Below are 141,000 nucleotides of genomic sequence, written 5' to 3'. Positions count from 1 at the left end.
TATTTTCTGCTTGTGATGTCTTTTTTTTTTAAATTTACTTTTTAGTTGTATACCATACCTTTATTTTGTTTTATTTATTTTTATGTGGTGCTGAGGATCGAACCCAGGGCCTCACACGTGCTAGGTGAGCACTCTACTGCTGAGCCACAACCACAGCCCTTGTGATATCTTTTAAAAGTGTCTTGTAGACTTTTCTCTTTGCTGGTTACAGTCAGGCCTGGTGCATGAATACTCCCCCAGAAACCCTGTTGTAGTGCTAGTCCTTGACCCATACCATCCTTCCTCTGTGAATGATCTGGGTGTGCTGATTTTTGCAGTCCTGGTGCTCTGACTCTGCAGGACTCTGCCACTTGCAGGCATGGTGGGGCACCTTGTTTCACAGAGGTTTCAGAGGGCTTCAGAATTCATCTGTAGATGTGCTGAGTGCTGTGTGCATGTTCCCTTTTGAGTTTGTGAAATCCTCCTCTTGTTGTTTTCTAAGTTTTTTTTTTTAAATATGAATCTGTACCCCATGGATTTGATATGGGTTTTGTTATTATTCAGTTCAAAATATTTTCTGATAATCTTCCTGGAAAGGCCAGCCTGCATGCAGGATATAGCAGGGCCCAGGCACGTCGTGTAGGCAGATTGGAAAGCTGGAAAGGAAGACCCCAAGCACATTCTCTCACTTGCTTATTAATTTTTCATTCCACAAGCTCTTCTCTAGTATCTGCTGAGCGTGGCAGTGCGGTTCAAGTTGGAGCTCTAAGTTCTGGGGCTCTTTTGGGGTGGGACCATGAGCAGCCCTATGGGGTGGGGACTCTCCTGTGAGGAGGGTTAGGTCTTCCACATGGCAGGAGGGGTGAGCAGCCCCTCTCACCCAAGGGATGCCTGGGAAGGAAAGGGAACAGCATGCTGAGTCTCTGAGGCTAGCCTGTGGCCTATGAGATTTTGTTTTTAGAACAGTCTTAGAGCCATGGGAAGTGGTGACAGTAGAGAGGTCCCACATGTCCCTCATGAACTTTCCCTGTGGCAGTACCTTGTTCTGTGACCATTGTGGAAGTGCCTGTGGCTGGCTCTCTGTCATTGTGCTGCCTGGGTAGGTTAGTGTGTCTCCACAGCCAGGGACATGCAGGTCTACCCCACCACTTGGAGGCCTCCCATGTTGCCCCTGGGATCCACATGGCCCCTCACCCCACCATCTCAAATCTAGTTTCCATCTCTGGCGATTTGGGCATTTAAAGAATATTGTAAAAATGGAAGCATACAGAATGTGACTGTGCACATTGTAACCTTTTTTTTTTTAATTAATGAACTTTACTTTTCAGAGCCCTCTTAGGTTGATAAAGTCGAGCAGAAAGTAGAGTTCCCGGGTACCCCACCCTCCTGTCTCCCCTGCCATAGTGATTGGTATACCAGTGTGGTGGTGTCATCAGTATCCCTGAGGGTCACTATTGGTCCTGTGCCTTGAGGGACTAGCCAGGTGCATGATTGCAAGTGTCCACCCTTATGGGACTGTACAGGGCACTACTTCTGCCTTGAACTCCCTCAGGGCTCTGCCTGTTCATCCTTCCCTCCCCAACCTAGATGCCCCCAATAGCTGTTCATGCTTCTGCTGTCTCTATAGTTGTCCCCTTTCTAGAATGTCATTCCTAGAATCCATCAGCATAGCCTTGTTAGACGGGTATCTGACGTAGCAATATGTTTTTAAGACTCCTCCATGTTTTTTCATGTTTGATGGCTCATTTTTTCAAATCACCAAATCACCTCATTGTCTGAGTGAGCCACAGATTATGTTTTCATCTGCTACTAGACATCTTGGCTGCTTCTAAGCTCTAGCAGTTTTGAATGAAGCTGGGTTTGGGTGTGTGTTTTCGGTTCCCTTGGGTGAGCCTAGGGGCATGATTGTGGATTGTGTGGTAATACTGTGCTTGGGGCTCTGGGAACTATTCACACCAGCACACGAATACAGATTGCAGAATCACATCCTATCAACCCCATCTTGATTCTCTTCCTCACAGCTCTGGGAGTGGGGACGCTCCTGTGCTCTTGTCAGTCTCCTTCTTCATGCTGGGCATTCTGGGTCTCGGGGAGCAGGGAGTGTCCTGAAGGAGTGTGCAGATGCTTAGCAGCTGCTCGGACTTCAAAAATGGCCTCCTGGTGACCTCCAGGTTCCTGGTCTGTTCCAGAGTGCTGTGTTCCTGTGTTCCCTCTGGCAGTCACTCAGGTGTACGGGACCAGCACCCTGCCCCCTTCTTACCTCAGCAGATCAAGACTGAAGAGTAGCTCAGCGACTTGGCCAAGGCCGTGCAGTGGAAATGGATGCTGGATTCTTACTCTTTTTTCCCTCATCATGCTGTGTCCCCTGCCCCCAGTCTGAAACAGCCTCCACATGGTTTATTCTGTATGTTGATGTTTGCCTTACATGTAGCTGGTGAGAGAATATGTTCCCTATGGCCATCTGTTTAAGTTTGGGAGCCGCCTTGTTTACCTCTTGGCCGGGGTTGGGCTGACTTGACAGAGCTGGTGCTTGGTGCCACAGTAGCTGCCAATGTTATAACCCTCATAGTACTGTCCCTGCTCTCCTCCTCCTCTTGGGAGCCAGGGTCCTCTCTGGGGTCCTGGGCCTGCTACTCTGGCGCAGGTGTGCTGAGCTGGATCTGACTTGAGGTGGGCTGGGTCCGTGTTGCGGCACGCTGGCTGGGATCCTCTGCAGTCAAGCCTGAGCTGTTCCTCCTGACTGAGCTCAGGGTCTGCTGGCCTTTTCCGGGGCTTTGGCTCTCTGTGGGTCCCTCTTCCCTGTCTTGATGCTCCATCTGTTTTCTAATTGTGCTTGATGATAAAGCTTGTGGGAAGGAGGCTTAAGGTGGGACTTGGGACAGACTCCCGCTGGGATCCTTTGATAGGTGAGTTACTGGTGCAGCCTATGTTGGAAATTTTCTGAGTGGTGGGAACGTGAGAGCTGATGTTGGAGAGACACTGCGGTCCTGGCAGCATGCAAAGTGTCGTGACCTGTCCAGAAGGGTAAGCCATCCACAGGGCTACTGATCAAGGTTCCCAGTGATCTGTACTTTAGAGTCTGCACTCTGGGCTGCACTCTTGGCTGGGGACACAGGTCATTTAGGGCACAGATCAGAACATACAAGGGCCATGGGAATCTTAAGATGCACAGGTTGACTTAGTATTCTAAGGTGGGATCTGTAGTCCTATGAGTATCCCTGTGTTGGTCTGTGGCCCAGTATTAAGTAGCAGATATCTTGTCCTTCTAAGAGGTGGACAGAGACCGACCGTGTGAATGACCATCCTGGGATTATACTCTGGCCAAGACAGACTGTCCAAAATGTGGCTTTCTGCTAGAGGCACCTGGTGCGACTGGCTGGCTTGGCATGTCATTGACCCAATAGGAGTGTGCCATAGCTGTCCCTTCTCACCTGTGCACATCTGGCTCTGGCACTTGCTCACACCTGCCCTGGTGCCGTGGCCTCCACCTCTTCTCACCTCCCTCCTGTGTGTCTCTCTTTCACATACTGCTTTCTTTAAACCATCGATTCATTGCATACCATTTGCCAGATGCAGCTATGCTGCGCCTGCTCCCTCCTCCTCACCTTTGTGACTGAGTTCTGTGCCTGCACCAGGAGTGTGACTTGGTATTGTCCCCAGGTCTTGATATGCTGTTTGGCCATCTCTGGCATTTGATCTGGGCTGAGCTTTGCTCCTTGGTGGGTTTGGATCTTGGAGTCCTTGTGGCAGAACAAGGCACATCCCAGAGTACCTGCCCCTGAATAGCCAGGCAGGATAAGAGGTAAAGGCTGCCTGCAAAGTTCAGACCCAGACCTGCTTGCTTCTTAGAAGACACCTTCTCCTGCCTCTGCCTGATGTTGGTGAACTGCCTGGAGGAGGCTGTAGGTCCTCAGCCACGGTCCCTGGTTCAGCTTGCTGTGCTTGTCATGTAGTCCTTCTGTTTCTGCAGCAGGTCCCTCTGTGCTGTGAGGCCTAGAGAGCTCCCACTTGGGTCTTTCTTGGCTGCCATTCCGAGCATCCATGAGGAAAGAGATTGTTTGTTGAGCTATGGAAAAGTGCCATTTGCAGGTACTAGAAAGCCAGCCTTGTCACCATATCAGTGCATTGTCCCACCAGGAGGGCAGCTGGAACTGGGTCATGGCAGGAAAAAAATTTCCAGGGAGAAAAGCAATTTTATGAAATAAAGTGAAATAAAAACAAAATGCCTTTTATCCCTCTCCAATTGGAAGATGGTTATTAAGATAGCGTTGGATTGTGGGCATGTGGTGAGAGGTGGCCGCGGGCTGCTCCTGCAGTTTCAGGAGGGCTGGAGTGGAGCAGTAGAAGCAAGGCCACCTTGAGCTTCCTGCTTGTGCGGCCATGCTGATGCTAGGCTGCTGTCCCCAGAGGCCTACCTGTGACCCAGGGTGGCAGAGTTTGCAGGCTGCCTTCTGCCAGATCCGATGAGCCCAGCTTTATTCACTCAGAAAAGGCCTGGCCTGGCCTGCCTCTCCACAGCAGGGCCTGGGCTGTCCTGGGCAAGGCTGTGGACTGCTGGGCCCTCTGAGGAGATTTGGTGTGAGCAGTAGTGGATCCCACAGCTGCCACCCCTCTCTCTTGGTCCCCAGCATTCTTAGAGGTGTGTTGTCAGGAACCTCAATTCTTTTTTTCTCCTCTGTGTTTCCTAGATGGCTGTACTGAGATGAGACCTTCCCACTGGGTCTCAGCATAGATTGGCAGCTTTATCAGGTGGCTTTCCAAGGGAGACCCTATTTATATAGGACCCATTTTATTTTGCTGTGAGTGATGGCCCATGCCCACTTCTCAAGGTAATGAGTTAAACTTGAAGAGCTTAGTCACAGGAACCATCATATGCCCATTGCACAGACCACAGTGTGGGTCCCTGATCTCCAGCCCCCTGGCCTGTGGGTGTCCTTGGATCTGGGGGGTGGTGCTTTATACCCTGGAACCATCCCACCCCTACACCATCTGCTTGGGGTGTCCTACAATCTATGTCTTCTCCTTCCCTGGCTGGACAAGGCTGTGAGGGAAGGAAGCGGTGGTGGGTGGGGGCGGGAATGTCTCTTACTCACTCTCCTGGTGCCACGTGCCTCAGGGCCTTTGCCTATATTTCCCTCCTCCTCTAGTACTGCCCTCACCCTCCCCAGCTCTGGCTCACCTGGCTTGTCTTCTTTTCTGGTCATTGTCCCCCATGAGGTAGGGTTCATTCCTGTCTTGTCCAGTGGGCACAGCGCCTTAAATGTCATAGCACTCAGTAAATCTCTGGGAATTGTTGGGCTCCTTCATCTGACAGGGAAAGGAGCTGAGGCGCAGGGAGGACAACCTACCTGAGGTCACACAGGGTCAGGGAGCAGCCCTACCTAGCAGTAAGGTCTGCAGGCCCTGCTCAGCCCTGCTCACTTCGCCCTAAGTGCCAACATTGCTTTTGCCGTGCCCAGTAGCTGTGCAAGGGCATGGAGGCACTACCCTGGCTCCTGGGACAGGTGCCCTTGTGGCTGCCATCTGATGGGATGTGGGGACATCTGAAGGTTCTTGCAGATAGCAGGTAGCAGATACAGATGTTTCTTGTTTTGATGTCATGTGTTATAATTAGCAACTTGGAAAATGGTGGTCATTGTCTTTTTTTTTTTTTTAGTATTGTTTAGTTGTCAAAGGACCTTTATTTTATTTATATGTGGTGCTGAGAATCGAACCCAGTGCCTCACACATGCCAGGCAAGTGCTCTACCACTGAGCCGTAGCTCTAGACCCAGTCATTGGCTTTTAACTTTCCCAACAACAAAATTGAATGTGTGGCTGTCTTTGGTGGATGAGGGAGGTGGGTGGATGGAGAATAGGGTGCCCTGTCCCTGGCTGTCCCGACTTGTTTGTCTTTCTCTGGGGTCAGCTGATACATCTGGAGTGAGCCTCGTAGCCCTTAGGGCCTCCTGTGGCTTGTGCTCATGGTACGCGTGCTGGGGGGTGTTGAGCCTGCAGGATGGTGTCTTTCCCCCTTGTTCTGCTTCCTGCATGCTGGTGTGCTGCTATTCCCAAGGACACTGGTCCTTCGGTCCTCCTCAGAAAGTTTCTCCAGGGGAGTTAGTATGTGATGCTTTGGGTGCAGGAGGAGGCGACGCCACCCTGCTGATGATCCATCCAGGACACTCCACTGTGTGAGTCATCTGTGGTTCTGAGGTTCCCTTGGGCCCTGGGATGGGGCTGATGTGATAGGTGAGGTAAGTCTTGGCAGTCTTCATGAGCATTTTTAGTACTTCGTTCGTGGACTTTTCTGTACTAGTTATGAATTTCTAAAGTACTCCATCCACACATTATAAATCTTGTTTGTGGAGCTGTGTGCTCTGTCTTAGAGCCTGAGCCCAAAATATGCCACCCTTGCCCCATCACCACCTGGGCCTGAAGAACCCTTCGCCTCCAGCGTCCACAGCACTGCTTGGTGGTGGTTAAGAATCCTAGTCTTAAACAGGACAGTGCTCTTGAATTCCCAAGCCTGGGACTCTCATCTTACAAAAGAGACTGAGGCTCATAGAGCAGCAGGGCCTGGCCTCAGAGGGACACAGGGCCTCCATGGCCAGAGGAGTGTGAATGGGAGGTATAGGGAGGACTGGACTTGGAATCCTTGGCCCTGACATTCTGGCTTGCATCAGCTGGGCATTGCCCTTGCTCATGCTGTCAAATCTCCTCTCGTCTTCGGTGAAGACCTATTCCCTTTTTAACACAATTTCGAAGAAATCCAAATCTTTGAATAACCTTGATCCTGAAAGGAAAGGTGGCTGGCTGCAGGTGAAAATGGATGGTCGTGCTCAAAGGCATGGTTCCCTGCCAAGGCAGCCTCTGGAGTCTTATTTCCAAAAATAGCCACAGTGTCGTGGTGGTGTTTGAACAGCAACCAGGCTCCTCTTGGAGACTGTTTTAAAGTTGTTAAAGATGCCACCCAGCCTCCCCTGCTGTCCCAGGCTCATTTATATCTGCCCTTAGCCTGCTGATGCCCAGGTGAGCACTGGGTGGCTATTCCTCAGCACCGCATTGAGTGACCAGTGCACTGACACCCAAGAATCCTATGAGGGCCCCTGTGTCTGTGTTGTGAGGAGGTCCCTGTGCTCACTGTCAGGGGCAGTCCTCACGCCCACTGACTGGCCAAGTCTCTGACTTCAGGGTGCGCCACAGGCTCCAACCTGTCTCCTGGAGGCAGAGCTTTGTCTGCCTCTGCCTCCAGGAGAATGAGGGAGGTTCCAGGACCCCATGACTGGCTCATAACTGGCTTCTAGTCACCGGGATTTCTGTGACATGGATTTGCATTTCTAGGGAGGATTCTCTTGCCACAGATTCTGGTCTGTCATGTGCTATGACCCCAACCAGAGAAGTCACAGTACTGCTCTTCATCAAATTAACTTATTTTCGTTAACTTGGATATAATAATTCTGCTTAAAATTATTTTGAAAATATAAGTAGAGCCAGGCACTGTGGGGTATACCTGTGATCCCAGTTACTCGGGAGGCTGAGGCAGGAGGATAGCAAAGTTGTAGGCCAGCCTCAGCAACTTAGCAAGACCCTGTCTCAAAATGAAAAGGACTATGATGTAGCTCAGTGGTAGAACACCCCTGGCTTCAATCCCTCGTACCCCTCCCCCCAAACAACAACAAAATACAAAACCCCAACTAGAATTTGCAGACTCCCATATTTATGGAGGAGGAATCTGTGGTGGCCAGGTTGAGGAGTGGCATGCCCCACGTGTGGTGGCTCCCAGTCAGCTGTGTCTGGCTTCAGGTGGCAGCTCCTTCCTCCCCATAATGCCTTCCACCATGTCACTGCCCTCTTGTGCCCCAGAGTTGGGTGTGTGAGACTGCTTGTTTGTGCACGTATGTGAGAACATGCATGTGTGAATGTGCATCAGTGTGCACATGTGTGCACTGTCCATATGTATGTTCACTAAGGAAAGCCAATTGTTTTATGCAGTTTGGCTGCTTTTCCCGTGAGACTCTCATGGACCATTAAGCCCAATAGAGGAGGACCAGCCCTCACCATTGTAATAGTGATTAAATAGCAATAAAACAGGATCAGTATTTACAGACCCAGGATGCTCCAACAGGAGGGTATTAAATAGCATCTATCATCAAGCGGAAAACAAGTCACAAGCCCAGATGCAGTTTGGAGTTGATGTTCCTTTGGTTAACTTTGCCCACAAAGCACCAGACTGCCCCTGAGGAAGAGAGAAAGTCCTGCTAGGCCAGAGTATCGCCATGTGCTCTAGAATTGTATCTGTGGCTTACAGCATTGTTACAGGGACGGCTGTCAGTCTATACCTGATGGCACCTGTGGGTCTCTGTCCTGGATGAGCTTGCCTTAGGGGAGCTTATGGCCCTGTTGGGAGAATGGAAGAGAACTTGGAAATGATGCTATCTGCAAAGCCTGAGGTCTGCTTGCCTGGGAGGGGGGTGCAGTGTGGAAAGTCTTCTTGGAATGGACTACCCCTGGGGTCCTGCTTGTCCATAGAGCCCTGAGCCTCCTATGTGTCTGAGAGTTGGGTGTGTCCTCTAGGTGTGGACAGCAGGTGTGACCTGGCCTGGTGTATGTGGTTACACTTCTCAAGTGGTTTAGGATGAGACTGGAGTGTTGTTGCTGTTTTAAACCAGAGACGGGATCCAGAGGCCAAAGATGCTCAGAGAATCTGTGAGGAGTTACTGTGAGTCAAGGGCTCTGCCTCCTCTTTGTTGGGGGTGGGATTTGGGTCCATGGTCCAGGAGCACTTGCTTCTTGCTTGACTGACACATCACTGCATAACTTTTTCTCTGAAGTCTGAGCTTATGTTGTCTAGCCTCACTTGCACATGCATGGGGTGGGTGGCTCTGGAAGGCATTCCAATAACCTGTGTAGGTGCTCTCTGTGTCTAGGACTCAGTTTCTGGGAAATAGCAAAGATAAGATGAACGTGGACAGTTTCTGCACTTTCCTCTTCCAAAGCTCGTCAGTCCTTTAAGAGTAAAAGTTTCCAATGTGTTTGTAGTATTTCTTTTCCCACAATCATCTGTGTCTGGCCAGGGAGGTGGTGGTGCATGTCTGGTATATGGGTGAGCACACTTGCTTCTGACCAGGAGGAGGACCCTGGTTTCCTGGCTCCAGCCAGCTGTTCTGCGGGTGAGATGGTAATCTAGCATTCTTGTCTTCAGCCTTCCTGGCTGGTTGCCCTTTCAGTTGAGGGCAGCCTGGGACACTGCTGCATGCTGGCCTGGGAAGGGAGGGTGAGCAGGCAGGTGGATACTAGCCCCACTGGGGGCAGTGCCTGCCAGTGGACTGCTGGTATCCCAGGGTAAGGCTGGTTCTAGGCCCTGGGACCCCCCCCTACACTCCCAAGATGTGCTGGGTCCCAGTACTCAGCTGGTCTTCCCAAGGGAATGCTTTCCTTTCAGGGCCTTGACCTCTTTTCTGTAATAGGGCAGAAGCATGAACTACAGCTGTGGTGTACCAGGTGACAAGGGGACTGTTACCAACTCTCTAGAGATGGCTTGGCCTCTTTGGGGTCCTCAGGAAGACATGGACTTCATTATTACTTGGTCTTGTCTTGTGCTCAGGGGCAGGCCTGTGGCTGATGCCTCCAGGATCTGGTCAGGGGCGTCTGCCCAAGGCTGGGCTCCTTAGGTGATAGATTGGCTGCTGTTTGCTTTCCCCCTTCCCTCCCATCAAGGGGGTCTGTTGAATTTTTCACTTTGCTCTAGGGCCTGCAAATCCCACTAAGTGACTGTCACTTTTCTGTGGCTTCCTCAGGTGCAGTAATAAGCTTTCATAAAGGGCTTTATCCACAGTCTTATGAAAGTCTCTAAATAAATTAGATCCACTGGTTAGCCTTCGCCGGTGATTTTTATTAACCTCTGGTTAAAGAAATATTGCTGGTTACAGAAGCGTGATTTATTCTTGTAGAAGCCAGCCTCATTTAGCCCCTGTGCACTCCCAAGAGGGACAGCATTATATAAATCCAAAACCCTGGGCCGACATGAGAAGCATGTATAGGAGTGTGCTAGGGACTGCAGGGGGTGTCCTTTTTTCAAGCAATGACCTTGAGGATAGGGGTGATGATCTCATGGCACAGCTTGGAGCCTGTAGCCTGGTGCTCTGGTCTGTGATTGGGCAGGTGCAGAGATTCACAGCCTGGACTTATGTACCTCTACAGGAGAAGAAAGTGTCTGGGACTTGGGTCAGGTTGGTGCAGCCATCCATGTCCTTGTCAGCTCCTAAAGGCAGTAGCTCCTTTGCGAAGGATGCTCGATTCCCATGGAAGGTGTCATCCCTTCCCATTCTGGGTCAGTGTCTGCACTTGGCAGGTTCATGCCTGTGGCCAGCCTGTGCTGCTGGCCTCTTCCTCTTGTGCTGAAGCAGGTGACTTCTTTTCCTGGATTTGCCTCTTTTCATCCTTACTGAGCCCAGCACAGCTGAACAGAAGAAGTTTGCACCATGCAGCTTCTCAGTGCTCAGGGGGAGGGAGCAGTCTGCCCAGAGGACCCAGTGGCTTTTCACATTGTTGGACCCAGGCTTCAGCTGCTCTGAAGCTGCTAAGCTGGTGATCTGACATTGCTCTGCCCCCTTGGGGATGCAGTGCTGTGTTGAGAGACAGCTTCCACCATGTTTGTGGCACCCATTTTCTTCTTGTCTGTGCTGATGACTTGGGCATCTCTCGCCCCACATGGCCAGCCCTTGGGTGTGTCAGTGGTTGAGAGCATCCCTCAGGAACCAAGTGTGTCTGTTTAGTCCTGGCTCTGTGTCACTGCTGCAGGAGGCCTTGCTGTTCTACAGCTTTGTCATTGGGGGCTGCGGACACACCTCCTCTGGGTACTGCAGATTAATGATGCTCCAACAGGTGTCCCCCTGGGAGCAGAGCTACCCTGGTGGGCATGTGCTGCAGTGTTTTTCCAGACAGCCTCTGCCCCTCTCGGGGTGTTGGCTAGATTTGGGCAGCTCTTCTGCTCCGTTGCTCTCCCTTGTCGCCCTTCCTGCCCTTCTCTTTGGTCAGGCTTCTGCTGCCATTGCTGGACTGCTACCTGTGCCCGTCTCAGTGGCCCTGTACCAGCTCCTTGCCTGAGAGCTCACATTGCTGGGCTCCACCCTCGCTGTGCTCAGGTTTTTTCTGAGCTCCCACTTGCAATTCTGCTTTGCTGTCTGCAGGATGAGGTGGGCTGTCATCTTTCAGGACAGACACCTTGGCCTGCTGCTGTCCTGGGCAGTGCTGGTGCCGTAGCTCAGGCAGGGGGCAGAAGCACTGACCTTAGAGCTCCCAGGGGTCTGACCCAAGGCCTGGGCAGTGCTGGCTACCTTTAGAATCTTGCAGGGCTTGTCTGTAGGGATTTGGAGTGACAAGAGTCAGTGCCCAGCAAGTGTGTACCCCCATACCTTGCGCCAGGGCCTCCCCAGATTCCACAGTGTCCGTCCCAGCCCATTGGCCATTGTGGCCCCTCAGTCTTGGCCAAGCTGCCAGCCTTCTGAGGAGATCAGGCTTCAGAACAGATTGCTGCCTGGATTTTCAGAGGATTGAAGTTAATTAAGGAGCTCTTCCTTGCTTTCATTTTCTTGTATCTGTCAGCTATTTACATGCTAATGCAGCCCTGCCACTGAGGCCAAGGAAGGTGTCAGCTCCAGGCCCATCACTGTGCCAGAAAATAGTGGGAAAGGAGATGAGAGCTGCTGTATATGTTTACACTGTGTCCCTGTGGAGGGAGAGGGTGTTCCAAACCCGCCTGGAAGTCAGCTGCACAACCTTTCTCCCCCATGTTCGCGATGCGTCTATGTGACTGACTTGAGTTTCCTCCATTAGGGCTACATCTTACACTGTGTAATTGAATGCATTATGCATGGCAGTATCTTCGCATAAGCAATTTTGTAAATAAGACGATGCATAGAGGAGGAACAGATTTTCCAAGTTCAGGACTGTCTTTCCCAGAAGCCATCTTCCTTGGTGAAGGAAGCTATCAGTTGTGGGTCAGCTGTGGCTGTGTCCTCTGGCTCAGAGGACCCTTTCTGGATTCACAGAGCATCCTAATGTGGAGAAGGTGTGTGTGCTGGGGCTCACCACGTGTTGGTTGAATGAATAAATGAATGTTGGTGCCATTGTGGGATATACTTTGGCTGCAAGAGTTCAGAAGCCATGACATAGGGGTGTGGGGGGCATGGGGAAGTGGGCAGTGGGCATCAGGTGCCTTGCTCACTTGCCTGTCTTCTCTTTCTTAATAATAGACAGTCCCTTGGTGCTGTTCTGGGGACATGTTCTCCCTGTCCTTTGCTGGTGGAGATGCAGCTCGGCTTTGCCTCCCTGGGCAGAGCTGGCACGTGTGGGGAGCTTTGATGGCAGCTCCGCAGAGCAGGTAGATACTGGAGTGGGTTTGGTTGAGCATCCCCTCCCACTGTGGCCCACCTTGTTGTTTCTTGGCACTTTGGAACTTGGAAGTAACCCCTGTCTTGATGGAGTCCTCTACTCTCTGCAGGCAGAGGGTATAGTGACCTGTCGCTCCATTCTGTGTCTTCAAAGCGCTTCCTCAGCTGGGTTCATTCAACATGCATGGGGTGTCACTTGTGAAGCATGTCAAAGGAATGCGCAGCCGGGTGTTGGTTCCAGTGGTGAAAACAGGTTTTATTCAGTCGCTGCTGACAATGGGGAAAAGGACTCTGCTTTATTTCGATTTGTGCAGAGGTGACTGCCCTTTTAAAGGGAAGCTGAGGGACTTGGTGCCCAGTTGGAGTAAGGGAAGGGATAATGTACAAGAGCAGGTAGGGTCATCACCGTGAATGCAGTGAGGCTGTGCCTGCCCACTGGCAGCTACAGAAGGCGGGCTCCCACCCTACACCCAGGTTGGGGGACAGACCTATCTTCCCACTGTGGCACTACAAAGAAATGCTCTGAGCCCAGGTACATACAAACAAACATACCTCAGTAGATGAAGGAAGGAGGCACAATTATAAACTCTTTTTCCCTTTTTTTAAGTTAGTGTTCTAAGAAGGCAGACTGGGACAGGGGCTTGTCCTCCGGTGTTGGCGAGAACAAAGGGCACATTCTCTTGAGTTCTGAATTTTTTCATATAGGAACACAGAGGGGGCTGACTTGTATCCTGGGCCTTGGAAAGCCCTCAGGGCTGGGTTTGTCTCTGTGCTGGGCTTTAGACCAAGTTGTCACATGCCACGTCTTCTGTGGTCCCCAGCCATGAGCACTGCTAGATGGTGTGGCTGGAACCAAGCCTCCTAGGGCAGCATCTAAGCAGCAGGCCACACTTAGCACTATATGCTGAGGGAACTGTTTTAAAGAACAGCGAATGCTTCTGTTTGCAAGAAGGAGTAGTAGACATATTTTTCCTTGTAGCATTTCTGAAGTACAAGTAAAAACCCTGGACCCTATTGAAAAAAAAAACATGAATATCCTCTGGCAGGTGGAGTCCAGGGACCTTGGGGGAACATGTGGTGAGTTTTCCTCTTACATTTCAGATCTGGAGCTGAGGAAACAGATCTGAAAGGCCAGAAGCTCAGACAGAGAGAGCTCCAAGGTGAAAGTTTTCTATAAAAAACTGAAATGCAGACTTAAAGGAAGAGGTCAGTAGTGGAATAAGGGGAACAGAGGAAGGAAGCAGGGGACTGGAGACACAGCAAAGAGCATGCACTGGAGGAAGGGAACAAAGCACAAGGCCAGGGAGAAGCTCTAATGTGCTGGTGGGAGCAGCAGCAAGACTGGCATATGGGACTGATTGTCCTCGGAGGTGCCTGGAAGCATCTAGTTCCTTGCTCAGGCTCTACCTGCTGTTTTTGTTTGTTCAGAGTTACAGTTTTTCTTGAGTCAGTTTTGGAACCTTGTGTGTCTTTAGTCATTTGTGCCTTTGCCTTGGTTATCTTGTCTTTTTTTTAAATATTTATTTTTTAGAAGTAGTTGGAGATAATACCTTTATTTTGTTTATTTATTTTTATGTGGTGCTGAGAATCGAACCCAGGGCCTTGCACATGCTAGACGAATGCTCTACCACTGAGCCACAACCCCAGCCCCTGGTTATCTGGTCTTTAGCATCCAGTTATTCATGGTATTCCTTTATAATCCTCCTTAATTCTGTGAAGTCTGTAATAGTGTCTCCTCTCTCTTTTTTTATTTCAATTGTCCAAATCTCCTTTCTTGCCCATTGATTGCTCTAGCTAATGGTTCTTGTCAATAATTTTTACCTATCTTTTCTCAAGACCAGTTTGTGGCTAGGTTGATTTTCTTTCCTCTTCTCTATTTCACATTTATTTCTTATCTAATCTTTACTCTTTCCTTTCTTCTGCTTATTTCGAGTCAGATGATTTTTGAGGAAGTGCAAAAGCAATTTGGTGGGAAAAGGTAGACTTTTCAATTACTAGTGCTTGGAGCAATTGATCCTCGTTGGGCAAAAAAACTACTCATGTATCTAACCCTCATGTCTTACTCTTGTGATTGAAGTGTGAAGCATCTAATGATAAACCTTTCATTGAGAAATAGGAGTAAGTATTACATTCTACAGAGTCCCTATACTTGACACCAAAAGCATGGTCTATAATGTGAACATTGACAAATCGATTTCACCAAAATTAAAAACTTTTGCTCTGTGAAAGACCCTGTTCAGAGATGACATGATGAGTTTTGGAATTAGAGAAAATATTTGCAAGCCACATGTCAGACAAAACTCTTATCTATAATATATAAAGAACTCTCAAAAACTCAATAGTAAAAACATAAAAACAGAACCTAATTAGAAAACCAGCACAAGACATCTGCAGACATTTTTAGCAGAGAACGTTTCTAGATGACAAGTCAGCTCTTGGAATGGCGTTCGGCATCATTAGCCGTTGTTGAATGCGAAGGAAAACCACAGGGAGGTGTTACCGTACCCCTGTCAGACATCTTGCAGTAAAAGTAGTGACACCACCAAATGCTAGCAAGGATGTGGGGAACTGGATCTCTTGTCTATTGCTGGAGATGCAAAGGGGTGCAGCCACTCTGGAAAAGTTTACAGTTTACCCCAAACTAAATTCAGTCACCATCTGACTCAGCAGTTGCTTTGCTAGGCCTTTATTTCTGAGAAAGAATGTGTTTCTATAAAACCTACACAGGAATATTCCTAGCTCTTTACATGTGCATAATAGCCCAGGACTGGAAATAACTCAGCTGTCCTCCAAAGGTGCAGGTGAGCATCTTTATGCTGGGGCAGTACTCGGTAGCATCAAGGGATAAACTATAGGTGCACTCGGCTCGAATGGGTGTCTGGGCCCTCAAGTCTAGTGGAATGCCCAGGCCCTAAAGGTCGAATACCTCATGATCCTTTTCACATGACATTACTGAAGTTCTAGGAAGGGTGTGGATATTGGTTGGAGGGGGCATGACCCTCAAGGATCAGACCCATCAGCTCTGTGGTGGAGTGTTGTATCTTGACTGTTACTGTCCTTGTCGTGTCCTGCTGTTGTTGAGAGTGACATCACCATTCGGGATTCTGGGTAAAGGATAAGTATGATCTCTGTGCTGTTGTCTATAGTAGTGTATGAGCCTGTGATGCTGTTAGGATAATAAGTTTACCGAGTGACCAACAGCTGCCATGAGAATAAACTGTGTTGTGTCATTCTGCTGGTGTAGAGCAGAGGACATTGTCTTTTCATCCAGATTAGCAGCATTGACTTTCTCTGTCACTTCCCCATGGGCTTGGTCCACACAGTGCTTTAACTGACCACCATAGGCACCTGTCAGGAGTGTGTATCAGCATGTCCAGCAGTGTTCAGGGAGGGGTGATGACAAAAGTCCCTCTAACTGCAGAACTTCTGATACCATCCCTGGTCAAGCATGACCCTTTGGGCCGGCTGCTCTGCAGCATGCTGTTGCCTACCATCCTTCCCAGGCTCCACACTTCAGGTTTACAACAACAGAATTGCTTTTGGTGGATGATGTTAATATGTGCTGAGGATTTTTTAAGAAACAGCCTATAACTTGATTCATCTACTGTAAAGACACTGTGAAGGCTATATTTGCTGCATCACAACAACCCTGGAGGTCCTAGGAAGAATTGCAGTCCAGATTTCTTTTCCTAAAGAATTGTTCTTTCCTGTTCAACTGACCTGTGTTGCTGTTCATTGACTTGGTCACCAGCCACATTTCTCTTTTCATCCTGCCTGCTAGGAGGCTTCAGTCCAAATCTGTGACCTGCCGTAGAAGCTACAAATCATCACAGCTGCATTTTGACTGGTTACCACCCTAAGGAGAAGGACAAGGTGATTGTTAAGAGTACTTTGACCATGCCCAAGTGTCCTGTCATACCTCAGTTTCCCTGTCTTGACTGTATGGAATCAGAACGGCACTTCCCTCTCTTCCCCTTCCCCCTCTTCTTTTCTTTTCTCTTCCCTTCCCTTCTAATTCTTCCCTCCCTATTTCCCTCCCTCCCTTCCTTTCAAATCCAGGGGTGCTGTTCCACTGAGCTATATCCCTAGGCTTTTAATTCTTTATTTTAAGACAGGGTCTTGCTAAATTGCCCAGCCTGGCCTCAAGCTAGCAGTCCCCTGCCTCAGTCTCATGTGTCTGTGAGAATACAGCTGTGGCCACTGCACCTGGACAGACAGTACTTTTCTACAGGGTTTTGTGATGATAGATCTTGTCGATACTCATAAGGTACTTGAATAGTCCCTGGCCCCTGGCGAGCGCTCAGGTACCAGCCATCACCGCTCTTGTTCGTACTCTTCTGTTGACACACACTGCTTTACTGCCCTTGTGCCTTTTAAAGTGACCTGAAGTCTGTTAATTTTGTGGGCGATAGATAAAACATGATGTGTCCTAAGCAGGGGCACATACAGTGCTCTGCTCTGCAAACAAGACAGCAGCCATTGAGGTGTGGCACTGGGGTGGGGGTGGGGAGTGCCCCCATGAGGGACGAGTGCAGTCTCTGAGGCTATGACAGGCAGTGCTGCTCCCGAGTGCTGTGCTCTGGTGATAAAGCTCCCGGGAGCACAGGCTACCTCATAGGAAGCTCCTGTGCACTTGTGCTAGAATTGAATAATTCAGCATGTGAACAGCAGGTGTTAGAAGCTGGGGTTCACCCTGGTGGAGCCCAGCAGCAGGGTGGGGAGGCCAGGGTGACCTGTGAGGTCCTGGGTTGAACTTGGAGGCATCCTGTGAACTGATGTTTAGATTTCTGTAGTCACAGTGGGATAGACATAGAAATATTTATAAGTAACATCAGTACATGAGTTTGTCTACACACGCACCCCTTGCTGTCAGCCGAGAGGTCCTGTATGCAGACTCCCCAGTGGCTACAAGAACTGACAGCTCCTAGATTGTGCTTTCTCTAAATGGTTCTCCAGGAGAGTAATCAAGGATCCTTTGAGATGTGACTGATACTAAGACTGGAGTAGGAAATGTTCAGGTGACCTGGAATGTGTGTAGTGCCAGAAAAACCAAAAACACACCAACAATTGTGCAAGCAAACTGGGGCATGTCACAGTGCACAGGAGCCACCTGAACAAGCCGCCAGTGGCCAGTACTGGAGCCACTAGAGGTAGGATTCGAAGCCATGTTGGGTTATCAGTTCACATCTAAGACCCTGATCCGCAAGACCATGCTGATAGGAGTCAGAGCATGAGACAGCAAGTTCAGGAGAGAGAAGGGCCTCCTGTCCTGGAGAACTCTGAGTAGTTGTGTGGCTACACACCCTCGAGCAGGGGAGCAGCTACCCTCTCCTGTGGTGTGGGCTGTGTGTGGTGATGGAAAAAGAGGGTTAGCTGATGCCACCTCAGCCAGGTGGTGGGCCTGATTGTCATGCTGACAATATGAGCCTTGATGTGGCGTGAGGACCACTGCACTTGCTTTTGTGACCTTCCTCCTGGTAATCCATAGACCCAGTCTTACCATGAGCAAAGTACAGGATGAGTCCCAGGAATGGGACGTTTTGCCTGATGCCCAACTGTCCTCAATGTCATCAGGGTCATTAAGAACAGAGGAAAGTGTGAGGATTGGCCAAAACAAGAAGGAACCAAAAGGCACAGGACAGTGTAATATGGTGTCGCGGATGGAGGCTGGAGAAAGGACATCACCCCAGTGCATGTGTCTCCTGGGTGAGATGATGGTCACAGGGGAGCTGGGTGTGGAAGTGTGCGGAGCCTATGGTCTTTCCATTCATTTGCAAATCTCAAACTGTTCTGAAAATTAAAATTATTGCCATGGGAAAGAACGGGTGTGGCTTCTGTCTGTCAGAGGCTCTGAGAGGAGCTGTCTGCTGCATGCACAGCCTGGTTCACGTTTGCTGGGCACCTTCAAGGCTGTGTCTGTGGGCTGCCATGGAGCAGGGGCATATATGAGTGAGGGATGTATGGACCGGGCTGTATCCTTTGAGTGGCCTTCAACCAGATTGGTCCCCATCCTGATAGGTCTTGGCTCTCATGTTTCTGGATTCATGTTGCCACTTCCTACATGAGTTTGGGCTCCAGGCATCAGTGGGGTTGTGTGTTTCTTCCTGCACATCTGTGGAGACAGCTGCTCTGTCTATAATGCCTTCTACTAGGAACTTCTGTCTTGGGGATGGGGAAGGAGGCACCTCTGGGCCACAGGTATCTTTGGGGATGGTTCTTCCTCTCTCTTCCTTTTAGGACCTGGCTGCTGCCCAGAGGACAGCAGTAGATTCAGACCTTTGATTTGTTGTGCGGAGCTGTGGGAACCCTTGGCGATGGCCTGTGTTTCTGTGACCTTAGCAGAGTCTGATACACAGTGTTTGTATGTGAGAAGAAGTGCCCTCATAAGGCCAGAAGCTCTTCACCTGGGAGAGAGCCAGGTGCCCACTTCAGGCTCTTTAGGTTTGGAGCTGTAGTTTCTGGGCAGGTGGGTGCTTAGCGTCATGCCCGCAGGAGCGGGAGCCCCCGGGCACATGTTCTTAACATGTTCTTGGACCCCATGGCCTATGTCTTCAGTGGCTGTACAATGCTTTTTTGTAATGTAATCTTAGATTGCCTCTGATTTTTTTCATACTCCTGCTAATGTGAGCAATGTCCTTGACTTGGCTCTGAGTCAGTTTTTAGGGTGGAATTGCTGAGTTCAAGGTGTGAACACTTTCAGGACACTTGGCCAGGGTCGCCAACCTAGTTTTCAGGATAGCACCTGTGGCTTCTCCCTCCCACAGATGTGGTGTGTGGCCCTAGTGTTCCGCAGCATTGTACCCTTGCCATTGTGGGTGAAAAATAGGTTTTATTGAATCTTTCCTCTGTGTTTTCTGTCAATCATCTTTTCTGTTGAAAGTTTGCTTTTTTTCTCCCTAATTTTCTATTTAGGCATTAGTGATTTTCTCACTGATTTGTAAGAGATTTTTTATATATTAGTGGCATATCTTTCCCCCAGTTTGTCTCTTGGCTTTTATTTCTTGATGAAGTTTTGGGACACCTGGTGCTTCACGTTGTTGCATGTGTTGCTGCTTTTCCTTCATATTCTCCTGTGCTTGGAGTTGCCCATGGCCTTGAGAGCTGTTGAAGATTCACCTGTTTTCTTTTGGCTCTGATCCAGGATTTCAGCCAGCACAAGGGCCGCGCAACCTGGCCTGGTCCCCGGATCCTGAGGTGACACCTGGGCCCATGTGGGACTTTTGCCCTGTGGCACTGCAGTTATCTGGCTTGTACAGGTGGTGGTGGGGGTGATAGTGCCTGCCACAGGTGGCTAACTGTTCAGTGCCGTGCTCTGCCTGGTGGTGGATATGGCACTCTTTCTGCCCTCTGCACCCCTTTTTTTAGGTGCTCAGGGAAGAAGTAGCTTCCTCCGTTAGCCAGATGTTCCACCAGTTACCCTTCTTTTTCTTTCTGGTTGCTGGCATTGGGGCCAGTTTATGTGTTGCCACCAAGTGAGGGTTGGGAGGGGCCTTGGTTTCTCACTGTCTCCTGGCAGCTAGCATGGCCTTCCAGGGACTGTTTGGGGTTGTCACCACAGTGACACCATGACTTTAAGGGAGACTAAGTAGTCTTGATGTATTGATTCTGACCGCCTCCTTCCATCACAACTCCTTCCCAGAGTCCAGGCAGGGGTCCGTGTCACTCCTTGTACTTATTGTGGTTATGTCATGATGGCAGTGACAGCAGTAACTCTAGGAGCACATGCTGTGTTGTGGAAGTCTCTAGAAGTCCCTGCACGTTCATTCCACTCTCATCTTGGGCAACATGATTTTTACTGTGTCTTAGGAGCTTGTCCAGGAGGCATGTTTGCAGGTGTGTGGCTGGATTCCCATCTCCAGTGTCCAGCCCACTGCAGGAGGAGGCAAGTCTACAAATAGGCAGGGTCAGGGTCACTACAGGTAAAAGCAAATCAGGTATCTGCAAAGTCAGATTTACATAGTAGTTACCTAAGGGGCAGATCCTTGACTTTATGGAAAGCTCTGGTCTGTGACTTCTTTAAGTGACCAGGCCATATCCTGCGTTTATTGCTCTTTGAGTTGGTGGCAGTTCTGGGTCTGTAGCTTTGCATGCCCTATTTGCCAGCTGAAGGAGGCCCCTGAACTTGGATTTGCAGTGCTGCTTTCCCCGTTTGTAGCAGTAAAAGAATGTAGAGATGTTCTGCAGATCCCTTCCGGGGCCTGGAAGCAGCTCTTTCACAATCTACCTGAGCTGTGGAGTGTGTGACTTAGGTTCCTCCAGGTGGACTTCTTAGCTGCTCTTCTGCCCTCCTCAGCAGGAGTCTGGGCCTGAGCCATCCAGTGGGCGGATCTTCCTGTGGGGTGTTTCCAGCCTGGTTTTCCCTTGCTCCACCTCCCCTTTATTTCAGCGTCTTTACACAACACCAGGCAGCCGGAGCAGGCGGTGGGGCTGCTTGCGTGTGCACCACCAGCTCTTCTTGCTCTCATTGCTGCTATGGTTCTTCTGGAACCTGCCTCCACACTTCACAGCAGTTGAGCAGAGACCCTGGGTCTTGTTGTTGTTTTGGGTACCGGGATTGAACCCAGGGGTGCTTAACCACCGAGCACAGCCCCAGCCACTTTTTACATTTTATTTAAAGGCAGGGTCCCACTGAGTTGCCTAGGGCCTCACTAAGTTTCTGAGTCTGGCTTGGACTCATGATCCTCCTGCTTCAGCCTCCAGAGCTGCTAGGATTGCAGTCCTGCACCACTGTGCCTGGCTGAGACTCTGGTTTTCTTACCAAGGAATGCACGAGTCACCTTGTCCTTCCTGCACTTCTCTGTGATGGATTTTTGTTTTTCTCTCTAAATAAAGACTCAGCCATTTTAGGGTAGAGCAGCTGTGTCCTGTGACGGGGGCACAATCCTTCTCATGCTAATTTCTTGCCCCATCAATAAGCAACAGGCCAAAGAAAGTCAGGCCAAAGCATCCCCTCCCTGAGCTGTGAGCTGGACAGGGGCAGTGGGCCCAGGCCTCACTGGGGTGCCTGTTCTTTTGAGAATGAGCACTTGCAGTTGGTCAGAGCAGATGGTTTTGCTGTGTGTCCCCTGAGACCTGGAGTTTGTGCAGCTTTAGTGGTTACGGTTGCCCTGTAGGCAACTGTATGCTGTCCCATAGTCAGTGGGTGTTTGCACTTAGAGCTGGGATGTGACTTTGGTTTGTTAAGCCCTTTACCATCAGGGTGTTCATCCGGCCTTTTAGTGTGACACTAAGAGCTATGGCTGCTGCCTCACATAGTATATGGCCCTGCAGCTGATTCTTGATGACCCTGGGGACATAACTTCCTCTGAGGTGGTTCTGAAGCCTGACTGACTGATTGTTTTGTTCATTTTCAGTCCAGTCAGTATTTACTAAGCATTTGTTATGTCCTGGGCCCTGATCTGGGGGCTGGGTGTGCAGCAGGTGGAACGTGAGGGGAGTGATGCTAAAGTGGTGGGGTGTGAGCCGTGGTTCCCCCCATGAAGCAGCCATTTCAGTATTGTGGTGTTCCAACACTGAGCTGAGTAGGCCCAGTCCAGCCAGCCCAGTCTGTGCCTTGCTGGTGTGGAAACAGGCCTGGAGAGGCCACAACATCTGTCCGAGGCTGGTAGAGCTGACTGTGAGCCAGGGCTTCAACTCTGTTCAGTAGAATGAGCCTTATCCCCAACCCTTCTTTCTGTGTCCTGCCAAATAAATGGTGCTTAAACAACACTACCCTAGGCCTGTGGTTCCTGCTGACATTCTGTGTTCTCCTTACCTTTGTGGTGGGGACACACTGCACAGACCACGTGTGGGCTGTGTCTTCCTTCCCCTGAGGACCCTACACAGGCAGCCGGGCCATTGGTGAGGCTTCCCTTCAGGGTGGCCTTGGCACCTCCCTGGCTGTTCTCGTTGCTCCAAGAACACCAACTCAAATGTAGCACCCATGTCATCATCTATGCAGAAATGAGGAACTGCTGTTAGGAACGCTCTGCTGGCTCAGGGTGGGTGCTGGGACTACATTATACAACTAACATAAATGAAATGGAATTTGTAATAGAGCAGTGTGAAGTCTAACTAAAATTGCTTCGGGAAGTCTCAATTGATTCCACTCCTTCCTACAATAGGTGTTGTAGAGCTTTTTATCAGGAGGTTGAAATTGCGAGACTGTGGCTTGCTGGCGAGAAGCACAGAGCAGCATGCTCATCCTTCTGCCCCTCCAGCTAAACGCGGGAGGCAGCGGGGTGGCGGGAGGGCAGAGCAGGTGAGCAGTGACTCACCGTGCTGGGGGCGAGTGCTCTCTGCACTGGGTTGCCTGGCGAGGTAGAGGGCAGGGGAGCGGAACAGGGCCTGGAGAAGACCTTGACCCTCATGGTGAGTGGCCGTGTTGGCCTCCTGCTTCCTCAGGGGAGTGCTTGTGTCGGGCAGGTGTAGCTACAGGAGAGTGTGCTTACTGCTTGACTGACGTGTTTTGGAGTTTGGTCACCCAGCAAATGGAGCTCAGCCCTCAGTACACTTGGCTTATTGGCCAGATAAGATCATCTTGTAATGAGACTTAAGGAAATTAAGGGAATGTAATAAAAATAGAAGGAGGTGTTAGAGCACGGTGGGAGTGTCATTGAGTATTTATCAAGGTTGCCAATTGTGGATGCAGGGCAGCGGACACAGCAGAGGGCTAGAATGTGACCCAGGAGCCCTGCAGCTGTTCCCCCACCAATCTCTGAGGACAGTCTTTCAGAACATAGTGAATGATGCCTGTTACCACGAACCAGTTCATTAGGCATGGCTAAAGTTTCTCGTAGTTCTCACCTTCCCCAACCCGGGTGATGTCTGATTTGTCTCAGAAACATTTTCATCAAGCGCAGTTGACAGCGTTCACCACTTTAAAAGGGTTGAGCGGCCTCGTGTGGGAAACCCAGCTCTTCCAGAATGCACCCTACCAAGGCTGGCCCAGACCTTGTTTATATAAAGTCTCTAATTGGTCTAAGCAAGTGGTGTGTTAATTCTAAATTAGTCTTATCTACTTATAAAAGAATCGAAGCAAGAAATGCATTGGTAACACTTTGTTCGCCCTTTGTTCAAGTTACTCTACAGAAATTAATAGAATTGCATTCTGCTGAAATTATCCTCTTCGTCAGCCATCATCAATGGAACTGTTCTTACCCAATTAACTGCAGTTAATGAGCTTTGACAGCTCTGAACACTTGTGTCACCACAGAGTTGTTTGTACCCGTGTCCACCCTGCATCATCAGGGGACTGTCCCTCTGCCTGCTGTTTAGCTTCTGATGAGATGGTTGGTGTGTGGAGGAGCCATTGTCTCTTACCAAGTCTAATGTTTCTGTATCCCTCTCTTCTGTTTGGAGGACTGTGCAGACAAGACTGGGTTTACACAGACATCTCTGGCGAGAAATTTGGACCAGTTGTACAAATTGTTATTTGCTCCCATGTATCCCTCCCAGATTCCGTGTGCTGGAAAGCCCTACACTAGCGAGCCAGTGTTCTTGGGACTCGGCAGGAGGTGGTGCCTGTGCCAGGCCCCAGTGCCACAGCTGAACTGGGGGACACACTTGTCTGCCCTCCGATTCTGTATTCTCTTCTGCTTCATCTTTCCTTGTCTCTTTCCTTCATGTCATGTAATCACAGCCTCTAGATTAATTTTTCTAGATTATACTCCTTGTCCAGAAACCTCTTGGTTTCAAATGTTTGCATTCTGGGGTCATGTGCTGCCCTGCACTTCCATTGTCTCCTTAGCCCTCCCTGGATGGGCATGCTCAAGTGGAGCCATGTGCTCTGTCCTTCAGGCTCTGGGACCATGGCTCTTGGGCAGGTGGTCAAACAGGCTTACTGTAGGCTGCAGATGTGACTGGGTAGCCATCATGTTTCAGAAATCATGGATTATTATTATTTTTTTAAAGTTTCTTTTCAGCTGCCTTTGGCGTCCAACACACATTTTCTGAGTACATGTCGTGTGCTGTGGTGTCAGTGCATCTCAGGTCCCCTCCAGGACCAAAAAATAAAGCATTGCTCACACCTGGTGACTCCCGCCACCCCCAGGTTCAACACCACCGTTAGCGGTATCCACTTTTAAATGGACTTATGCAGCATGTAGTATTTTGTATTAGGCTTCTTTGTTCACAGTTAAGTGGCTGTGCAGTTGTCTTGTTTGTGTTGGCATGAGTGTACCACACTTTATCTTTTCCTCCTGCATTTTCCAGCACTTGTGACTAATGCCACTGTGAGCATTCTGCACTCGTGCAGGTGCATATGGATTTCTATCTGGTATCCAGAGTGTGGCTGCTCTATTGGAGGATGTGTTATATGCTCACCCTATGTGTTAGTCAGATTTTCATCATTGTGACAAAATAACTGAGAAAATCAACTTAAGGAAAGATTTATGTTGTCTCATGGTTTTGGAGATTTCAGCTATGGTTAGCTGACTCCGTGCTGTGGGCCCATGCTGAGATAGAGCATGGTGGCAGAGAGGGTGTGGTGGAGCAGAGCTGCTCACTTCGTGGCAGCTGGGAAGCACAAGAGGCCAGCTTAGCTGTCACACTCACCATTAGAGATCATGGTGTGTATAATATGTATAGAAAGGAAATCTGTCCTATCACTGGGGGAGTCTCTATTTTTCATTGGCTAAGAGCGTTGTTTTGTTGTTTTCATTGTAAATAGATATTGAATTTTAATCAAATGCTTTTTCTGCAGATATCAAGATATGATCATATGATTTTTCTTCTTTGTTCTGTTAGTGAGAATTGAAATTAAGTGACTCTCAAATGTTGCAAGAAACCTATTCTAGGAATGAGCATGTGGGGTCTGTGCATGGTGCTTTGTGTGCAGTGCTGCATTGGTTTGCTGGTGAGTTAACGGAGGATCTTATATCTGTGAGCATTGGGGAGTTTCATCTTTATCACTTGTCCTGTCAGGCTTTGGTGTCATGGTCTCTTAGGCCTGAGGAGTTGGAAACTCTCATAGTGGCCTGCCAAGGATGGTACTATTTTCTCTTAAAGAATGCATAAAAGAAGGCTTCTGGGTCTGGGGTTTTCTTATTGGGGAGATTTTAAATTTGGGGTTTAATTTTTAATAGCTTTGAAACTTCAGATAATCTTTTACGTTTTCTAAGATAGTCCATTTTATCTGAAGTTTTCAAGTTTACTTGTGTCAAGTTTTTCATTTTATGTTGAAATATTTATATGATGCATAGTTATATCATCTTTCTTACTCTTATTATTTATTTTTCTTGATTGCTATCACCAGTTGCTTTTCAATTTTATTAGTTTTTTTGAACTAATCCACTTTGGGCTATATTGGTTCTCTTTTGCATATGTTCTATTACATTAATTTCTCTTATATGTTATTTCCTTCTGTCTTTGGGTTTCATTTGTCATTGTTCCAGTTTTTCGAGTTGTACATGTAGATAATTTGTTCTTATCCTTTCTTCTAACATGTATTTAAGGTTATAAATTTAGTTGCATACTCTATGTTTTAATATGGTGTTTTTTCCTAGTGTTAGTCAGTATTCCTTCACTATAATGAATACCTGAGATATTCAACTTAGTTTTATTTTGTCTCACAGTTTTGGAGGTTCCACTTCATAATCAATGGGCCCTGTGGCTTTGGGCCCCTGGTGGAGTAGCATGTCATGTCAAAAGAGTGAGGTGGAGCTGAACTCTCACCTTGTGGTCCAGAGACAAAAGAGGGGTTGAGGATGGGGATGAGGTTCCACTGTCCCCTCAAGGGTGCACCCCCAGTGACCTAACTTCCTTCTATTGGGCTGTATCTCCTTGAGATTCTACTACCTCCTAGAAGCACCACTGCTGGTGACCAAACCTTCAACACTTGGGCCTTTGAAAACTTGTAAGATCCAAACTTTGGATCAAAATATTTATCCATTTCCATTCTGGTTTTATCTCAACCAATGGATTACTCAGAAATAAATTTCTTAATTTCCAACCATTTGGTGATTTTTTAAAAGCTATCTTATTATTGATTTCTAGCTTCCTTGTGCTCAGTTTATACACTGAATGGCATCAGTCCTTTAAAAATTATAAGGCTAGCTGGTACGACGGTGCATGCCTGTAATCCCAGCAGCTTGGGAGGCTGAGGCAGGAGGATCACAAGTTCAAAGCCAACCTCAGCCAAAGTGAGGTGCTAAGCAACTCAGTGAGACCCTGTCTCTGAATAAAATACAAAATAAAGTTGGAGATGTGGGTCAGTGGTTGAGTGCCCCTGAATTCAATCCCTGCCCCCCTCAAAAAATTACCGGGCTATACCTTATGACCCCAATATTAGTCAATTTTTATAAACTACCCATGCACACTTAAAAATAACATGTATTCTGTGTTTGTTGAGTGCACTATTCTCTAAATGTCTGTGCCCATTGTTAATTGTTCTATTCAAGTTTTCTTTATCCTTTATAAAGTTTTCTTATGGTTCCTGAGAGAATTATATTGAAATTTCCATCATGATTGTATGTTTACCTATTTCCCTTTTTAATTTTCCCAATTATTGAGTGTATGTTTGGATGCTGTTTTATTAGGCACATACAAATTGAAAAACATTGTCTTCCTGGTGAATTTAGCCTTTTATTATTATGAAATATCCTTTATGGATTCTTTTAATCATTAAATCTCCTTTGTGGATTTATCAGCTTCTGTTTTTTAAATCATTTGCACCTCTTGCTTTTTCAGCTTTCATTCTGAAACTTTCTTCATTGTTTCATTATAAATGTTTCTCTTATGTACATGGTAAAGATAGATTTTGTGGGTTTTTTTCAGTCTGAAAATCTTTAATTTTTTTTAGTTGAAGTATTTATTTTGGTTGCCCTTAATGTAATGAAACATTTGCATTTAAATCATACTTCTTATAGTTGCTTTTGTCAGTGTTCTTTTTCTTTTCTTTTTGTGTCTTGGAGAATAAAAAAAAAATTTTTTTCTTAACATTTTGTCCTCCTCATTATCTTGGTAACTATGTAGCTTTTATATAGTTTTTTAGTAGTTACACTGGTGATTATAAGATAGACTCTTTATTTATCAAAGTCTGGTAAAGGTTAGCTCATCCATCTCTTCCCAACGAGCCAGGCTCCTAAAAGCTCTTGATTCTGCTTACCTTTACCTGACCTGTAGGCTGTTACTTCAGGTTATGGTGCACACATGTTTGGAGGTTTGAAAAGATATTGTTTTTACTTCCATTTATCTTCATTTTAGTTTTACACTTGTGTCAGTATTAACATCCTGTGTTACTGTGGTACATTTGTTACAATTGATGAACTAGTATTGATAGATAACTTATTACTAACTAAAGTCCATAGTTTATAGTAACATTTACTCTGTGTTATATAGTTCTTTGGTGTCTTTTCCTTTGTTCATTTTTTTATCTTGTTTTTTTTTTTTTTTTTTTTTAACAAGACAGGATCTTACTGTGTTGCCCAGGAGGTAGTCTCAAACTCCTGGGCTCTGATGATCCTCCTGCCTCATCCTCCCAGGTAGCTGGGATTACAGTGTGCATCACTGTGCCTGGTTAGTTATGTAGGTTTTGACAGGTGCTTGTTGTGCATCTGCCTAACAGAATAGTTTGCTCTTTTCTGAATAGATTATAGTGAATTGGTATCGTTTCTCACTTAAATATTTGGTCGAACTCATCAGGAAAACCATGTGGGTCTGGTGTTTTCTTTTTGGGTAGATTATTAATTACTGATTTATTTGCTTTAATAGATACAGGCTGTTCTGTCTTACTGAACCCATGGTTGGAGTAGCCCCCAAAATAGCAGCAGGAGAGTTTCTACAAGGCATAGCCCCAAACCATCCCTAGATCAGGCCACTTGACATTCTAAAGGAAGAAGCCTTCAATACCAGGCAGGTCAGTGCAAAGCATTCATTAGTGGAAAGGCATAAAGTGGGGTCTGCAGCTTCCTTGTGACAGACAGCAAGAGGTTGGACTGTGGAGTTTACTGGGGGGTGGTAAGGGATTTGGCCCAGAATTGGGGCTGGTTTCTACATGTTCAGCAGCACGTTTAATCTTTCTGTGTTTTGGTCAACAACCTTAACACATTGGTTAGTGCTTGCTTGGTTTCAAGTCTGCAGGGCAGATGAGCATTAGGACGGAGGCAGTGGGGAGTCCTGTGAGCCTCTCCAGAGGCCGATGCTCATGATTTTTCTTCCTCTTGTGAGTTTTGTTAATTTGTATCTTTCAGGGAGTCAGTCCCTTTCATGTGACTTAGCAAATTTCTAGGTATAGAGTTGTTCGCGATATCCTTTTATTATCCTGTCATTTTACAAAGGATTCAGTAACAGCCTCTTCTCTCCATGTTAGTAATCTGTCTGTTCTTTCTCCCTCTTGATTAACCTAACTAGAGGTTTATTCACTTCACTGACCTTTTTGAAGAACCGAATTTTATTTGGGTTTTGTTGTATTCTCTCTGGATTTTCTGTTTTCCATTTCCCTTAACTTCTGTTCTGATTTTCATTGTTTACTTTTCTTCTGTTTGCTTTAGGCTTAACATTGTTCTTCTTTGTGTCATTTCCTACCTGGAAGCTTGGATGATTGATTTTATTTTTTTTTTTTATTGGTTGTTCACAACATTACAAAGCTCTTGACATATCATACTTCGAACAATAGTTTCAAGTGAGTTATGAACTCCCATTTTTACCCCAAATACAGATTGCAGAATCACATAGGTTACACATTCACATTTTTACATAATGCCATACTAGTGACTGATGTATTCTGCTACCTTTCCTATCCTCTACTATCCCCCTCCCCCCATCTTTTCTTTCTATCCCATCTACTGTAATTCATTTCTCTCCTTATTTTTCTTCCAATTCCCCTCACAACCTCTTTTATGTAGTTTTTTATAACAATGAGGGTCTCTTTCCATTTCCATGCAATTCCACTTTTCTCTCTCTTTCCCTCCCATCTCATGCCTCTGTTTAATGTCAATCTTTTCTTCCTGCTCTTCCTCCCTACTCTATTCTTAGTTGCTCTCATTATATCAAAGAATACATTTGGTATTTGTTTTTTAGGGATTGGCTAGCTTCACTGAGCATAATCTGCTCTAATGCCATCCATTTCCCTGCAAATTCCATGATTTTGTCATTTTTTAGTGCTGTGTAATACTCCATAGTGTATAAATGCCACATTTTTTTAATCCATTCATCCATTGAAGGGCATCTGGGTTGGTTCCACAGCCTAGCTATTGTGAATTGTGCTGCTATGAACATCGATGTGGCCGTATCCCTGTAGTACGCTCTTTTAAGGTCTTCAGGGAATAGCCCAAGAAGGGCAATAACTGGGTCAAATGGTGGTTCCATTCCTAGCTTTCCCAGGAATCTCCATACTGCTTTCCAAATTGGCCGAACCAATTTGCAGTCCCACCAGCAATGTATTAGAGTACGCTTTTCCCCACATCCTCGCCAGCACTTGTTATTATTTGACTTCATAATGGCTGCCAATCTTACTGGAGTGAGATGGTATCTTAGGGTGGTTTTGATTTGCATTTCTCTGACTGCTAGAGATGGTGAGCATTTTTTCATGTATCTGTTGATTGATTGTATGTCCTCCTCTGAGAAGTGTCTGTTCAGGTCCTTGGCCCATTTGTTGATTGGGTTATTTGTTGTCTTATTGTCCAATTTTTTGAGTTCTTTGTAAACTCTGGATATTAAGGCTCTATCTGAAGTGTGGGGGGTAAAAATTTGTTCCCATGATGTAGGCTCCCGATTTACTTCTCTTATTGTTTCTCTTGCTGTGAAAAAACTTTTTAGTTTAAGTAAGTCCCATTTGTTGATTCTTGCTATTAACTCTTGTGCTATGGGTGTCCTGTTAAGGAATTTGGAGCCTGATCCCACAATATGTAGATCGTAGCCAACTTTTTCTTCTATCATACGCAGAGTCTCTGATTTGATATCAAGGTCCTTGATCCATTTTGAGCTAATTTTTGTGCATGGTGAGAGGAGGGGATTCAGTTTCATTTTGTTGCATATGGATTTCCAGTTTTCCCAACACCATTTGTTGAAAATGCTATCCTTCCTCCATTGCATGCTTTTAGCCCCTTTATCGAATATAAGATAGTTGTAACTTTGTGGATTAGTCTCTGTATCTCTATTCTGTACCATTGGTCTACCCGCCTGTTTTGGTACCAGTACCATGCTGTTTTTGTTACTATTGCTCTGTAGTATAGTTTGAAATCTGGTATTGCTATACCACCTGATTCACACTTCCTGCTTAGAATTGCTTTTGCTATTCTGGGTCTTTTATTTTTCCATATGAATTTCATGATTGCTTTATCTATTTCTACAAGCAATGCCATTGGAATTTTGATTAGCATTGCATTAAACCTATAGAGAACTTTTGGTAATATCGCCATTTTTATGATGTTAGTTCTGCCTATCCATGAACAGGGTATATCTTTCCATCTTCTAAGATCTTCTTCTACTTCTCTTTTTAGGGATCTGTAGTTTTCATTGTATAAATCTTTCACCTCTTTTGTTAGGTTGATTCCCAAGTATTTTATTTTTTTTGAGGATATTGTGAATGGAGTGGTTTTCCTTATTTCCATTTCAGAGGTTTTGTTGCTGATATACAGAAATGCCTTTGATTTGTGCGTGTTGATTTTATATCCTGCCACTTTGCTGAATTCATTTATTAGTTCTAGTAGTTTTTTTGTAGACCATTTTGGGTCTTCTAGGTATAGAATCATGTCATCTGCAAATAGTGATAATTTAAGTTCTTCCTTTCCAATTTTTATGCCTTTAATTTTTTTCATTTGTCTAATTGCTCTGGCCAGTGTTTCGAGAACTATATTGAATAGAAGTGGTGATAGAGGGCATCCCTGTCTTGTTCCTGATTTTAAGGGGAATGCCTTCAATTTTTCTCCATTCAGAATGATGCAAGCCTGGGGCTTAGCGTAAATAGCTTTTACAATATCAAGGTAAGTTTCTGTTATCCCTAGTTTTTCTAATGTTTTGAACATAAAGGGATGCTGTACTTTGTCGAATGCTTTTTCTGCGTCTATCGAGATGATCATATGGTTCTTATCTTTAAGTCTATTGATATGGTGAATTACATTTATTGATTTCCGTATATTGAACCATCCCTGCATCCCAGGGATGAATCCTACTTGATCATGGTGCACAATTTTTTTGATGTGTCTTTGTATCCGATTCGCCAAAATTTTATTGAGGATTTTTGCATCTAGGTTCATCAGAGATATTGGTCTGTAGTTTTCTTTCTTTGCTGTGTCTTTGTCTGGTTTCGGAATCAATGTGATGTTGGCCTCATAGAATGAATTTGGAAGGACTCCCTCTTTTTCTATTTCCTGGAATAACTTGAAAAGTATTGGTATTAATTCTTCTTTAAAGGTTTTGTAAAACTCCGCTGTATACCCATCCGGTCCTGGGATTTTCTTGGTTGGTAGTCTTTTGATTACTTCTTCAATTTCATCCATTGATATTGGTCTGTTCAAATCGTGTGTGTCCTCCTGACTCAGTCTGGGCAAATCATATGTCCTAAGAAATTTATCGATGTCTTCACTATCTTCTATTTTATTGGAATATAGGTTTTCAAAATAGTTTCTAATTGTCTTCTGTATTTCTGTGGCGTCTGTTGTGATATTGCCTTTTTCATCCCTTATGTTAGTAATTTGAGTTCTCTCTCTTCTTCTCTTCGTTAGCATGGCTAAAGGTTTGTCTATCTTGTTTATTTTTTCAAAGAACCAACTTTTAGTTTTGTTAATTTTTTCGATAGTTTCTTTTGTTTCAATTTCATTGATTTCCGCTCTGATTTTAATTATTTCTTGCTTTCTGCTGCATTTGCTATTGTTTTGCTCTTCCTTTTCTAGGGCTTTGAGATGAAGTGTGAGCTCATTTATTTGTTGGTTTTTCCTTTTTTTGAGGAATGACCTCCAGGCGATGAATTTCCCTCTTAAAACTGCTTTCATTGTGTCCCATAGATTCCGATAGGTTGTGTCTGCATTTTCATTTATCTCTAAGAATTTTTTGATTTCCTCCTTTATGTCTTCTGTAACCCTTTGATCATTCAGTAACATATTGTTCATTTTCCATGTGATATTGGATTTTCCCTTCCTTCTTTTATCATTAATTTCCAGTTTCAATCCATTATGATCAGATAAAATGCATGGTATAATCTCTACCCCTTTATATTTATTGAGGGTTGCCCTATGGCATAATATATGGTCTATTTTTGAGAAGGATCCATGTGCTGCTGAGAAAAAAGTATATCCATTCGATGATGGTTGGTATATTCTATATATGTCAGTTAAGTCTAGGTTATTGATTGTGGTATTGAGGTCTATAGTTTCTTTATTCAACTTTTGCTTGGAGGATCTGTCCAATGGTGAGAGAGGTGTGTTGAAGTCACCCATAATTATTGTGTTGTGGTCTATTTGATTCTTGAACTTGAGGAGAATTTGTTTTATAAACTTCGAAGCGCCATTATTTGGTGCATAAATATTGATAATTGTTTTTGTCTTTTTGTTTAATGGTTCCTTTTAACAGTATATAATGTCCTTCCTTATCCCTTTGGATTAACTTAGTCTTGAAGTCGATTTTATTCGATATGAGGATGGCCACCCCTGCTTGCTTGCGAGGAGCGTGTGCGTGGTATATTTTTTCCCAACCTTTCACCTTTAGCCTGTGTATGTCTTTTCCAGTCAGGTGAGTCTCCTGGAGACAGCATATTGTTGGATTTGTTTTTTTGATCCATGTTACCAGCCTATGTCGCTTTATTGGAGTGTTTAAACCATTAATGTTTAGAGTTACTATTGATATATGGTTTGTACTTCCAGCCATATTTGATTATTTATCTCGTTTTTTTTTTTTAATTGCGTTTGTTTCACCATGATTAGTTTTCCCCCCTCCGTCTGTCTTTACTGAGGTACTTCCCACTGTTGGCTTTGGTTATTGTTTTCCGTTTCTTCCTCGTGAAGTGTTTTGCTCAAGATGCTTTGCAACGCTGGTTTTCTGGCTGCAAATTCTTTTAGTTTTTGTTTATCGTGAAAGATTTTTATTTCATTGTCGTATCTGAAGCTTAATTTTGCTGGGTACAGAATTCTTGGTTGGCATCCATTGTCTTTCAGTTTGAAATACGTTATTCCAGGATCTTCTCGCTTTCAGCGTCTGAGTTGAGAAGTCCGTTGTTAACCTTATTGGTTTACCCCTGAATGTAATCTTTCTCTTTTCTCTTGTAGCTTTTAATATTTTCTCTTTGTTCTGTATATTGGATATCTTCCTAACAATGTGTCTTGGCGTTGGTCTACTGTGATTTTGTATGTTCGGTGTCCTGTATGCATCTACAATTTGAATATCTGTTTCCTTTTTTAATTCTGGAAAGTTTTCTGTGATTATTTCATCTAGTAGATTACTCATTCCCCTTGTTTGAATCTCTATCCCTTCCTCTATCCCAATGACTCTTAAATTTGGTTTTTTTATATTATCACATATCTCTTGTATGCTTCTCTCATGATTTTTAACCAGCCTATCTGAGATGGCTAGCCTCTTTTCCAGATGATATATTTTGTCTTCATTATCTGATGTTCTAGCTTCTACTTGCTCCACTCTATTAATGATACTCTCATTTGAGTTTTTAATTTGGTTTATGGTTTCTTTCATTTCTAAGATTATGGTTTGATTCTTTTTTATAGTCTCTATCTCCTGATAAAGATGCTTAACTTCTTCCTTTATCTGTTTGTGTAATACATTCTCAATGTGTTCTTTCGCTGCTTGAATTTGCTGTCTTGTATCCTCTTTAAGGTTTCGTTCCATCTGTCTCAGGTGTTCCATGAGTTCTTTATATGACCATTTTTCTGGTGGTTCTATATCCTCCTGAATATTTAGGCTGCCCTGCATTGTTTGCACTCCTTTTCTTCCTTGCTTTTTCATGCTGTTCATATTGTTTCTTGTTCTGTTTGACTGCTGAGTTTCTGTTTACTCCTATAAATATATTTGAAGCTTGGGAGGAAAGGTATTAGAAGGGATGGGTAGAAGTCACTAAAGAGAATAAGAGTAAGCAGGTAGAATTCAAGGAAGGGGGAATAAGAAAATTAAAAAGAGATGTAAAGACAGGAGAAAAGAAGGATAGAAAAGAATAGAAGATTAAAAGGGATTTAAAGAGAAATAATAATAGTAGAAATGGAAAATGAGATTTAAAAAATAGAATAAAATAAAATAAGATGGATTAAAAAACATTTAAAAAGACAGTAAAAAAAAAAAAAAAAAGAAAAAAATTTATAAATGCAGTCCTAGAGTTCGATTAACTGCTCTTCCAGTGGGTGGAGCTATGCCCACCGGGCCAAGTTTCTCCTCTCAGTAGGCGGGAGTCAATCACTGTGCAGCGGTACTTCCTCCAGGATTGGGCGGGTCTCCCTTCCTGCTGTTCGCTGTGTGGGCGGGGCCTTTTGCAGAGCTGGTCAGGGGTCGTTTGCAGCACTGGGTTGGCAGGTGGAGGGTGGTCGTCTGCAGCTCCAAACCGCCAGAGGAGGTTCACAGAGTCGGGCCCTCGGGGCCGGGCAGGCAGTGTTTGCTCCCCCACTCACTGCAAGGGTGTAGGCAGCGGCCGCTTGGCGGTAGCCAGCGGCGGTTCACAGAGCTGGTCTGCGGGGAGCCCAAGCAGCCAAGCAGGCAGCGCCAGCTCCCAAGTTCACTGCGCCGTGTGAGCAGCGGCTGGTTGAGGTTCACCAAGCCAGCCCGGGGGAGGGAGGGGGGACAGGCAGACAGCCAGCAACTGCTCCCAAGTTCGATGTTACGTGTGGGCGGTTCACAAAGCCGGGCTGCGGGGACCCAGGCAGGCCGCTCCTGCTCCTAAACTCGATGCCACGTGTGGGCGGTGGTCGGCTTGGGTTCACAGGGCCCGCCCGCGGGGGTCCAAGCGGGCAGCAATGGTTCCCAAGAACAATGCAGCGTGTGGCCTGCGCCAGCTGCGATTCAGAGAGCCAGCTCGCAGGGCCCGGGCAGGTCGCTCCTGCTCCTAAACTCGCTGCCGCTTGTGGGCAGCGGTCGGCTTGGGTTCACAGGGCCCACCCACGGGGATCCAGGCAGGCAGCAATGGTTCCCAAAAACAGTGCAGCGTGTGGCCTGCGCCAGCTGCGATTCAGAGAGCCAGCTCGCGGGACCTGGGCAGGTTGCTCCTGATCCTAAACTCGCTGCCGCTTGTGGGTGGCGGTCGGCTTGGGATCACAGGGCCCGCCCGTGGATCCAGGCAGGCAGCAATGGTTCCCAAAAACAGTGCAGCGTGTGGCCTGCGCCAGCTGCGATTCAGAGAGCCAGCTCGCGGGACCTGGGCAGGTTGCTCCTGATCCTAAACTCGCTGCCGCTTGTGGGTGGCGGTCGGCTTGGGATCACAGGGCCCGCCCGTGGATCCAGGCAGGCAGCAATGGTTCCCAAAAACAGTGCAGCGTGTGGCCTGCGCCAGCTGCGATTCAGAGAGCCAGCTCGCGGGACCCGGGTAGGTCGCTCCTGATCCTAAACTCGCTGCCGCTTGTGGGCGGCGGTCGGCTTGGGATCACAGGGCCCGCCCGCGGGGATCCAGGCAGGAAGCAATGGTTCCCAAAAACAGTGCAGCGTGTGGCCTGCGCCAGCTGCGATTCAGAGAGCCAGCTCGCAGGACCCGGGCGGGTCGCTCCTGATCCTAAACTCGCTGCCGCTTGTGGGCGGCGGTCGGCTTGGGTTCACAGGGCCCGCCCGCGGGGATCCAGGCAGGCAGCAATGGTTCCCAAAAACAGTGCAGCGTGTGGCCTGCGCCAGCTGCGATTCAGAGAGCCAGCTCGCGGGACCTGGGCAGGTTGCTCCTGATCCTAAACTCGCTGCCGCTTGTGGGTGGCGGTCGGCTTGGGATCACAGGGCCCGCCCGTGGATCCAGGCAGGCAGCAATGGTTCCCAAAAACAGTGCAGCGTGTGGCCTGCGCCAGCTGCGATTCAGAGAGCCAGCTCGCGGGACCCGGGTAGGTCGCTCCTGATCCTAAACTCGCTGCCGCTTGTGGGCGGCGGTCGGCTTGGGATCACAGGGCCCGCCCGCGGGGATCCAGGCAGGAAGCAATGGTTCCCAAAAACAGTGCAGCGTGTGGCCTGCGCCAGCTGCGATTCAGAGAGCCAGCTCGCAGGACCCGGGCGGGTCGCTCCTGATCCTAAACTCGCTGCCGCTTGTGGGCGGCGGTCGGCTTGGGTTCACAGGGCCCGCCCGCGGGGATCCAGGCAGGAAGCAATGGTTCCCAAAAACAGTGCAGCGTGTGGCCTGCGCCAGCTGCGATTCAGAGAGCCAGCTCGCGGGACCGCTTGGGATCACAGGGCCCGCCCGTGGATCCAGGCAGGCAGCAATGGTTCCCAAAAACAGTGCAGCGTGTGGCCTGCGCCAGCTGCGATTCAGAGAGCCAGCTCGCAGGACCCGGGTAGGTCGCTCCTGATCCTAAACTTGCTGCTGCTTGTGGGCGGCGGTCGGCTTGGGATCACAGGGCCCGCCCGCGGGGATCCAGGCAGGAAGCAATGGTTCCCAAAAACAGTGCAGCGTGTGGCCTGCGCCAGCTGCGATTCAGAGAGCCAGCTCGCAGGACCCGGGCAGGTCGCTCCTGATCCTAAACTCGCTGCCGCTTGTGGGCGGCGGTCGGCTTGGGTTCTCAGGGCCCGCCCGTGGGGATCCAGGCAGGAAGCAATGGTTCCCAAAAACAGTGCAGCGTGTGGCCTGCGCCAGCTGCGATTCAGAGAGCCAGCTCGCGGGACCCGGGTAGGTCGCTCCTGATCCTAAACTCGCTGCCGCTTGTGGGCGGCGGTCGGCTTGGGATCACAAGGCCCGCCCACGGGGATCCAGGCAGGAAGCAATGGTTCCCAAAAACAATGCAGCGTGTGGCCTGCGCCAGCTGCGATTCAGAGAGCCAGCTCGTGGGACCCGGGCAGGTCGCGCCTGCTCCTAAACTCGCTGCCGCTCGTGGGCGGCGGTCGGCTTGGGTTCACAGAGCCCGCTCGCAGGGGTCCAGGCGGTTAGTGTCCGCTCCTATGCTCACTGCAATGTGTAGGCAGCGGCCATTCGGCGGCCCCCGGCGGCACTGTGCCCTTGCTCTGGGTTGCCGAGATTCAGTATTTTGTGACAATCTAACACCTCCTATTAAACTTACTAGTTCCAGGAAGGTCTCCTTTCAGAGGAAATTTGCTTGAAGTTTCCCAGCAGGACGCATGTGGGTGTATTAATGAGTCTCTCTGATCCCCTTACCACGGAGACATTGTATGTGCTGCCTCTTCGCTGGCAGCCATGTTCTTCCGGATGATTGATTTTAGATCTTTGTTTCTAAATTAGGCACTTGGTGCTATGAATTTCCCTCTGAGCCCTGCTTTTGCTGCATTCCACAAAATTTTGAAAAATTGTATGTTCATTTTCTTATTCAAAGTCATGATTGAATTTCTCTTGAGACTTATGTTGACACATGTGCAATTAGAAGTAGATTAATTTCCAGATATTTTGGGACTTTCTGGCTCTCTTTGTCATTTATTTCCAGTACAAATGCAATGTGATCTGAGAACTTACTTTATGTGACTTGTCCTCTTTTGTATTTGTTCAAGTGGTGTTTTATGTTCCTGTATGTGATCTGTCTTGTGAACATTTTGTGTGAGTTTGAGAGGCACATGTGTTCTGCTATTGGCAGATGAAGACAATTAGACTCAGGTGACTGATGGTGCTGGTTAATTGGGCTGTGTCCTTAATGATTCTCTCTGTGGATCTGCCTATTTCTGTTAGAGGTGTCAGAATCTGCAGTACCGATTGAAGCCCCATAAGGAGGGCAGCTATGCTCTTGTAATGTCAGTAAACATCTGGATTTGTGCATATAGGTTTGTTGCTTTGCTCTTTATTCTTATCTCTGAGATATGATCATTTCTCTCATTTAGAAATATGTCCTTTTTTGGCTGGGGATGTGGCTCAAGTGGTAATGCGCCAGCCTGGCATGTGCGGGGCGCTGGGTTCGATCCTTAGCACCATATAAAAATAAAATAAAAATGTTGTGTCCACCGAAAACTGAAAAATAAATATTAAAAAATTCTCTCTCTCTCTTTCAAAAAAAAAAGAAAGAAAGAAAGAAAAGAAATATGTCCTTTCTGTTTTTGTCTGGCAAGTCTTGTTGGTGGTAAGTGTTGACCTCTTTTCCTCTCAGCACATACACCCGCCCACGTGTCTATCCTTCCTGCACTTGCCTCTGGGACCCACATGGCTCCCAGCCTTGTTCTAACCTGTCAAGGTGTGCCAATTTCCCGTCCTGACTATTTGCACTTGTGGTGGCTTCTCAATATGAAGTTGGCTATGGTTTATCGATTCTGGAAGGTTCTCAACCGTTATACCTTGATGACTGCCTCTCTCCTGTCTCCTCTCCTCTTTCTGTGATTTTGGTGAGAGACATTTTAGACTTTGTTTTTCTACCTTGTATTTCTCTCAGCACCTTCATATTTTCTGTATTTGTCTTTTCCTATTCTTTCTGGCTTATTCTTTAGATTTATCTTTCAGTTTACTAAGTGTCTCTTCAGCCACATCTAAACTGCTGATTTACTTCCTACATTTAAGTGTTTAAGCATTCTGTTTTAATTTTGTTTGGCTCTTCTTTTTGGTTATAATCATTTTTATTTGCTTATTTGTTATTAACTTACTAATAATTTAAATTCCTTTATTGACTTAAACATATTAGGTATACTTATTTTCTGATTATTCTAGTACACTGTGGGTTTCTTTCTCCTAAATTTTGTATTGTTGGTTCATTTTCATTAACATTTTGTGAATTTATACACACATACACACACACGTTTTAGTTGTAGTTGGACCCAATACCTTCATTTTATTTATTTATTTTTATGTGTTGCTGAGGATCGAACCCAGTGCCTTGCACATGCTAAGCGAATGCTCTGCCACTGAGCTACAGCCTCAGCCCTTACATTTTGTGAATTTTGATGATAATTTTATACACTTAGGACTTTGTCCTTGGGGTTTATTCGCTTCAAGGAGTGAGTCATTGTTGTCTAGTAAGGACCTGTGTTAGTTCCTATTTGTGTTTGGTCTTAGACACTGCATGTGTTTTCTTCCTGGGGTTATTTGCTTGTAGGTTTTATGAGTGTAGCCTTGTAGTCCACAAATTCTCAGCACTAGAATTTTATGTTTTTCCCACCTATACAGCCTCTAGGCTAACATGTGTGCATATACCATTGACAGTATGGTGGTCTGTTTAGATACAAGCTTGCCCATTGTGGATAGTGGCTTCTCTGTCCAGGTTCCTTCATCTGATTGTCTATGTTGCTCAGGCACCACACTTCCTTCCTTTCCCTATCTGCAGGCCCAGGCTCCACACTCAGTGTCATGCTGCATACAGGGCCTTGTGTGAAATCTCCCTAGGAAGCTTCCTGCTTGGCCCAGGGCTTCTACCAGCCTGGAGATTATGGGCCAGTCTGTGTGATGTGGGTGCTTGTTGCTTGCTTGGGGCAGAGTCTGCCCAGCATCTTTGCACAGTGAGGCTTGTGGAGTATGCAAGGCCTATTCTATGGGCTCAGGAGTGGACAGCCTGTCTCACAGAAATGGGCAGTGCAGACATCATGATGAAGGCTTTGATGAGTCTTTTCACTTCTGATGTCTGCTGTCAGGGTTAGGAACACTGTGGAAGGCAGATCTTCTGACCCTGTAAATAAGTTTTGCTTCTGCTTAATGAGTCCTTTTCCAAGTATGATTTCTAGTTCCCAGTGAGTGCCAGAGGAAGCAGACAGACATAGGTGCCCCAGGAAGTTCTCCTAGGACCGAGCCTGCCTAGGCTTGGTCCTTGTGCTGCACATGTTTGTCTGGGGCCTGGGTCAGAACCCTGGCATCCACAGGCCAAAGGGCAGACTGGTGTGGATCAGAGAGGAAGCCTCTTAAGCACTAGCGCGGCACCTCCTCTGCAGCTGCCCACCTCCTCTTGGGTGTGCGTCCTCCCCTCCTTCTCCTCCTTTCCAAAGCATCTAATAGTGTAAGGAAGTCCTTGGAAATGGTCCTGCTCTGTGTGGCCAAAGGGTCCTGGTGCTGGAGACCCTGAGGATCCCTGTGTACACCAAAAAGTGGGGTCTGAGGAGAGATTAGTGATAGAAAAGGAGGCCTAGGGTGGGCAGAGCGGGCAGACCTGGGTTTTTCCTTGACTCCATGAAGCTGCTGGCCAGGGTGCCATGGGGAAGGTAGGAATAGGGCTTTGCAGCTGCACTTGATCATAATTTCCTTTTCTTAAGAAAAACCTTGTGGAGGGACCAAGAATTGAGTGCAGGTAACCAAGTTGGCTGACCATGCTGAGGCTATGGTCAAATGGCCCTGAAAATGCATGGGTGGTCAGAGAAGGTAAGAGACCCAGTAGCCCTGGCAGCAGAGACCAGGGAGAAGTGAATGGAAGGGCCACTGCTTTGCCCAGAGGAGAAATCTGAGGAAGGGACCCTCTTGCATGCAAATGCCACCAGCTCAGCTCGGTCTCTCTGGGCTTACCCCTGCTTCCTGGGGACCTTCCCTGGCTCACGATCCTGGGTGGGCCCTTTCTCTCTTCAGTCACTGGTTACTTCACCATGAGGGCTCAGAAACACTTACATGCACCTGTCTCAACAGAGCACCTAGTGTCTTCTCCCCATTGGAGAAACAAACAGTGGGAGGAAGGGTCATGAGGACAGCAGTGACTCAGCACCTAGCAAGTACCAGAGCTTCATGTGCAGATACATGTGAACTCAAGGCTGGCTGGACACTTTGCCCTTTCCACTTCACGATTGAACCTCCTGAGGCACACGGAGAGCTGATTATTCTTGCCAAGGTCATAAGCAAGTTGATGTCCAGCTAGGATTTGGGCCTTGTTGGGCCTCTGTGACCTGGGAGCTAGTCCTGGGCTTGCACACTTCATGTCACTGGAGGGGTGAAGGGCTGCAGTCTGGGAAGGTGGGAAGAAGGAAGCTCTGTGACAACTGTGCCGCATGCCTCTGTTCCCATCAGCCTGAGGTGCTGCCGGCCACCTTGAATTATCTGTTTCCCAATAGACTCCCTCGTGGCTCCCCCTCCCAGACTGGGACTGTGGCTCTCGCTCTTGTCTCCTCTATGTCACTGCGCTGCCCTTCTCCAGCCCGGGCATGAAGCTTGTCTTGGTGTTCCCTGCAGGAGGCAGACTCCTCCCCAGACTTGTCCCCCAACTATCTCAGCAGGTGTGTGGCACCCCACTGCCCAGGTGACCTACTCTGGCCATCCGTGTATGTGTGGTGGATGTCTCTTCATTCCCAAGCCACTCCTCAGTGTGTTCTGGGACTAGTCTCAAGAGCTCAGTGGAAAAGGCCTCCTCTTGACTGAGGTGGCTGAGGGGTAATCACCACTGTCCCTGTTATTCTTTTGCAAGGCACACTGGGGACTGCCCACACTGTGCCCTCTGCCTGGTGTACCTTTCCCTCTATGCATCAGCTGTAGTCTACATGCTGTGGTCACCCGTGTCCACCTGGCATCTCTCTAGCACTTGGGCCATAGGTCTTTTCTGTGTTCTCTGCCAAAGGCCTGTGCTCCTTCTCCATACCTTCCCTGGCTTCTCTTCATGGAATCCATGTTTGGTGAATATATGAGCAAAAGGATAAAGGATGAACGTACTGGGTCTTCCGGTAGCAGAGGCTTCCAGCAGCCCTTGGTGGTTACACAGGTTCTCCTGGAGACCTGCACCCCATCAGGACTTGCCAGGGTGCCATGGGGCAGCAGTAGGACCATTAGGGCTAGGAGTGTCAGCAGCATGGCTCCTACACTCTGCTGGCCACCTCTGGGTCACCCAGTTAAATTTATTATGTGCACTTATGGTCACACAGATATGCACACATGTGACATGTGCTATCTTCAAAGAAGCCCACCTTCTCTATGTTCTGTCTTGTTCCTGTCACCTCCTAGGGACTTCCTCTTCCTACAGTCCCTCTTCCTCTGTCCCACTGGTTGCAGCTGCACAACCTGAGTGGGGGAACCCTCCCCAGGTCCTTGGTTGGCCCAAATGAACCTCAAACTGCTAGGTGTGGGAGATGAGGGTCGGATTCTGTAGGGAGGAGCTAGTATTGCAGCAAGACTTTGTATACCTGTGGTAGTATACCACAGGTAGTAATGCTGTACCTGAAGGAAGGTGGTCCCATTGTATTCCTGCTGGAGGAACTTTCCGGGCCAGCCTTGAGGGAAGCAAAAGCCTAGTACCTGTGGGGGGAAGGTGGCAGCTATCTAGGATGGGCTTTGGATGTCCCCTGGGGTAGCCTAAGTGGCAGTGAAGAAGTAGGGTCAAGGAGGGTGGTTTTGTATGGAGAGATTTGCCACAGGGGGGTCCCCTGGGCAGGGCTGGGGGTGCTGGGCTCAAACTCTTCTTTGCACCCTCTACTCACCTGATCTGTCCTGGTGTATTTGTTTCTGTGATGGTGTCAGCCGGTGGGTTTCTCTTTGATCTCCCTGAGCCCATAGTTCCCTGCCTCCCAGGACTCTCAGTTCCACCCAGGAGCATGGCTGACCAGCTCCTACACCCCTGCTTGCTGCTCTTTGTCCTATGGTGGTAGTCTATGCCCCCTGCTGGCCTCACTGCCTGGTCTGTGCTCAGATAAATTTATTTTAACTGGGAAGCTCAGACACCCATGAGCAGTAAGTGGATGCCTAGGGCCATGGACAAGTGATTCTGCAGTTCCATACCTCAGTTTCCTTCTAGAAAATTCCTGTCTGGCCTTGACCTTGAAATTCTTTTCCAGCTTTATGATTTTCTTTACCATTGGGCTCTTTACTCCCTTAGCTTCCTTCTTGAAGGGGACTCAGGACTAGGATGGCCTCTGGCTGGTCACCACAGGCATAGAAAGCACTCACATCCTGTGGTTGGTTTAGGGGTCTCCAAAGGCACAAGGCCCCTGGTCCTCCACTGGCTTCTTCAAAGGTGAGCCTTTCTCCCAGCTTTCTCTTTGAATTGCCATTAATTAATGGGGTGACAAACCAACTCCATTGCTCACAGACAGGACCGTTCTGTACCCAGGAGAAGCACTCAGTGGAAAACATTGTTTTGTTTTGTACTTCCCCAGCAAGTCTTTAAGGCTTCTGTCAGCACAGCCTGGGCGCCTGTTTGTGCAGCGATTAATCGTCTGTGTTTGCTCAATTGGAAACAAAGCGAACTTTACCACAAGTGGAATCAGTCATTAAAAAGTCGTTACCAAATCACACCAGCACAGTGCCTGCTCTTCTGCTAATGACAAAACAATTTCTTGAAAAGGTACAAACAACAAACTTTTCACTTTACATTTTTCTTCTTTGCCAGCCATTGCTAGCCTGGAGATGTAATAGAAGAGAGCCGTAGTGAAGGGCAGCATTTTTGAGATTTATTGGTCAATAAAGGAGACAATTGTAGTTTGTTTATGAAAGGAGATCCCCCGCCCCAGCCTCGAGCGGCATCGACACTCTGGTAATGATAACTCGGGTAACCAGCTTGAGATGATAAAAGTCAATGGGAAGATATAGGATTTCAATAAAATTATGACACTCCATAAACCTTCCCGTGGAAACAAATTTTCCCCGGATATGTGACCAGTTCCAGTTGGATTTGTAACTTTAATTTCTCACTTATTGAATTTTTTTGTCATCAACTAATTACAGAGTCCACACTGGGGTGACAACTGTGTCCCTTGCCAGTGAATGCAGAGTGCCTAGACACAGCAGCCCAAGGCTCTGAGGGCCCATCATCTCAGGAAGGAGAAGGCAGGATTTCCTACACCCCAACATGCTGCCTGTCTTTCTCACAAAGGAGGGACCTGTGTTCCTGCTGGAGGTGGCTGAGCCATGGGCCTGGCCTCTCCTGGGGACATGGTTGGGCAGCAGCCTGTGGAAGTACACACTGAGAGAATGCTACCTGCATGGGGACCTTGGTGGTCATGAAGACCTGTTTCTGTGTGGAGGTCTTGTTCCCCTGGAGGTCTGAGAGAGCAGGTCTCCATCAGGGCCATGAATTGCCCTTTGAGCCAGGGCTGGGTGGGAGGAAGGGAGCTGCTGGCCAGGGCACAGAGGGAGGTGATGAGGGGCTAGTCTGACCTTGGCCTCTGCTCCTTTCCCTGGATTCATGTGTTGGGTAGGGGCATGTGCCAGTAAGTGTGTAAACCTGCTTCCTCACTTCTTAACTGCTAGTGTTCACCAACATTGATACAATTCTATCCTTTCATGAGCACCAAGCATTTACAGGGCAGTTCTCTGGACACTTTGTTCACAACAGTGTTGAGTTACATAGCTATCCTTCATGTCTCCATCTTACTGGGATCTGAGACTTGAGGTCAGAGCTGGGGTTTGAACCAGGGTCTCCCAGAAGCCATTACCTTCTTTGTGGCCTGTGTTGCTCCAGATTCCTCATCACTGGCCCTAGAAGTGGGCGGAGCCAAAAAGGGGGTCACTGAGCACACTAGTAAGGTCTCTGCATTGCAAGGTGGCATTGCAGCCAGATCTGCCTGCCCTGTGGAATCTGAGTCTACCTTCTGCAAGACCCCCAGGGTGTTTGCATGCACAGGTGGTCAGAGAAGCTGTACGCTGACACACCTGGGCTTCTGAACAAGGGCTCCCCTATCCCCAGTTGTGTAGTCCACTGAGTGCAGGGGGGCAGCAGGACAGATGGGAGGAGCCCCTGCCTGGTCCTGGATCTGTTGGATGGACCTTCTCCACCTAGGAATTGAGTATCTGAAGCCGGGAGAACCCCGTGGCCCTGTGGCCTTAGGTTCACATCTGACAGCCTCAGTCAAAGGAGGAGGAGGAGGCAGCTTCCTGTGAGGCATGGCCTTCCTTAGCAGTTCAGCTCCCCACCAGGCAGCATCCTCTGTCTCTGCAGGCCCCCCTGCTGGCTTAGCAAGACTTTTTCATTCAGGCATGTGTGATGGATCTTTCCAGTCTCAGGAAGGAATCAGTCTCAGTCTTGGCAGGGGAAAAGCCACCCATTTCTCCCAGGGTTCCTGACTTCCTGACTCTCACTTTGGCAAGGTATAGGTAAGCAGTGATCTTGTCTAGGCTGAGACTCCTGGCTGTGTGATCAGTCTGTTGTCTCAGGAAACTTGGGTCCCTGCTTCTTGTGATTGCTATCTTGTGTCAAGAGAGGAGGCAGGTTGCTTGGCATGGCTGGTGGCCCAGTGACACTCTGGTGGCCTCAAGCATCCATGAGGAGTCATTTGCTGATGGATCCTGGCCTTGTGTTTAGAGTCAGGGTAGTTGGGCAGAGCAGAGTGTTTCTTATCCCAAAAGGTTGCCAAGTATCCCTACTCGTATGGGTGCCTCCTCACCCACCAGAATGCTGGCTGATGTCCTTGCTCTGAGTGTTACTGTCTGAGATCTGGTGAGAAGTCAAAGCAAGCGGGTATTCAGCCTGACACAGGGAGAGTAAGCACTGAGACTAGGACATGCTGTTGGGATTGCTGGCCTAGGTGGTGAAAGGCCTGGGAGTTCTGAGCACCTGGGCCTCTGGGACAGGAGCTCTGGAGGTGGGCACTGTTGGCAGGTAAGCGTGAAACTGAATTCTTGAACTCTGAGGTGCTGCATAAGGGAGCTCCCCAGGTTCCTGTCTCCATGTTCTGCTGACCAATTGTCCTCTATGCCCACAGGAGCAGGATGGCATGCGTGCCATCCTGGGGTCCTATGACAGTGAGATGACCCAGGCTGAGTACTCACCCCAGCTGACACGGCGCGTGCGGGAGGCTGAAGACATGGTGCAGAAGGTGCATGCCCACAGTACGGAGATGGAAGTAAGTCTGAGCCATGGGTGGGTAAAGGGCCCATGTCCCCAGATGGTCATCCTCCTTGGACCAGAGACTATGGGGGAGGGTGTGGTCATGGATGGTTATATTGCATACATGGTCTGCTTTAATTTTCTTCATGGCATGAGGTAGTTGGAGGGATCCTAGATAGTCCTGTCCAGATGGCAGGTATTGTAGGATGTCAATTTGAGGGGTGGCCTTTGCTGAGTAGAGTTCCCTCTGGGGGCCTCAGAGGTAGCCCTGAGGCCTAGAGTGTGGGCTTGGATCTGTGTTTCCCATGTCCCTGGGTCAGCGGTTTCTCCTTGTGTGATTTCCCTCCAAGTCTCTGTTCTGGGATGCTAAACGGTCCTCTGGGTAGAGGGCAGCTTCAGCCTGTGGCCTCTTTCTTCTTTCTCCTGCTGCCACCTGCATCACCTTTGGGCCCTCTTTGATGCCCCATGTCCTCTTCTAGAGGAAAATGGATGGAGGGCAGATCTGTCTTAGCATGACTCATTGGCTCCTGAGGCTTTCTGCTGATGAGTACCTGGGCTGGTCAGAGCCCTGCATGGCCTCTCTTCCCTGGACAGCTTGTATCTGCTCTGAGCTGGGATCTGCCTGAAGGGCCTGAGAATGCAACATTGCATGCCTGGTCACAGCTTCCCAGCAAACCATCCCACCCTGAGGTACAAATGCCAATGTTTCCCTAGCAGAGCTGAGGAGGGGTTTGCTCCACTCCCTGGCAGGAGCAGCATAGCTCTTGTGGGCATGGGCAATGCCTCCTCTTAGGTAGGAAAACCTCCACAACCAAGTTGGCCAGCATTGCCAGCCGGCTCTGCACTTTATTTCCATCTCCAGAAGCAGATGCTGTTGTTATCCTGATTTTCCTGAGGAGGAAGCCAAGGCCAAGAGAGGCCTGGGGGTGTGCACAGGATACTGAGCTGGTATGGGACAGTGCCAGACCTAGAGTGCAGCCACAGCACTTGCTCTGCACCACTGCACTGCCACTCCCAGAAGCTTCTGTGGTATCCTTTGGTCTTGGTGCTCACTGTCACCATGATGGGCCTGGATCCACAGTGTGATGGTGATGCAGATGAGAGGTGTTGGTGTGGCTCATCACACCATGCAGGGTGCTGTCTACATTTCTCATTTAGCCAGTGTTTGGAGATCACCTCTGATGTCCCAGCTGGACAGATGGCCAGGGTCTAGAGGGGAGAGCCAGGATTCCTGTGTGGCCACAATTGCTTCCCACTGGGCCTAGTTCCGTACAGGGGAACATTCAGCAGAGTTCCTGCCCCTTTGGAGCTCAGCTGATAGGTGAGGGAGATGTCTAATAAACAAGCTTCACCTGTTTAACAGGTTAGGGGTGCTGTGTTGGGAGAACAAGGTTCATATGAGGGAATTATCTTGGACCACCTTGATTCCCCTGGAGGCTGGCACGTCCAGGGAGATGGGGGAAGGTGGTTGGCAGGTCACCCAGTATGTGAGGAGGTATGGGGAATGCCAAGACTAGGGCTCTGGGTGTGGCAGGTGGCAAAGAGGCGCCCAGAGCTGTGCTTGTGGAGGGTGGAGCTCCTCTGGGGAGACTTGGGAAACTGGCCAGAGCAGTCATCTGGGCTCTATCCTATGGGAGGTGGGTGTGGGGTCCCAGGGTCCCTGCTCCACAGCAGGAGGCTGCAGACTGGGCTGTCCTCACATCCTTTCAGCCTCTCGCTTATTCTGAGGTCCCTGCAGGCACCCTGGGGGCCTATACTATGTCTCTGCCTGGGGTCAGCCCTCAATGGCACTCTTCAGCAGAGTGAACCACGAGTGAGAGAGACCTCTGGTTCTGTACTGACCTCCAAACCCCATTGGTTGGGAACTCATTCTGCTGCTTCAGTGTCTGTGCCTAGGAGCAGGCCCTCCATCCTTGGCTGCACAGAGTGAAGCCATCATGGACATGAGCGCGTTAATAGCTACCCTGTTACCACCCATTTGACTCCATATGAAATGCTAATGAAGAGAGATATGCAGGGACGGCTCGACATCTTCCATCATCCCTAGCATTTCTCACATTGAGAAATCCCCATCTGTGTTGGCCACATGTTCTGCACAGGTCATTATGAGCCCAGCATTTGAGCACAGCTGGTGCCATGTGTTCGAGTTCTGTGTCATGACCCAGGTTTCAATATCAGCACTCACTGACCAGATGTGCTCACTGTACTACCTGGGGCAACTTGGTGGATCTCAGCCATCGCCTGGTTCATGGGTGTGTGTCAGGAGACCCTTCTCACTTTCTATTTTGGGACATATAAGGGCAGGTTGCCCGCTTCTCCTGTGTCTCCTGAAGTTATGGGGGATTTGCCAGACAGAGAGATTAGAGGCCCAGCTGGAGTGCACTTTGACACCAGCTGTGCCTTCCAATACTGTGGGGTTCAAGGGGCCAGTCCAGGTGCAGGGTGGGGTCTGAGAGCTGCTCCCCGCTCCTTACCTGGGGTCTCTGTCATGGCTGTTTCCTTCTGCACACAGTCCCTTGGGCCCTCCAGAAGTGATCTGACCTCGCTAGCCTTGCTCCTCTGGACCTGGGCTTCAGCAGCCCATGGCTGTGTTGAGGTAGAGACCCACATGCAGTGCTCTGGACCTCCTCGCCCTCCTTCCAGGTCCACCAGTTACCACTTGCTGCCTAGAGTCAGTGGACATGCCACCTACTCTGCTGTTTGAGGTGGCCAAATATTCTGGCCTGGCACCTCATCTCCCTCAGGGTTCCACATGGTAGACGGCAGCCTTCTTTTGTAGAACTGTCCCTGAGGGGGCATGCTGCTGCCTGGCAGGGGGAGAAAAGCATGGGCAGTGGCATCCCCAGCCCTTGGGAATGCAATAGTGGTTGGATTGAGTGTGAGCTGGGGGGACATACTGGATGCCCCTCTGAGTCTTGTCCAAGTACCTAGATCCACAGAGGTGGGAAACTGTGGGCTTCCTGCCACCACCAGGTGGCAGCAGCTGCAGCCCTGTGGTTTGCTTCTGGGCCTGGGGCAGGTTTGAGAGCCCTCAGATGGGTCTGCTGTGGAGGAGCCCCAGGGAGGGTTTCTCCTCAACATTGTTTTTATTCTCCTGCTCAACCGGGAACACCCCCCTGTTCTTTCCCAGACAGGAAGCTTGCTGGGGAGAAGGCTGCCTCTCCCCTGCCCCCACTTTTCATCTTTCCTCCCCATTGGGTCCTTCTCCCATGGACCAGACCTCTGTGGCTGTGCTGAGTCAGGTGCTGTGGAGTTCCCTGTTCAATGAGGGTACAACAGGTCAAGGTCTGCTGCTAGGCATAGGGAGTGAGGCGCCAGAGCCTGTGCTTGTGGAGGGTGAAGCTCCTCTGGGGAGACTTGGGAAACTGGACGGAGGAGTCATCTGGACTCTATTCTATGGGAGGTGTGTATGGGGTCCTAGGGTCCCAGTGAGGCTAGAGGAGGTCTCTGCCTGGCATAGCACTGCTCCTAAGAGGCACCCAACAGTTCCATCCTGGTTGCAGTTCCTCATGCAGAGCGGTTGCTCTCAGGTAATTTAGGACCAAATGAGGTGTGAGGTTTGAGAACTCCCTAACTTTCCCAAGAGATCTGCTTTCACTCACAGTGAGGTGAGGGTGGCAACACAACCTTATCCTATGGAGGATAGATTGGCTGTCTAGATTGGGGATGCTGACTGAGCAAGGGCCAGTGGAACTGGGGGACTTTCTCCCAGCCCTGGGTAACATCACAGAAGTACCTCCACACAGGGAAGCACACAGGTGGTGGCTGTTTCTCCTATAGTTTGTTAAGGGTGGTTCATTTTTATGTGGAAGCGTGGTGCTTTAGAGAAGAACTGGGGAAAGCAGGGCAAACACGGGCTCCTGCACTGTCCAGCGGCTCCCCAGGGTAGAGGCCTTGCTGCCTGGAAGCAAGAGCCAGGTCAGTAGGGGTACTTCTGATCTTGGCATTAGGTGTGGTTCCCCAGGCAGCTTCAGGTCCATAGTGCCCTCAGGGGAAGGGCCTCTTAGATGTTCTCTGTCCCCCACCCCATGTTCCAGCCTTTAGCATCAGCCCTTTGCCCTGGGAAGGCAGTGTTGCCCTGGCAGGCCCGCATCCTCCTGTTCCCACTGCAGGGCAGCCCTCAGTGAGAGGCTAGTTGGGGGCCACTGGCTGGCCACAGGAGCTTTTGAGGAAGTCCCTGGGCCCAGGCAGTTGCCCAGGGGTACCCTATGCTTGGTCGTCCTCATAGGCATGGCACAGGTTAGACTTCAGGAGAACACGGCCATGACAATGGGCACCAATAAGCACATTGACAAAGAAGAGGCAGAGCCTGGTGGGAGGTGTGGAGTCCAGTGAGAGTTGGGCTGGGCTCTGCCTGAAGTGGCCATGCCCCCACAGTTAAGGCTAGCCTCAGGGACGGGGTACCAGTCACAAGACTCAGGGTGGTGTCCACATCTCCAGCTTCCACTTACTATGAAAAGGCCTTGATGTCTTGTGAGATCTGGTGGTTGCATGGGCCTGGTGAGGAGGGCTGTGGGGCAGTGGTCTGACCTGGGTCCTCCTTCCAGCCATGGTGAGGACGATTGCTTGCTTCCCACACAGGAGAAATGGAGAACCTAGAAGGTATCTGTGGCTGGTGCAAACTGTAATAGCTGAGTCCACCCAAGGTGGGAAGCTTCCGGTCTCATGGCTCCCATATCCCATGGAACTGTCCAGTGGCCATAGCAACCCCTGCCCACTCCAGATGAGGCCGTGAGTTGTGGTCTCTCCCCACAGGGCTCTGACTTCTGAGCCACCAGTTGACTATTCTTAGTGCTGAGGCTGCTGTGGCAGAACCTCCCGGGGTGTCCGGGGCCCCATTGCCAGGGAAACTGAATAGAATCCTGGATTGGCAAGGACCAGCCAGGGGCCAGGAATAAGCCAGCTGTGAGGTTATAGGTTGCTCTTTCCTGTGACCTGCTATCAGCCCACCCACACTCTGGCCCATAGATCCAATGCCCAGCCCAGTAGGGGATCCACAGTCAGAACCTTCCCATCTCCAGCCCGGTTCTTTCTAGCGAATGGGACTCTGGGCAGGTCATCCCTGGACCATGAGCCCATTTACTGAAGTCTGCTGTCTCCTTTGTGCTGGTCCTATTAATGAAGATGTCACTTACTGAGTGTCCTGTGGGTGCCACACTGTGGCCTGCATAATCTCCTTTAACTTCTTGCCATCCATGTGGGATAGGGGTGAGCCTGTCACAGTTGAAGCCACCTAAGCAGAACTTCCTGATCCTTGCCTTGCCCTGGGGGCAACACATCGGACACACCCCAGTCCCTGTCTCAGGTCTGAGTGCTGAACCCACCATCAGTCCTGGCCCTAGGGACATGGGCACTGAGTGTAGGGCGGGACAGTGGGGCAGGTGTTTGCGCTACTTGAATCCCCTGCTCAGGTTGCACTGCTGGGCTGCAGTCCTAAGAGGCCAGCTCAACCTCACCTGGCAGTCCAGAGCAACTGGACACTGGTCTTGGTTGCAGGTGGCAGGGCTAGTGCCCTTGAAGTCTTTGGTGGGTGAGTTTTTCAATTGTTTATTGAATAGCAAAATTTCACACATTCTAAGTTCTGGAAGCCACCCATGCCTGGAGCACTTTAAAAGTTGTTCCAAGCTGCCTGTTAGGAGCTTGTTGGTCGAGGGTCCTATACTGTCGCACAGTGAGATCATGTGACCTTATGGAACCCAGAGGGCCTTCAGGGCCTCTCAAATGGGCAAACTTCACTAGTGACTGAGATTCAAGCTTCTTCTGGAGGGCAGGGAAGCTTGCAAATGAGGCTTCACATCCCTCGTGGTGCTCAGTTGTCCTCAAGAGCCAGAGGGTGGCTGAGGTGCCTATGGGGACACTCCTTACAGCTGCAGGGATCTGATTGGGCATCCAGATCCGCAGTCAAGAAACAGATGTGTGTACCCCCCAGTATCTTGGTCTGAGAGGTGGGCTCTGGGCATCAGGTAGAAAAGTGCCACTGGATGGTGGGGTTCAGAGGCCCTCATGGGAGTGGGGCTGCTGCTTCCCTCCACTCTCTGCCTCCGTCCCGGCCCACTCATTTCTTCTTTTGTCTCTAGGCTTCCCGTCCTCCCTACTTTTAGCTCTCATGTCTGTCTGATTGCTCTGCTCTGTCCTTCTCGTCCCACCCCATCCTTCACCCAGGCTCCTGTTTGCTTTAATTTGGGGTCAGCAGGCTTTTTGTTGGCTTGTGCCCACCAGTGTGCCCTTGGGGCCTGTGTGAGTGCTTGAGGGCACAGGGCTCATGTTCGCAGATGGGCAAGTGCAGGCTCCAAGCCTGGCAGCCACGGGGAATTCACTTCCCCTCCTCTCAGTGCTCACATAGCCTACTTAGCTTCCTCCATCTGCTCTAATGTGGGCAAAAACATTTCAGTAAAACAAACTGGAAATGTCGAGCTGGGAGAATCCCAGTAGCCCGTCTCTGGTGAGGTTGGTGCTGTTCTGCATGGGTTTTATTTATTCCATTTATAAAACAGCTGCAGAAGTTGGTAGCAGATGTCATGAGTCCTCTGTCGATAGAGCTATAAATATAAGTTTGTGGCACCTTCATTCCACTCATCGGCCTGATCTGCGTTTCCAGTTTATTTAATTAAAACAGATTACAGTGCTGCTGGCTGTGAGGCGTGTTGTGTGGAAATATCCCAATTTCAGATTGCAGCGGAGCTGGAATAATTTCTGACTTCCAGCTTAGAAAAATCAGACCATTCCCTCTCTTCTTTTCCTCCCCATTACTTCTGTGGGGCTCAGATGGCACTTCCCTAGCAAAGGACTTTCCTTTCTCCTGAGTGTGTTTATTTACTGCTCTGCTGTGTGAAGAGCTAGAGAAGATCACACCGTGAAAAGCAGGGACGAAGCATGATGGGAAACCTTGAAACGGTGAGAGGGCGAGCCAAGGAAAAAACACCTGATCTCCAGGCTGAGAGCTGTCTGTGTTTGAGCACAACTAGGAACTTGGGGACAGGTTGAAAGCACTGGTCCTCAGCACGTAGCGGAAGGCTCCAGCGCACTGGGACAGAGGCATGTGCCAGGAGGTGAGCCTCGTGGGTAAAGGAAGTCTTTCTTCCTTCCCACTGGTGGAGCATGATTCTCCACACCGCCTTTCAGCAAGGACACCTGCTGTGCCTTAGCCAAGTTCTCACATACATTCTTTTTAATTCTAAAAACAACCCCATGAGATAGGGATGGTATGCCCATCTTATAGATGGAACAATAAGATTCTGACAGCTGAGCTCATCAGATTTTGTGGAAATTACCATTGGTTGAGTATGACATTGTTGACAGGAAGAAACATCGGAATTTGAATTCTGGTTGTGTGGCTTTAAATTCAGTCTCCCCAGCAGCAATTCTCAGACTTGGGCTTGCATCAGCATCCCTACAGGGCTGGTCAGAACACTAGACCCTCCCTCTGACTCAGAGCATGAGGACTGGGGCCTGTGATCCTGTGCTTCTAACAAATTCCTGGTAATGCTGGGGAGCCAACCCAGGCCCACACCTTCGACCCAGTGCCCTGCAGAATCGTTAACATTGAGCTGAATGTGCTAGGGTATTCTGGGGCAGGGTTCATGTCCTCCACCTCAGCAAAGCCCACTCCTGCCTACTAAGTTTCCAGACTGGCAGCCTGTACCCTAACCAGGCTCTGCAGACCATGCACCTGGCCATGGAGCTGCCTGCTTGGGAGTCAGCTCGCTCTGCAGCCAGTGGAAGCTAACTGTCTTCTAGCCACCATTCATAGGCAAGAGTACTTCTGCATCCATAGCCATAACCCAAGGCCACTGTCTTGCAGAGAAGGCACTCGGCCTCAAATGAGACCTGATTCTATGGCCTAGAAAGATCTCTCAGGCTGGCTAGCTTGTCACATTTTGTCATAGGTCTGTGTCAGCTAGACCAGGAAAGTGGGCGGCCTGTGGCTTGAGTTTCATCAAGCCCCTCCCGTGTTAACTGTGACCTTGGGGAGATCTACCTGCATGGGCTACAGCCTCTACGTGGGGCTTACTCTGCTCTCAGGGTCCTTCCAGCCAGCCATCTTGTGATTGGACAGAAGCTGTTGCCAGCCCCCATCAGGGCTTTGAGGTGTCCTGTCCCAGCTTGCGTCCTCCTGCAGGTTTTCTTGCCACGTCCTGGGCCTGCTGCGTGCTAGCAGGGGTGCGAGATCATCAGGAGCCACTTCACACTTGAGTGAGGATAAAAATAGCCCTGTTGAGGTCCTGGCACAGCATCCACGTGTCACAAATGATGCGTGTGTCTAGGGCTCGTGTCCGAGCACACACAGCACCCCATCATGGCTATGTGTGTTCCTGCAGTGGATGCTGTACTGGCAATGTGCCACCTTTGCCACACGGTCCCTGAAGACAACACCTTCATACTGAGACCTGCCTTGTCAGTTGTCCCTGAGATAGCTCTTCACCTCTCCAGAGAATAAACAGGGGCTGCCATGGGGACTCCAGCACCCCACTCTAGGGCCTCAGCCTCCCTGTCAGTTGCAGCCTTAAGGTCAGGTCTAGCTTTCTTCATGGTGGTGATATCTTGGGCAGAGCAGAAGCTTTCTCAGCTTGAGTGGAATGAACATAACCGATGGCCATCAACACCAGGCCACTGGCTCAGATGTGCACATCAGCTGTGGCATTCAGGGAACAGCTGGTGGGCAAGATACCTTGGTGGGGTTTTTCTGCTTAGAAGGCAGCCTGGTCCTAGCAGGAAGTTTTAAGGAGAAGGCAGCAGCAGATGGACTGTGTGGCCGGCTTCATTTCCTGAGGTCATTGCAGAGGCAGCAAGAAAAAGGCACACTGATGCCCCTAAGAGCATGGAGGAGATACTGTGGAGCTGAGCCCAGCTCCCACTGTCTCTGCTGACTCCCCACCACATCAGGAACAGCATTGCTAAAGGTACTGCACATGAGCATGGGGAGAAGAGCCTCCCCTGTCTGCCCTTTCCTGGTGACTGCTGCTATATGTCTGTCTAAGGTGAGAGGGTCCTTATTGCACAGACCCTACAGGGCTGTTGGGGTGATGGTCTTGAACCTGTTGTTCAAGTGCCTCAGGTGAACGAGATTCAGGACCTTAGGAAGGATCTAGTCACTATCCAGATGTGGACAAGCTGAGTGACAGGGCCTCCACTGTGGAGCAGACAGGGCCTGGTTGGGCCCATGTTTTCTTCCCCCCAGTAGGTGCCTTTCACCCTGCTGCTTGCCCAGGCCACATGCTCAGGAGGCCTCTTTGCCAGAAGTGCTTGACTGAGCCACAAGATGTGACATATCGCCCAGTGCTCATCACATATGTACATGGCACATTCACAGATGTCTGGTTCTGGTTGACTGTCCTACCGAGGCACAGCTCTGTCTGGAGTTGGTAGTAATCGATGGGACATGTCTGTTGATTTGGGGGAGCTTTCTGGGTTCCTGCTGATGCTGGTACTCGAGCAGGCACTGTTTGTCTCTCAGATGCGGGCACTGTAGTCAGAAAAGGCAGCTGCTGCTCACCATCTTTCAGTGGCCAGTGGACAGAGGTAGGGTGGTCAAAGCATGTGTAATAGTTGCTTTGAATATATATTTGGGTGGAATTACTGACTTATAGGTTATGCAGATTTAAACTTTAAGACCAAATTGTTTTCCCAATAGTTTTCCTTCCCCATGTCCACAGACAAGACTCCATTAACTTACGTCCTTTCCACTTCTAGTATTGTAACTAGGAGTTCTGAATTTTGCAGTTTTTGTGTCTCCTTGTTGGTCCTGATTTGCATTTTCCTCATTACTGCCCATGTTAATTGCCTTCCAGTGCACGCCGTCATATGTTTCCTGTTCTGGGAAGTGTGCATCTTGCCCGCTTTTTTGTCGCATAGCTTATGTTTTTGTATTGCTTTGTAGATGTTTGGAGTGTGGTGGGGGTGTCAGCATCTGCTGTGCTTCCCTTGCCCAAGAAACAGCAGCCTCCTCCTCTGGGCAGAGTGGAAGAGTTGTGCACCGAGAACAGGCCCCGGGACTTTGGCCCCCAGCTCCCCTGCCCTGGTCACTGACCACTGATCAGGCTTGCGGTGGGATTTGGCTTCTAGGCTTCAGTTTTCCTTCTTTTCCAGGATTGTGAAGAGGTGGCTAACAGCAGTCAGGAGTCGCCATGCTGGGAGCCTCCATAGGTGCTCGGCTGCCCTCCCTGTCTGCAGGTGCCTCTCGAGGAGGAGGTCCAGTTGGTGCTACCTCCTGAAGGTGGCTGCCCAGGAGTCAAATTGGAGGGATGGTTCCTCTAGCCTTTTAGCCTTTTGCAGAACTTCCAGCACAAGGAGTCTGCCTTTCTGGGGTGGGCTTTCTCCCTGGCTCTGTGAAGATGACCATAGTTGTATGTGGTCGAGTCACTTTATGGTGGCTTTAGAGACAGAGCCCATGCTGTTAGCTTTAGGGCAGGGGATGTTCCCTTGCCGGCATCCTCCCTTTCTCCATGTGTTGCTTCCTGTCCACTAGAGGCAGCCTGGACAGTGCCTGTGGGGGCTGTGATCTATTCTCACTATGTGATCTTACCCTGACCTGAGGACATGGCCAGTGAAGAGGCCACGTGTGTCTCTGGAGGCCAACCATGCCCATAGGGCTGGGTCCCTGTGCTGCCACTCTGGGATTAGTCTGTGCTTCTTCCCAGGTGGCCTCAGGAACTGCTGCTGGGCCTCACATAGACAGCTTCTCGTTGCTAGATTGCTTCAGCAGGTTCTAGGCAGCCTCAGGGATGCTGGTCTTGGCTGGAGTCGGAGCTGGTGATGTCAGCCCCACAGCTACGGCAGACATGGTGCCTTCGTGCTCATAGGCTCTTGGTCAAGAGGAGTACAGCTCAGGCCCAGTACAGCCACCCTTGGCTCATCTGGTCAAGAACTCCCTGCTTCTTTGCTTGGCCTTTCCATGGCCCACTCAGAACAGGCTATCTGGAGTTTTAGGTTTGTGTGGCATGTAGCCTATCAGCACAGCTACATCAGTCAGTTTCTCTAGAATGTGCATGTGCCAGAGTGAGGTGGATGGTTTCCTCCATCAACTGAGGGCACTGAGCACCCCATGCCAAGTGTCTCCTATCTCCATGCATAACCCAGCAGCAGGGTTTGGGACAGATTTTGGGTGTCATGTTACCAGACTATTCACTCGGTTACATTCATCAAACAAGGATCCTGTCCTGTCTGCAGGGGCAATCAACCCTGGCTGACCTGGTCTGCTGCCTGCTGCCCAACTCCCAGCTCTGCTGGCCCAGCAGGGAGAGGAGGCTGCAGTGAAGGTGGGAGAGGGTCCTTGCTGCAGCCCTGGGAGGGAGTGCTCACACACAGCCTCTGACCATCCTGGTCTTATTTTGCAGGCCCAGTTGACGCAGGCTCTGGAGGAACTGGGAGGCCAGAAACAGAAAGCTGACATGGTGAGTCCTGAAATGGTGCTCAGCTGTCACTGTGTGGCAAAGGGCCGCCCACAGTTTACTGCTTTGATCCTGGGTCTAGAGTCCTATCCCTGTCAGGGCTTGTCCTGCAGGCATGCGTCCTTCCCTGTCTTTGGAAATGGTGTGGAGAATGGAAGAGTGGTGTGATGGAAAGTGAGTTCCAGTTGTGCCAGTAGCAGACTGCTGGCCTCTGCTGGGTAGCTCCCACTGCCCCACATGTGCAGCAGGCGCTGAAGGACGCGTGATGCCAGAGATGCTCAGGTGAGCCATGAGGAGATGCAGTGGGGGCTGGGCTCCTGCTGGCCCTAGCAGCACAGGTGGGGTTGGCCCCAGAGAGGTCTGGTTGAGTCCCTGCTGGGCAGAAGCCCAGATATGGGGCTGAGCAGAGCGGAGACGCCTGTGGGAAGCTGTGCGGAATCTTGGCATGTTCGCTGTCCACTCAGCAAGTACTAAAGGACAGTCTTGGCTTCTCTGGGGATGCAGCAGCCAGCAGCACAGGCTCCTGCCCTCCTGGCTCACAGTGGAGGGTTCCAACTGTGACTGCGCAGAGAATAAACAGCAAGATCTGAGCTGCTAGTGAAGACAGGACTGCAGGGAAAGGGAGAGGGGGCCAGGGCCGAGGGGCAGGGGATTAGGATGGTGATAGGATGATGGTGGAGGGCCATGGAAAGCAGGGCTGGCTTCGCTGTAGGGAAAATGGCACAGGTGCTGTAGAGAACCTGAGGACCTGCGCCAGGTTTAAGTGGAGTCCTGTGCCCTGGGTGGCGTTTCTATCCTGGAGCAAGTATGAAGCTGGAGGGAACCAGAGCGGAGCCTGTTTCTGGGCACTCCTGCATCCTTGCCTCGTATCCAGGCAGAAGCTGTGAGCCAGGGCTCCGAGGGGGCACTTTTGTTTCAAGTCCTGGAGAAGGAAGTGTTTCCTGGGAGAGAGGCTCCTTCCCAGACCCTATCAGGAGAAGCCATGAGGGGAGAAGGCTGTCCCTTGGAGATCCCCAGAAGCGCCATCCAGGGCAGGTAGGGCTGGTTTTTCGGAAGTGAATGTGGATAGCAGCACTTAGGTAACAGCCCTGAAGCCTCAGGAGGTCAACTGTAGAGGGACAGCAAGGGGTCCTGGGAGGACTCCTTGCCCTCATGGTGGATGGTGTAGTAGCACGCTGCTGTGCTGAGGCAGCCTTCCAGGAGGGCCAGGGTGGGGCTGCAGGCCAACCACATCTGGGTGCCAGTGAGGAGGCAGGTGGCAGGCCGCAGCACAGCTCAGCGTCAGGAGCATCATTCTTACCACCTCTTCTGAAACCTCCCACATCCACTCTGGCTGCTGCACTGCAGTTCATAGTCTGCGGCATCCTCCGAACTCTGGCTGCCAGGTTTCAGCATCATGGTGGGCAGCTCTACCCCCTCTTCTTTGGCCTGTGGACATTCCACACTTTGTCCTCAATAACTGAGTCCTCCAGGCAGTTCAACAAGGGCCTGTTTCGCGTTGACTTTGAGGAAGCCAGGGTTGAGGTAGGGGCCAGGTGTTCCTTGAGGACTGGTGCATCCATTTACTGAGCCCCAGGGAGACCCTGATGTTCTGTGTGTCAACATGCATGGTTTCCTTGGTGTTGACCTGAATTGAAATGAGCCCAAGGGCCTTGTTTTCATAATGTGCACGAGGCCAAGAGGAATTAGAAATGAGTTGTGCTAAGCACATGCCAGGCCTGTGGCTTTATGACTAAGCAGCTGGCTGGTCACTCACTGCTGCCCTTGAATTTGGACCCTCTATTTTTCCTCAGGAGCAGGAGTGCCTTGACCCTGACCCCTGCCCTCCCCTGTTTCCATGTGGCTTTGGAGAAACTGCTAACCCTGGGTCTCTTCTCAGGGAGGTGAGAAGATAGAAGCTTCTTGGGCCCTTAGGCCAGAGTGGGCATGGGCAGCCCCTGTGGCACAGGTGCTGCAGGTCTCCTCCATGAGCAGGCTCTGCACCTTGCACCGGGCATGTCCCTGGGGTGCAGGTGGACAGGGTACAGGTTCCTCATGTGGGTTTCCTTCAGATGAATGTTGACCGCAGGTTTTTCTCTCTGCCTCTGACTGCCCAGACCTCAGCTTGTTTCTTCTTGTTTATTTTACTTCTCTCTCCTTCTTTCTAGTTAAAAGGAAAATAAGACATGGCAGTGCCTGGGGGCCAGGGGAACAGCATCTGCTCTTACCTCTGACCTTCCCACCAGCGCACCTGGGGCCAAGGGGTATCTGCTGCTAAGTCAGGCCTCATGCTGCCCTTGGGGAGGCTGGGCGGGGAGGCAGGGGAGAAACCCAGGGCCTGGCCATCTGTGTTCAGATCCTGACTCTGCCACTGTTTCCTGTGGGCTGTGTGACTGGCCCCAGGCTCCTCTCCAGCAGGAACTGTCTGTCCTCACTGAGCCTGCTAGGTGGTTTCCCCTGAGCCACAGACCCCAGGCTAGGCAGCCCCATCCTATGGGGCTATTCTCCATGGGAACGTGCTTTATTTGTGCCAGCTGTTAGGGGAGTCTCTGGTCATGAGTGTTACTATGGCTAGTCCTACTGAAACTCAAATTGACTTTTCAGTTTTAATTATTTTAGTAGCCCCGTGTAGCAGGTGGCCCCAGATTGCCCAGGCTGCCTGGGTGATCCCAACAGGACATTCTGTGCCCTTCCTCTCTAGGCGCCTCTCAGCGAGGCCATGTGGGATGCTCTCTCCACCCTCCCGCTTCCTGCGCTCCCGGGTCCCTTTGCTGCTGGCTTGCTCTGCTCCTTTTGTGGATTTAGCTTGTGTTTTCAGCCTTGTTCTTTTGTTCTGACTTGTGGTCTCTTCTGTGCTGGCTCCCAGGGGATGAGGCTGACATCTCTGGCTGGCTCCTCCTCCTCTGGGGGGAAAAGTCCAGAGCAGAGGGGCCATGGGAACCACAGTGGGGCAGGGGGACAGAGCTGTCAACCTCAAGGCCACCCCTTCCATCCTGCTTGCCTTGGGTCTGAGGCCACAGCCATGGGCTCTGCAGAGTGGACTCCAGGTCTCATTCCCCTGGCTAAAAAAGAACCCCTCACTCCTGGAATTCGAAGTAGAATACATACCAGAGTGCTGCTGCCATACCCACAGGACCAGCTCTTCATCCAGAGATGGGCGTGGATAAAGGCAGCCAGAGTTCACTGTGCCACCAGCTCTGCCTCTGAGGCCCCCATTCCCTATGGCAGAGATGGCTTTTGGGGTACTATCTGGCACCTTGGGCCCTCAACAGTGGGGTCAGGTGGCCCATCTGGAGAACTCCTTATGCAAGGTGTCCAAGGCTGCTGGGGGAGGCAGCCCTACCTCCATGTCTGCAGCCCCTCTCTCAGCGCATCTGCCAGGAGGAAAAGGAGAACTTTAAACATCTCTAGCTAATTGCAGATGACAAGACAAAGGCAGTTTGACTTCCCATTATTAACCAGCAAACCATACTAATTAGTGAACATAAGTACAGTTCATGCTTTTTTCTTTAAGTTCAATTAATATCACAAGGAAAGAAGTCCCGGGCCACAGTCCTGTCACTAACACACCTCATCCTAATTAGATATGGCTAGTGGTGGCTGAAGAGATGAAAGTTTTCATCACAACTATAAAAAGTCCTCAAATATTTTATATACTTGAGAGAGTGAGGATTGAGAGTTTATTTTCTGGTTTAAGAGGCATGACACCCCTCACAGCTTGATGTAAATAAGCATCTGTTTCTCTCAGTTTCCAGTCTCCCCCAGTGGGGTTCTTCTTTGGCTCCTACTCCTCACTCCTCACTCCCACAAGAGCTCTGAGGTAGGTGAGTCTGTCCCAGGAAAGTGCTGTGGCTGCAGCAGAGCCAGGGCTCAACCAGCCCTCCCGTCACCCTAGTCTGCTCCTTCCACAGTCACCTTCATGTACGGAGGCTGCTTGCCCTGGGTAGAGAGTGTTCTACAGAGGGTCCCACGTCTGGGACCTCCAGTAAGGCAGCCCTGTGTCTTGTGTGAAGGCCCCGGGCATCGGGCCCTCATGTGCAGGAGTGTGCCGTCTCTGGAGTCCACTTGGTTTCTTGGAGCCTCAGGCTTCTTGTTATGTGCAAGGAAGAGCTGGACTCATCCTAGGTGGCCTTGCTGGTACACTGTCCTCCTTGGTGCTGATGCCAGGTTGGATCTTGGACCAGAAGCAAGCTGGTTCTTCAGTGTTTGTGACTGTTACCTGTCCATCACGATTCTGCTCTTGTCACAATCTGCCAGCTCGGCCCCCACCGCCCAGCCAGTAACTGTGAGCCCTTCCTGGTAGGGAGACTGGCAGAGCAGTTACTCTATGCGAAGGTCCTGCTTGTGACTGGGCACCAGGCTGGAGAAAATTGATGTTGGTGAGCTCTAGAGGAGAACTGACTGCAGGATGGATGGGTGACACTGAAGGCTAAGGGCTGTCCCCTGGTTTGGGCAGCCAGTTCACTTTATGCCACACAAAGTGTGTCCCAAGTGAGTCTGGAGAAAGGTTTGAAGTCTGAGTCTCTGGCCTCCTTCCACTGGCCTCCCTCCCATCCTTGGAGTGCCCGTTTCACACCTAGAGCCTCTCACGTGCACACAGGAGCAGCCCTCCCTGCAGTGTGGCCACAGGCAGGCACTTTGCTTGCTGAGTTTCTATTTATTTTAATTTTTATTTTTTTAAGTATGACATAGAATCTTTGTTTTCATTTTATTCTTAGCTTTATTTTATTTTTAATTGTTGTTTGTTTAATTAGTTATACATGACAGTAGAATGCATTTATGCACTTTGATATATCATGCACAAATGGGGGATAATTTCTCATTTTTCCTATTATACATGTTGTAGCTCCCTGAACGTTCACTGCCTCATCCCCAAATTGGAGGGAGAGGAAGTTCCTTGGATGTCTGGCAAATCTGCCTGAATGTGTGCATTTGAAAAGACCCAGGCCTCTTAGTGCAGCATTGCTGGGGGTGACCGTAGCCTGGTCCTCATTGGGCGCCATGGAGCTGGCACAGGGCTCTCTTCCTGTGCCCATTAGTCTGACTTCTGCCTTTAGTCTTATTTCTGGCGTACATGTCAAGGCTCCTCGGTGCGAGGGAGGACTTTTACAGACTGAGGCAGACAACAGGTTCCCTTTAAGCACCTCTTGCATTCAGGCTAAACTTACCTGATGCAGTATTTACCAAGTGCCTCTTCTGGATCTCACTCTGAAGGTTCAGGGAGGCTGTGACTGTGTCTCAGGACTGTCTCCCTGCTATAACAAAAATGCCACACATTGGGTGGCTTAAAGAAATATAAGGCTGGCAGTTTTGGAGGCTGGATATCCAAGGTTAAGTGTCTGGTGAAGCTCCTCCCTGGTTCTCGCTGTTGCTTAGTATGTTGAGAGGGGTGATCAAGCTCCTGGGCCCCTTCCTTGAGGGCACTTGTCACCCTTCAGGATCTTATCATCTCCCAGAGGTTCCTCCTGAGACTACCGCCCTGGGTGAGATTTTAGCACGTGGATTTGGGACGTAGACAAGCAGTCTGGCATGTTCTCATCTTGAGTGTGGCCAGCCTGTGTCTTCACCTAGTCCTTGCCACCTGGCAAGGGCGTACCCATACACGCTCCCTCTTGCGCTGACCCCCAGCCCCTTGCCTGCTCTGAGTAGCCCTCTTCTCACACTTCTCGTGCTGTCCCTTCTCCTGGAATGTGCTCAGTGTTGCAGAGCCCAGTTGTCCCTTCAGGTGAAGATGTACTTCGCCATCCCTCTTCCCTGCTAGTCCCTCCCTTCATGCAGACATGCTCTTTTTTTTTAATTGGTTGTTCACAACATTACAAAGCTCTTGACATATCATATTTCATACATTAGATTGAAGTGGGTTATGAACTCCCAATTTTACCCCAAATGCAGATTGCAGAATCACGTCGGTTACACATCCACAATTTTACATAATGCCCTATTAGTAATTATTGTATTCTGCTACCTTTCCTATCCCCTACTATCCCCCCTCCCCTTCCCTCACGTCTTCTCTCTCTACCCCATCTACTGTAATTCATTTCTCTCCTTGTTTATTTTCCCATTCCCCTCACAACCTCTTATATGTAATTTTATATAGCAACGAGGGTCTCCCTTCATTTCCATGCAATTTCCCTTTTCTCTCCCTTTCCCTCCCATCTCATGTCTCTGTTTAATGTTAGTCTTTTCTTCCTGCTCTTCCTCCCTGCTCTGTTCATAGTTGCTCTCATTATATCAAAGAAGACATTTGGTATTTGTTTTTTAGGGATTGACTAGCTTCACTAAGCATAATCTGCTCTAGTGCCATCCATTTCCCTGCAAATTCCATGATTTTGTCATTTTTTAGTGCTGCATAATGTTCCATGGTGTATAAATGCCACATTTTTTTTATCCATTCATCTATTGAAGAGTATCTGGGTTGGTTCCACAGTCTAGCTATTGTGAATTGTGCTGCTATGAACATCAATGTGGCAGTATCCCTGTAGCATGCTCTTTTAAGATCTTCAGGGAATAGTCCGAGAAGGGCAATAGCAGGGTGAAATGTTGGTTCCATTCCCAGCTTTCCCATGAATCTCCATACTGCTTTCCAAATTGGCCGCACCAATTTGCAGTCCAACCAGCAATGTACAAGTGTACCCTTTTCTCCACATCCTCGCCAGCACTTGTTGTTTGACTTCATAGTGGCTGCCAGTCTTACTGGAGTGAAATGGTATCTTAGGGTGGTTTTGATTTGCATTTCTCTGACTGCTAGAGATGGTGAGCATTTTTTCATGTACTTGTTGATTGATTGTATATCCTCCTCTGAGAAGTGTCTGTCTGTTCAGGTCCTTGGCCCATTTGTTGATTGGGTTATTTGTTGTCTTATTGTCTAATTTTTTGAGTTCTTTGTATACTCTGGATATTAGGGCTCTATCTGAAGTGTGAGGAGTAAAAATTTGTTCCCAGGATGTAGGCTCCCTATTTACCTCTCTTATTGTTTCTCTTGCTGAGAAAAAACTTTTTAGTTTAAGTAAGTCCCATTTGTTGATTCTTGTTATTAACTCTTGTGCTATGGGTGTCCTATTAAGGAATTTGGAGCCCGACCCCACAATATGTAGATCGGAGCCAACTTTTTCTTCTATCAGATGCAGAGTCTCTGATTTGATGTCAAGGTCCTTGATCCATTTTGAGTTAACTTTTGTGCATGGTGAGAGAAAGGGATTCAGTTTCATTTTGTTGCATATGGATTTCCAGTTTTCCCAACACCATTTGTTGAAGATGCTATCCTTCCTCCATTGCATGCTTTTAGCCCCTTTATCAAATATAAGATAGTTGTAACTTTGTGGATTAGTCTCTGTGTCCTCTATTCTATACCATTGGTCCACCCGCCTGTTTTGGTACCAGTACCATGCTGTTTTTGTCTATTACTCTGTAATATAGTTTGAAATCTGGTATCGCTATACTGCCTGATTCACACTCCTGCTTAGAATTGCTTTTGCTATTCTGGGTCTTTTATTTTTCCATATGAATTTCATGATTGCTTTATCTATTTCTACAAGAAATGTCATTGGGATTTTGATTGGCATTGCATTAAACCTATAGAGAACTTTTGGTAATATCGCCATTTTGATAATGTTAGTTCTGCCTATCCATGAACAGGGTATATTTTTCCATCTTCTAAGATCTTCTTCTACTTCTCTCTTTAGGGTTCTGTAGTTTTCATTGTATAAATCTTTCACCTCTTTTGTTAGGTTGATTCCCAAGTATTTTTTTTTTTTTTGAGGGTATTGTGAATGGAGTGTTTTTCCTCATTTCCGTTTCAGAAGTTTTGTCGCTGATATACAGAAATGCCTTTGATTTATGCGTGTTGATTTTATATCCTGCCACTTTGCTGAATTCATTTATTAGTTCTAGTAGTTTCTTTTTTAAATTTTTTTTTTAAAAGATAGAGTGAGAGGAGAGAGAGAGAGAGAATTTTTAATATTTATTTATTTTTTTAGTTCTCGGCAGACACAACATCTTTGTTTGTATGTGGTGCTGAGGATCTAACCCGGGCCGCATGCATTCCAGGCGAGTGTGCTACCGCTTGAGCCACATCCCCAGCCCTGAGTTCTAGTAGTTTCTCTGTAGACCCTTTTGGGTCTTCTAGGTATAGAATCATGTCATCCGCAAATAGTGGTAATTTAAGTTCTTCTTTTCCTATTTTTATGCCTTTAATCTCTTTTGTCTGTCTAATTGCTCTGGCTAGTATTTCAAGGACTAAATTAAATAGAAGTGGTGAGAGAGGGCATCCCTGTCTTGTTCCAGATTTTAGAGGGAATGCCTTCAACTTTTCTCCATTCAGAATGATGCTAGCCTGAGGCTTAGCATAGACAGCTTTTACAATGTCAAGGTAAGTTCCTGTTCTCCCTAGTTTTTCTAATGTTTTGAACATAAAGGGATGCTGTACTTTGTCGAATGCTTTCTCTGCATCTATCGAGATGATCATATGGTTCTTATCTTTAAGTCTATTGATGTGGTGAATAACATTTATTGATTTCCGTATATTGAACCATCCTTGCATCCCAGGGATGAATCCTACTTGATCATGGTGCACAATTTTTTTGATGCAGACATGCTTTTTTCATACTGCCTTTGTGGGACATGATTGTCATCACCACCACCATCATCTCACCATCGCATTTTCCTAGGCACAGTGATCTTAGGGTAGCCAGTGTTTGCTGCTGCACATTTTGTTCCAGTCACATACTCAGTGCTCTGTGTGGCTTATTTTACCATGACCCTCCTGGCAAACCCGTAAGTTGGTCAAATTGTGGTTCCAATTATTCCGAGGAGGGAACAGGCTCAGTGAGGACTGTGATGTGCCCATGTTTACATAGTTAGGAGATAGCCTGCTGGAGCTCAGTCCTAGGTGCCTCCAAACCCTGGGAACCCTGTACTGCAGCCATGAGGTGCCATTTCCAAGTGTCCTGTGAGCTCCACAGAAATGGGGGATCTAGTAGAACTCAGCCTCCGAGCACGGGCCAAGGCCAGGCCAGCAGCTGACTGATTAGATGTGGACATTTAGGAGCAGGTTGTCCATGCACCTCTGTCTCTTCCCATCAGGTCAGCAAAGGTCCAAGACCCTGTCACCTTGCAAGGGTGCACTTTAGAAACAGTAGTCTGAAGTTGTTACCTTAGCCCAGAAAATAAGTTTCCAGTGGCTTAATTTCTGGCCCTTAGCCATAGAAGGTAGGTGGATCCCCACTCACCTTCAGAAAAGTAGAAGAAAAGTTCCCTTGTGGAAGGAGCCCTGCCGCCAGGACATAGATTCTGAGTGGCAGAGCCCTATGCTGTGTGTGGTGTCTATTCTGTGAGACCTTTCTGTGGTTTTCTTTTGCAGAATCGCCCTAGGCATCCTCATGGTTTCTATTTCAAGTGAACTTTAGAGTCAGCTTCCCAGGGTTCCTAGAAACCCTGTTGGAATTGTGTAACCCATGGGCTGACTCCCATGAGGTCTTTGCAGTATGGACACCTCATGTGCTTCTTCCCCATGTTGGCCTCTCTGTCCTTCCCTCCACCTGGAGGTTCTTGCCCCTCTGTTAGGTGTACTTCTGGTGTGTGTCCCTTGGCAGATGCACTCCCAGGTGTTTGTAGTTCCTTTTGCTGGCAGGTTGCTTGTTTATAACCCCTGCTGGGCTTAGGGGAGGGAGAGGAGAGAGGAGGAGAAGGTGTATGCTTTAGCAGAAAGAACCCCTGTGGATTCTACCAGACAAAAGGTAAAAAGATTTAGTCTATAATCACAAAAAGAAGAATTGGTTAATTTATCTTTAGAAAGCTGGGAGTAATTCCACCAAGGGGCGGGTCTTGCCCTCATCCTAGTTCTAGGTACTCAGTGCTTTGTGATTTCAACTCTGGGCACCTTTGGTGGCGCTCTCTGCTCAGCTCTTTTCCAGCTACCAGTTTCATGCTGTGTCAGCCTTCAGCACTTCTCCTCTGCTATGCTGCTCAAGCCCCCAGGCCCCTCACTCACTGTCCTGAGCTCCCTCTTGGGGTGGAGTGTCTCGGAGAGGGCAGGTGACCCTGCCTGGTGCAGGAGCAGTTCTCCTTTCTCTGAAGAGCCTGCCCTGCCAGCTTTTCCAGAGTCACTTGCCTTCGTTCCTGAGCCCTGCCAGCAGCTCCTCCCGGGCATGTCTTGCCCTCCACACTGCTCCACAGTCCCAGTGTTGCTTGATCCTTGTGCACCTGGGCTTTCCCTCCAACCAGGGAGCATGGGGCCATGTGGATGCCTGTGTCAACTGCCACTAAGCTCCAGAGAGCCCTTGCCAGGGTAACCTATGCATGCAAGGTCTTCCAAGGACATGGAGCCTCCGGATTAGAGCAACTGCTTGGTGGGGAAGCTCCTTTCCATAGGGGCTTTCATGTTCAGTTGCTTCTCCTAGGTAGATTTCATTGTCCTGCATCCAGCAGGCAGGAAGTTAGCTGCAGACCCTCGCTTCTTACCTGCTGTTCTAGGGAGGAGGCACCTCATTGATTCTGGTCAAGCATCAGAGTCAGTGGAAGCACATGTGCACCGACTTCACTCATCAGGCCCTGGAGCCATTGTTCTTCGAGGGCGGATGGGGTGGCAGGAACCCCCTTAAAGCCTGTTGGCACTCCTCCATGTGCCAGGTAGCACTGCTTCTAGACATGCACTGCTGTTGATTTTATTCTGTTTCACCTCTCAGTACTGGCTTCCTCCAAGTCTCGACGGCTCTGCCTTCTGCTGCCCTAGAGCAGAGGCACAGTTGGCTCAGGACTTATCTGTCAGTTGCCATGTACCTACCCCAGACCTTCCAACGCTGACAGTACAACACTATCCATCCCTTTGGAGCTTAGTCACTCTGCTCTGCAGAGGCCTCCTCCCTAGGGTGGCACCAAGGACCACTTCAGAGCAACGAGCTGGCTGTCCCGGGTGGAAACTATTGGGTTCTAGCGGGGCTTCTTTTTCTGACAAGCAGTTATTTCCCAGCTCAGGGACTGGCTGTGCTTAGCTGGTGGTGTCTGTGTGAGCTGTCACTGGCTATACAGCCTCTTGTAGCCCATGTCTCCCTCCAAGCTGGAATGGAAATGGTAGCGAGGGCTTAATTTAAGATCCCTCCCTCACCTTACCAAGAAGCAGAAGCCTCTCCAGAGACCCTCCTGGTGATGGGCTGGACGTAGAGCAGGATGGTGGCCTCTGGGCAAGGTTCCCATCCTGATCTCAAAATCACCTCTTGGAGACATGAGCCATTTCTTCCCAGATTGTGCCCTAGGGAGCCCGTTGTGGCCTCAGGGCCTTCTAAGACCCAGCACTCGGTGTCGCCAACACTCCAGTGGTATTTATCACAGATGAAGACTCACATATGTCGTCGAGTTCCCTATTCAATGGTCTTGGCATCCTTGTTAAAAAGCAACTGAGTCAGGCACAGTGGTGCATGCCTATAATCCCAGCGACTCAGGAGGCTGAGTCACGAAGATCGCAAGTTCATGTGACACTGCATGGGTGTGTGCACATGGAAGAGCAATGCTGCTTCTGGTGCCCAGCAGTGGTCACGTTAATTAGAATTGCTGTTGAGTGTGGGGGAGCAAGTTGCCCAGCTTTTCCACTGGTTATTACTTTGTGGAATTAGGTAAGGCCTCTGGGATCAAACCATGCATCCTCTCAAATTAAACTGGAATACACAGTCTCTATTTAAAGATTTTGCCATGTGGGGGAGGCAGCCATGAGCACTATTAGCATTAAAGTTCCATGAAGCTTTGGGGCTAAGGGCACAGCTGGCAGGCTAGGCCTGCGCAGAGAGGAGGGACCTATGGACAGGAGCACCAGGCAGGTTTAGGGCACTGGGCTATCATGACCTAGGGAGGCTCCTGGGCTCTGTGCTGGTGTGGGCAGCTCTCACAGGAGTCCATGCCTGGTTCTGCTGCAGTCTGGGTTTTATGCCATCTGCTTGGAAAGCTCCACCTTAAAGTGTTAGCTGTTTCCTGCTTTGGGTATCTGGACTGTCCTGGCCTTGGCCCCACTCTCTACTCCTCTCCTAGAAAAACTGCAGTTGTCCTACCTGAAATTCAGTTGTTTTCATCTTATTTGCATGTACCTTTGGATTGTGTAAATCAGATTCAAAATCTGGTCTGTAAGATCAACCAAATTGATAAACCCTTAGCCAAAGCAATCAGGAAAGAAAGTGGGAAGACAGAAAGTACCATATCAGGAGTGAGAGAACTAACACTCATTTTATGGTTTGTTTTTTTGTTTGTTTGTTTGTTTTCAGATTGGAGCCATCCTAGTGGGTGTGAAGTGGTATCTTATGGCTTTGATTTGCACCTCCCTGGTGGTCAGCGTGTGCCTCCATGCCCGGCTCCATTGCCCATTTTTAAACTGGGCCATCTTTTTGTTGATGAGTTGCAGGAGTTCTTTGTGCATTCTGAATACTAAATCTTTGTCAGGGTTATGATTTTCAAATACCTGCTCCCTATCTGTAGTGTGTCTTTTTATTCTCTTGATAAAATGCTTTGGTTATACAGAAAGTTTTAGTTTTGATGAAGTCTTATTTTATCATTTTTTTTCAGTGCCATATCTTAATAAGTCATTGCCTGATCCAAAGTTAGGAGGATTTACTCCTATGTTTCCTTCTAAAGAGTTTTGTAATTTTACCTTTTACATATAGGTTTTAATCCATTTTGAGTTAATTTTTTAATATGGTGTGAGGTAGGGGGTCTAACTTGATTCTTTGTATGTGGATGTTCAGTAGCCTCAAAACCATTTGTGAAGAGACTCTTCTTTCCCTGTTCAGTGGTCTTGGCATCCTTGTTAAAAAGCAACTGAGTCAGGCACAGTGGTGTATGCCTGTAATCCCAGCGACTCAGGAGGCTGAGGCATGAAGATCGCAAGTTCAAGGCCAGCCTCAGCAACTTAGTGAGGGCCTTAGCAACTTAGTCAGACCTTGTCTCAAAATATAAAAAAGGCTGGGGATATTGTTCAGTAGTTAAGTACCCCTTGGTTCAATTTCTGTGTTATGGTTTAGGTCTGAGGTGTCCCCCCAAAACTCACATGTGAGACAATGCAAGAAGGTTCAGAGGAGAAATGGTTGGATGGTAGGAGTCTTAACCTCATCAGTGATTTGATTCACCTATAGGGATTAATTGAAGTGGTAGGTGTGGCTGGAGGAGGTGGGAGTTGGGATATGGCTACAGGGTATATATTTCATATCTGGAGAGTGGAGTCTTTCTCTGCTTCTTGATCACCGTGATGGGAGTTCCTTCCCTGTACCACCCTCTCCCGCCATGATGTTTAGCCTCACCTCCAGCCATGAGGAATGGAGCTGGCCTTCTGTGGACTAAGACCTCTGAAACTGTGAGCCCTCAAATAAACCTTTCCTCCTCTATAGTTGTTCTGGTCAGATCTTTTAGTCAACAGCAGTGAAAAAGCTGACTAAAACATTCTGGTACCAAAAAACCAAAACAAAACAAAATCAAGTGATCGATCATAGGTATTTAGGTTTATTTTGGGACTCAGTTCTGTTCTGTTTATCTTTCCTTATTCTATTGCCGGATTGTTTTAATCACTGTAGCTTTGTACTAAGTTGGGGAAAATCTGTCAACTTTATGTTCTTTCCTTTAAGATTGTCTTGGCTATTGAGGGTCTCTTGCAGTTCCACATGAATTTTAGGATAAGTGTCCCCCCCCCCAATTTCTGGAAAAAAAAAGTTTTCATTTGGGATTTTGACTGGGGTTGCATTGAATCTGTATGTAACTTTGGGGAATCTTACTGTCTTAACAGTAATAGTGTTCTAACCTGTGAGCATGAGCACAGAAAGTCTTTACTTATATTGAGGTTTTCTTTTAATTCCTTTCAGCAATGTTTTATAGTTCATAGCATTACAAGTCTTTCACCCTCTCACTTAAACATACTTGTATTTTATTCTCTTTGGTAATATTAAAAATGGAATTGTTTTCTTAATTTCCCTTTTGATTTGTTCATTGCTAGTCCATAGAAATGCCTCTGGATTTTTTTATGTTAATCTTGTATTTTACAGTTTTGCTAAATTCATTTATTAGTTCTAATAGATTTAATTTTAGAGGGTTTTTTTGTTTTTTTTTTTAACATGTGAGATTAATGTTATCTATAAGTAGTTTTTACAGTTTGAATGCCTTTTTTTTTTTTTTTTGCCAGTGACCCTAACTGGATTTCAGAACAGTGCTGCATAACCATGGTAAAAATGAACATCCTTTTCTTGATCCTGATCTCAAGAGAAAACTGTCAGTCAGTTTTTCATCATTAAATATGCTGTTAGCCATGTGTGCTCATCTTTGTCCTTTAACATGTTATGGAAGTTCCTTTCTATTCCTACTCATTGAGTACTTTTATCTTCAAAATGCATTGGATTTTGTCAAATGCCTTTTCTGCCCAGTTGCCCAGCCCAGCCCTTTATTTAAAATAAATAAATAAAAATTTGTAGTTGGATAGCATGCCTTTATTTAATTTATTTATTTTTATGTGGTGCTGAGGATCAAACCTAGTACCAGGCAAGCGCTGAGTTTCTTTTTCCATGGAGTAGTCTAGTTGGACTGGAAAACTCTGACATGTGGATCTCCATCTTCTCTATGACTTGTTCTTGTGTGTGACTTGGCCTGGCAGGGTATCCCTCGATCCTGTTGGCCCCAGCATCCCCCTTGAGAATGAGTAAGTTGTAATGTCCCCTTCCTTGCCTCCTGCACCTGCAGTATTAGGGGTAGCAACATCTGTACTGGTCCTAAGTGTGAGTAAAGAGGAGAGTGATCTATATGTACTGTGTGTGTCAGTGTATGGACTTGGGCACAAGGTCACCAGGATTCATGGCAACGTCCCCTGCGCCTGTGGGGCCGCTGCACTGCAGCCGCTCTCAGGACTGCTGGCTGAGTGGGTTCTGCGGGAGCTGCCGACACTTGCACCTCCTGCCATCCACACAGGTTTCTGCAGTGATGAGTAGCTCGTGGCTGAGTTCTGAACAAAAAGAACTGGTACTTCCTCAGCACGACTACAGCTGCTGCTCTGAAGAATGTGCTGATACTAACAGTGCACAAGAACATATTTTGTGATTTTTACCAAAGGCGATGTTTCTCGGGCTAGTCTCAGATAATTATAAATAGCTTTGGCACCAGTGTGAATGTTGGCAGGACGTTCAAAAGTTGTGCTTAGTGCAAGACAGGTCTTCCTTCCTCAGGTATGTCCAGTGCATTACGGGTGGACTGCTTGGAAGTGCCAGTGGAGACCCTTTCTTGTCTGAGTGAAGCGCTGTCCTGTGAGCCCCTGTGTCAGCGCATGCAGGTTTAGGGTTGTTAGGAAGGCTGCCGTGTGGCGCAGGCTGGGTAAGTGCTGAGTGCTGTCATTCCAGCTATTTCCACAAACTGTGCTCTTCAGCTTTTTGGCCATTGTCCTGATTGACATTTTTCTCATCCATATGGTAATGGTTTGGTCTGGGTCAGGAGTGAGCAGACTTTGGCCCACAGGCCAAACCCAGCCTGATGTAATTTCTGTAAGTAAAATTTTCTTGGAACTTAGCTGTACTGGTTCACTAGCAGCTTGTGCACTGCATGAGCAGAGACCATGTAGTCTGCAAGGTGGAATCCATAGGCCCTTTCCTGCAGAAGCTGTCTGACCCTGGTCTAGGTGATACATACAAGTGGCAACACCTTCAGTTTCGGGTTTGATGTCAACTGTAAGTCTGGGCTCTTGTGTCTGAAACTAGAGCCAGAGTCCTGCCACCTCTACTGAGGCTTCCTGAATAGGGCCCCTAGCCTGACAAGACATAGCATAATGTGGCGGGGTCTGGGTCCCCCAAGACCTGGCTCTTGGTAGACCCAAGAGGAGCTCAAGAGGGAGCACTTGTCGCTGTTGCCCTGCACACACCCAGGCCCATTCTTGCCCAAACAGAAGCTATCAGTTGAAACCAGAGTTTGGGATGAAACTAGATTCTTCGCTTCTGCTAGGGTGGGTGGGGTCTGCATAAGCTGAGGGCCTCTGTAGCTGAGAAATGGGTTGCAGTTCTTAAATGGTGGGCTCTGCCCTCCAGTGTTACAGCAGACCTCAGCAGCTCACCACCAATTTTTTTATGAGTTCTTGTCTCACATATTTGAAGAATGAAATCCACTGATGAGGATGAGTGCAGATAAGAGTAGGATTTATTCAAGTCTGAGTAGAAACAGAACTTCCAAAGAGTGAGAGGGGACCCTAAAGTAGTTGCTGCTTGCATGTGCTAGTCAAGGGGTTTATATAGCACTTGGGTCAACGTAATTAGTCCAAATTAATGTTATTCAGTGTTTGGAAAAGTATCAATGCTACTGGTTAGCCCTGCAATCCCATTCGGGTCTGACCCACTTCTGTTTTCCCTGCCACTCATGGGGAAGAGGAAGGTCAAGGTCGGCAAACCATGAATGCACAGGCTTTCTGGGCTGTGGTGCTATGTGGTGCAGGTGTCTGCACTGTGCCTGGGCTGGGGCACCACAAGATGACAGGTCATCATGTCCTGGCTTGCTGTGCTCTGAAGTGGCGGTCTCTGCAGGGCCACAACCCATGCTTTCCACCTGTGCTCCTGCTTACCTGGGCCACCATTCTGCAGCTCCACCATTGCTTTATTACCAGTTTTTGGTGGAGATTAATGAGCAGGCTAAATGACTTGGTGGCTAGGGGGGGCCATAGCAGAGGGATACCTTTGCTTCATCCCGGTTTATGAAACAGGTGCCCAGGGGAGACAAGGGACCCTGCTAATGGCCCCTCCCTGCAGCGTGGTCAGAATCCACAGAATAGGCCACGATTATGAGGCTACCCACCCCCAGTTACATCTGTCCACGCTGGAGGCAGAGAGGCAAGGTGGTGAACTGGCTCCAGGAGCCCATCATCCCCCAGACACAGCTCGAGGAGTTTCCTCATGGTATTCTGCTGCTGGGAAGCAGCATAGGAGGCACGCCATGTGCAACTCCATGGGCCACCCGAGTGTATCCATGCTGCAGCCTTCGTGGTAGTGTGTGTGCTGTTAGGTTCTGCCCATGCTGGGAATGTGTGTGTTTCGTGTTTACTTATGTTTTGGCAAACAACATATGAACTTGGTGCAAAGTGAAGAGAGGGGAGAAACAGGAATAAGTGGTCTTCTGCCAGCCCCTGTCCTCCAGGGTGTTTGGCAGATAGGTTCGTTTGCTGGCCTCTTCAACTTGCTGTCTGACTTCTTCCATAAGCAGCCCTGTGATAAGGCTCTTGGGCCCGTTTTAGGGAATAGACAAAGCAGAAGCCCAGAAAGTTCTCTGTAATTTGCATCTGGGTGAATGGTGGGCCAGGTCTCCATTTCTCCGTGACTTCACTTTTTCTGTCATTTTCAGAACAGCCTGTCTAGGCTCGCTGAGCTCTCCCTGGGGACGGGCATGTTCCTTCAGCGGGTCCTGAAGACCTATATCCTGTGTGGCTGCTGGCAGGGACATAGTGGTGGGTGAGGAGCCCTAGTGGTGGAGCACATGGGTGCCTGGTTTCAAAGGCTGGTCAGCCTCCCTCTCCCCTGCCAGCCAACCTGGGTCAACTCCTGCTCCTGAGTCAGAGCTTTCAGCACAACGTAGCCCCTGGTGTAGTCCCCAAGGTGCTTGAGCCCAACTTACTGAGGGACTTGCTGCTACCACATTGGTCACTGCCCCAGGGCTGCAATTGCCAGCTCTTTTCCACGGGCCCGTGATTCATTTGGACCAGGCACTGTTGGGAATCATGCCTCTTAATCTAGAAGAGCCTGTCAGAGAAAGGAATATCAATTTGTATATTAGCCTCAGAGATTGCAGTTGGGCAGCACAAGCCCTCTCTTTAGGAGATTAAATTTGAGTGGAACAGGAGACATTCAGGGTAATGTGCACAAATTGCTCTTTGGCCATGGCAGGCAGTGAGCCCCTGCCCCTGTGCCCTGCCTACTGTGTCCATGCTCACCTGGTGGCCTGTGCTCAGGCCCAGCCTGTTAAAAACCTAAGAATATCGCTTCTTTGGGGTCTTTGGCAGGGAGGAGAGCTTCAGTGTGGGGCTGTTTGGTTCTAAGGCATTTGGCAGAGTCTCTCAGAAGGCACAATCCAATTAGTCCTTGTGTTCACTGTTCTTTTAAACCGACTCTAAACACAAGTTTTTCTCAGTGAAGTATGAAATAGGTAGTTGCAGCCTGCAATATTAATGCATTTTCAATTTTTTCTGTCCTTCGTTTTGGCCAAGTAATAGCAGCGTGGATTAGCTTGGTGTGTCTGAAAGAAAGCTGGTAATGGATGCTCTCTTGGTGTAGGCTCGCCTTCAGAGTGAGGGCAGGTCCCCTGGGACCTGAGAAGCCTCATGTGCAATGTACTGGGGCCCAGAGAGGAAGAAAGACAGGCCGTGGCCACACTCAGCCTCTATGAGTTTGACTGTATGAGTGTGAGAGCTCTAGACAGTGAGTGTAAGAGCGTGTGTTGGATGGGGGAAGAAGGCCCGGGTCGCCATATGGGGCAGGGCAGGTTCATCTGTTGTCTATCCCCTGCTCGAGCCTGTGCCCTGACCCAGGGCCTGTAGTCTAGGGTTTCCCACTTGGCATTGAAACCTCGAAGACAGGTGGTCTCATCCACAGGTGGCGAGTGGGGTGCAATCTGTGAGAGCGACCCCAAGGACCTTGTGTTTACCCTGCACCCACCTGCCCAGGTGTGAGAATCCAGCTGGCTTGGTTATAGCCTCTTCTGGGCCTGCCCTGTGGAGCCCCCAGATTGTTGCTGAACCTTAGTGATAAAAGGACAAGGAGGAGGATACGGGGCATCTCAGGGCTTCCTTAGCGTGGCCCTGGCTGCACAGCCAGCAAAGCCCCATGGCCGATGGCAGGTAGTTAACGCTGAGAGCTGTTTGCTGGGTCACTGGGAACCCTCCTCAGGTCTCATCTCAGTATCTTTCCACACATTGCCTCCCTTTTAAAAACTGGTAGGTTTAGATTGTTTCTTAAATGGGGTGGCTAGTGTGTTGAGTCTAGGTCCTCTCTTCCAGTGCTGGCTCAACTCCCTGCATGTGTACTCTGTCTGGCAGAAGCGACAACGGGAGCTAGACAGTGTGTCTGGGCATCAGGCTCCTGGGAGGAGCTGGTGTCCCAGTTCACCCTGAGGCTGGACGGAGGAGTGGGCTGCAGCTGCAAACCTGAGCCCGGGGTGTATCTTGATGGCCACTGTCTCGCACCGCGGGACTGGAGGAGGGTGATAGAGTTGTGAGCCAGGATGGCGGCGTGGGCAGGGCGGGCCTGTGGGTGTGTGAGGAGATGGATTGCCTGACAGGGCTGGGGAGGTTTTCTGGTATAGGCTCAGGGGGAAGAGAATTGGCCCAGTGAGAACAGAGCTGAGCATGTGTTAGTTATGAGTCTAAGTTACAGATTAAAATTACAGGGCTCCATGTTGGTGTTGAACATAAATCACTCCATTTCCGGAAATCATTCAAAAGTAAGAAGAATGAAAACCACAACAACAAAATAAGAACAGAGCTAAGTCCACACCCTAAGCAGTGACAGGTGGCCCCGAGTAGAGGAACACGTAGCAGCATGTAGGTATGGGCACAGGGAGCCGCCAGGGCACGGCGCGCAGGAAAAGAGCTTAAGAGGCTAAATGACGCTCACCTTGCTGGACAGGACCTCATGAAAGGCAAGAACAGGCCTTGGTGAAGTGGGTCCCTTGGCCCTGTGTGGCTCCCAAGATAGCAGGGAGCTGTGTGAGGGGCCCCTGCACCCTGTGCCTGAGCAGAGAAGAGTAGTGGTCGCTCTGATGAGAGTTCACAGCTTCCCCTTCTTGCTGGAGACAAGTAGTGGCTCTTGATTGAATTCACAACACAATCAACAGGTTGGATTAAAGAAAAGAAAATGGCCCCAGCCCCTCTCCAGTGTGACCTCATGCTAAACTGGATGTGATAAAAGTCATCTTGCATGATGAGCAGTGAAAATCTGGATGCCCATTTATGAGACAGAAGGAGAGAAGCAGGAAAAGTCACAGAAAAAGAAGTAGACTTCGAACATGTGATTGTATGCACACATTTTGCCAAGAAGTAAAAGCTCATGATCCAGTAGAGTGTGAGTGCCCCCAAAGCCAGAGGAGAAGGCCATGGACCTGAGGGCCTTGAACAGGAGAGGGGCAGGAAGGCAGGAAAGAGGACAGACTGGAGGTGCACAGGAAGGTAGTACCCCCGGGAAACCCGCCACAAGAGCTGCACGGAGTTGAGAGAATAGTAGCAGTGTACCTGTTACACGTTCTGGTGTCAAAGGGCTTGGATATTTAGCAGAAAGTATTGAGATAGGAGAGGAAGGGAGAAATGGGTTTCTTATCATTAGTAGCTGAAATTGAAGACATACCCTAAGGAGAGCATTGAGTTGTTGAAGTGTGTTTAACTGGGTGTTAGTGGTTTCCAGAGGAACAAAACCTGTCGATTCATTTGTCTGCCTGGAGAGACTAGTGGTTTGATTGGTTATGAGGGATTGGCTCATGTGATACGGAAGCTAGGAAGTCCTGTAGTCGGCATCTAAAAACTAGAGACTTAGAAAAACTAGTGGTGGAACTCAATCCAGGTTTGAAGGCCTGGTCCACGAGGCTGAGATGTCCCAGCTTAAACTGGGAGGCAGAAAAAGAGAGCCTCACCTTTTCTTGGTTCTGTTCGGCCTTTGGGGGGTTGGATGCTGATGCTCATGTCAGTGTCAGGGAGGACAGTCTTCTGAGTCCACTGATTCCAATGCTGATCCACCCCGTGGCCTCAGAGATACACTAGGATGTGAGGTTTCACCTGGGCACATCTGGCTCAGTCATGAAATTAACAGTGACAGACACCACAGAGGTGAACAAGAGATGGGCCAGACAGACACTGCACAGGACATGTGATGAGCACAGCCTAACACGGGGCGGTATAGGCACAGTACCAGAGAGCCTCTGCTATAAGAGCAACCAGTAAGAAAAATACAAACTGTTCTGAGTATCAAAACTTAACACATAAAACAGTAAATAAGATTAGAATGCCACGGAGGGATACAGTTTTTATAAGACAGGAAGTACAAGAACATACACAGAAATAGACACACATATATCAAAATATAGGTGGGTTAAACTCTTCTATTAAAAGGAAAAGACTTCCTGATGAATTACAAAGCAAAACCAAGAGGCTGAAACATGTGGGTTGTGGGGCCATCTGTTAGTCCTAAACACAGAAGCAGGGGTTGTCGTTTTGGTCATGTTCAAGTCTAAATTTCAGCCATAAAGCAGTGTAGAATACAGGATGGATATCAGTGTGCCAGAGAACAGCGCCACTGTTCAGGAAACTGACATGTGCAGAGGGGCAGGGAGAGACGGTTGAGGATGTGAGCAGCAAGTGAGTTTACCTTCTTGTCTGTGACATAGCAAGTTGTATTGTGAGTCCCCAGTCCCCAGAGTTAGAGGACACATTCTTTAAAGAGTGTTCGTAGAAAATGTCCATAGATTAATCACACATTGGGTAATAAAGAGAAGCTTTATAAACTTTATAAACCTTTGTAAATTCAAATAAAACCTCTTCTAATGGTGATGTGACGAAATTTGAAGTCACAAACAAAACTAGAAAAAGAAAAGGCTCCTATTGCTTGGAAATTCAAAAACAAAACAAAGACAAACAGAACAAAACATTCTGTCTTAATTCTTGGTTCAAAGAAGAAATGCAATTCAAAAGTGCGTAAAATCTAGAAAACAATTGTATTGAAAGCAGTCCTCATCAGAGCCAGTGGAAACATCTAAATTCATGGTTTAAATATTTATACCATGGGACAAGAAATCATGAATATACATGGACTAACCTCCAGCTGCAGAAGTCAGATATGCAGTAAAAGAAAACCCCAGTAAGACAAAAGTTAGGAATCTAATGGTCAAAGCAGTGGTTAACAGCAGAGCAAGAAGTAGTAGAAATAATAAGAGTCCGGGTGCCTGTTACTTGAAATGAAGCCAATAAAATAGATGAATTATTCACAACTCGAGTAAAATGTAATAGCATCATCACCCAAAATAAGAAGCAGGACTAATTATGTTCAAGCTTCTGGCTGGGGAAGGCTTAGAAAGCTTCCGGTGCTGAGGACTCTATGTGGCCAGGTGGGGCCCCCACACCCTACACAGAATATTCCCAGCTTGCACCCATGGCTTAGACCTCTCTGCATATGTCAAACCTCTATAGTAAGGTAAGTGACAAGTAAAAAATAACCCTAAAAAGAATATGGTTTCTACATGACTTCTGTGGAAAGAATTATGAACCATATTGCAAGTCCTTTTAAATAAACACAAACATCTGGAATAGATAATATTTTCCTAGAAAGTTTCTCATCAATTCTGAACCCAGAAAAGAAAATTCTAAACAGGCCACTTATTAAAGAGCAAAGTTGGCACGAAATAGCTCCGGTTGTCTTGCTGCCCTCTCCCAACAAAGAGAAATGGAAGATGCATCAGGCGGAGCCAGTTTCAGGGAAACTTCTACCAGATTCTCAGGATAGGCACCTGCAAGGTATATGGACGGCCCGAGTATAGAGGAAGGGGGAGGGCTCTTTGGTAGTGAGCAACTGTGTCGGTAACAACTGTGGTTTGCACAAGGCCTTGCACAAGTGCACACCTCACAGAGGAGACATGTTAGTGCATGTTAGTGTCAGCATGCTAGGAGTGAATGTCATTGGCAAGTTGAAATACATTGTCTTGGTCCATCGGTAGCTGCTATCACAGAACACCAGAGGACAATAATTTATAATAAACAGTTATTTCTGCCACCTACGTTTCTGGAGGCTGAGAAGTCCAAGGTCAAGGGACCACATCTGGCAAGGATGAGAAGGGTAAGGGCACCTGAGAGCTGCACTGAGGAGTGGCCAGACTTTGTTAGCAGACAGCCTCTGAGCTGCAGCTGCGGCACAGTTTCAGGCTCCTTCTAGGCTGCTCCTTGGAATCCTGGGGCCTCCTTAGCTAGCCCATGTCTGGGTGGAGAGAGGAGGTTAGCTCTGAGTGCATGTCCTCTGGCTCCTGAGGTCCCTGGCCAGTGGCTGGCCATTGACAGTACCCATTCTCAAGCCTGAAATTACTGGGACTCCTCATATCCACCACTCCCTAACCCTCCCACCCTGATGTGTCCAAGTGTTATTACAGTTCACTTTCCTCCTGGAGGAGGCCTTCAGCTTCTGTATTCTATAGAGGAATCTGAAGTAGCAAAAGAAAGAAAATACTGTGACTGTTCATTCAAAGCAGTGGCAAATTTAGAATATGTTCTTTCCAGTTACTGTGTCCCTTTTTGCCCCAGAGATTTTGGTGTCTCTCCACATTATTCCCAGAATGACTGTGACTCCATGGCTAATCTGCAGACAGAAGTGTTAAGGGAGGGAAAGGGTGATTTTTGCAAGAGGTAGCATGCTGGTGGCCTTGCAGATTCAGGCTGCTGGGATTCCCAGGAAAACAGCCCCCCGTCCTATGTTCCCTAGCAGGAGGAGGGGATTGGGTCTGGGGAACCTTTGAATGGTGCTTTTGGGACCTCTGGGGCCAGGCAAGGTTCTAGGCTCTGTGCTGTCTGTAGGCCTGCAGAGCCCCCTGCACCTGCTGACCCTTGGCCCTGTGTTTTCTCGCAGCTGGAGATGGAGCTGAAGATGCTGAAGTCCCAGCTGGGCTCCTCTGAGTCGAGCTTCCCGTTCTGCAGAGAGGAGGTGGACACACTCAGGTACGCTGTGCTGGGGCTGGGGCTGCTGGCAGTGGGAGTCTACTAGAACCCCTTCCTCCACTGCCTCCTGGATGGCATTTTGTTCCTCAATCACATTCCATCCGCTTGGGTTCCTCTGCAGGGACACTCATCTCCACTGGGCTGGACCTTTTCCAGTATCCTTTTCTTGGCCAGCACTGGCAGACAGCTGGGCCTTGCAGCCTCCCCCATGTTCAGGAGCTCGCAGACACTCTTGTCAGGCATCTGGTAGGACCTGCCTTTGCTGCCAGCAAGGTAAAGCAACAGGCCCATCTTCTTGGCTTGTGCAACTCTAGAGGCAGCAAGGAATTTATGAGCAGTGGAATACTGGGAGGTGCAGATGAGGAGAACTGCTTACAGAAGCAGTAGCCCGACCAGATGTGCTTTCTGTTGTCAGCTGGGCACCTTTGTCTATTATTCAGGACGCGCTCACTCGCCCTGAGCTACTGTTTTCCTAGATGCGCTTCCTGCACCTCCGCCATCCAGCACCCCTCACTTCTCTGTAAGCAGAGACCGCGGGCTGAGATTGTTCCCAGATCTTATTTCCTTTCTCCCCAAGACATGTCAGGGTCCTAAAGGAGATCCAGATGTGTGGGTGGGGTGCTGAGCAGCCCCTCCTGACTGTCCCCTGATGCACACTTCAGCCCTACCATTCAGTTTCTAGTCGAAGTGGCAAGTTTCCAGTTCTGGCATCTCTCATGGGAGACAGCAACTGTGGATGCAGAGTGAGTGTGGCTGAGTGGCCGTGCCTGGGGAGCCTCCCTTCTGCCCTAAGTGTATGCCATGGACCAAGTGTCTGGCATCCAGGGCTTCTCACCCAGGGAGCTGTTTCTGGTGAGTGAAATGAGAACAGACCTGGGAACCAGGACAGCCCCAGTGAATACCAGGTGGCCCTTGATGAGGCCACTGGTGCTGGAGTTTTAATGGCCCTCCCTGGGTTGTGCAGCCAAGGCCCAGCAGACTGGGACAAACCCTGGTACCCAGGGCTAAAGTGGCCTCAGCTGTTTCTCCCCTGTGGGTTCTGTTTTCTCGTGGGTAGTGTATGGATGACCCCAGCTTTGCAGGGTTGTTGAGTAAAAGCAAGAAGATATGTGCGCTGCCTCTGGTCCAACCAGGCCCAGAAGTGTTGAGCCAAAAACAGTTATGGTCCCTTCCAGGTTTGAGGTTTCCTCCCTCATTTCTGAAGCATTTCTAATATATGGACGGAGGCCTTATAAATAGCACTTTGGAGACCTGCCAGATCCCAGGCTGTTTGTTTTGTGCTCGTTCCGTCATTCACTCGGTAGACACCGCGTGTGCGCCGTGGGCACCGTCAGGGCTCAGCACTGAGGATGATGGAGTGGTGAGCAAGACGCACACTCTCCGTCTTCATCAGTTTTGTGGTTTAATGGGGACTTGGGGGGACATTATTCACAGGCAATCCTGTCTCTGTAATTATGGATGGAGAGGAATGTGGTGGTGCTGTGAGAGCAGGTGTCTGGGGGCAGGGGGCTCCCCTGGGAAATACGTTTGTATGTGGCCATGGGTTAACCATAGGATGGCAGGGGAGCTGGAGGCCAGGCCTGGGCCCCAGTGAGGGTTTGGTCTTTATTCTCTGAACAATGGGAAGCCATTATGTGTTTGAAAGTAGAAGAGCAACATGATTGAATTTGCAGCAGCCAGCACCACTGGCCTCCAGGGTGGGCAGCTCTCCCCAGCTGAGTGCCAGGCAGCATCTGCTGTGGGACACCCTTCCAAGCTGAATTGACTGTTCCCAGCCAGAGGAGGGCCAAGCATATCTCCTATACATATACCCCTCAGCTCATGGAGCAGCCCTATCTGTGGTGAAGAGCTCATAACACAGAGGTGTGAGTGGTGGTGGTGGTGTGTGTGTGTGTGGGGGGGGTGTTCAATGCAAGAGGCATTTGAATGAGACTGGGAGGCCCCAAAAGATGGCTAGCAGCTTAGGAGTGCATGCCGCCAAGGGCCACAAAGGCAGGAGAGCTCAGCTGGTGTCTGCCATGAGAGGAACAAGGGCCAGGAGCTGGCCGTGGAGGAGGCATCCAGAGAGTGCTGGGCTGATGGAGGCCCCAGGTCAGCTCTCATGGAGGAGGCACCAAGTGCTCAGGAATCAGCATAGTTGGCCCCTCACCTGACAGAGTCCTTAATGCCATGCAAGACAGGTATGTCCTGTGGTTGCCCCCCCCCTTCCACCCCGTGTCCCTGGGAATCCTGTTATCAGGTGATGCAGTGAAGGGATTGGATTTGGGTGTTGGCAGGTGCGCCTCAGGGAGTTAGCCAAGGGGGCAGAGGACAGTCTGCCCCAAGGGCCTGAGGCTGTCAACATGGGCCTGCACTGTGTTACTCAGCTCTCCTGTCACAGACTGGCATCCTGTCTTCTGCCAGGACTCTGGCTGCCCACAGCTCTCATGCTGCGGCTGACAGGAGCATGGCCAGACGTGGGTGGGGCTTGTGTGGGCTGGAACGCTTTGGGTTTATTTTTTAAACTTCAAGAAAGAGCTTTATTGTTGACATCTTTTGCTCAACGATCAAAGCTTCTTGTCCCCATTGTCTCACTTGGAAAACGCAGCTGTGGAAAGAAGCAGCTTCGTGGCTGGCCGCTGGGAGCTGGTCGGCATGTGTCAAGAGGCTTTGGTGGAGTTTTGCACCACAGTTCTGCAGCAGCACTTCTGACATCCAGCCAAGGAGCAGCTGAGGGTGGAGATGGCTGTCACACAGGTACCTGCATCTGGGTGGCTGCTCCACACTTGGGTCATGTGTGACAGGCAACCCCAGGTGAGCAGGGGCTCTGTGTAGTGCACTCAGCCAGGGAGACAGTGTAAAACCAGGACTCACAGAGCCCAGGTGGCTCCTCTGGCTTCTCAGGGACAGATTCCTGTGCAGGTGGGGGAGTCCTGCTTGGCCAGGGTGCTGACCCGCCTCTCCTTCCACAGACCTGTCTCTCTCTTAAGGTCTGTTTCTTCTACTGGGTGGGCTAGCATCTCTGGCGCTCCCTGCCTCTGCCCAACCCTGCAATGGCACCCCCTGTACCTTCTCACTTTCCTCCCACGACCCCAGCCATCCAGGCTCAGGGCAGGCACATGGGTTGTGCCTCAAGTGTCCCATAGCATCACAGGTAGGCTTGGTGTTCTTGAGATAGCCATATTTGTAGCTCACTTTTGTCCTGAACGAGGAGCATATTGTTGTAGTGAGTTTTCTTCAGACAACATCAGGCAGCCCTCTGGCTGGGAAGTAGTGACAGAGGGGCTGGGGCCAGCTGAACGAGCAGTGTCTCTAGACACCAGAAGCATCTGCCCCAGCTCCCCTGGGGGAGACACCAGTGCTGTCAAGGCCAGAGGGCTCGTCATTGTTTCCCTGCAGCCGCAGAAGAGAGGGGAGACTTAGATGACCCCCTTTGAACAAGGGTCTGTTTCTCCTTTTGATTCTCACTTCTGAGGTTGAAGTGCTTTTCCTTCAGTCCTCTGAAAGTTTCTGAGGAGTGGTTTTTGAAGTGGTTGGTTCAGAGAAAGACAATGGACACGAGGGCCCTGCTGCTGTCAGCCAGCCTTTCCCCGTGACCACAGTCGGCCAGCTGGTCACAGGAGAGCTGGTGGGGGAACGAGGGGGACAGCACTGCCAACCTGGGTACTGGGAGTTCATATGTGTGTGCATTCACCTAGGTTACATTTGCTACACACAAGAGAGTAGACATACTTACTTGTTTTGTGTAAGTGACACACATCCCTCACACCACATCATCTCAGCACAGAAAACGGAAGTGTCAGTACAGATTTAAGTAGCAACAGCTGAGGCCCTTTCAAGTGGAACAAATCTGGATTCGTTATTTTCTGCTGTCAAATAGCAGCTCTGGCAAATCCTAAATGTTGTCTGTGGATTTAGCAACTGGGTAGACTTTCAGTGATTCCAGAGGCTCGTGTGTCTGTGCCAATGCCTGTTAGTCACACTCCGGAGCCTCTCCGTCACGGCCACGCTTACTGCCTGCCAGGTCCCACGGATGTGCTGGCTAGGCCCCAGTCCACGTGGGCAACCCCAGGCTTTGGGGGCTGAGGGAGCCCTGCCTGCTGGTGCTGGAGATGTCGGAGGATAGTGTGGTACTCTGCAGTACCCACTGGTACCCTGGAGCACTGGCTGCACATTTAGGAGTGAGGTTGCAAGCACCTGGCTAGAAACCTGGGATTTGTCCCCGTGGCTTTGCTAGGAGATCCCAGCTGGGGTCTTTCACTTGGTGCCCTCAGAATTATTATTCTTTGATTTCTTCTCAGCCTGGCATATCTTTGGAGACTTGGGCCTGGCAGATATCAGCCTGTTACCAGCTCCTGGGAGCTGGGTGGGGGATGGTGCTGGAAGCTCAGCATCATGGTGGAACTTTAATGTCCCATTGACCTGGGGGATGGGGTCATCCTGCTGTACCTTAGCAGAGGACTTATCCCCAAGCCCAGAATCACTGTTCTTTGAAGAGGAGGGGCCTGTGGTACTCGGCAAAGATATGGCATCACTGGCGTGAGGTGAAGCTAGGATGAGGGGTGCCAGTTTTCAAGAATCTTCAACATCCAGTTCAGTTCCTCAGCAGTCCCCTTTCTTCCCAGGTCCAACTCACACCTGCAGACCTAGACACACACAGCCAGCTGGTGGAGGATGCCTTGCAAGATGGAGGAAGGCAGTCCAGTGGGGACCTCAGGACTGGGGACAGTGAGGTGGTAGTCCCCTGAGTTCCCAGAATACCAGCTGTACGTCCTGGACATGGAACCCTCAAAAGGTTGAATGCACAACCAGCCATAGACATAGACCAAAGTCTCCAAAGACGTTCACTCCCCCAGCCACAGGGGTGCCACCTGATAGCGGGTAACCTTGAATATGCCTTTCTGACTTTGGCTGATGCCAGGGAAAGAATTGTTCTCCACCCCACTGCCCCACAGAGCCCCTGCCCAGTGAGTCTACTTCCTACCCCAGCCTTCACAAGTGCCCCTGCCTGGCAGTGTAGCAGGGCTGAGTAGGTGGGCAGGCTGTGTCCCTGACTAGGATTGTCCTACCTTGGTTGAGTCAGGCTGACCAGGTAGCTGAGCTTCTATCCCCATCTGGCACTGGAGAGACAAAGGTGAAGGGGCTCCTTACTGCCCTCATGAACCATGTCTGATGCTAGCAGGCATCTCTGCCATTAGGATGGGAGGCCTTTTTTCTGCAGGCATCCCACTTTGTCAGGTTGGTATCAGCAGGGCCCATGGCAGCCCTGCACCTGCCCTGTCGCGTGTATACACGCCATTCAACAGAACTTCAAAACACAGGAAGCAGAAGCAGATAGAACTGAGGAGAGAAACAGACACTCAAGCATTTACAGAGGACACCCATGCACTGCTGTCCACAGTTGGTGGGGGGCCAACAGAAAAGCAGCAAAGATCTGGAACTGAATGTCACTGTCAGCTAACAGGTATGGTCAGTGTTTGCAGAGCACTATCCATTCTCTCTTAAAGTCCACTTGGCACATTTACCACAGTGGATTTTATCTTGGGTCACAGAACAAACCTTAGCAAAATTAAAGGAATCATATTCATGTACAGTATGTTCTCTGGCTACATTGAGCTCAAAGTAGAGGTCAATAACAGAAAAAACAACAGAAAAATCTCCAAACGATCAGAAATGACACAAAATCTCCAAATGTGCTTCTGAATCCTCCACATGTCAAAGAGGAATTCTCAAGAGAAATATGCACAACTGAGTGATAATGAAAATACAAAACTTTGTCAGATACAGTGAAACCAGCACTGAGAAGGAAACTTTCAGAGACATTCACATTAGAGAAGAAAAGAAGACTCTTATTTATGTGCTAATTGTGAGAACATGAGGGAAGAGCAGAAGCAGCTTAGAATAGGCAGAAAGAAATAATGAAGAGCAGAAAGAAATGAAATTGATAAAAAAAATAGAACGGAGAAAAAATCACTGAACAAAATGCCATTTAAAAAAAAATCCATAAAATTGATAAACTGCTAGCAAAACTGACAAGTATTAAGAAGCCACAAGACACACATCATCAGTATCAGGGCTGAAGCAGGGGCTGCCGCTGTGGATCCTGTAGTGTCACAGGGCACGGCAGACGGCTTCATGCTCAGAGACTCATTCACTTGGAAGCAAGAGATCAGTTCTTCAAAAACCTTCAACTACCAAATATGAAGTATGCCAAATATATATACCAAAATATGAAATACATACCAAAAGATATGTACCAAATATATACCAAAAGATGAATAGATTATCTGAATAGTTCTAGGACATTAAAAACCTGAAGCCATTATTAAAATGCTCCCAAGAAAGGTCTCTGCAGGCCCCAGTGGTTTCCCTGGGGAATTCCACTGAACAGCTAGAGAGCTTTTGGTGGCAGGTCACTCAGCCTCGTCCAGGAGACAGAAGAGGAGATGGCCAGGGTGGGGAGGAGTGCCCATGTCTACCAGAGACAGCCGGGTGAGCCTGTTGGCATTTTGCTGGGGGGCCGGAGCCTGAGAGCCCGTGACCTGCAAAAGTCAGGAAGGCAGTGGCAGCTCTGCTAGCTAGCTCTGATGCCCCACTGAGGTGGACACCATCCAGGGAACTGAGTGAAGAGGGCAGCAACCTCCTTGTATTAATCTGCAAGTGCCTATGAATCATAAATATTCCTAAAATGCTGCCTTAAATGAAGGCCTTCACCCCTTCTCCAGCTCCAACCCCCTTCTTCCTGCTTTTAGACATCACCCCCCACCCCAGGGGACACTTCCTAAGGCTTGGTGGCATAAAGCCTCTGAGCTCATCCTCTCCTGGTCAGGGACTCAGCTTTTTGGGGTCACTGCCACTCACTGTCTGCTGTCTGACTTCTAAGGCTTTGTGATGTTGTCTCTGTTATTTTCTTGTCTTCAGCAGTAGGCCTGAGGAAAATGAGAAAGCCTTTACTTTTGATTTTGCAGCATTTTGAGGGAGTACGCGTTAATGAACCCGTTCAAGTCACTGTCGTAAAGCTCAAGGCTTTGTTTTTCCATTTCTGTATATATTTGAAAAGTGAAGCAGATGATTGAAGGCTGTTTCTCCTCCTTATGTTACAAATTAGCACCTTCTCTGCTTTCTCAGACCTTTTGTGTTGCCATATAGTTTGCTCCACTGTGTGGTCCATTAACCCCTTCTGAGCTTCAGTGACTTCGTGCTCTCAGCTATTCAGGAACCATGACATCTTCATGGGCAAACTGCTGGCATGTTGGACTTAGGTGCTCTGTCCCTAGAGCCTATCTTTATTTGACTACGGGAGTCTGGTTGCTTCCAGGATTCTGATCATTCTGTTTCTGAAAATGGTGACAACTACTCACTTTAGTAGTAGCTGTCAGTAGCAAAATTGTAATAAGTTGCCTGCTGCCGCTTATTTGGTGCACACCGTGGGCCACATCCCACATGTGCATTCTTGCCTTCTTACACCATCCCAGGACAGTTTCTAAGAAAGATGCTCACTTCATGGAGGCCTGGGTTCCATACAGTGGAGTACATCCATTTTCAAGCGTGGTTTAACCAGCAGTATTGAGAGTTGGGTGGTGGCAATTGTCTGTGAAAGAGCAGGTCTTAAGACACATATCATCTTCTGAACTCTAAAACAATGAGAAAAGCAGCTGGGTGTGATGGTGCACACCTGTAATCCCAGTGACTCAGGAGGCCGAGGCAGGAGGATTGCAAGTTTGAGGCCCTGTCTTAAAAAGAGCTAGGGATGTAGCTCAGTAGTAAAGCACCCCAGGGTTCATCACCAGTACCAAATAAAGAAAGAATGAAAAAAGCCAAATTCAGTCTACCTTTTCCTATCACTACATGCATCCATTTCTGCAGAACATCAGTGATCACTCTCCTCCCAACTCCACCCACACCATGGTCACGCTCTGAGAGGTGTGTACAAGATTATGTGATCACTACACAGTAGGTTTTAGGACATGTCCTAGGATCATCTTAATTTTTTTCAATCGTTAAGTAGTAAAGTTACTGTTTTTTAATGGTGAATTTTAATCACCCCATAATCAGAGAACAAAATAATTTCGTCACCTCCCAAGCCCTTGCTCTCCCTTTTGCTCATTCCTTGTGCCTCTTGCTCCGCCCACCACTGCTCTGCTCCCCAGCCCTGCTGTCCTGGGAGACAAATCCTCTGCTGTCATCTCTTGAGGCTTGCGACGTCCACACAGCATCACAGCATCACGTACTTGAGCCAGTGTGCACAAGTCCACCCTTCTTGATCACTGTGACTTTGCAGGAAGCTTTGGGATCAGATGGCACGCATCTTCAGATTTACTGCTCTTTTCTGGATTGTTTTGCTGCTTCTGACATCTCAATAAGTTTTCCTATCCCTAAACACTTGTGTCTTAAATTTATTTGGGTTTGCTTTTAGCAGTGTTTGTAGTTTTTATGGTCTGATCTAATATCACATTGGATAAATTAATTCCTGAGTATTTTGTTCTTTTTGATGCCATTGTAAATGGAATTTTCTTAATTTCCTTTTCAGATTGTTCATGGCTAGTGTATGGAAATACAAGTGATTTTTTTTTTTAATTTTGCATGTTGACTTTGGATCTTGCAGCTTTGCCAAATTCTTTGATTAACTGGGTTTTCTTCTTTCTTTCTTTCTTTCTTTCTTTTTTTTTTTTTTTTTTGCAGATTATGTGTGGTGTTTGTATGGCATCTGTGAATACAACAGTTTACATTCTCTTGTGTGCTGGATGCCTTTTATTTCTTCGTCTTGCCTAATTGCTCCGGCTGTGTTGAATAGAAGTAATAGAAATGGACCGTTTTGCCTTATTCCTGATCTTAGGGGAAAGCTTGCAGTCTTTCGATGTTGGGATTGATGTCAGCTATGAGGTTTTGGAAAAAAATGCCCTTTATCATGTTGAGGAAGCCCCTCTGTTCCTGTTTGTTTTGTGTGTTTCTTGTGAAGGGGAGATGGATTTAGTTAAGTGCTTTTTCTGCCTCCACTTAGAGGAGACTTTTATTCTATTAATGTTGGGTGTTACACTGGCTGGTTTCCAGATATTGAGACAGCTGTGCACACCTGGTAGCACCCCTTCCAGTTTGCTGAGTTGGGGTTAAGGATTTCATGCCTGTATTCATCAAGGTTGTTGATCTCAGTTTTCTTTAGCTAATCTTTGACATCAGTGTGAGCATAATGCTGTTCTCAGACCAAATCAGGCAGGGTTCCCTCCTCATGAGCTTTCTGGAAGAGTTTGGGAAGTATGAGTGTTAATTCTTTGGATGTTTGGTAGAACTCAACAGTGAGGCAATCTGGTCCTCTTTTGATTACTGATATAATCTCTGTATTTTTTATGGATTTGTTGATATTTTCTATTTCTTCTTGTGTCAGTTTTGGTAGTTTGTATTTCTTGGACTTCATTTGTGTCTCAGTTATCACATTTGTTTTTATATGTGTTTATGTATTCTCTTATAATCCTTTTGATTTCAGTGAAACCAGTAGTAATGTCCCCTCCCTCATTTCTGAATTTCATGATTTGAATCTTCTCTCTTTTTTATTAGTCAATCTGGGAAAGATTTGCCAATTTATTGACCTTTTCAAATCATCAGCTATTGGGTCTATGTATTTCTCTATTGCATTTCTGTCCTCGGTCTTGCTCATCTCCGCTCTGATCATTATTGTTTTTTTCTTTCTGCTGGATTTGAGCTAATTTGCTCTTCTTTTTTCTAGTTTCTTAAAGCCATACTGTTAGATTATTGACTTGAGAGCTTCCTTTTTTAATTTAGGATTTATAGCTGTAAGTTTCCTTCTTGGTTTTGGTCTCCAGGTATTTTCTAATTTCCCTTGTGAGTTCATCTTCAACCCATTGTTGTTTAAGAGTGTTGTTTAATATCCACCTATTTATGAGCTTTTTATTTTCCTTCTGTGATTGATTTCTAATTTCATTGCAGTAATTCCATTACATTAACAAGTTTAACTTAAGACTTGTTTCAAGGTTTTATATGTGATCTATTCTGTAGAATATTCCACATGCTCTTAAGAAGCCCTGGGTTCAGATTTTTTTTTTTTTGTACCAGATTGAACCAATTCATCTGTTGAAGGACACGTGGGTTGGTTCCATAGTTTAGTTATTGTGAACTGAGCTGCTATAAACATTGACGTGGCTGTGTCACTGTAGTATGTTGATTTTACATCCTTTAGATATATACCAAGGAGTGGGAGAGCTGGGTCAAATAGTGGTTCCATTTCTGGTTTTTTGAGGAATCTCTATACTGCTTTCCAGTGCGGTTGCCCCAATTTAGTTCTTTCCATTTCTCAACATGAATAGTCCTGTAGTAAATACGGTTGTGCAGATATCTCTATGGCATACTCATGTCCTTTATTTTGTGCATGGATCCAGTAGTGGGATTTCTGGATCATATGGTAATTCTATTTTTAATTTTTTGAGGAATTTCCATACCTTTGTTCATAATGGCTATACTCGTTTATATTCCCACCAACAGTGAATACGGGTTCCCTTTCCTCCTCATCTTTACCAGCAGTTGTTATCTTTTGTCCTTTTGAAAATAGCCATTCCAGCAGGTGTGAGATGATGCTTCTATGAGGTTTTGATTTGCATTTCTCTGATGATTGCTGACAATTGATAATGAGCATTTTCTCATAAACCTGTTGGCCATTCATATGTCTTATTTTGCAGTCTGCAATAGAAACCTTTTTCATTTCTGATATCATGACTTTGTGTCTTTTTTCTTTTTCAGCCTTGTTGGGACTTTACAATTGGATTGGTCTATTTAAAGTACTAGTTTTCAGATTCTTTAATTTTTTTTCCTCTATTGTTTTTCCATTTTCAATTTCATTGATATTTGTTTTATAGTATAGTTTTCCTTCAGCTTGCTTTAGGTTTATTTTTTCCCCCTTTAACTTCCTAAGGTAGGTGCTTGTTTTCTTCCTCCTTTTTGTTTTTGACAGTACTAGGGGTTGTACCCAAATCTTCGCACATGCTGGACAAGTGCTCTACCATTGAGCTACTTCCCAAGCCCTTTTTATTATTTCTTATTTTGAGATAGGGTCTTCCTAAGTTGCTGATGCTGGCCTCAAATTTGCCATCCTCCTGCCTTGGTCTCCAATCCCCCTGGAAATCAGGGTACCTGGTGCAGGTGGTACTTGTGGTCTCCTGTGCAGGGTGCCAAGGCTTTGGGGCCGTGGGGCAGGGAGCATGTTGTTTGGAATCCTTATGTACAGCAGCCGTGTCTCCTGCATGGGTGGATACAGATTTCCTATGTCACAGTCCAGTATGTCACAGTCTACTCTGTAGTTTGCTGCTCTTATCCCCCTCTTTTGTCTCCTGAGCTGTTCTTCCTTACATTGATACCTTGAGGGACCCAGGCTCCTAATGCCCAGCTGCAGGAGCTGCCCCTTCCTTGCAGGCCTGGGTCTTCTTATTGCAGAGGGTGCTTGGAAAGCACAGTGGGGTACCAGGTGTGGGTGCATACAGGCCTTCTCAGCCTGCCCACACCGCTGGTGTCCACACAACATAGACAGTTCTTTCCTTGTGCTGGGTCAGTTTCTCTTTGCTTGGATCTGCGTGTACCGCATGCAGCTGGCCGTCTCAGAATCCCATCTTGGCACTCGTGCTCAGCGTATATTATTTGTTTCCTCTGTGTTGCCTGAGTCTGCTCACACCTCCTGCTTTCTGCTCGGTTATTTGGGCCACTTTTGGCGTTCCATCTAAATTTCACTGCGATGCCCTGGACTCTTTTCTCTGTTTAACTTTTGTGCTTACTCTGGGGCTCCAGGGAATGCACTGTGCCTCCTGGGTCAACTCTTTCCCATTGCAGTAAACCACAGAAGCTGCACCTCCTCATCAGTACTTCACCCTCATCCTTCAGCGCTCCACACTTAAGCCTGCATTGAAAAACCTCAGCTCTTGATGGCATCTGTCTTGTTTCTAGTCTTAACTCAGTAGGAGACAGCTTATTATATGTAACAGGTGGCCAGGGTCCACAAGGAGGAGGCCAGCTGGGCAGCACAATGAGCTTTTGAACAAATGTGCATAAGCGTGCAGTTCTGTATCGCTTAGTGACTGAATGTGTTCTGAAAACTGTGTCGTTAGCTCTCTTATCAAGAAGTGAACATCAGGCTGCGTTTATATGAACTGGAAGGCTGTGACATCACAAGGCAATGTGATCTTACAGGACCATCCCAGTGGCTCTGTGGCACGTGACTATACTTGTTATGCGTTATTGCTTTTTTGCTCCCTCTCTCTCTGCGAGGTAATAGTTTGCCTGAAAAGGTAGGTTGCAACAGAAAGCACACCCTTTTCAAATGAGCAAACAAATTTGTCTTATGTGGGTCTGCCCTCTGACAGCTCGCTGGGATGGAGTGTGGCCAGCCATTCTATTCAGATATGTCTGTAGCTTCCAGTGTGGCTTAATGACATTTAGCCCTCAAGGCCTTCTGCCTATGCAGCTTCAGAATGCACACTATCCAATTTTAGCATGTCATCCTGAGGGGTCCTTCTCAGCTTCTCCTAAAGTGAGAAGTGCCTCCCTGCAGAAGATCCTTCTTGGAATGGCCCCAGAGGCTGTTTGTGCCACATGCCCATAGAGTCATCATGGAAAACCCTGCGGTACAGCAGCCAGAGTGTCAACCTGAGGCCATCTGCCAGGCCTTCTTCACCAGCCTAGTGATCAGGCCTGCCACATAACCTCACAAGTCTCAGTTTCCCTTTTTAAGCTGGGGAGTGACAGCAATGACCAAATAATGTATGTACTTCACATACGTGAATCTGTAGGTAACTGTCACCTGTGGCACATAGCACATCTCACCCTGCATGTTGTTTCCAGCAAGTCAGGGCTGCCTTGGGCTGCAGCCAGAGTCATCTGTGCTTAGGGCACTAGAGTGACCAAGGATGCCCCCTGACTCCTCGGAAGGGCATTTGGTGGGGTCCATCAGATGAGAGAGGTGCACACCCTCTGACTAATGGCTCTGCTTCTAAAAGCACATCCTGTGTTGGATGCTGTGCTGAGTTTTCACACACATGCACACCATGTGGGCCATCACCACACCTGGGACAGGGAACCCCCAAACATTTCCTCTTGCTGGGTTGTAATCCCTCCCCTCCTCTTTCTCTTTCATACTCCCTGACACCTACTGATCAGTTTTCGGTCTCTGTAGATTGATTGACATTGTATAAGGTTCTAGCGGAATGAAACCACATGACGTGTTCTTTTCTGTCTGGCTTCTTTCACTCAGCATGTTTACTTTGCATTAGGACCACATGCACAGACAGTGATTGTTTTTGCTGCTGAGTAGTCTTCTGTTGTGTAGATATACAATTTGTTTATACATTCCTCTGTTGATGAACATTAGATTTCTCCCAGTTTTTGCCTATGCCTCTAAAACAGCTTTATATTACAAATAAAGTCCTTGTACAGAAATACTTTCTTTTCTCTAGTGCAAATATCTAATTGTGCAATGACTATGATTATGTGTTTGACCTGGGAAACTGCCTGCCTCTCGTCCACAGCGGTGTAACCTGTCTCCTTCACACTGGCACTGGGTGGTCCAGTTGCTCCTCACCAGCATCTGGTGTGGTAGGTCTTACTTTCAGTCCTTCCGACAGGTGTGTAGCAGTGTCTCATTGTGGCTTTAACGTCCATTTCCCTAATGACTAATGATGTTGGACACCTTTTCATGGTTTATCTATACATCTTCTTGGTAAAGTGTGTGTGTTCAAATCTTCTATTTCATTCTTGATTACTTGTTTTCTTATTGAGTTAGAGTTCTTTATATATTTTGGGTAGAAGTTCTTTGTAAGATACTTATTTTGCTTTTCAAAGAGTTTTTGTTTTTGATGAGGTCCAGTTTCTTCGGTTGTTTTTGCATTTGTTTGTTTTCGTGCTTTGTTTTGTTTTTGGTACTGGGGATTGAACCCAGGATTGCTTTACCACTGAGGTGCATCCCCAGCCCTTTTTATTTTTTGAGATAAGGTCTTGCTAAGTTGCAGAGGGTCTCACTAGGTTGCTGAGGCTGGCCTCAAACTTGAGATCCTCCTGCCTCAGCTTCCCCAGTCACTGGGATTACAGGTGTGTGTCACCATGCATCACTCAGTTTTGTCTTGTGTTGATTTGTATTTTATTTATAAAAATCTACAGAATTTTTCTTCTGTATTAGCAATTTTCAAATTGTTGGTTTTACATATAGGTTTGTTTACATAAAAAAATTTTTAATATTGTACATGATATGTATGGATTTCAGTTTTTATTTTTCCCTTTAGGAAAACACATTTGTTTCAAATGAAAAGACCATTTTTTTCTACATTGGATTGCCTTCATCTATTTATCAAAAATAGGTTTTGGTGGCTCTGTGGTACAGCATATGCCTAGCATACATGAGGCCATGGGTTTAATTCCTAGTGCTGAAAAACAAAACACAAAAAAAATAGATTGTGTGTGTGTGTGTGTGTGTGTGTGTGTGTGCATGTATTTGTCTCAGGTCAGTGCCACACTATTTTGATGACTTAACTTTAATGTAACTCATTGAAATTAGATAGTCCTCTGCTTTCATTTTCTTTTTGTTTGATTAATCTAAGTTCATTACATTTCTATAGGAATTTTAGAATCAGCTTGTTGATTTGTACAAAGAAACCTGTGAGATTTTGATTGGCATTGATGTGATTCTGTAGATGAATGTCAGAAGAAGTATACTACTAACCACGATGGTTTTCCCAATTGTAAGCAGGGTCTTTCTCTCCAATTCATAGGTGATCGTAGACTCTTGGTAGCACTTGCAGGTGTCAGTGTACATCTTCCATGGCCTGGTCATATTCTCTCTTAGTTTTCATGGATTTGGATGCTGTGTAAGTCATATTTTTCAGATAGCTCTCTGGTACTAGTTTCTGGGGAATTTGAATACAGTCAGAACATACTAGAGCTACTCAATTCCTCCTAAACATATTGAGCCTTTTTTTATGGTTTAGTATGTAATCTAACTTGGAAAATTTTTAGAGAACATTTGATAAGAATGTGTATTCTGCTGTTACAGATGAGTAGGTGTAAATTTTATGAAAGTCAGACTGTTGATAATGTTTTCAAGTGTCTGTTCCCTGATTTGGCTAGTTATGTAGTGACCCTGACTAAGGACGTGTTGATTTCTCCCACTGCCCTGTTGGTTTTGCTCATTTCTTGTGAAGTTGTTTTGTTTGTACTTATGTGCTCCAGATCATATACCCTCTCCTCTCCTTCAGGGATCTTTTCACTTCTGGGAAGCAGCCTACTTGGCAGTAGGTTATACTCTGAAGTGCATTGTCTGCTTGAAGCAGCCTGTTCACTTTCACTTCTTGGTTTCCTAGTGACAGCATTATTTCTTTTTGTGTTTCATATTTTAAGTGTGTTGTAGTCAAAAGTCTATAACTGGTGATACCTTTTAATCCAATTTCATGGTCTCTGCCTTTTAGTTGGGGTGGTAGGCGCATTTACATTTAGTACAATTACTGAAATGAGTAGGTTCCATCTTGCCATCTTTTCTTTTTCTTTCTCACTCTTTGTCCCATCTCTTCTTTGTTCCTGTTTTTCTTCCCTTAAAAAAAAAATTCAGTGATTCAAAAAAATTTTTTTCACTGTTACTTCAGAGTTATTTCAGAGTTTTAGTGTACATCTCTGACATGGTGCTGTCCAGGTATACAGCATCCAAGTGATGCTGTATACCTTCACATATTGCATAACCACCACACTGCTGTCATCTTCTCCTTGATGTATGCTACTGTTGTACATTTTACTTCTATTGTCTTAAACTCAGTATGTTTTTGTTAATGATTTAATTTTTTTTAAAGCTATGAAAACCCCCAATATCTGCCCTGTATCCACTGCTCCTCACTCCTGTGCTTGGATCCTTGTTTTCGTCCACTACCTCCTCCTGCCTGCCCAAGGGCTGCCCTTATCATTTCTTGGAGAGCAGTTTTGCTAGCAAAGAATTCCTCTGTCTTTATATGTTTGAAAATCAACAGTCCTTCTGCATCCCAGTTTCCAACCTCTGCGATCTGTAACAGTTTTTCTATACCACAGTCTCCAAACTCTGGTCTCTGTCACGTTTCTTCTGCACCCCAATTTCCAACCTCTAGTTTCTGTAACAGTGTTTCTGCACCTCAGTCTCCAAACTCTGCTCTCTGTAGCAGGCCTTCTGCACGCCAGTCTTCAAAATCTGCTCTTTCCAAGGATCCTTCTGCACCCCAGTCTCCAATCTCTGATCTCTGCAACAGTCTTTATGCACCACAGTCTCCAACCTCTGCTCTCTCTAACAGTTTTTTTGCACCCCAGTCCCCAAACTCTGCTCTCTGTGAGCGGTGAGGGGAGCGGGGGCAGGGAAAGGAGCCGTCACCATCTGCCACCTGCTGAACCAGGGACACTGGCTGCCCAGGAGACCAAGCGGACCCGCCGTCTCCAGTGAGCAGAACACCCGGGGGATGGGCATCCCCACGTGGCACAGGAGTCCCACAGAGGGAGCAGCTGTGCTCCCGTGTGCCACTCACTGTGAAGCCTGTCACCTTTGTGGCTGAGGGCTCCGTGGGAGGCAGCGAGCTCGCAGCAGGTGGCGTGGCTGCTGCAGGGTAGGTTCCCTGAGCGTGTGGCTATGTGCTTGCTGCCCAGGCTCCCAGGGTGGCCATCATGATGCCATTTTGGAAGCGAGGAGGAGGAAAGGGCCGGGAGGCAGAGGGCAAGCTCCAGGTGGCTCAGGGCTGTGCCTAGAGATGCTCCACAGGCCTCTTGGGTGACTCTGGGTGGGGAGAACCCAGGTGGGGCCGCTGAGAAGAGTCAGCGCTTCTTGCTAGCACTGCACCAGCTCCCCGGGGTGCTGGGGTCCAGAATCCACCAGTCAGACTCGCTGGAAGGGAGGAGATGACAAACCCACCAGGAATCAGACCAGAGGCGGTGTGCGGAGAGCTTCCCGAGCCCTCTGCTCACGGCCCGTACATCCCGCAGTGTCACCCAGTGCGGGGCTCCTGACTTCTCCAGACCAACGACACTCCAGGTCTTCCGATCTTCCCGTAGGCCAAGCTCTCCTCAAGCGAGCGCACTCGACCCTGACGGCAACCTGGGGGGCTCTTGGGCTGTCCCCAGAGCAGGCCCTGAGTGGCCTATCCCAGAGCACTTGCTTATTTGAGAGGGTAGGAGGAAGGCAGAGGGGAACAGAGCATTTGGAAGGGACATAGCAAGCCAGTCCCCACTGTGGTGTCCAGAGCTTAACCCCACAGGGGGCCCGTGGGAAATGGAGCCAAATGCTGATAAGGTGGTGTACTATGATGGCCAAGAAGACGTGGTGGTGGTGAAGGTGGTGGTGGTGGGAGTGATGGTAGTAATGATGGTGGTAATGGTGATAGTGGTGATTATGGTGGTGATGGTGATGGTAGTGGTGGTGGTGGTGATGATGGTGATGGTGATGATGCTGATGAATGTGGTGGAGATGATGATGGGGTTGTGGTGAACATGGTGATGGTGATGGTGATGACGGTGATGGTGGTGGTGGTGGTGGTGGTGTTGATGGTGGTGGTGGTGGTGGTAATGTTGGTGGTGATGGTGGTGGTGGTGATGGTGGTGGTGGTGGTGGTGGTGATGGTGGTGATGGTGATGACGGTGATGGTAATGGTGATGGTGGTGGTGATGGTGATGACGGTGATGGTGATGGTGATGATGGTGGTGGTGGTGGTGGTGAATGTGGTGGTGATGATGGTGATGAATGTGGTGGAGATGATGATGGGGTTGTGGTGAACATGGTGATGGTGGTGATGGTGATGGTGATGATGATGGTGGTGGTGGTGATGGTGGTGGTGATGATGGTGATGGTGATGGTGGTGATGATGGTGATGGTGATGACGGTGATGGTGATGGTGATGATGGTGGTGGTGGTGGTGATGATGGTGATGAATGTGGTGGAGATGATGATGGGGTTGTGGTGAACATGGTGATGGTGATGATGGTGGTGGTGGTGGTGTTGATGATGGTGGTGGTGGTGGAGGTGGTGGTGGTGGTAATGTTGTTGTTGGTGGTGGTGGTGGAGGTGGTGGTGGTGGTGGAGGTGGTGGTGGTGGTGGAGGTGGTGGTGGTGGTAATGTTGGTGGTGGTGGTGGTGGTGGAGGTGGTGGTGGTGGTGCAGGTGGTGGTGGTGGTAATGTTGGTGGTGGTGGTGGTGGTGCAGGTGGTGGTGGTGGTAATGTTGGTGGTGGTGGTGGTGGAGGTGGTGGTGGTGGTGCAGGTGGTGGTGGTGGTGGAGGTGGTGGTGGTGGTAATGTTGGTGGTGGTGGTGGTGGTGGAGGTGGTGGTGGTGGTAATGGTGGTGGTGGTGGTAATGTTGTTGTTGGTGGTGGTGGTGGAGGTGGTGGTGGTGGTAGTGGTGGTGGTGGAGGTGGTGGTGGTGGTGGTGATGATGGTGGTGGTGGTGGTGTTGATGATGGTGGTGTTGGTGGAGGTGGTGGTGGTGGTAATGGTGGTGGTGGTGATGATGGTGGTGGTGATGATGGTGATGGTGATGATGGTGATGTTGATGATGGTGGTGGTGGTGGTGGTGGTAATGTTGGTGTTGGTGGTGGTGGTAATGGTGATGATGGTGATGGTGATAGTGATGATGGTGATGGTGGTGGTGATGGAGGTGGTGGTAATGGTGGTGGTGGTGGTACTAAAAATCTCTCTTGTACGAGTTAAAACATGTGGGTTTAGGTGGGACTGCTGACTCCACAGACTCAATGCTTGGCTATTGAAAGCCCAAACAAGAGACTCTGTGAAACTCTTAAAGAACTGCCAATATGAGAAGACACAAATACATCCAAAGATCGGAGCAAATGTTGGTCTTGTGGATGTCCAGCCTCCCTTGATCTACCTGTGTGGGCTCTGGGCATGTCTGAAATGTGCTGGTTTTCCCAGAGGCCAGGGTCAGAGTGAGAGATGACGTGGTACCCCCAGGGGACAGGGCTTCCTGGACACAGGCCCTCTGCTCACCAGCACCTTGTGACCCTGAAACCCCTCTCCAGGGCCTTGGGGTGCCCTTTGAAGGGCCCCTGATGGAAATCTCTGCTGACACCCTATTTGCCATCTGCCTGAGGTTTCAAAGTGCCCGGGAGGGCAGTCCTCCCAGGCAGGCGTCCGTCTCCCTGGGTCTGAGTCAGTGGTCGCAGGACAGGCCAGCCAGCACTTGCTCACTGGTGGGAGCTGGGTCATGACCTGGGGCGTGAGCGAGTGTGCTGAGGACCAGGTCAATCCTGTGCTGCTCACCAGCCATGCAGCAACAAGGCCTGGCCACCTGGAGGCCAGGCCTGGCGGGGCCCAGTGTCCCCAGCCAGCCTCCGCTGCCAATGTGGAGCTACCAGTGTGCAGCCACCAGCCCTGGTCAGGGCCAAGCTCTCTGACCTGGGAGTCAAAGGGAAAAGCCTTCAGGGTCTCAGAGGAGATCAGCAGCAATTGCTTCAGGGAGTGCAGAGAAAAACGTCTGCGACTAATAAAGAGAAAACCAGCTGTGAGAGCCCCAGAGAGCGTTCAAGCTGCCCCCGTCTGTCTCCTGGGACCCGGGACAGTGCTGAGTCCAGGCCCATCAGCCAGGATGGTACTCCGAGGAGCAGAGGGACTTGAGACACTGGCCTGGGGGAGGGAAGTGAGGCTGAGGGAAGTGAGCTCTGGGTTTCTTGCAGGACAGGGGCATAGGCTTCCTGGACACAGGCCCTCTGCTCACCTGCACCTTGTGACCCGAAGCCCTTCTCCAGGAAGGCCTGCAGCAGAGTGACCGGCATTCTAGTGTGCCCAGTCCTCAGGGGACTTTAGGCTGTGGGACTTTCAGTTTCAAAGCTGGGGCAGTCACAGGGAAGCCCCAGGCTGCAGGACTTGGGCTACAGCCTGGAGTCCTGGGGCTCAGACAGGCTGGTGGCTGGCAGCTGGCTTTCCCCCACTGTGGCCAAGACTCCTGACGGGAGCAGCTCACAGGAGACAGGCTGACTTGGGGCTCCTGGTTTCTGAGGTCTCCCACCATGCAGGGCCACTCCACGCCGCTGGCCTGAGAGCATGGCAGAGGAAGGCCACCAGCCCCTGGCGGCAGGGAGGTGAGAGCAGGTGCCAGGGTCAGGTGCCAACGCCAAAGGCCCCCAGTGACCCTCCTCCTGGGGGCACCTCTCACTCTAACTGAGGACAGAGACTGAGCTCTCCCTCTGCGGGAACCCCATGTCCCCAAGTGGCTCGCCCAGCCCTGCCCATGTCACGTCCACTCGGAGTGTTTGGTTCTGCATGAGCCTGGTGAGCCCTTCGCCTGGGGCTCCGTGTTTGAATCAGCCTCCTACAGGGGGAAGGAAAAAGGCCAGGTGGACCTGCCAGAGGGTGTAAAGCAGCCCTTGCCAGGTTGCTGTGGTCCAGCGGGAGAGTGCCACGTTCCCTGGAGGAGGACCAGGGAAGGGTGCCTCTTCTGTCCCTGCCCCTCGGCCTCCCAGGAGGAAGCTTGTGCAGAGCCGTGCCCTTTGCAGGTCTTCCTGCCGGCATCTGCCTGTGGACGTGTGGGAGGGAGGGCAGCCGCTGGGCTGGCCTTGGTCTGGTTTACTCAGATGTGAGACTGACAAGGAGAAGACTGAGGAGAGAACCCGTCATTCACAGAGACGCAGGCAGGGCACCTCGCATAGGGACATGCCGGGAGGGACGAGGACAGAGCCACCTGTGCTGTGGTTAAGGATCCTGTGTGGGACAGGGTGGTTTCTGTATCTGGCCTGGTACGCCCAGGACAGGTGGACCTTGGCTGTAAGTCAGCAGAGCAGGTGGGGGTGGGCTCTTGGGAAAGGCCTCCAGGGGCTCCTGGTTTCTGAGGTCTCCCATCATGCAGGGCCACTCCACTCTGCTGGCCTCAGGGCATGGCAGAGGAAGGCCACCAGCCCCTGGTGGCAGGGAGGAGAGAACAGGTGCCAGGGACAGGTGCCATCGCCAAAGGCCTTTGCTGTCTCTAGGTATTGGCTGCCTGTAGGGCACGTCACATCAGAGAAATAGAAACCTACGATGGAGAAGAGGAAACCTGACTTGCAGACTGATGCTCACTTCCCAGTCCTGGGGCCGCACATGGCTAAGATGGCGCCTGGCGATCAGCCAGAAGGCGTTATCGTGGGTTATGACGAAAAATCGAACCACCTCTAGGATAGGCTCAGAACCCTTCCGCCCTCGTGGGCAGCTCCGTCTCCTTCACTGCCTGTAGGATGGGTGTACACGTGAGCTCTCCCCACCCTGCTGACCTTTATCCTGATTGGCTCCTGGGCCTCATATTAGCTGTGTGTGCTTCCTCAATAAACGAGCTCCAGCCTTGACTGGTCTCCCTGATGCGTCTGATTGTCCTCTGGCGAGGGAGGGCTGAGTGCGGGCGGTCAGTTGGCCCTCTCCTTTCTTGGCTCATCCTGGCCAGGGCGTGTTCTTCCCATCTCTCCCGCAGGTCGGGAGGGAACAAGGGCTAAAACCCCCGACATCTGGTGCCCGAACAGGGACATGGAGAAGTCGGTTCACCAAAGCGAAAGTATCGGGGAGCCAAGCCAAGCAAGTTCCGAGGTCAGGGTCTCCCTGAAGAGATGGGGAAATCTCACACTAAGCATGGTGCTCCGGCTCTTAAAGCGCTGAGATTCAGGCTCAAAAGGCGAGGTTTAGAGATCTCAGATGCCCAGGCCGAAAGGACTGGGAAACCTTGGCACACACTGCACCCAGGTTGGTGGATGCCAGTCTTTTGGATTGGCCACCTGGGACCGAGCAGAACAACTGGTGAGGAAGAGGGAGATTACCTTAAAGGACCAACTAATAAAACAAAAAGGCGGAAGCAACCCCCATGAGCGATTAAGGTCAGCCATGCTTACATTATTTCAAATTTTTCCCAAGAGCAACCTCTGACTGCTTTCCAGAGACATTGGTCTAATCAGACACCTTATTTAAAGGTAGAGGTCCGATGGAGGGACCCCTTACTGGATCATAGCACGGTGCTGATCCCCTCATTAGTGTAGGGAGGGGATTTGGATGTGATTCCCGATTGGGGAGCCAAGTCCAATTTGGGTCCCCGCTAGAGATCTAAAATACTGTTTGCCAGAACAAAAGTGATTTCCCAAGAGCACCCCCTCTTGAGGTATGATTCTTTATTTTCTCATTTGAAATGAAAAGACCATTCTGGACGCTTTGCCTGGTTGTGACTGGACTCCTCATTGTCTCCCTCGTGGCATTCATGTTTGTTGGGGGATACATGCTGTGGGAAGGCACACTTTGATGCTGTAAGTGGTGGTAAGCCAATTTGTTGGTCCTTATATGCCCCTGCCCCCAGGAAAGAATGGACCCTTAAAGGCTACTGCCATTCCTGTTTGGTGGAATATAACCTCACCTCTCCCTAGTAGATGCCCTATACTCCCACCCCACTCAGAAGTCCTTTTGCCCTTGGTGACCATGCCTAATGTCATCTGTCTCACTAGAGACAGCACTCTAGATGTGGGGACGTTGAATCCCCTCTGGTGTGGAGGCAATAAGTTTTTTGACCGATCAGTAGGTGGTATGCTCTGTCCTCCTAAGGGTACTGCCTTTCTCTGTGGGGATATGGCGCACGGTGTCCTACTGGGTAATTGGAGGGGGTCTGCACTGTGGTCCTCCTCCTCCTGACACTGGGATCCTCCTTAATGACCAGTCCCTGCCTATACTGCTGGTGATGATTCCCTTTCCAGGCCCCAAAGAGCCATTCATGCTGTTCCTTTGCTGTTGGGCCTGCGGGTGGCCACGGGGATGGGTACTTGACCTCTGGCCTCGGTACTTCTTCGCAGATGTACAATAAGCTTTCTCAGCGGATGATAGGTGACATGCACCATGTTGCAGCCCTATCTTGGACCTGCAATCTCAACTCGACTCCTTGGCTGCAGGAGTCCTCCAAAGCCATCATGGCCTGGACCTGCTTATGGCCAGAGAGGGAGGACTGTGCCTGTTCCTTCAGGAGAAGTGCTGCTTCTATGCCAGTCACTCTAGTATTGTTCAAGATAAGATTAAAAGGTTAAAAAGACCTTGAAAACTGTCGGAATGAGCTGCAATAAAGCTTTCTGTGGACTGGGCTAAATGGGTGGCCCCTTTACCTTCTCCCCTTGGTAGGCCCCTTGGTCACTATAATGCTTGTGTTGACATTTGGACCTTGTGTAATCAACAGGCTCCTCCAGTTGCTCAAGGATCGAGCCAAAGCTGTTCAATTGATGGTGGTCCAGCAGCGATAGGCCGTCTTACGAGATACTGACTGGGAGCCCTGTGAGGTTGGCCATGGGCCCTACCAGGATGTGCAGGTGTAAGTCAGAGGCAAGAGGGTCTTCTTCATAGGCCTAAGTCACCTCCCCTCCTTGAGGTTTCCCACTGGGTCTGCCGATCCTGCAGGTGAACTGCCTGAAGAGCCAGAGTGGTAGTCAGTGACAGGTAAGAGCCCCAGAGGGGGACAACCTAACACAGGCACACTCTCCAGTGAAAGGTAGACACTGGCCAATAAAACAAAACGGGGGAGATGTAGGGCACGTCACATCAGAGATGGAGAAGAGGAAACCTGACTTGCAGACTGATGCTCACTTCCCGGTTCTGAGGCCACACATGGCTAAGATGGCGCCTGGCGATCAGCCAGAAGGCGTCATCGTGAGTTGTGACGAAAAATCGGACCACCTCCAGGATAGGCTTAGAACCCTTCTGCCCTCGTGGGCAGCTCCGTCTCCCTCACTGCCTGTAGGATGGGTGCACACGTGAGAAAACTAGGACTAAAACCCTGGCAGCCACCCTGGCAGGGGCAGCTCCCCAGGCCCCCTCCCTTCCTGGGCACAAGCTGCACTGGGGTCTGCACACGGTGGCTCATGGGGTGTGGGTAGCATTGTGCCCTGTGCCGAGGAAGACGCTGTCAGTGGGCTGTCCACAGTCATATTGCTACAAGTGGCCCCTCAGGTCTATTGTTGGTCCCTATCCCCTGCCTGGAGTCCCCGCCAGTGACCTTCACCAAGGTCCTGGACGGGGAGTCCACCTCCCCCCTTGTTCCACCCCTTCCCATCCCACCAGAGTCGGGGTTGTGCTAAGCTGATTGACAGCTTGGTCCCCTCTGCAGAAGGGCTCCGAGTGGCCCCCAGCTTCAGGCGCTGGGAAGCAGAGCCGCTGCTTGTCGAGTAGGATCTGGGGCTGCCAGTGCCAGCAGGGACCTGGGCTGGGAGAAGCACGAAGCGCGTCCCACAGAAACCAATACCTTGCTGTTAGATAGATGTGGCCTTTTAAGTGCAAGGGAGTGGGACTCGTTGCTCCCGGGGATCCTGGTGTGGATGAGATGCTAATTTTTCCCAGGCTCGCTCGGTTCCTGTGCCTGGAATTGCACAGATGGATGGGCTGCGTCTGGACAAAGGCACAGCAGGGCCTCCAGGGCATGGAGCACCTGAGCCACCACCTGAACTTCATTTCCAGGCTCCTCCATTCACCACCTCCGCAAAAGCGCAGCCTCCTGTGTGGCTGGTGCTCGCTGGTTTCTCCATAGGCGCCCCCCACCCTCGGGGAGCAGCAGGGCAGCAGCTGACACTTGTCCAGGAAGCCCAGGGACGTAGGACATGGGGCCGCTTCCCCTCCTGGCCGCATATAGAGCCCTAGCCCTGGCCCCCCACTCCCCGCACTGCAGCCCCACCCTGGAGGAAGGAGGGGTGACCCAGGGACCCGGGGGCCATGAGTCTGCCACCTCCCTGTCCAAGGAGGCAGCTGGAGACTGGCCCCTCTCCTCTGACCACATCTTTGCTGCTTGGGCTTCCCTCTAGGGCCCCAGCCACACAGGACAGGCAGGGTGCCCTCGTGGGATCCCTCTCCACACGAGGCATTTGAAATGACTCCTGTTTCTCTCTAAGCAAAGGCCAGAATCCCCACGTGGCCAGCAGGGCCCCATAGCATGTGCCACAGCTGCTGTCACAAGCTGCCACAGGCTGAGGGACTTGAAGTCACGGGGGCTTACTTTACAGTTCTGGAGGGCGGAAGTCCCAGGACCAAAGCGTTGGCAAAGCCAGTGCCTTCTTGAGGTCCAAAGGGGACGCGCCTCCCGCCTGATCTGCAGCCCCCAAGGACACCAGCGCGTCCTCAAGGCCAGCAGTGGCGTGCCCGCGTCTCCCAGGCTGGCTCGGCTCCCATCGAGAGACCAGGAAACAGTCTCTGTCCTCAGGTGTGGTTTCTCTCTTCCTCTGCTGTGCCGGGAGGCCATCACACACACTGTCCCCTCCACAGCTAAACCTCCCCGCCTGGGGCCAGCCATCAGCATCGATGTCCACCTGGGAGTGAGGGTCCCCCTGTGGCCATGCTGGCTTACTCCTGAGTGATGGGCACTAGGTTCTCCTAGACCATCATGGTCCAGGGCAGGGCATGGCCCACAGGCACATGGGGGACAGGGGATTTGCTCTATAGAGTCCACGAGCTGCCAGAGCCGGGGGACATCCGAAGTCCCCCAGGTGGGAGCGCCCAGAGAGAGCTCCAGGGGGTGGGGTGCTATAGCAAGGACAGAGGCAGCCTGCTCGGGGAGGCCAGCTCCAGCAGGTGGACCCAGGCTCAGGCCAACCTCCAGGGACGGATCAGCTCCCCAGGTCTCATGGGCTGAGGGCCTGAGGGTGGTGGGCTACTTCCCCCAGGGTGCCCCCCGAGGTCTGTCTGGAGGTGAGAGCAAAGGCTCATCTCTCCCACACTGCCTGGACGTTGTCACTGGGTTGGCAGATTACAGGGCATAGTGGATTCTCTGCGCCCACCAAGGTGCCCCCTCTCAGGAGGGGGCCCTGGTCCCGGAGCCTGCTGTATGCTGGACCCTCATGGGCTGTTACTTCCTATGTATAGCAAATCCCATGTTCCTGCAGGCATGAGTGTGTGTGTGTGTGTGTGTGTGTGTGTGTGTGTGTGTGTGTGCATGTGCGTGTGTGTGTGCACACATGTGCATGTAGCTCAGTCTGGAATCAGGACATGGGCAGGGCAGTCACAGACTAGAACGGTGACTACCTACACGTATCATGGCTCTGGCTGTGCAACACAAGGGTGACTTTCCCCACAAGATGGGGGTCTGCTGCTCCCTGAGCATGGCCCCACAGTGTCCCGGGCTCTGATCAAAGCCAGGCGTGGAGGACACAGTGGAGCTGGTGAGCTAGGTCTCTCCCTCCCTGACCCCGCAGAAGTGCAGTCTCTCCTGGTGGTCATCCTGGCCAGCCCGGCCTGTGGCCTCCATCTCTGGCTCCGGCTTGGAGGGAAGAAGGGGGCTGGATGCATGTCACTCATCATGGTGCCCATGAGTGGTGGCCTGGGCTTCAGTCTGAGCAGGAAAGATAGGCAAGGAAGAGGAGGCGTGGGGGCCTGCTGTGTGTGGACCCAGGGCCAGGCAGGGGCCACAGTTGGCCAAGTGAGTGCTGCCCTGGGGTGCCGCTGGGCTGACCGACAGTAACCCCAACTCTCATTTTGCTAAGGGGTAGAGGCCAACTGCAGAGAAGGGTCCCTTGACCCAACCAGGGTCAAACAACTTCCAGGATCGCAGGAAGGCTGGCTCCAGGGGGAGCTTCCAGGCCCGTCTGCACAGTCGTACTGCAGAGGGACGGCCAAGCCCACTGCTGTCCAGCATGGTCAGAGTGGGTCCACACCTCCGCTCCCCGGTGTCCCTCTCTGCTGCTGTCTGCAGCAGCCCCTGGCCCTCGGCACTGACTGCAGACCACAGGAGGCCCACCTGAGCTCTCACCTGCAAGGGGTGCTGCATCGCACTAGCCTTCCTGGCTTGTAGGCACAGTGGACTCTGCAGCAGCCAGTAGGCCATGTCCACACAGCAAAGTCTCAGCTCTCAGCACCTGGAACACCCGATGGCATGTGGCCCTTGGGCACACAGGAGGGCAGAGCAGGCAGCCCTGGTGTCCCTGGACTGGAGTGAGCAACTGAGGCCCAGACAGGCCCCTGAGCCTGCAGCGCCGGGAGGTCTCAGCTGGCCTCCAAGCCACATGCAGAATGCAACCTTCAGGCTCCCTCCTACGGCGGGGAGGGTGAGAGGGACAGAGAATCAAGTGCCATCGGGCGCTCCTGGCCCCCGGGGTGAGCTCCGGAACACAGCACAGACAGCCATCATTACTGTGGCAGAATCCGGCCGCTGGGAGTCTGGGGCAGAGAACGGAGACAGCGCTGGACAGAGCAGACCCAGAATGGGAGTGGACACGGGCGCTCTGCTTCTGCTGGCTCAGGAGCTGCTGCGGGGCTCCGTGCAGCCCGCACCCTCCCAGAGCCGCAGGCCTCCGCGCAGGGCTGCCGGGGGAAGGACCCGGTGCTGGGAGGACAGCGTGGGCCTCAGGTCCTCCAGTGGCGTGGCTGGCTTCTCCAGCTCCCTCCTCGTGCCCTTCCAGGGCTTCCGCCAGCCTTTCTCCAAGTGACGTGCTTCTCTTAAATCTGGTCCTGTTCCTCCATGACCCCTGGTGGCTGTGCCAAGGCCCTTGGGCATCGCTTGTCTGGGGGGTGGTTTAAAGGAGGGCCTTTCTCTGTAGTCTCTTCAAGAGCTGCGAGACCTTGGTAGAACCTACCAGAACCCACTGGAACCTGCGTCTCTCTCACCTTCCCTCCAAGTCCTCTCAGCAACCATCTGGACCTTTCTGTAGAATGTGGACACTGGGCCCCTCTGATGTGGGAGCCAAGGAAGAGCCTCCCTGGCCCTTACAGATGCGGCCCAGGCTGCTTCCTGTCCCCATGGAGGAGGTGACAGGCCTTTGGTGATGGCAGCACGTGGCCTGGGGGTTGAGGGGTGTTCATCTGGTAAAAGGGACCCCACATGCAAGTTGCCCGCTCGGAAGCCAAGTGCCAGCGTCAACCCGGGCCGTGACTGGAGGAGGCAGGGGCCGGTGGGAGCCAGCTGCTCTCCCAGCAGCGTGGGGACCCTTCAGTGGCCCACAGGAGAAAGGTTCCTCCTGCTGCAGCTGCTACAGCGTCTTTAGGGTGGAGGGACAGGGCGACGTGTCCCCAGCCCCTGCTGTCCCCTCTCCTTTGGTGGGGGTGCAGCTTTAGATGGGAGCATCCTGTGTCTCAGGGCAGGTGCGCCTCCGGGAGAGGCTGGGGGGCCTCCCTGGGGAACAACTCCACTTTCTGTGACTTTCCTGGACCTGAGAGACCGTCCTGTGCCTCCCATTGACAGGGTCAGTGCCGGGGAGGGACACAGCAGAGACCACGCCTTTCCCTTCCTGAGTGGAGCCTGCTGCGAGGAGCCGGTGGCAGAGGGGACATGAGCCAGCTGGAGGCCTTTGAAACATGGGCTGGAAAGGCCCCAGCAGACAGGGCCTAGCCAGGCTGTCACCGCCTGGGCAGGTGTCCTCGGGGACAGAGACGCAGCCCTTCCTCAGAGCTCACACCACAAGGGGGCTCGACAGGGAGGGACGGGGAGTGTGTGTCTGACCTTGTCTCTCACGGTTCAGTACAGAACTAGGGATACAGGTCCCTCTGGGCTTTCTGGACAGGGCTCCAGGGCCCTGCCGTCCAATATGGTGGCCACTAGCACAAGAATTTAGATGAATGAATTAAGTCAAAATTAAACTCCTCAGCCACTCTGGTGATGCTCGGGGCTCAGTGGCCGGGTCGTCTGGCAACAGCGCTGCGTCCTAACCTTCCTCCCCACCTGCTTTACAGTCCCTGACCCCCCCGCACTGCCCAGCCAGTGTTCAGAAGATTCTCTGATTTCTAAATTCAGGCCTCTGCTCACACACTGATCTGGTTCTAGTTCCGTCTCTCTTTGCACAGTTCTGTGGATTCCAGTGATGAGCCCTACACACCTTTTGCTACGTCTAGTGTTATTATAAATGGTTCATTTTAGTTCATTTCCAGTAACTGCTGTAAGTTATAGAAATGGCAGTTTTTGTATATTAGTCTTATATCTTGCAACTTTACTGAATTTACACCTTGATTTTAGCAAATTCTCTGGGTTCTGCGTATTCCATCAATCATCTGGGCAGGAGGGCAGTTTAGCAAGACATTGCCAGTCCTCGTGCCTGGGCTTTGTGGGATGCTGTTGGCAAACCTTCACCCCTCCTCCAGGCACTGAGAGAGAAGAGGACCTCCCTGCCCAGCTGGACTTGGGCTTGGCCACGGGACCTATTCTGGCTGACAGAATAGAGTGGACCTGAGGCAAGCTGAGGCCAGAAATTCACTTGTGCAGTTAGGCCTCTGTGGTCTAGGATCTCAGGAGAAGAGCTTTGAACTTGCACCTGACCCGCAGTCTCCAGCTGCATGAAGCAGAGAAGTGGAGTCATCTCCTGGTTCCTGGCTGGGTCAGCCAGACCAGTCACCCTGTGAGGTCATGAGCTCAGGGTATGTGCTAAGCTGAGAACCCAGGGGGGTTTGTTACACAGCATTTATGTGGCTGTTGCTGACTGATACAGCAAAGCTAGACTTGAGTCTTTAACCTATTATGTGTTTAAATGGGATCGCCTGGTGGGAGGGTGCTGTGTGAATAAGGAGCTCAGGGGAAGAGGAGGAGGATTTAGCCCCAGGAGACCTAGAAGGGGCAGCAGGTGAGTTATGGGGCCCACAGGCTGTGGTGCTTTCTAGTCTTAAAGAAGAAATTACTTCCTAAAGAAAAGGCACCAACTTAGGAAAGCAGAAGATCAACCTCTGCCACAGGCCTGAGCTGTGGGATGAGGCCCCAGGCTGCCGCTTGGCTCTCTGCCTCCCCCTGCCCGCGCCCCCGTGAGGCGACTGGTTCCTCTCAGCAGTGTCAAGCTCCGTGCCCTGCACTGGAGCTAAGGACTGGGGCCTTCCGGAGCTGGTGCAGGCAAGCCAGGGTGCTGCTTGGCAGCTGGCAAGGGACACGAAATGTGGGGTTGCATCCTGTCCTGTGTCCAGCCCTCAGTGCTGCCCTGGGCAAAGCCGGGGCCTGGTCTTTGGAGGCACTCAGGCCCACCCCTGCTACCCAGAGACACCGTCACTGATGTGCCCCACCTGTGCAGCCTTCTGCTTCCAGGGGCCAAGTGCACCCTCCCCTGGGCACACAGGAGAAAGAAGTCCTCCAGCAGGACACCGAGGTCCCTCTGAGTGAGGCGGCTTGTGCCCACCCACCTCTGCTTGGCTCCCTCGGTGTTTGGAACGGCCCAGCTCTGCAGTCCCGGCTGACGAGACTGTCCATCTCTATGCCCTGAGACCTGCCCCCTATCTTTCATGGTCCACTCCCAGAGGGGACATGGAGGGGTCACCCACATGTTGATGGGGATCACAACAGCGTAACGAAGTGGAGGCTGGCGTGTGAGATGCCACCTGGAGACGTGGCTCCCGGGGAGTGGGAGAGCATATGGAACCAACCTCCAGGACAGGCCAGTGTGGTGGGTGGGCGGCCCTGGTGACCACGGGGGGCCTAAACTGAGCACTTCCACCTCAGGAAGGAAAGCGGGTGCTGTGGGACCCTCTGTTTCCAGCCAGAGTTGTCCTACTCAGCGGGAGATAAATACCAGCCTTCACACTCCAAAGTACTAGTCCTGCTCATAACTTTTCAAACAAGGAATAAAGACGAGGAGACACATAAAAATGGTTCTGTCAATTTGGCCCAATTTCAAATTATCTAATTAGAGGAGAGCCAGAGCTTCCTATTTCTAGAAGCGTTTACTGAGGTTGTTTCCCAGCGAGAGGGTGAGATGAACAGAGGGAGGGCCGGTGGCACAGGGTGGGGACAGTCAGGACCAAGGGCCTGGGCAGCCATGGCCCAGCACGTGGAACCACCAAGGCTTGTGACGCCAGTCAGGGGTGATCTGTCCCTCTGCCAGTGAATAGCAGATGGTTGGCTGGGACGATAATGCCCTGCTGGTCTGTTGCACTTAGCAGCCTTCTTACTCTTCCACGACACCTGGGCCACTCCCTCTCCAACTGTGCCCTTCTTGGGACAAGGTGACACATGCAGTGAGTAGGAGAGCATTCACCATGCGCAGGTGAAGGGCCTCACCCCCGTTCCCGTTAGGACCCCCTCCAGGCACCAACCTGCGCCCCATTCCCTCCCGCCATCTTCCAGGCTCTGATTCACCACAGCAGTTGGGGTGTTGAGGGGCGTGGGGTGACAATGTGTCGGGAAGTGACAGCATCGGTCCGAAGAAGCCCCTTGTCTCAGGAGGCTGTTGGCCATGGCCTGACCACACCGGGCGGCAGGATACTGCCACGTTCCTTCTCCAGAGTCCGTCCAGGCCCACGGGACGGTGCAGACCCAGGTGGACAAGAGCACCCCTCAGGACCTCTTCCACGGTCCGACAGCAGCTTCCACATGGCACAACTTCAGCCGCCAAGGGGGTCTGTGCTTGTGGTCACCCTCCAGCTCAGGCAGAGCCCCAGCTGCCAGTCCAAGCCACAGTGTGTGCGGTGCCCACCTGTGTGCCCTCTTCCTGGCAGATAGTCCCTCTGGCCTTGGAAGAGGGACCTGAGGCTCCCGGTTGAGCCTGTACTGCTGTCTGGGGGCCCTGCTGGGGGTGGGGGCACACTCAGAAGGCTGCCCACCCAGACCAGGTCACGTTCATGTGCTGGGACAGGTGCTGAGGCAGAAGCACTGGACACAACGGTTCCAAGGACAGGCTGCTCCAGCTGGGGCAGGAGACAGGTCAGCGGTTTCCAGGGTGGGTTCCATGTGCGGGAAGCCCTGGGCGTGTGGGAAGGCCTGGTCCCTAACAGAGCAGGTGTGGGGCTGTGCCGAGGGACAGCGGTGGCTCAGGTGGGCGGAGCAGAGGCTCCGAGAGCAAGGCAGGCCACAGCTGTTTCCCAGAGGTTGTGGGAGGGGACCCCTGGTGGCGGCCCCCGCCCTCACCTGCCTGTCTCATCTGTGCCTAGCAGCTCGCTGCACACCTGGGGGTGTCCTGATGTGAATGTCACCTGTCACACTCCCAGTGGGGTGGAAGGCTGGGATGTTGTTTGGTTAGATAGCTCTGGGCTGCAGGGGTGAGATCAGAGGAGGGGGCAGGAGATAGCGGCCAGGGCTTTGGGCAGCCCCAGGTGAGCAGGGCGGGGGACATGGAGGTGGGGAAGGACCTGGGAACATCTAAGAGGGAAGACTGGCCTCCTGTGACCAGGGTCCGGGAAGGAGTACTCAGGAAAGCTGAGGAATTAGAAGCCACATCTCTGGTCTGGGGCTGGCCTGAAGCAGGGAGGGAGCCCAGTTGCTGGCCAAGGCCCAGGGTGCCTCTCTGAGGGCCCTGCAGAACCACGGCTCTGGCTCCTGGGGGCCCACGGCTGCCTCTTGTTTCTGACCCTGAGGAGAGCTCCTTCCAGAGAACTGAACCCCACTTTTGGCCTCTGCAGGGATCGTACAGCCCACCCCCAAAGTCCCTTCAGTGGGAAAGACCCTGAGGCCCTCCTGGGCCTGTCCAAGTGACGTGCTTTCTGGGGCTGGAGGGACATTCTGCTCCGTGGGGCGGGTGGTGACTCGGGACTGAGCGCGCTCTGCCGGCTGCAGGAGCAGGGTCGTGTCATTTCCCTCTGGAGTCTGCGTGTCCACTGTGGGCAGGGCTTAGAGGGGCCCTGCCGCTGTGCTGGGCGGCGGGAGGGCAGTGCCATCCTTCTCCTTCAACAGGGCTGCTCCACGGCGTTTCTGAGGATCAGTTTTGAAATGTGCAGTGATTAAGGACTGTCCTGGCCACACGGCTCTTCTGCCAGCAAGACACAGGCTGATAAGGGCCATCTGTGGAGGTGATTCCAGTGGGCCCCACGTTGGCCACCACAGGGCCAGCCTGGCCTCATCCGGTCTCCAGCCCACTCCTGTGGTCAGCCGAGCCAGCCTGTCCCTGTGGTCTGAAGGCATGTCAGTAGAAGTCACCCAGAGGCACGCAGGGAGACTCCTTGTCCCCCTAATGGGGATTTTAATCCTGCAAAGCCAACAGCCCGGGGAGGGGCGGCCACGCAGAGCAGGGGCCTCGCAGCCAGGGCTGAGGCACGTTGTGCAGAGCCTGCCTCTGAGGAGAGAAAACGGGCAGGAAGAGAAGGGGACGAGGACGATGGGGACAGCAGAGAAACAGGAAGGGGACCGGCTGAGTGGCAGGGTCTGCAAGACCAGCTGAGGAAACAGTGATGCGAAGAGCACCTTATTCCAGATGGGACATGAGACAGGTGACAAGGAGGGCACACGGGGTGGGAGTGGGGGTTCACTCTGCGTGTCCCTGGGGGTGCCGTGCATTTGGTAGCACATGGCTTTGGGTGTCTGTGAGGTCTTATTTCAGGGGATCAGCTCTTGAACTCTCTCTTGGTGGGCCTCACCCAATCAGTTGAAAGCCTGAAGAAACCTAAAGGGTGAACCTCCCCTAAATAAGAGGGGATTCTCCTATGCCTAAGAGCCTCCAGACTAGGTCATCAGATGTTTTCCTGCCTCAGACTCGAAATGAACAATAGCTCTTACAGGTTCCGAAGACGCTGGCTGAAAAACACTCACACTATCACTGTTCCTCCTGGATCAGTGATGGCCAAGTCCCTCTCCAGATCCCGGGTGTGCCTGCCTCTGTAACATGGAGCCCGAGGCTCCCGTAGCTCTTTCTGTGAGTACAGTGTACAGGGGAAAGCATTTTAACAACGCGTCTCAACTGAACGCGTGGACATCTTCCAGCCACTGTTTCCCAGACCGCGCGGCACCTCAGCTCTTCATGACCCCCGCTGCGTGGGGTGGTGCAAGTCATCAGAGATGGCCTACTCGTGCAGAGCTTCTAAGCCAGCGCTGTGCCTCTTTACGTGACGGGCCTGCGCCTCGTGGACTTTGGCGTCCGCAGGGGTCCTGGGACCAGCCCTGCAGCCCACCAAGGGATGGCTGTGCCCGCTCTGCTGTGGGCTCGGTGTCTCTGGGCCACGGCTGCTGAGGGGGGCGGGGGAGCAGGTCCACCCTCAGGCCATGGGGAAGGCCGGACAGGACGGGGAAGCTGCTCTTCTTGGGGAGGAGCCGGCCCCCCAGCACCATTGGAGAAGGAGGGTGAAGCAGGAGAGAAGAACACGGAGCTCCGGAGGAGACAACAAGGACAAGAGCCTTTGTCCCCCAGGCAGCGCAGCGGCCAGCCTGCGGGCAGGGCGGAAACTGGTTTGGGGAGGGTTCTGTTCCTTTGCCTTCCCAGAGAGGAGCCAGCCAGTGGGTAATGGCCACAGGATACAGAGCGCATCCTCCCGTTCCATGAGGGCCTCGTAGCTGAGGCTCCCTTCAGTGTGTCTAGTCTCAGTCATCCTTCTGTCAGGAGGAGGGACAGCGCTGGTCGGCAGGCGACGGCCCTGCAGAGGAGCCGGGAGCAGGGCCTCCCGTCCCTCCCGGCCTCCTCCACAGCACACGGCCCCCAGGACCCCCCTCTCTGCACCACTCCTCAAGGGCCCAGGTGGCCTTTGGGACTGGGGGGCAGGGGACTTTCCCAGGAGCAGCTGGAGGCCTGGCATGGTGCACCTCCTGCCCAGTCCACATGTCACAGCTGCGGGACCGGCCCAGGCATTGGTGACGACCCCCACAGCAGACCCCCGGCACACACCTGGAAGAGCCCTGCTGTCTGAGTGGTGGCAGGCTCTGGGGCCAGAGGGACAGGAGCAGCCTGGGGTGCTATCCACAGTGACCAGCCCAGGAGGCCATCTGCCTATGATGACCAGCTCTGAAGGCCAGCCTATCCACAGTGACCAGCCCTGGAGGCCATCCCATCTGCAGTGACCATCCCAGGAGGCCAGACATGCCCAGTGACCATCCCAGAAGGCCAGTCATCCATAGTGACCACCCCAGAAGGCTGATCTGTGACTAGTCCAGTGGCCACTCCAGGAGTGGCTCTGGCAGAGGAAGGAGGGAGGTGGGCCCAGGTGCAGCAGGGGGCAAAGGGTGGGGGAGGTGGACGGAAGCTGTGGGCTTAGGTGTGTGACGGGGTGGCCAACAGGTGGGCCTGGGGCAGCAGCGAGAGTCCGGGATTCCTGGGTCCCTGGTGAAGACCTTTGCCAAACTGAGGCCTGTGGGAGCCAGGCTGCTCCAGGCAGGTGGCTTCAAGAGGCCTGAGCTCTCCTGGTGGGGATGGCCTGTCCCTGTCACCCTCGAGGGGTCTGGCATGTACTGGACAACAGTGCTGCAGGAAGCCAACAGTCCTGTGCTGTGGGGGACGAAGCTCCCCGGAGCCGGGCGATGGCTAGCAAACCCGTGTGTAAAGGAGACCGCATCCACCCAGTGGGCTGGGGAGGCGTGACACCAAGCAGCCAAAATCGAGCCTGGGGCAGGCTGTGGGCAGCAGGGGCCAGCGCTGCGTCCACTTCTCAGGCGGTCAGGCCTGCTCCAGCCACACAAGGAGCCCAGTTAACTTGGACAAGCTCCCAAGAGCGCTAAAGGAGAGGCAGGCCTGGCTGCCCCGCCCACTGCCGCCCTGCGCACAACCAGGCCTGGGGGCTTCTGCCTGGGCACAGCGGCAGTCCTGTAGGGCCGAGGTCATTTTAGATTAGGAAATTGAGGCTCAAGGGTCCAGACTGTGCCTGAGATTCACTTCCATGGCTTCCCGCAGAAGATCCATGCCTTCAGGGAGGGGGTGCACTCAGCTGGGGACTTGTCACCAGCCTCCCTGGACTCCTGGTTTCCCTGCAGGAAGAGGGAAAGGGCTTTGAGGGGGTGGGGGAGGGCAGACGGGCTGCAGTGTGACCATCCCCAGGAATCTCTGACCACGGCATAGGTCATCCCTCCAAGGCCAAAGGCCTCTCCTCCCCAAGAGCCCCACTTCCTGCTGGCTTCATATGGAGCTCACCCCGATGTGCCTCCCAGGTCTGTCCCCCACGCAGCCTGGCAGTGAGGGGCCGTGGTCTTCTGCCTCGCTGGCACAGAGGGTCCACTGAGCTGTGGGTGAGTTTTGATCTTGGACAGACGACGTCCACTTCCTAGGAGCAGAATCATCTAACGGCTCTAATCTCCAGTCTGTTGGTTTCATTATTTAAACCAAAATGAAATGTGACCCAGAGTGAGAAACAAGACCAAATGTGCGGCCGAGAGCCGCGACGAGGCAATTACAGCCCAGCCGGCGAAGCAGGGCCCCCTCCCGGGACAGGATCAGGAGTCCCCCCAGGTGGGAGGGAGACATAAATGGCTATTGCCAAAGCGAGCCTGTGGGAAATCTCACCATAATGGCACATTTGGAGAGAACAAATCAACTCCCAGGCTGTTCCGACTGCGGCCGTCCAAAGCTGGTGGCCTGGCAGCTACGCCCTGCCAGCTCATTATCACACGACTCTCATTTCCAGCCCTGGAGGGCTTTGTCGTCACTCTCCAGAAGCCCAGGATGACTCTCTGCCAAGCCAGAGGGTGAGGCCGGAAGTCCTTGGGGGGCATGTGCCTCTGAAAGGGAGGGTCATTGGGGTGCCCGGTGCAGAGGTTGGGACCTTTGCTGTGGTGTCCCACACGTCATTTCCAGGTGGTGGTGGGGGGCCCTGGAGGTAGAGGGTGGCATGGCGGGAGTGTGGGGTCTGAGGAAGAGCAGGGTGGAGCAGGGAGCCTGGGCGGGGAGGAGGGGCCTCTGTTCTCCTCTAAGGGCAAGTCGACTTCAGCTCACCTTGACCCCAGGGTCTTGATCCAGTTGGTCCCCAGAGTCCTCTGACTGCTACTGTTCTCCACGTCTCTTTCCACCTGCCTCATGGGCCTCCCCATCCCTCTCTCCAATCCCAGTGTAGCCCGTCTCCCAGAGACTAGCTCAATTTCTATCTTCCAGGATACAGCAATTATGATAATGCTGAAGATGATAGTGATGGCGGTGATGATGTCAATCAAAGTGGTGGTCATGAAGATGATGGTGGTGGTGGTGGTGATGGTGATGATGAAGATGATGGTGGTGATGATGTCGATCAAAGTGGTGGTCATGAAGATGATGGTGGTGATGATGGTGGTGGTGGTGGTGATGCTGATGATAAAGATGATGGTGGTGATGATGGTGGTGGTGGTGATGAAGATGATGGTGGTGATGGTGGTGATGATGGTGATGGTGATGATGAAGATGATGGTGGTGGTGGTGGTGGTGATGAAGATGATGGTGGTGATGATGATGGTGGTGGTGGTGATGCTGATGATGAAGATGATGGTGGTGATGATGGTGCTGGTAATGATGATGGTGGTGGTGGTGGTGATGAAACAGGTGGTGGTGGTGGTGATGATGATGGTGGTGGTGGTGATGCTGATGATGAAGATGATGGTGGTGATGATGGTGCTGGTAATGATGATGGTGGTGGTGGTGGTGGTGATGAAGGAGATGGTGATGGTGGTGGTGGTGATGAAGATGATGATGGTGGTGATGGTGAAGAAGATGATAATAATTACAATACTAAATCCCTGACACTGTGCTTACCAGGTGTTCTGTGTAAGACCTCACTTAATCCTCATATTATTCCTGTTTTACAGGTGAGGACACAGAGACCTGTAGAGGTGACTGCCCATATTCATCTGACTCCCTGCTCTGATGGCCTGTCACCCACGGGCACTTACTCAGGCTGACCCTGTCCACCTTCTGACACCGGGAAGCATGATGTGTATCTTTGGTGGCCAGATCTTCTTTCTGCTCATCTGGGCTGCCAGTGTCCCGCCCACTCTTGCACCCCACCAGGCTGTGGGGGTGCCTTCCTGCGTATATGTCACAGGAACAGGGGCGATCTTGACCAGAGGGGTGGAGCAGAAGGGGGGCGTTGGGGAGCAGAAGATGGTGGCTTGTGCCTGTACAAGAGGGCAGACCGCGAGGCTGGGGCAGCGGGAAGGGCGAGTGCACACGCGGGAACCCAGGGAGGGGAGGGCTCCCTGGGTGGCACGGCGGCAGCAGTAGTGAACTTCACCAGGGGCACCTTTACCCCAGTAGGCCCGGCCCACCCTGCCAGCCTTCCTGGGGCTCCCAGACGCGGGCCTCTGGTTTGTATTTATCTTCCTGTGTCCTGGAGAGGTGACTGAGGGACGCTTTAGCCTCTCCATCCCTGGGGACAGGAGGACTTCTGAGTCAGACAGGAGGAACCATTTATTTTGCTTTGCTAAATGCCATGGGCACCTTCCCGTGCCCACGTTGACAAGCATGTGTCAAGGTAAGCATCACAACAGTGCTGGGCAGGGAGGGGGGAGGGGAGGGGCTGCCCCCGGACACTAGAAGCCTCACCGATTTCGGGAAAAACTCACTTGAAACTGTCACCACCAGAAAAGCACTCGTTTTAATTTATTCCTCACCTGAGTTCACTGGCTTGGAGAGCCCTGCTGCGTCAGACTACTCCTGGTGCCTCAGAGCAATCCTGTGAGGGACATGAGCGTCACGTCCGCCCTCCAGAAGAGGACGCTGGGCCCAGAGAGCTTCAGCAGCTTCCCAGGGCCACAGAGCTGTCGGGGCGGGCTCCTCTGAAGATGTGCCCCCCACCATTCCTCTCCGAGGTGCCTGAATCCAGGCACAGGGACTCCTACCTCTAACTGGAGGGACCACACCTTAAAACACAAGGGGAGTCCTGAAGGACAAGCTACGGGGGAGGGTTGGTGCCAGCCGGCTGTCCAGGTCAGGAAAGCAGAGCCACCAGCTGGTCCTGCAGGAGCCGAAACCAGGCAGCCCTGCAGAGAGAAGCCTGGGCCTGGGGTCTCCTCCTGGGAATGGAGACAGGAAGCTCAGAGCGTGTGCTCAGGGAGGGCAGAGCAGAGACTGGCCACTCCTGACCTCCAGACACTCCTGCTGTTCCTCTGAGGCCACATGTCAGGGGCCATCTCCTGGGTGAGGTCAGTAGGATGGGTCCCCAGAGACTCTGGGCTGGGGGCCACAGGGCCTTGGAGCTTGACATCTTTGTCTCCCCCCCACTGTGGTCAGGCACTGGCAGGCAGAACTGTGATTCTCCTGAGCCACGTTGCCCCCTCCTCTCTCCATCTTTTCTCTGCCCTCACCCTGAAGGTTCTCCCGAGGCTTCTACCTCTGCCTGCAGGGGGAGGGCTTGTTGGGGCTGGTGGCAAGGGTAAGGAGACTCTGGGCAGATGGGCAGTGGGACGGGTAGGTAGCTGTCCAGGGGGCTCCCTTAGTAGGGACCTGGGGCTGGCAGGGGATGAGAGGGTGCCTGTTGAGAGAGGTATGGGGGGACAGAATTTGGGAGAGCAGGTAAGAGAGGAGGAGCCCGTGCCAGTGACTGTGGAGGAAACTGTGCCACGGGAGCCGGAGGGGAGGGGAAGGGATTGAGTGCCGCTAACCGTCTCCAGAGTCCAGAGGCTTTGCTCTTAGCACGTGCTGGGGTTTGAATGTTTCTCTCTCCAAGCTCATGCAGAGCCTAATGCCCACTGAGCTGGTGTTAAGAGGTGGGCCCTGCCTTTGTGAAGGGAATTTATGCCCTCACTGAAGCGGCTCAGAGAGGCACTTGGCCCTTCTAACTCTCCATGTGAGGAACAGCGTTTGCGCCTCCTGCCATGTGAGCACGCAGCAGAGGGGCCACCGTGAAGGAGAGAAGCCCTCAGCAGACGTAGGAATCACGTCTTGATCTTGGGCTTTTAAATTCCAGAACTCTGAGAAATAACTACCTAGATTACAGGATTTTGTTAGGGCAGAAGAAACAGGGTTTGTATTAGACTGAAGGGTGTCCCCCTAGACACTGGAACCTCAGAATGCGGTTTTATTTGGAAAGAAGGTCTTTGCGGAGGCAATTACGGCAAGGCTTGAGATGACATCATGCCAGATTAAGTGGTCCTTAAATCCAATAACTAGTGTCCCCATAAAAGCTAGAGAAGAGACCACAGCGGAAGGCATGAGAGATGAAAGCAGAGGTGGAGGTGCTGTGCCTATAGCACAGGGCGCCGAGGATGGCCAGCATCCTACTTGGGGTACACTGCGTCCGAGTTGTGCTTCTATCCAGAAGGATACCCAACCCTAACTCTGTGTCTCACTTCCTGCCTGTGAGATGCAGGATCCATATCACTGAGTCATTTTGAGGGTTAAACAGATTTTTTTAAAATCTATGTACAATGCTCAGTGGGCTATCTCAGACTTAGCAAGAGTCCCCCCCCCCATTGTTCCACCTTGTGCCTCAGGAATTATTCATCCTGTTTCACTTTTGATAAATCTGGGACTCGGGCAGGGTACCTGAAAACCCCCACAAGATCCCTTGTTCTTCTCGAGTCTTCTCCTTGGAGTAGAAAACACCTCATGGGTTGGCTCTGACAGGAATCCTGTTGATAAATTTTGAATGCAAAGAAAAACCAACACATTGTCTTCAGTAAGTAGCCAGGTTGAAAGTAGAGATGTGTGGAGCCAGAAAATGCTCAGAGGCCTTTATTGAAATAGATGACTGTTGGGGTTTGCATCTCACATGTATCCCAAAGTGCATGTGTAGAAGGCTTGGTCCTCAACAGAAGGTGCTGTTCACATGTTGGAAACTTGAGGAAATTAGGCCATTGGGAGAGTGCACTTGAAGGGGGTATTGTGTGCCAGTCCCTCTTCCTCTTCTGCTCTCTTTTCTTCCTGCCCGCCATGAGATGAGAAGCCTTTCCCCACCACATGCTCCCCACAATGATGTCCTGATTCTCTAGAGACCCAAGGCAATGGGGCCAAGTAACCCACTGGACTAAAACTTTGGAAATCATGAGCCAAAATAAACATTTCCTCTTTGTAAGTTAATTTTCTCTGATATTTTATCCGAGTGTTGGAAGCCGACTAACAGAAAATCAGTGCCAGGAGTGGGTCTGTGGCCTGATCATGCGTTTCAGAAAGCATTGGAAGTGGTTCTCAGGAGGAATTAGGAAATATTGGAAAGTGTCCTAGGAAAAGTCTTAGATGCTGGAAGCAGAGCTTAATGGTCATATCTGTGGGATATGACCACAGCTGGGCAGTTTTCTCAGCCCTGCCACCACCAGGGGAGCAAGTGACCCTCTCCAGTGTGCCATGCTGTTGAGCGGGCTCTTGGGTGGATCCAGGGCATTTGATGCATTTCGACTCAGTGTATTTTCAACTTACAATGGACTTATTGGGGGTGACCCCTTCATTCGTCAAAGGGCTTCTGTATTTGGTGTCTTTCCAGAAATGATTAATCGGTCACCAGGTGGCCTCACCCTACAAGACTGGTGTCCTAAGAGGGACAGCCATGTGAGGGCTCAGGAGGGGATGTCCACGGAGGGGCCTCAGAGGAAACCAGCCAAACCTTGATCTCAGACTCCCAGCCTCCAGGACTAGGTTGTTGAAGTCACCCAGACGAGGGCACTTGGTCATGTGGCCCAAGCAGATGGGCTTTCCACACCCCCCCACCCCCACAGGTTGAGGCCATTAGCTCTCAATCTCTGGTCGACACCAGAATCACCTGGAGGCTTACTTAAAGGGCAGATGCAGGGGCCTGGGGCATGGCCGAAACCTGCATGCTCACTGGTGCATGCTACTGATGCTGACACTGGACCTCAGGTGGGATACCCTGCCATGGGACGACAGGGACTTGCCGGGCCACCCTCATGTCCCTGGTCCCCACAGTCCTGCCGGCTCCTGCCATCTCAACTTCAAAACGGTGAGGCTGAATGTCTTTAGACTCTGTTGGTTTTGCCTGCAGGGCCCCAGGCAGGGTCAGGGGATGCTGTGGCCAGCAAGCCACCGGCTGAGGATGTGGTGAAGGGAGCAGCTTTCTCTCTCCCTCAGGACACTTTGTAAAGTCAGAAAGCAGGAAGGGGGTGAGAGAGCCACGCTAGGCGCAATCCCACACGGAGACCCTTGTTTGTTGACAGAGGGGTCAGACAGGGGACAGGGGGCTGTTATCTCTGGAGACCTTTGACAAAGCACACGTTTTCCTTTGAGGAAGCGCTCGGGGGCCGGGCCTGGGTTTAATAATGGAGCCCTCACACAGGAGAGGTGAGGTCTGGACGGCTCTGTCTGCTGAGAGCTGTCTAATCCTGATAAATGGAGCTCCGTCCTTCCCACTGTGAACAGTCCTGGCGTTAGATTAAACATATCAATCCTGTTTGTTACCTTCTCTGATCCGCCAGCTGGCACCTGGCTGGCCCCTGGGGATCTGTCTTCGATGGCCCTACACAGGAAGTGACAGGGTTCAGCAGCAGAGACCGGGATAATTGCTTGTGGTGCGGCCCCAGGGGGAGGTGGCCACAGAGGGTGGATGCTGTCACAGAGATGAGGTCGGGGAGCTGCAGCTCACTGGGGATCCTGTGATGCTTTGGCAGAAAAATGTTTCTGAAATAGATGCTGCTCCTGCCCCTTCAGGCTGGCAGCTGTCTCCAGGCTGAGCTGTGCGGGCCTGGAGCACTGCTCCTGGGGTGGGAGCTGCCTGGCTGCAGCCCCCCTGCAGGGTACATCCCCGTTGACCCGGTGGCTGACTCTGTGGCCTGTGTCAAAGGGCCAGCACTGCACCTCGGGGTGTGGCCAGTGTGGGCAGCTCCCACTCCAGCCTCCAGTCACGGCCTCTTCCTGCTCAGGCCCCTTGCAGCGCCCCTTCCCCTGAGAGAGGGACTTGGTCACAGGCACCCAGATTTCTCTCCTCCCCATGGCAACGGCCCCTCCCTCTTGCATGGCCCCTCCCATGGCAATGGCCCCTCCCACTGCAAAGTTGCCCCTTTCTCTCTTACAATCGTCCTCTGAAGCGAATTGCTCCTTCCAGGCAAAGATGGTTTCCCTGGGCAGGTGTGTCACGGCAGGTGTGTCCTAGGCTGCTGGCCCCACCTGGTCGCTGTTTATGCTGTACCTCCAGGTGTGCCCTCCCTCAGCCAGGCCCGGCCCCCTGGGAGGTCCACACTGGGACAGCAGCTGGCCGGATGGAGGGGTTGGGCCAGGGGCTCTCCCCATCCAACTGGAACCTGTCAAACCGGGAACAGCACCTGCTGTCAGAGTCTTGATCTCAAATGTGAACACAGAAGCTTGTCCCCAGGGCCTGGCCCCTGGAGGGACCTGGTCATCACAGGAAATTTTAGGTCCTGATCAAAGACACTGAGGGCAGCATGTCCTTGAATTAGCCACCCAATGTGTGCACGGTCCTGGGCGGTTCGTCCTGCAGGCCTTGGCCTGGCTTCCTCAGCTGCCCTGTCCCCAGTCCCCTGTTTCCTCCTGACCCACTGACTCCAGCCCAAATCCAGTATGTGTGGATTCCATGAGGGTCTCCGCTGTGACGGGGGCTGGCCTGGGACAGGGGATGGCCTCCGCTGTGACGGGGGCTGGCCTGGGACAGGGGATGGCCTCTTCTGTGATGGGGGCTGGCCTGGGACAGGGGCTGGCCTCTGAAGCCTCAGGGGCTGGCAGGAAGTGCTTCCTGAGATGAGGGACAGCTGAGGGACACTGCCCTGACCCCAACAGTGGAGCGCTGCAGAGGCCACCTGCTGCTTCCCAGAAGGGCAGTCTGTGCAGGTCTCCTTTGAAACCCATATGGAGACTTGCGCATCCTGTGAGGGGTCCCCAGGGGGGTGGGGGGACAGGGCTTCTGTCACCCAACAGCAGTGGGTGAGGCTCCCTGTTGACACTGGTCATTTTGACTCTCTCATAGCATGGAGGCAGTGAAGATGGCGGTGGACTGGTCATCCAGGAGTGACGTGCACTTGTGATTTCCCTGTGCCTGCCTTGGGGGATGCGGTCACCCTACCCCTTCCCTGGCTCCAGGACCCCACGTAGAAGTCGTGAGTATCTGGCCCCGAGCCCTGGTCTTACTTCAGGCAGACACAGGTCTGGGTTCAACTCCTTCTGGGTCTGCCTGACCCATCTGGGCTTGTCACGGGCACTGACCGATGGCCAATGGATGGCCACCTTCTCCTGCCTCCCTGGAACGGCTAGAGGTCAGCATCAGCCAACAACTTCCAGGGGCTCTTAGGGCTGAGAAGAGGAGCCTGGGGTCTTTAGTGACCTGCTGGTCCTGTCCCGGCACTACCCGGGCATTGGGGCCCTTCTTCCTTCCCGGACGCTTGGTTCCCTGCGGGTCGTGGCCATCAGAGGGGAGCAATTCCTATTTTTTGTTATTATCATTTGCTGCAGACGGACCAGTCACTTCATAAACGTTAACAATGACAGATCACCAGTGCCAGCAACACCACAGTCACATGATGACGGTCATTACCCAAGGGCGGCTCCATGGGCCAAGCAGCAGGAGCCGCCACCTAGCCAAGGCAGGATGGGTGCCTGAGCAAGAGCCCGGGGACGAGGGGGCTTGGCCATGCCAGGGAGGGTCCCTGTCCTCCACCCTCGGGGACAGACGGGGAGTAGGCAGGGGAACGGCCACCAAGGTCCCTATGCAGGTTTCCTGAGCTGCAAGTCCCCGTGCACTGGGCAGCTCACACCAGCAGAACCCATTCTCAGGACCTGAAGCCCCGGTGTGGGCTGGGGTGGTGCTGCCGAGGCTGGGAGGGAGGATCGAGCCCTTTCCCAGCCTCTCTCCGGGTTTCGGGTGGCTTCTGACATCTTGGAGACCTGGGCTTGAAGAGTGTCACTCCTCCTCTGCTTCTGTCCTTGTGTGGCCTGCTTTCCTGGGTCTCTGTGTCCTTTCTTCTTCTGAGGATGCCAGTCATTGGGCCAAGGGCCAAGAAATCCTTTATGGACTCAGCTTGATGACATCCACAAAGACCCTGTTTTCAAATAAAGCCACATCCTGGGATCTGGGTGGACATGATTTTGTGGGACACTGCGCTGCCCACTACCATCACTGAGTTAAAAGACGTCCACCTGTCCACGTGGGCACCATTGCCGGCCACATGAGCTGGTGGTTTGCTCTGTTTGTCACACGGGGTGGACATAGTGGAGGGAGGCCCTCCCAGTGTCCGTCCCTCTTGCCTGAGTCCAGGTCCTCTGGATTTTGAGGAGGCTGGGAACCTCCTCCCTTGAGGATTTCTGGGAAGACCAGACACACAGGCTGGGGAGGGGAGAGGCTGGCCAGCCACCCCTGGGACCACAGGGTCTGCCCCGTGGGGGGACACGCAGGCTGGTGGGGGGGAGGCTGGCCAGCCACCCCTGGGACCACAGGGTCTGCCCCGTGGGGGGACACGCAGGCTGGTGGGGGGGAGGCTGGCCAGCCACCCCTGGGACCACAGGGTCGCTGAGCAAGGATCCAAGTCAGAAGCCTGTTTAGTGGGTGGGGGACCCTCCAGAGACCCCAGTGACTACAGCAGCAGGGTCTATGGGAGGGAGGGGCCTCGGAGTTCTCCTGCTCTAATGCATAAACGGTCACTCCATGACCACTTTGAACACAGGTCACAGAAGGACCAGTTGCCCCAGCCTGACCAGTAGGAGTGACAGCACATTCTTCACCAATCAAAGCTCTACCCTCACCCACTGTCCCAACCTTCTACATTCAAACAATGAAGACAGCAGACACTGAATTACCCCCACTCTCCAGCAGCACCCAACCCAGAGCAAAGCCCTGCGTCCCCCAAACCCTCAGATCTCCTAATGTGACCTTAAATCTAGAAGGCGCTCTCTTGACTCTCAGGGACGTGCCCCAGGGCTCCCCACGGTGTGTGATCCTTCTGTTGCCAGGAGCCATAAGCCCACGCTGACCACGGTGAGTTCCTGCTGGCTGTGCTGGCAGGACCTAGACCTGGGGAGACGGCCATGTGGGCCCTGCACTGCCTCGACGCTGACCCGTGCCCTGCATCACCATCTTGCGGGATCCTCCTCCTCAGGCTTCTGGTGGGTGCTGTAGGTGGGAACCCGAGGCACAGGGGCCACTCACACAGGGCCTGTGTGTGCTCAAGGCCACCTGGGCCACGCGTGCCCACATCTACATGGCTGTCTGTATCTGTGCTGGGTCACCTGTGTCTGCACCTGTGTTCGCACCTTCCTTGGGTTGTGTGTCTGTTCCAGTGTCCACGTCTGTGTTCGTACCTGTGCAGGTGTACACACACCTGTGCAGGTATCTCTACTTGCATGTGTGTTTTAGAATTTATCAAATACCTTAGATGGGGACACTGAGGCACAGAGCTGTGCCTGGCTCTCCCCAGGGCAAACTGGTCAGCTGTGGGCCTGTGGTCCAGGAGGACAGCCCGGTGTCCACTCTGCCTGTCCTGTGCTGGGCTGCTCAGCACCTGCGGGTCATCTCCTGCTGGTAGGAGTTAAGTAAGCACTTGCTGGACGAGCGGAGGCAGGAAGGCGGGTGGACTCTCCACTGTGGGGCGTGGAGTTGATGCAGCCCCCAGGAGAGTAACTGGATTATGGGCAGTAAAACTGAAACCGCTCACTTACTGCCACCCTTGGCCTCTCTCCTGGGACGGTGACCAGAGGCACATCCACACGCCTGCTTAGAGACCCGCAAAGAGCAGCCTGGCAGCCCCGTCTAAGGAGAGCCGGGGTGCCAGGCCGGGCTGCACCTCTGCAGGTGGGGAGTGGAGACGGTGGGGGCTGGGGGCTGGGCGAGGAGAGGGAGGGGCACGAGAGACAGGAGAGACAGCGCCCACCCGGGAAAACACACGGACCCATGGACGTTTATCAACGTGGATGGGCCACAGTCAGACCCTGACAACAAAGCAGCTTGCTGAGTAGTCGCAGGATAGGGTGCTGTTTGTGAAACTTGCTGAGTACTCCTGACACCCCACGGGGCAGAGGGAAGAGGCAGGCGGAGAGTGAGAGGTGGAAACAGGGGCAGGAAGGAGGCAGAGGGGGCAGAGGCTGGCCGTAGGGCCTCGGGGCTCCCTGTGCTGCACTGGGGTCCCGGGCGGGGTCTGAGGCAGGGGGTTCTCTTTCATGTGTTTAAGTCTTTCCAAGCTGAAACCCTGTTAGAGAGAAAGGGACAGAGTTGAAGGGGAGTTTGTGGGCAGCGGGGAGGGGAGAGCCATCCAGCAGAGGGGCCGAGTCAGAACTGCCTCCATGGCTGGGGCCAGCGGGAGAGGGACCGGGCTGTGGACGGCGGCCACGCAGGGCCCTGGAGACTCAGCGCCTTGAGGATTTGATCTTTATTTTGTGTGTGATGAAAATGGGAGGAGCCTGAGCACAAGGGCCAGGGGGAGATTGGCATTTTAGGGTTTATTCTGCTCGTGTCCTGCAGCTGCTGGAACCAACGTCCACACCAGGGGACTCTGAACCACAGAAGGCTCTTCTTTCAGAGGCCCAGAAGTCCGGAGTCCAGGTGTGCAGGGCCAGCTCTCGCTGCAGGCACTGGAGGGTCCTCCTGCCCTGCCCAGCTTCAGTGGCCAATCCCTGCTGCTCTTGGTGAGGAGCTGCGCCGCTCTGCTCTCTGCCTCCTCTGTCCTGTGCAGGGCCTCTTCCCTGGGCCTCTTCCCTGTGGGTCTGAGTCTTGTGGATCCTTCATCTGCCCAGAAATGACCCAAGTGTGCAGAGCAGGGAGGGGCTCACGGAACCCGGAGGTGACTTAGCTGTCCTTCGGGTCCTCTTGGCCAGCTCTTCAGAAGGACAAGGGGTGTGGAGAGCAGAGAGCAGCTAGAGAGCAAGGAGATGAGGAGGGAGGGAGGGAGGGAGGGAGGGAGGGAGGGAGGGAGGGAGGGAAGGAGAGGGAGGGAAGGAGGGAGGGAGGGAAGGGGAGGGAGAGAATGGGAGGGAAGGGGAGGGACGGCTCAGCGCTGGCCGAGGGGCCAGGTTGGGAGCTCCACACAGGAGCCCCCTGCAGCAGGTTGGGTCAGGCTTGGGAGGAGCCGACCAGCCAGCCCCTGGCCTCTCCCACAGGAGGCTCCTCTCAGTCTGTCCCACCCTCCCTCTCCGTGTCCATGACATTTTTGGGTCCTGTTCCTTTCTCCAGGGCCCCCTGATCTGGGGTACAGTCTGGGCCAGCCACCAAGTGCTCCCTTGGACACGTTGATCAACTTCCTCCAGTCTCAGGAGAGTTTAAGCACCTGGGGTCAGAGGTGAGCAGGACCAAGGCCCTGGCTGGAACTGGGGTCCAGGTGTGTGTGGGCGCTGGACAGATTAGGGGAGGTGGGCCTCAGCAGGGCAGCCAGTGTGGGCCAGGGCCTTGGGGCCGATGCTGAGAGCGGTGGGTCTGGAGGGGTGGGTGGTTCCCCAGAACTCCACAAGGACAGGGAGGCAGGGATGGTTTACTGGCTACTCTGTGTCCAGCACCTAGAACAGCACCTGGGACATGCGTGGTGAATCATCCTAAATGTCAGCTGACCAAGCCAACGAATGGGTGGAGAAGGGGAGTGACAAGCCGCCCCCACAGGCCAAGCTGGGCTGCTACAGGTGTGCTTGGACCTGGTGGGAGTGGACGGTGTCCAGAGAAGCAGGGAGAGCTAATGCTAGTGGCTGGTACAGGCAGTAGGGAGCTGTGGGAAGTGATGGAGCAGGGGAAGAGCAGAGCTATGCTTTTAGGTGACAAAGGAGTCAGAAACCTGGCCATGAGCTGTTGAGATGGCCTGGATAGAGGCTCTCAAACCTGCGCCCAGGTGACACCGGGAGGCTGGCAAGTAACAGAAAGCCCCATTCCACGCACCATGGCAGCCACCACCTCTGCCTGCCCAGCATCGCTGCCGGGACCTGGAGGAGGACTCTGGAGGCGTTTCTTGGACACCCGAGTTTGCTGGCTACTCTGTGTCTTTGCAAACGTCCTTAGGAAGGGGGGTCACACTGGATGAGAGGGGCCCTAATCCAGCGACTGGTGCCCCTTTAAGAGAGAGGAAGGGGCGCAGAGGGAGAAGGCGGTATAGAGATGAGAGCAGGGGCTGCATTGAGGCCCATGGACAGGGCGGGAAGGGTCCTGCCCAGAGCTGTCAGGGGAGCCGGCCCTGCTGGCCCTGGACGTCAGAGGCCCCCCAGGATGCAGGGCGGAGCTTCGCTGTTTTCAGACCCCCCACCCGCCCAGTGCAGGGCCACCTGGCTGGTCACAGCCACCGGAGGACCCTGCCCTGTGCTTTGGGTACTGCTGTCAGGCTCTTCGTCTCCTTGGACCTCGCTGGGTCCTGCGCGCAGTCTGCAAGCTGTTTTCTCATCTGCTTCAAGGCTGAGGAGACGCAAGGAGGTGCAGGCGGGCCCCGGCCATCCACCCCGGCCACCAGCTTGGCTTGGCACACAGGCTGCGGGGAGCTGTTGGATCCTCGGCTGCGAGTCCCGCACTGCCACGGGTCACAGGCAGGGCTGTGAGTCGAGTCGACTGTCCGTGAGGATCTGGTGGGCCTACAGAGTCACAGTCTGTTTTGCAGGGATGCCCTGTGAGGTGCCCCAAGGTGGGGGGCCGCGTCCTCCCCTGCCAGGTGGCCCAGGCACCCGCTGATAGTGGAGCTTGCGCAGGCTCGGGAGCCTGTGATTATCATTGAAATAGCACTGTGTACTTGGTGGTTGGACACGGCCCCACTGTAAAGAAAACACATGGGGCCGTCAGTCAGCACGCGGGGCGGGAGGTGCCTGCCCAGGACAACCGCGGGGCTTGGAGGAGGTTCCTGCACCCCTGCTCCAGTCTGAGGGTCTTCCTGGCAACCTGGAGGGACGACTCCATATGGGTTGGAGGACCGACAGGGCAAGGTCCACCCAGGAGACTCAGGCCCGGGGCCTCTGGTGGGCGCTGGACAAGGGTGGGCAGTGGAGGGCCCTGGAACCCGGCTGCCCTCGGACCCTGCGGCCCAGGGCCGGGGCCAGAGGGCGAGCCCAGCACCTTCCCAGCAGGCTCCGCGTGCTCACTGCCCTCCGCAGTCCTCTCCTGGTGTCGTTCTGGGGCCCAGCGGCTTGGTTCTCTCAGGGACGGGGGAGCAATGCAGGCTCCCAGGCCTGCCCTGTCCAAGCCCTGGGTCGGAGCGCTCCTGCAGGGATCGAGTGGCGGGACTCTCCTCACCTGTTCTAGACACACCTGGACCAGGTGTGCGGGCTCTTCCGGCCAACGCCACAAGGTCATGGGGACACATCAGAGTCAGGGCCCTGGACATGACCTGGGCTGGTAGCCACGGCTGAGAAGGGCTCTGGGCAGTGCCTGGATGGGCTGTGGCTCCTCCCGGGGCCCCTCAGAGACAAGCTGACCCCTCCTGCTTAATCCCAGTTTGGGCTCATCTAGAACTTTCTCATAACTGTGTTCGTCAGGGCCTTAGCCGGCCCCCGGCTGGCCTCGTCAGAGCTGTGTCCCAGCTCCTGCGAGCTCTCCATTGCTCTCGGCTCAGACCACCATGTGCCCTGCTGTGGGGGGTCCCTCTGGCTCCCCCGAGTCTCCACCCCTGCTTCCCCTGCAGAACCGAGTCTGGGTGGAAGTGAGCAGAGGGCACAGTGGATGGCGGGTGTCCTTAAAGAGACAGAAGGGACACAGACACAGAGGAGAGGCCAAGAAGATGGAGGCGGAGACAGAGTGAGGTGGCCACAGGCTACGCCAGGCCTGGACCCTCAGGAGCTGGAAGAGGCAGGGGACGCGTCCCTGGAGTGTCTGGAGGGAGCATGGCCCTGTGACACCTTGATTTCAGACTTCCGGCCTCCAGGCACCAGAGGAGGGCTCTGTGCCGTCCAAAAGCGACAGGTTGGTGTGATGTGGTGCAGCAGCCCCAGGACGCTGACGGGGCTCTGTGCTGCTTTGGCCAGGACAAGCCCTGAGTGACGCTGGGAGGGGCAGGTTTCAGAGGAGGCTCTGGAGAGGGCCTGGAGAGGCATTTCAGCTGCCCCTAACATCACAGGACGGGACAGGAGAGAGGTCTGAACGGAGGTGACCGCCTGTCCCACCTTTCTCGTCATGGGGCGGTGACACTGTGAGCTCTGGACTTGGACCCTGCCATGCTTCGGAACAAGCATGGGTGGGGGCTTGTGAGCCTGGGTGTCTCTCAGGCTGTGGAGAGCTGCCCTCTGGCCATGTGAGCTGGCCCTGCTCCCGTGGGGTTTTGCTTAGTTAGGGGGTGACTTGGGTGCCAGCTCCCCTTGCAGCTGATGTGGCCCCAGGGCTGTGTTAGAGCCTGTGGAACATTAGTGCATGTGGGTGGAACCTCCCGGGAAGTGACTCTAAGGGAGAGGCACACATTCTTCCTTTGTGCCTTCTTCATGCTGGCTTAGATGCAGCTGAAATGGCTCGAGCTAGAGCAGCCATCTTGAACCACAGGGCTCTCTTGGGAGACAAGACTGTGGCGAGCAGAGCAGCAGCAGGCAAGGAGGGTCACACCTGGGACTTCATGCATCAAGGCTGCCAAACAACCTGGGCAGCAGAAGTAAAGCTGTCCCTGTGCAGCCTCTGCTGTTTGTGCTGGACATCAGGGGCTCCCAGGACCTAAAATCATGAGCGTCCTCAGCCCTCAGAGCTAGGCTGCACGCAGTAGGGTCTCAGAATACTTCTTGGATCAGTGAAGGAGTGCACAGTGTCAGGTGCTGCCGTCTAACCACCGGGGATCTTTCGGCTGGGCTCATTTTGCATCTGTGTGTGACAGACAAACACCGGGTCACGGAAGCTGGATCCCTGTGAGCATCGTGAGGGTGGCTTGTGGCCCTGAGAGGGGAACTGACCTCACAGGTCCGTCCAGGGCGGCTCTGGTCAGGACGCATTCTGGACTCTGGGATGCAGCTCCCTGGCCACTGGGGAATGGGGGTATCTCCTGGCCCCTCCCGCCAGCCCATCAGCTGGCCTGTCCCGATCTCCAGGTCCTGGGATAGCTCCCTCCTCTGAGCTGCTCTGGGGGCATCCGCTGCGCGTCCCACGGGCTGTGCTGTGGCTGGACGGTGTTAGCCAAGGCTGGGGCCCCATGACCCCTGTGACCTTCTTCCTCTTACCAGGTCCCCCCTGAAGGTTCTGGCCTCCAGCAGCACCACACTGGGGACCAAGCGGTTCCAGATCAGACCCTAAGAGACAGTGTCCCCCGGGGATTCCGCATCTGGAAGTCCCTGTGACTCTGACCTACTGGGGACACCACACAGAGGTCAGCCAGTCCCCTCTGTGGGAAACTCATCAGGCCCGTGAGGGTGGCCCTCCTCCCACATGAACAAGTGCCAATACAAAGGGACATTTGGACACAGACGACTGGGGAAGAAGGACGTCAGCCATGGCCACTGTCAGGGCCCAGGCCACTACGGCCCCAGATGGACCTCCCCCTGCATCTTGGCCTTGGACCTCTGCCCTCCAGGCTAGGACAGGAGAAGTTCCTGAGGTCAAGCCCCTGGTCTGTGGCACTGGTTTCTGTGGCCCTGGAAACTCACAGGGACACCTGGGAGGGTTCCATCCTCAGCCAGCCGGGAGCCCGCAGGACGTCAGGAAATGCAGGACGGGCCGCTCTGGGCTTCCCCCGTCATGGCCTTTAGTTCAAGGTGAATGACAGGACACAGCGGAAGCTGCCCTTGGTGAGGGAGAGGGGCTCCATGGCCCACGTGTCCCTGTCCCCACCTCCAGTGGCTGCTGAGGCCATCTGCGGTCTCTGGGCTACTGGCCAGCGTGGGCAGCTGTGTCTGGGACACTCTGGGAGCCCTGCTCATCTTTTCCAAGCACAGGAGTCACCTGGAGCACCACTGGCAGAAGGAGCGTCCCCTCCCCCCGCCATATGGCACCGTCAGGTGACAGGTCTGGAAGATGACGCCAGTTCTCCACGGGACATGGCTTCCCCTCAGCTAGGGACACCTCTTGCCACATGCCCTGTTGACAGAGGCCCTGGGCAGGGCAGGCGTTGCTGTCCAGCTCTGGGTTCCACTCCATGCTGATGCTGCGCTGGACGTAGCTGGGGTCTTCAGGGTCTGGTTTCTGCAAATTGAGTTCTGGAACCATCTGCGCCTGCCCAGGCCAGGAGGGCCGCTTGGCCAGTGCAGCTCAGGCTGAGGACTTTGTAAAGTGAGGTTCTAGCAGCTTTCTCCTTGGGACGTGTGGCCAGGTGCTGGCCAGGGGATGGCACACAGACAGATAAGAGGAGGGCCCAGCGGGCTCCGTCCCCTCCCAGGTACAAGTGGCCAGCAGTTCTCAACTCAGGGCCTGCTGGGACGGCCCACAGGGTGACCCACAGTACAAGGCCCTGCCCAGCTAGTGCCAGGTTCAGGGTCAGTTTTGGCAAACGTGTCTGGCTTTGCCCTGTGGAAGAATTTAAGAATAAACCAGGGACCATTCCAAGAATCCAGGTGGGAGCGGCCATCACCCCACGCCGGGCGAGGAGGACCCAAAGCAGGAGAGAAAGAGGAGAGCTGGGCGGTGGGCAGGACCCACCCGTCTGTCCCTGAGATTCTGGGACATCACATTCCTCCTCCTGCTTAGTCCCCGAGGATGGCTGTGTCCCTGGGGCTTCTCCAAAGGGCCAGGGAGTGCTCTGGCCTCCCCACCTCTGGGCTTGAAGGCACCGAGGACTCAGCTGTTCTCCTGGGGTTCGTTGGGGTGTTCCAGGGACCCCAGATGCCCAGAGCTGTGTCCAGGACACAGGCATGGCATGCCCCAGGGAACCAGCAGGGTGATCCCCGGGAGGATGTGAGTGGACACAAAGGCCCATATAGTGGTGGCCGCTTGGCTGCCCCGTCCAGGGAAGGGTTCCTGAGGGGGCGGCTCTGCCACAGCTGAGGGCCACAGGCGTGTGGGGGAGGAGGGAAGAGTGGTCCAGGGCCAGCGTGGTGAGATGGCCCATGCTGGGCTCTGGGGGGTGGGAGGGCCGCGGGAGGCGGGAGTCTGTCTCCCTGCAGCCGGTTCCCAGGGCTCTGTGCCGGAGGTTTCTGAGCACCTCTGAGGCCAGCCCCTGCCTCCAGGGTGGAGGACAGACTTCGGGCTCCCTCCCTCCTCAGGGCCGGGGACCCCCTCGATGGGGGATAATGGCTTTCTCTCTCTCCGTCTCCCTGGGCCGCCCAGGCCCTGGCTGCACTGCCTCTCCACTGTAATCAGAACTTTAATCTGAACTACTTCAGAGCACTTCCCAGCCTGCAGACAGGCTGATTTACAGAGGAGCAAATGCCACCAGAGCCTCGGTGGCTGCTCTTGGAAGGCTGGTCTCGTAGACCGCGTAGACCACACTCGCTGGGCAAGCAGCAAGCTGGCCAGGGGGCGGTGATTAGGATACTGGCCGGGAGGCGGGCGGGGAGGGGTGGCGAGAAGTCTCACATTTCCTGGACATGGCCTCGGCAGGCTGGAGAGGAGGATGGGGTTCCCGAAAGGTCAAGCCGTGGGGATCACAGGAGCCTCGCGTAGGGCGTCTGCCGCTTCTAGAGCATGGACAGAAACCAGAAGGACATCCTCCTCTCTGAGGTCGCCTGGAACAAGAGCCGAGAGCCAGGTCTTGGTCGTTTGGAAGACCAGCGTCTCCTGTCCTGAGGGCAGCCGCGCCTCGTGCAGTGGTGGGCGGGGGCCGAGCCCTTCCCAGAGGACCCGGAGGGAGGTGCTCGCCCCCGAAGGCCTCAGTGTCCTTGTTAAAACCAGCCCAGGGCCTGGCTGACCCGTGTCCAGGACTCACTCTGCCGGGTTCTACTCCAGTTGCTTCATGGGCCCACTCATGGGGTCCTTCCGAATCAGCGAAGCTGGTGCCATTATGTCCCCACGTACAGGGGGGGAAGCTGGGGGACAGGGAGGCCAGTGACTCACCCTCAGGTCCCACGGGTCCTCTGACGGCCATTATGTCCCCACGTACAGGGAGGCAAGCTGGGGGACAGGAGGCCAGTGACTCACCCTCAGGTCCCACAGGTCCTCTGACGGCCAGGAAGCCTATTGCAGAGTTTAGGCAGGTTCACTCGGAGCTGGTGGGATGTGGGTTGTGCAGTCAGGGCAGCAATGTCCTCCTCACAGAGGGGTGCGTGTGTGTGCATGTGCGCGTGTGTGTGTGCATGTGCGTGTGCGCGTGTGCGTGTGCATGTGCACGTGTGCGTGTGTGTGCGTGTGTGTGCGTGTGCGTGCGTGTGCATGTGCGTGCGTGTGCGTGTGCGTGCGTGTGCATGTTTATGTGCGTGTGCGTGTGTGTGCGTGTGTGCGTGTGCATGTGTGTGTGTGTGTGTGTGTGTGTGTGTGGCCGGGAGTGGGGGAGTTACATGCGATGGGGGGGATGTGTGGAAAGCACCTGTTATGGTTTGGATCTGAGGTGTCCTCCCAAGCTCACGGGTGACACAACGCAAGAAGATTCAGGAGACATCACTGGGCTGTGGGAGCCTTGCCCCAGTCGGTGACCTCATCCCCGACAGGGATGAGCTGAGTGGTCGCCGAAGGCTGGCGGGTGTGGCTGGAGGAGGCGGGCACTGGGCTGCGGCTGGGGGGTGTCTGACTTTTATCTGGTGAGTGGGTCTCCTCTCTGCTTGTGTCCTGGTCACCATGGGAGCGACTCCTCTCCACCACACTCTTCTGCCATGATGTGCAGCCTCACCTGGAGCCCCGAGGAATGGAGCCTGCTATCTGTGGATTGAGGTCGCGGAAACCATGAGCCCTCAAATGAACTGTTCCTCCTCTGAAGCTGGGCTGGTCGGGTCTCCTAGTCCCAGCAGCAAAAAAGCTGACTCAAGCAGTACCCAGCCCAGAGTCTGGGGCAGGGTCACCCCTTGAGACATGGTGGTGATGGTGGGATGTTTATGGTGATGTTGGTGGTGACAGTGATGATGCTGGTGGTGATGGTGACAGTGATGATGGCGGTGATGTTTATGGTGATAAGGTGATGATGGTGATGCTGGTGGTGACAGTGATGATGCTGGTGGTGGTGGTGATGATGATGGTGGTGATGGTCATACTGATGATTGTGGTGATGTTTATGGTGGTAAGGTGATGATGGTGATGCTGGTGGTGACAGTGATGATGCTGGTGGTGGTGGTGATGATGATGGTGGTGATGGTGATAGTGATGATGGTGGTGATGTTTATGGTTGTAAGGTGATGATGGTGATGCTGGTGGTGACAGTGATGATGCTGGTGGTGACAGTGATGATGGTGGTGATGGTGATGATGACGGTGGTGACACTGATGATGGCGGTGATGTTTATGGTGATAAGGTGATGATGGTGATGCTGGTGGTGACAGTGATGATGCTGGTGATGGTGGTGATGATGATGGTGGTGATGGTGGTGATGGTGACAGTGATGATGGCGGTGATGTTTATGATGATAAGGTGATGATGGTGATGCTGGTGGTGACAGTGATGATGCTGGTGATGGTGGTGATGATGATGGTGGTGATGGTGGTGATGGTGACAGTGATGATGGTGGTGATGTTTATGGTGGTAAGGTGATGATGGTAATGCTGGTAGTGACAGTGATGATGCTGGTGGTGACAGTGATGATGATGGTGGTGATGGTGATGATGACAGTGGTGACACTGATGATGGCGGTGATGTTTATGGTGATAATGGTGATGATGGTGATGCTGGTGGTGACAGTAATGATGATGGTGGTAGTGGTAATGATGGTTGTGGTGATGGTGGTGATGATGATGGTGGTGACAGTGATGATGGTGGTGACATTGATGGCAATGATGGTGATGATAGTGATGGTGATGCTGATGATGACAGTGATGATGATGGTGGTGATGGTGATGATGATGGTGATGATGACGATGCTGACAGTGATGATGGCGGTGATGTTTATGGTGATAAGATGATGATGGTGATGCTGGTGGTGACAGTGATGATGATGGTGGTGACAGTGATGTTGGTGATGATGACAATGGTGATAGTGATGGTGGTGACAGTAATGATGGTGGTGACTATGGTTTGGGGATGAGTTGTGGGGCTGGAGTACATGCTGGAGGTGACCTGTGGTTGTGTTGATGGTCTGGAGTAGGCAGGGCTCTCAGCCTCGGCACTGTCCACACTCGGGGCTGGATCTCTGTCGTGGGGGTCTGTCCTGTGCCCTGTGGGCTGTCTAGAAACCCTGGCATCTACCCTTTCCCAACCAGTAGCATCCTTTCCTCCCCAGTTATGACAACAAAAATTGTCTGCAAATTAATGTTCCCCAAATGACTAGTCAGCCCTGGTGCCAGGACGAAGGGACAGCAGATGATCCTCAGGCCTTTGACTGAGGAATGATGGGTGCTGCTGACCACTGCTGGAGGGATGTTGGTCTCTTATTCACTGCAGTGACCACAGCACCTAGAACAGGGCCCAGTCCAGAGGAGGTCCCCAGTGGGTGAGGTCCTCAGTGAGTGGAATCTGGTGGACCAAGGGCTGTGTGTGGCGGGGCCACTGGAGACATCTGTGGGCTATGCATCTCATTTGTCCCTCAACCTGATGGGAAGCTGTGAGTTCATATGCTCAAGGACACCGTGAGGTCACCCTGCAGCAAGTAGCAGGGCTGGAACATAAATCCAGGTCACACAAGGCCTAGGTCTGTCTCAGACACTGTGTTTTATCCTGGCCCAAAATCATGGGCATGAGAAACCGTGTGGACATAGTGGTGTCCCTGGAGGCTGCCCCAGGAGACCACTGAGCTGGCCGTGCCCCTGGCTATATGAATGACACCTGCCCATCTTTCCTTCTAATGGACGGTGGCCTCCTGGAGGAAAACCTGCTCCTTTGAAAGCACGTGGAGCTCTGGCCAGGCTGACCGTCCCCTGTGCCCAGCCTCTTTTGAGTCTCACAACCAGGGTAGGTTTCTGGAAGCTCAGCAGAGCCCTGCTGTTGGACAAAGAGCAGAGAGACTCGATCCCCACCATGTGTGACCAAGGACGTGGAGCTAGGCAAGAGGCCACAACGGCAGCGAATGGGGCCATTGTCGGGGGTTCCCGCATGCCTGGAAACACCTGGAATCTCCCGTCTTTACTCAGGAGCCAAATGCATTTGCCTGCGGAGAGCAAAGTCTGTCTCCTGGCAAAGAGGAGAGGAGCCAGTGGAGAGAGGAAACGCGTTTCTGTTCACCCGGATCGCGCTTACACACAGCTCTGGACAGCACGGGGGCCGATGGGTCTCTTCCCAGGGCTTGGTCCAGGTGGGCACTGACCAGGCTGCAGCTGAAGGGCCAGCACAGGCCAGTGAATGGGCTGTCAAGTGCACAGACTCTTCAGATGACCTCCAGAGGTGCAGACGAGGACTGGAGGCATCCTGAGCTGATCCCGAGCTCCGGCCCTTGGCAGCCGCCCAGGTGTGACTACTTTCAGAGACGAGTGGGAAACTCTCCGGTCTACTGTTACCTTGCTCTAGCCTGGGTCAGTGGGGGGCCCTCCTGGGCACTGCTGCTCTCCGGGAGCAGGGCAGTCTTCCCGCTGAGTGACTGGCCTGAGATTGGTGACTCCCCTTCTGGGGATCTCTCCCGCTGACATGAACCTAGAGGCAAACCAAGCTTTGGGTGGGAACAGGGTCAGAGCAGCGTCCCTTAAACCAAGGGCAGAAGTGAGAAGCTGATTCCGTCAACCGGCTCCTTCCTCCTCTTCCTGGCAGAGAGACCTCCCCACAGCACGTCTAGCTCACCGTCCTGCACTAGTGTCCTAAGCTCATCTCCGTGAGGGTGGATGGACTTCCCAGCACCCGCCCGTCTCCTGTGAGCCTGCGCGCTGCTTCTGTAGTCAGAGACACTGTGGGGTGGCACCCATCAGGCCGGGCTGCCTGGTCTCTCTGCTGGCCTCTCCGGCCTCCCTGTTTGAGGGCTGGAAACACACGGTCAGTTGAAACAATGATCCTTGGAATGGACACGATCGCCTCGGTGCCTGATTCTCCAAGTGACGGATGGTCAATTCCTCTCTTTTCCCACTTTTCAGAACCCTCTTCTCTGGGTGGTCCCTGGGCTGGGTGTAGTGATTTCATCATGGCCTCCAGGACTTGGGGTGGGGTGGGCTGCCCAGGTACACCCCGGAGTTGGCATTGGTCAAAATGCCAAGATGAGGCTGCGGGCAGAACTCTGGTGAGTGATGCCCCATCTCCTAAATCAACAGGTGGAGCAGAGAGGGTCGGGCCAGGGCCTCTGGGGGCTCACCCTGGATGGGGGCTCAGTGCTCTTTCTGCCAATCTCTCTGGGAGAAGCCAGGTTCGTGCCAACAGGGTGCGGTGTGTTTGTGGGACGTGTTTTCCCTCCACCCGAGGCCAGTGCCCCTGACCCCGCTGCCCTGGCACACTGGGGGGCGGCCTGGGCAGTACCATTTGCTTCCTACCACCTGGAGGCCAAGTCCAGGATATGGGGGGTGCTTCATCCCTGGGCCTCTCTCCTCAGCCACAGACAGGGGCTCACCCTGAACCCCAGGGCCGTCCCTCCGTGAGCCTGGGTCCTGGTCTCCTCTTCTGATAAGGGCTCCAGGCGGACTGGTGGGGCCACCCTAGTCCACATGACCTCGCCTAAACTAATCTCCTCTACATGACCCTACACCCAGCAGGGCCTGGGGGTCGGGAACTCAGCCTAAGAATTGGGGGGGGCACAATTCAACCTGTAACCCCCGCTGAGCGTGTTTTGATTGTTCAGCAAGGGCTCCTGGCGCTTCAGCCCATCTACTTAGGTAGATAACAGCGCCTTTTGAATATTTAAAAATGGATTTGCGAGTCTTCAGGTTCCTGCACAAGGCTGGGGAGGAGGAGCTCTCATCGGGAGCAATGTTTGATAACCGACCCTGGATTCTGAAGGGAAGGGGTCGTCATGAGGCTCGCCCCTCCCTGCAGCCTGCGGCTGCCACTCACCGGGACTGAGAGGCCCACGCTGCAGGGGTAGCTCTCTGTCGAAGGAGACTGTTGGAGACAGAATGTCTCAGGCAGCCGTGTGTGGTCACCCATGTCCACACCTCCATGATGTCCAATAACTCTGCCACAAATTCTCCCACGCGTCTCCTTAGGTGTCCAGAACACACACACGCTTCACACGGGGATCGCAAGCTGAGGTCACAGTGTCGCGAAGACTGCGACCCACCTGAACACAGGTCTGCCCGTTGTCCTAGTCCTGGGAAGTGGCCTCGGCCCCTTGTCATGTCCTGTGCTGACAGCCTGACCTGTGGCAGGCCCCTGGCTACTCCATGCTGATGAAAATACTCAGGAAGGCCGCTGGTCAGGCCAGAAAGACCAGGATGGAGGCTGGGGGTAGGGGACAGGGGCTTCAGCTGACTTCCTGGAGGGGAACGGCAGGAGTCAGAGTGGCCACGTGGCTGGTGACCAGCCCATTGAGTGCTCGGGAACTCTGTGATGCTCAGGCAGGCTTCCCCGATGGGTGGCACTGGTGTGGAGGGTCACACCTTGGTACTGGGGCGAGAAGGCCAGGGGACACAGGGCTTCGCACTGGGCACTCTCCCACCCTCCCTCTCCACCACCTCTCCCCCAAGTGCTTCTAGACGGTATTTCTTGCTGTCACAAAACCCTAAATGCAGGCGTTGCTGTCCTGTGCTTTGAGTGTTCTGGGGAGTTACGTGATAGTAC

The 141,000-nt window shown here is 51.5% G+C and overlaps 1 protein-coding gene and 1 long non-coding RNA gene across 21 annotated transcripts; both read left to right on the top strand.

The window, feature by feature from the left end:
• The first annotated feature begins 45,913 nt into the window (after positions 1 to 45,913).
• LOC144372299 (mitotic spindle assembly checkpoint protein MAD1-like) lies at positions 45,914 to 128,004 on the top strand. 20 transcript variants are annotated; one of them, XR_013432317.1, is made up of 8 exons: positions 45,914 to 46,048; positions 57,366 to 57,422; positions 80,969 to 81,057; positions 118,358 to 118,580; positions 118,806 to 119,022; positions 119,167 to 122,442; positions 124,417 to 124,546; positions 124,899 to 125,159. XR_013432317.1 is itself a non-coding variant. In XM_078035678.1 (6 exons), the coding sequence occupies exons 1-4, from the start codon at positions 45,920 to 45,922 to the stop codon at positions 104,256 to 104,258; spliced, it is 339 nt and encodes a 112-aa protein (XP_077891804.1). In that variant the 5' UTR covers positions 45,914 to 45,919; the 3' UTR covers positions 104,259 to 104,326; positions 118,358 to 118,580; positions 118,806 to 121,568. The 20 variants fall into 20 exon arrangements, 11 of the variants coding, with proteins under 11 accessions (XP_077891804.1, XP_077891807.1, XP_077891808.1 ...); XR_013432316.1 differs by having other exon boundaries at positions 119,133 to 122,442; XR_013432315.1 differs by having other exon boundaries at positions 118,803 to 122,442; positions 124,899 to 125,158.
• A 617-nt stretch (positions 128,005 to 128,621) lies between these two features.
• LOC120890491 (uncharacterized) lies at positions 128,622 to 135,531 on the top strand. The gene is made up of 5 exons (XR_013432314.1): positions 128,622 to 128,710; positions 129,174 to 129,937; positions 131,015 to 131,292; positions 132,528 to 135,294; positions 135,379 to 135,531. It is a non-coding gene; the product is annotated as an uncharacterized LOC120890491 (long non-coding RNA).
• The last annotated feature ends 5,469 nt before the right edge of the window (positions 135,532 to 141,000 follow it).

Source organism: Ictidomys tridecemlineatus (genome assembly GCF_052094955.1).
Source record: "Ictidomys tridecemlineatus isolate mIctTri1 chromosome 12 unlocalized genomic scaffold, mIctTri1.hap1 SUPER_12_unloc_2, whole genome shotgun sequence".
Lineage (NCBI taxonomy): Eukaryota > Metazoa > Chordata > Mammalia > Rodentia > Sciuridae > Ictidomys > Ictidomys tridecemlineatus.
This window is presented reverse-complemented; position numbering and strand designations above follow the sequence as displayed.

Coding starts and splice junctions, on each gene's coding strand:
- LOC144372299 (XM_078035675.1), top strand. CDS start 45,920: ATGCGTGCCATCCTGGGGTCCTATGACAGTGAGATGACCCAGGCTGAG. Junction 57,423..80,968: donor AGAAACAGAAAGCTGACATG/GTGAGTCCTGAA, acceptor GTTTTCTCGCAG/CTGGAGATGGAGCTGAAGAT. Junction 81,058..81,178: donor GAGGAGGTGGACACACTCAG/GTACGCTGTGCT, acceptor GTTCCTCTGCAG/GGACACTCATCTCCACTGGG.